The sequence below is a fragment of the Embiotoca jacksoni genome, unplaced genomic scaffold (genome assembly GCF_022577435.1).
Source record: "Embiotoca jacksoni isolate LCO1_2020_lvr unplaced genomic scaffold, fEmbJac1.0.p SCAF_33, whole genome shotgun sequence".
NCBI lineage: Eukaryota > Metazoa > Chordata > Actinopteri > Embiotocidae > Embiotoca > Embiotoca jacksoni.
This window is the reverse complement of record NW_027185385.1, coordinates 4,025,186-4,161,655: the sequence shown is the minus strand read 5'-3', so window position 1 is coordinate 4,161,655 and position 136,470 is coordinate 4,025,186. Positions and strand designations below refer to the sequence as shown.

Here is a 136,470-nt window from a genome sequence, read left to right as displayed (position 1 = left end):
TAGCAGTGGATAGGTACAAAACACTGACAGCATTCTGTGATGGGCCCGGGTCCCTGCTATAGTCGAGATGGTATTGATAGATGCTCTGAAAACAAGCTGGGACCCAGGATGCCGGCAATGTTATTTATACCAGTAATAATAAGAAATAGAAGGAGTAGAGTGTATTTAATTTATGAGGTAAACCCATCGAATCTGTTACCTGTACCAAGATAACCTGAGACTGTCTCAAGGTCTCCTATTGTCTCTGCAAAGCTGCTGTACTTGATATTCGATCTCCAGATAACAAATCCCTTTTAGTTAACGACATGATGATGGCCTACAACTTAGATTTTATTTTTCTTACCAAGACAAAGCTAGGAGAAGGCAGCAGTGCTACTTTTTTTAACAAGACAGCACCAGGAAATATCAGTTTTATGAATACCTGCGTTCTGCAGGCAAGAAAGGACCTCAATTTTATATTGAAAGGTACTCCATCCATCCATCCATCCATCATCTATAACCGCTTTATCCTGAACAGTGTTACGGGGGGGCTGGAGCCTATCCCAGCTCACATTGGGCGAAGGCAGGGTACACCCTGGACAGGTCGCCAGTTCATCACAGGGCCAACACTGAGAGACAGACGGAAACAAAGACCATTCACGCTCTCATTCACATCTTTTTGGGGACCATGACGACCGAGGAGGCCAAGGAGCTGGTGGAAGAGGCTCGATGAGTCCAGCCTGTTGCATCTCCTAAAAGACTTTGGTCCGCTGTGGCTTGTCTGGCCAGGTGGAGGTGTTTAGGTCTCATACTATTGGGCTGCGCCCCCCAGTGTCTATGTCATGCTGGATAAGGTCCAGCCTTCGACGAAAAGCAATCCTTGAATTCCAGAAGGAATCGCAACAGCAGATCCTGTTTACTGGGGGTCAGTGCATCACATGTCACGGCCAGGACCCTGGCCTCGCTGTCAGGTGGTGTGACAGAGAATGTGTGTGTGTTTGTGGTAGAGGGGGTAAGTAGGGAGCAGTGAGGGCAGTTTGTCAGGAGAGATGCTGCCAGTGACCATGTCTTGTTTCAGATGTCAGCACAGTGATCGTGTGACCTACAGGGCACCCCAGCAACGGTGGCTGCCGTGACATCCGGATGACATGTCCATCGTGAAAAGTGAGAGTCCCTCTCTCGTGTTAATGTCCCAGTCCAGTCCAAAACATCCAGTCCCAGTATACAGTGCTCCAGGGTAGGGACCCACACCAGGCAGCGAACCGTCTTCTTTCCCATGCCCAGGGTCACTAGTACCTCCCCGAGCATGAAGAGGCTGTGTTCACCAGGGAGGAGCAGTATAACAGTCACAGGAGGATACCAGCCTTCTCCTAACCAGGTACAGCTCAGAATTACCAGTTCTAACTGGCAGTCCAAATCACCACCTGGGGTAACGCCCCCTCCTGGTTGGTGTGTTGTGTTGCTCAGGATGCAGTGTCAGGGTTCTGCATTGTACCAATGCCGTCCCCGGGTTGTTTGCCTGGTTCCTTGGAGTGCAAGGGCAGTATCTGTTCAAACCCCCCACTCCCCCCAACAGACTCTGCTGCCCTCTGGGTGGCTTTCCTCTCAATAGTCTAGGGGCCTGCACCAGCTTAGTTAATTCCTCAGCCCAGGCAGGCAGGTGCCACCGCATGCAGTCCAGTCTCACCAGTCTCAGCTTGTCCTGGAGGGGAGAGCCCTTTTATGCATATGTGATGTTATATCTCTGGCCGTCATTGGTTTTCCGCTGGAAACATGCTGATCTCTGAAATGATTGGAGGAGCCAATAAAGGAGTAAAACTAAACAAAATTAACACAGTGCCACTGTGGGCTTTAGCCAACACCAACAAATTATTCCTTCTTACAGGTAGCTCTTGGAACTAGCATCTCATGTCCGGCACACTCAGCAAGCTTAACACACATTTCTCCGACAAACAGAAACAATAACTCTCGGCAAATCCAAGACGGGCTATTCACTGTTGTAGGTAACAGAAATGACTGACAGGCTTAACAGCTTTTACAAATAGGACATGTTCAATGACACTTTCAATGACATGCTACAGCAGGTCGTTTGTCCCGACGGCTGACAGACTATTCAACAGCAGCCCATCATAATGTAGCACTGTATGTCATAGCACCTGACACTTTTTTTCACCCTAAGGTGTATTTATTTATTTTTGTGTCGATAGTTTGTGTGTGTATTTATCGGTCTTATTCTTTATAGTTTTTCTAAAAAGAATTATTATTATCTACCCCATTTTGATTGTATGCATATTTTGTAATTATTTACTATAATTAATAATAATTATTATTTGTAATTATGCTTACCTTTTTTTTCGCTAACTGTGTCCCTATGCTGCTCTATGCTGTATCTATAGACTGTACACAACTCTACAACTCATCACCAATGAAGAAACACAGGAAAACATTTGAAACGGAATATTTTGGTATTCGTATTTCGGCTGTTTTTGTGCAGCTAATTATTTCTCTAATAATTTTTGCTCTTGCAGTTTGATAATTTTTATCGATAAATGCACCATTTTCTAAAGTTAGTTTACATTATATTTACCTATTTATTTAGAGTGAGGCTATTTTAAGATGTATATTGTCTGTTTCTTTTACAATCTATAGCCTGTAAAGATCAGACCGGAATTCCGTCATCCAGGGTAGGCCACGCCCCTTTCTGTGGTGAAACATTGACATTGCGGAGAATCGGAGGAAGTCGAGACTTTTCTCCAAACGTGTGCTTTAAACTAACCGATTAAATAATAACGCTATGCTGAAGAGTTGCTGTGTAGTTAGTTGCAACAACAATGTTGTTTAAAACTCTTATCTCCGATTTATTTCCCTGTCATGTCCTAAAAAAGATCCTGTTAGAAGTGCTCTATAGCACAACTCTATAGAAGGGAAAACTGAAGTGACGTGACCAATGGCAGGCAGATGCAAATATGACCCCTAGACATGGTGCTGCCGTGTAATTTTTTAAGTAATTTTGGTGGTTTACAACGGATTGCTTTAGTAAGGCTATTTTACATTGAACTCTATGGAGAGAGTTGCTTGTTTTCCCCCCAAAAGGGGGCGGGTACGTTTCCTGAGAGCCAAGGTTCCCGGATTTTCCGGTCTCTGCTCAATGGGCCCACTCGTCAGACAGTTTTGCTCACGTGACAGTTGAGTCACATGACAACGTCCCTGTTTTGCTCATGCTACAAAAATGGCAGCGTTCTTACAGTGGAGAAAATTTGTCTTCTTTGATAAGGATACGGTGAAGGATCCTGTGGATAATGGGAAAAACGTTTTTCTTCCAAAAGGAATATCAGCTTGTGACTCCGGCCGGGGTCACATTGTTCTTGGAGATATCCTTTTAAACGGCAGTAATTATCTCGCTCAGCTATCGTTAGGTTCGGTTGCTGATATCCGATGCTAAGCCTTGACTCCGGAAATGTCAAAACAAACTTCAAACCGAGGTAATTTAGAATCGGTATTATAAATTAGTGACTGTTCGGCTGAAGAATGAGCGGTAGAGCCAGGCTGTCTTTTATTTCCTGGTATTGGAAACAACGCCACAACCAAGCGGTGTCATAATCTTCGGATCAGGTCCTATTTGTTTTCAAATTCTGCTACTAATAACCCTACATTAACTGGATGATCCAGTTTAAAGGTAGACAATTGTTATGTTTACATTCTGCGTTATGGGTTTTATTTACTATTTACATTTACTATTTATTTTATATTTATTTACTATTTACTGAGTTTTCCGTTGGATCTTGAAGGTATCACCAGCAAGCCAACACAATATTGCCAAATATGTATAGATTTTGTTCTAACATCCTTTACTTTTATTATAAACACCTCAGAAATATTCTGAGATACGGACCTCAGTGAAGTCGATGAAGGGTATGGCTATGCTCAAGACAACACAAATTAGCTTGCTCAAATATTGGTAGGGACAAATCTGTCCTCCCAAAATATAGATAGACATACTGTATTGTTCCCGCAAGGGGGCATTTTTTCGTTACAGCAGCATGGAATATACAGCAAAAGCAATACAAAAAAAATACGGAATAAAAGTAGAGGTAGTAAAAGTACCAAAAAAAAGTAAAAAAAATGCACAGTATATACAAATAAAATAAAATTAAGCAACAGTGTTAATGGGGAAGGACAGATTGGGCCAGAGGTGAGACAGTCTGATTGCAGTGGGCAGGAATGATCTCTTGTATCGGTCCTTGTGACAGACTTTTGTCTGCACACTCTCTCTATGTGCCCTGGTCTGTTACACTTTCTGCCGTTTTTCAACCAGCAATCCTGTGTGGGACCAAAAGTAGATAAATGACCTGAACATTTTTTTTTATCAGATTTTATAAGTTGTCTGCCCCTGTCCCCATCCAGTCCCCCTTTGCTACAACCTTCATTATCTACCAGCTTTTTATACTGCCCCCTCCCCCCCAACACACACACACACACACACACACACACACACACACACACACACTCACAAAAAATGAACTCAACGAAGATAGAGGCCAGGAATGCTGCGTATCTGGATGGCATCAGCTCAAGGCTCCTGCAGTCCTGTGCAAGACCGGCTGCAAGACAGTTTAGCCCACTTCAATAACATATTCCATTGTTAATGCATCAGTTAATGCGTCTCTTGCAAACCACTGAATATGCTTGTAGTTGTCCTTAACCTGTGTTTTCCTACATATGGATGGCAACATCTGGCTTTTAACGCGCTCCCTGCAGCTGACATCCTTTCAGGCCTACAAGTTACGGGTAACACACCTCTACCAGTTGAAGCAGCACAGCATCCTCGTATCAGTGGGGCAGGATGAACACGGAATTAACCCCCTAGTAGGTTTGATGTTCTTATTGTTATTATTGTTGATGTGCTGTAGAGAAAAAATTTCCCCTCGGGGATTAATAAAGTAACTACCTAACGTAACCTAACCTAATCACAGAACAATTGTCTCAGTTATTTTAAACCACTTCTAAACTGAGTCTTTCTTTCTTTTTTCTTTTTTTTTTTAGGTAAAGGTCTGGAATTTAGACAAGCGAGATAGTGGAAATCCGCTTTGCACTCGGATTTTTCCTGCAATTCCTGGCAACAAACCAACTGAAGTGTCTTGCCTCAGTGTACACGAAAACCTCAACTTCATGGCCATTGGTAAGACACTAAATAAAAGTTCTGCTTTTTGCCCATTGACCCTGTGATCACTGTTTGGTAACCATTTTTACCTTCAGTTTATAATGGATGTTGTTATTTTCTCGACAGGCTTCACAGACGGCAGTGTGGTTTTGACCAAAGGTGACATCACCAGGGATCGTCACAGTAAAACGCTGACGCTGCACGAGGGAACTAGCCCTGTCACGGGCCTTGCCTTTCGTCAAGTGGCCAAACTTACACATTTGTTTGTTGCCACACTGGAGAAAGTCCATGTTAGTCTCTTTGCTCTTTGAAAAAATTGGGTGCTTTCAAGCCATTATGTATTTGTCAATTTACAGTATTTAGCAAGTTTTAAAGAGACACCTTTTCTCAACCTTAAAATGACCATATATAGTCTTTCAACTGAAGATGTTGACCTGTTCTAACTTATATTGCCTTCCTGGTTTCCTCTTGGTCAGTGCTATACCCTGTCCATCAAGGAGTATCCTAAAGTAGAGCTGGATGTCCACGGCTGTGCGCTGCGCTGCTCCTCCCTGACGGATCCCTCCCAGGATTCCCAGTTCATCGTGGCTGGTGATGAATGTGTGTACCTCTACCAGCCAGATGAACGAGGGCCCTGCTTTGCCTTTGACGGACACAAGCTGTTGGCCCACTGGCACCGTGGATATCTGTTCCTACTCATCAGGGACATAAAGTCACCCAACAAGTAAGAACAAATGAAATGCATATTGAGCATTTTGAGGCTGTGCTTACTTAAGAAGATGAAATGTGTACAGAAACACATTCGGTGGACTACTTGGGTCATTTAGTGAGGATTTGTAGCTCTTTTACTCTCCAGGCTCTTTGACTTTTAAATTATATTTGTAACTATTTACTAGGGAACTGCACTACAAAATAGCAATGGGTGTGCTTCTGCTACATCTACTTTAACCTTTAAAACCTGATAGATGCAAATTATATCCAAATTCCCGCCCCTTCTCGGTTGAATTGCACAGCGAGGATTTATCAAAGGGAAATGTGACACATATCCTATAAAACAATGCCAGTGCCTGGTCTGTGTGACGAAGCATTGCAGATGAAATCTGTTTTTGAGTTGGATTAAATTTGATCATCATTACACTCTGTGTCCTTCACCACACCCGCTACTTTTTATTGAATTATTCCCACTTTACTAGCGTACACCATATCAAAATAAACAGCAGAACTCACCCTTTTTGATGATATGCCGTGGTTTCTCTGCACTGCGAATATTTTCAGCAAATCTGGTTTTGAAATCATATGTGACATTGTCTCCAACATAGGGCTCACGTTACACAGGTGTACGCCCTGAGTGTGACCATGGTCATTCTTTCCCCTTCATATTCTGTCAACACTGTCACTGTCAAATTAAGGCATAAAATGTGCATACAAATTATTTTTTTACAAAAGATACATAGTTTATGTGCTTCTCACAGCAAAAGTTGTGTTCAAAAGATGTACAAGATGTAACTAAATGAAACGGTGACCTTTGTGCCTCCGTCAAGCACATGTTTATTTCTAGTTGGTAAGTCATAGTAGTGTGACAAACATGGTTCATACATCGAGACAATCGGTTCTGCACAATAATGAAAAGATATCTCTACTGCCAGCATTCTATGGTGAGATACATGTAAAAACATAACTATTTCAGGAGATTATTTTTCCCCTTTATGTACAGGCTCATATGTACAATCAATCTATAAGTATAATCAAAACAAATGATTAAAGATTTGGATAGCCCAGACTTGACTGAAAAAAACCAAGATAAAGCATTAATGGCCTTATAATGACCAAGATATGAAAGTGACATTACCCTGTCGGTTACTATTGAGGGGCTATTGACAGGCAATATTTGCTTTTCTTTTAATGATTAGTAATCCTTGGAGTTTACACAGTAAAGGAGTTGCTGTCTTAATATAATGTGCAATATTAAATTGTTATATTGTTATCTTCATTAGCTCAACTTTCTTTCCGTTATTACTGCTAAGGCCTGATTTACTGAGATCTCAAATAAAAGGTACTAAAATACGTGTTTATTCCAAAAGTCTGTTCATTTATATTACACCAATTTTGTGGGGGATTTACTAAAAGTAATGGCATAATTGATATCGGGTACAAATAGCTTTATTTAAATGAGGGGTTTGCATGTTTTAAAGTGATTGTATCCATGGACAGTTTTGGACGGGAAATGGAACGATTGAAAAAGGAAAAGGTAAATTGGTCCCAATTAAAGGTGCTAGTGGAGTAGGCCAATAAGCACATTGTTGAGCTACAGCAAAGGAAAATAATTGTAACAAGAAGAAACGCTATATGGGAGATTATCAGCGAGAAAGTCAATGGCGTGGGAAAAAAAAAAAGATCAATAGATGAAATTAAGAGAAAACTACTGCAGTGCCAGTTCAAAATAGGCTGTTTGGCACTATGCTTCAATCCCCCCCAAGAAACTGACATAAGAATAGTCCTTCCCGACTGCAGCAGACACCCCATGAAATTTCATACATATAGTATCTTGTCTTTGAGGTTAGTTGTAATAGTCTAATATAGATACTTGTTCACACCCCGTTGCTTCTTCTACTAATCTCTTTTTTTGTTATTTTACTTAATGAATTGCATCTTTAAAGGCTTATAGGTGCTTGAAAACTAATGACACTTGGCACAACCATCAGAAGTGTTGAAAATATACATCTGCTATGGGTCTTGGGCGAGGATGTGGCAAAACGTCTCGGTAATGCCCTCTAAACATCCCATTGTCACGCATTTTAGTTCAATAAACTCCTACAGTGTTTGTCAGACAGACTAACAATTTGGTCTGTGCCATCATAACTGCCTGACTGATTTTAAATGGGATAAATGAAGTGGTTTAATCTGGATTTTGGTCCATCATTAAATAATAACCAGCTTACTAAAGTCTTACAAAAAGTGTTTCCTATGAGACTGTTCACAGGGTTTATTTTCCACTCAGGACAGGGTTCAGCACCAGGGAGAGCTCTCCGTCAGAGAAACAGCTTCTGACCATCTATGACCTCGACAACAAGTTTATCGCCTACTGTGCCTCCTTTGATGATGTCATCGACGTGGTGGCAGAGTGGGGCTCCTTCTATATCCTAACCAGAGATGGAAAAATGTTTGTTCTCCAGGAGAAAGACACACAGACCAAACTGGAGGTGAGTCTCAAGGGTACAATCTGCAATCTTACATGCTTCTCTTCAGTTTATTTAAGGCTTTCAATATCCCCCCCCCCAACACACACACACACACACACACACACACACACACACACACACACACACACACACACACCACAAAATATTAAAAAAAAGCACAAAAAAACAACAACCTTAGACTGCATCTCCCTCTCGACCACCTGAATTAAAGAAACCACACCTCTTGTTATAAGACAAGTTATCCTAGTTATAGGCTTTTATGATTTGCGGGGAGCCTTCTATGTATCTATCAGTACCAGGAAGGTTGTTGAGGCCCATATGTACATACTGTACCTACATACAGTATGGACATGCTAGTATGCCCACATGTACATAGTAGCCTACACAGAAACAGTCTGTCTAGCTAACATTTAAGGCATCTAACATTTTTGGAAAATAGTCTTTCATAGAACATGACATAAATATAATCTTTACAAAAACTATTAACATTCATTGAGCAAACAATATCTATTAACCACCACCCATTTAAAGTCAAATCTGAAAATTAAAATGTGATTTGACTAAAAAGCTGTGAGTTGGATCCATATCACACGCTGCTGACCGTTTACACCCACTTGGTGTCATTCTTTCCCCCAATTCTTCACTGCCCTTTTCTCCTGAATTAATTTGCATCACTTCACACATCACTGTTCTCCTGTTGGTTATACGACAATGCTTGTAAACCGGGTGCGTGGGTGATTTTTTTTTTACATACCTGAAATTTTAGCAGAGTTTGTGAAAACTTTCTGGGGAATGGAGAGAAGTCGCAGGGAGCCAAATCTGGTGAGTTGGAGTGGTGAGGGAGCGATGACTGTGTTTGTAGTGGGTGAGAAACTTGTACGTTTTTATTGCACTCTGAGTTAGCGCGCTGTCATGTGGGAGAACCCAAGTTACAGGAGGCTGTGGCCAAGATGGTAGAGTGGGTGGCCCACTAACCAGAAGGTTGGTGGTTCAAACCCCGAGTTGCTCCCGTCGGTGTGTGACTATATTCCTGATGGCGAGCACCTTATGGCAGCTCAGTCTCATTAGTGTGTGAATGAAAAACCATGTAAAAGGGCTTGAGACCGATGATGTGATAAAGCGCTATACAGGTGCATTTACCAAGTGCCATCACCACAGTTTGGGTCATTTGAACGCAATGTTTTTTCCCCAGACACCTCAAAACCTCACAGCAAAGCTCCGTGGTTTCACTCCGACCCTCCTGGGATGAATTCACGGCACACAGCCGTCAATGTCAAAGAAAACCCACCTGGTTGCACCTGACCCGATGTGCTTTCTTTTTTTCAGTTTTGGACAGGGATGTTCTTGCCCCTCAGAAATGTACAGCATATGTCACCGAGAACACCTCTCCAGGCTCATTGCTTCGTTGTCGCAGCCCTCCTGAAGCATTGTAAGGGACTCCGTTGTCAATTTCTAGAGTTTGCTACAAAAATCTGACATGCACCCTCTGGTCATGTCCGACGCACCCAGTCCACTGCTTGCAAAAAACGTGTGTAACTCAGGAACTGATGATAATGAAGCGACGAAATTTTGTACCAGTTACTCATCAGGGTTATATCTTTCTCCGTCTTTGTGCACGCCATGGTGCTCTGCTCCGTGCACGAGCAGTAGTCTCAAAGGTTATTGGTCTACCCTTGTAGTTTTGCATTATCTCTCTTTTAGGTAGGTAGGTAGGTAGGTAGGTAGTTACTTTATTAATCCCCGAAGGGAAATTTTTTCGCTACAGCAGCATACAGAAGCAATAAGATAATAATAGAATAATAGAAAAACAATAAAATAGCAGTAAAATAGCAGTAAAAAATATTAAATATAAAATGCACAGTATATACAGTACAGTATATATCTATATATTATATACAAACAACCAAGAAACACAGTCAACAATGTTATTGTTATGTGATAGATTTTGCCAGAGGTGAGTTATTGTACAGTCTTATTGCGGTCGGCAGGAATGATCTCCTGTATCTGTCCTTGTGACAGCGGAGCTGGAGGAATCTTTTGGAGAAAGTGCTCCGCTGTCCCTGCAGCAGGTGGTGGAGAGGGTGGTCAGGATTATCCAATATGGATAATAGTTTGTTCAGCATCCTCCTCTCCACCACCTTTTCCAGGCTGTCCAGTTTGTAGCCGATGATGGAGCCGGCCTTCTTAACCAGTTTGTTAAGTCTGTTGATGTCACCGGCTCCAATGCTGCTCCCCCAGCAGACCACAGCGAAGTACAATGCACTGGCCACAACAGACTGGTAGAACATCTCCAACATCTTGCTGCACACATTGAAGGATCGAAGTTTCCTCAAGAAAAAGAGTCGACCCATCCCCTTCTTGTAGACAGTGTTGATGTTGGTCTTCCAGTTCAGTCTGTTGTCGATGGACACACCCAGGTACTTGTACTCCTCAACCATGTCCACCTCCTCTCCCAGAACTCTCAGCGGTTGTGGAGCCATCGTCTTCCTCCTGAAGTCGACCACCATCTCTCTGGTCTTGGCCACGTTCAGGAGCAGGTGATTTCTTCCCGCCCACTCCACAAAGTCCTCCACTACTGCCCTGTACTCATCCTCCCGTCCATCCCTTATACACCCTACCACTGCAGAGTCATCAGAGAACTTCTGCAGATGGCAGGACTCTGAGTTGTACTGGAAGTCAGTTGTGAACAGGAAGTGGGACAGAACAGTTCCCTGAGGAGCTCCAATACCACTGACCACCGTATCAGACAGCACACTGCCCAGACGGACAAACTGTGGTCTGCCTGTCAGGTAGTCAGTGATCCAGGAGACGGTGGACTTGTCCACCCCCACCACCCGCAGCTTCTCACTCAGTAGCAGTGGTTGGATGGTGTTAAATGCACTGGAGAAATCAAAGAAAGTGATTCTCAGAGTCACCGGTTCCATCCAGGTGAGACTGAGCTCGTTGCAGCAGGTAGATGATGGCATCCTGTGTCCACCTCCTCACAGTCCTGGTGGTTACAGGCTGCCTCTGCACCAGGGGAACATACTTGGGAGTCAGCAGGACCAGGTTGTGATCTGATCTACCAAGGGGGTGAAGGGCAGTAGCACTGTATGCATCCATGGCATTAGCATACAGTAGGTCCAGAGTTTTATTGTTCCGGGTGGGGCAGTTAACATACTGGTGCAAAGTTGGCAGTACTTTATCCAGACTGATGTGGTTAAAGTCTCCAGTAACTGCCAAAAATGCACCGGGATGCTTAGTCTGCAGTTTGGACACAGTGGAGTAGATGGTGTCCACTGCTGCCTCTGCGTCAGCTGATGGAGGAACGTACACAGCGATAACAATGGCGGACGTGAACTCCCTCGGCAAATAATACGGGCGCATCCCCACGGCTAGCAGTTCAATGTCCGGGCTTTTATTTGAGTTAATATTTTTAGACAGCCCCTGCACTTGTCATAGCCGGCTGTATGTGGAGAATAGATGCCTGATTTTTTTTTTTATGTAAATCCGGCTGTAACTTATGATTGTAGCTCATTATCTACCCTCCCGTGGTAGGAATATGATCACTTCTGCTGGAAAACACTATAGTTATAACTCCTTTCAAGGTTTTCCTCTCAGCCTCTCACCCAAACTGGAAATAACTAATCAACCACCTGCCACTTACTCCGTTTTTATTTGAGTTATTGGACTTTTTTGTCCAATCTAGGGCCTAGTACAGAAAAAATAATTATAGTCGGTTACTCTTTGTAAGGAACCATGGAGTTATATTTGACCAGGGTCTTTTAATTCGCACATAAACTGAGTTTTGAGGTCTATCATCTTTTACCTGTTTAGTATGGTTAAAATTTTAAATATTCTTTCTCAGAGCAATGAGACTGTTTTAATCCTTTATTATCAGGATCTCCGGGTAACTTTCTCAAAGGCCTTCAGTTGATCCAAAAAGATTTAGCAGGAGAGGTTATATTTCTCACATATTACCTGCCACATTTAATGCCTTTAATGACCAAGCTCGAGCATATCTTAAAGATCTCACAGTACCCTATTATCCTGTCCTGGCTGCAGGACTAAACAAAAAGAGAATCACCCTCGAGTATCTGGAGTCACACTACTGAAACCACACTGGTTTACACTGTATGTGCACACTGTGTGTGTGCTTCATGATTTAATAGAAAGCTCCCCTCTCAGAGTGCAGACTTCAGGCAATTTTTCCACCGGTTCCATCCGTGTTGCGTCCCGGCTCCGACAGTGCAAGCCGAGCTGATTGCTCTCACCTACTTTTTTTGTCATTCAAGATGCTGTTTAAGAAGAATCTGTTTGTGATGGCCATAAACCTGGCTAAGAGCCAGCACCTGGACAGTGATGGGCTGTCAGAGATCTTCAGACAGTACGGTGATCACCTGTATCTTAAGGGAGACCATGATGGTGCCATCCAACAGTATATACGGTAATTACATCACTAAACATGTGCCAGGGCTGAAGCTATCATTTTTTTCTTAGTTTGGACTGTGTTCAGGCTTCCTTTGTTCGATATTACCAGAGGAACGTTTTTTGGGGTCGCAAAACATGTCGCTTTGTGGTTTCACAGCTTTCGGATACTACGTTTACTTGATTGTTGGTCAGTTTCCCTGTTGATGGAAGCACTCCTAAAATAGCACTGTTATTTTTCTCAGCACTATTGGGAAACTGGAGCCATCGTATGTGATCCGGAAATTCCTGGATGCACAGAGGATCCACAACCTGACTGCTTATCTGCAAGCCCTGCACAGACAATCACTGGCCAACGCAGACCACACCACACTGTTGCTCAACTGTTATACCAAGCTGAAAGACAGCTCCAAGCTGGAAGAGTTCATTAAGGTGACTATTCAATTCAATTCAATTTTATTTATATAGCGCCAAATCACAACAGAGGTTATTACATGGCACTTAACACATTCAAGTCCTTACAGCAAGACTTTACAATATTATACAGAGAAACCCAACAATTCAACAATTCCCACATAAGCTAGGAGGGAAAAAAAACTCCTCTTTAAGGGAGAAAAACCTCCAACAGAGGGAAGGAAAAACTCCCTCTTAACAGGAAGAAACCTCTGACAGAACCAGGCTCGGGTGGGCGGCCATCTGCCTCGACCGGTTGGGGTGAGAGGAGAGCAGAGAGAGAAAAGGACAGCATAGAGATAGAAGAGAAGAACTGTTGGTGGAGACGACAAGTGCAAAGCAGAGACATGCAGCTCCATGACGGGACATCTGCAAAAGAAAGAACAGAAACTACGCGAGCGAGGGAACTATATGGAGAGACAACAGATAATAAGCAAAAAAGTGATCGTAAACAATGAGAATATTGATCAGGGCTATTCAAACTTAATAGCTTAAGGGCATGATAGGAAGATGAAGAGGGAGCTCGAGCACCACACAAAATATTTGATCAATTAATAGTTGCAAATATGTTTAATGCTCATAAATATATGAGTACATGGAATATGCTAATCATCCATTTTATGGTATCAGTTTCAGACCGCAAAATACAAGATGATCATATAGTATTGGCCTGTTTATGATACAATCAAAACGATTTCAAGCAAACATAAATTGTTTATACCTGGTCCATATCAATATTTATTAATGGTGAAAACAGTGAAACAGTATGGAGACTAAATAAAAATTCATATCATGATAATTGCAATACTTCGACCTGCTGACGTAATGATATCCTACTGTCACACAGCGTAACTGTATGACATACAGCTGACCCAGTAACAACCACGGCTGAAAGCCGCTATAGGTTACAGGTTTTTTTGCTCCAAATTAATGTAATCGGGTATAGATAATGGACGAATGGACAAACATTGACCTCAAACTTAAAAAAACATCAAGCCACAATATCGGCAAATGTTCCGAAAGTGGCGAGGAAGTAGTTAAAAGCTCTGCAGTTGATTTTGGTAGCCGTCCTGGCAGAGCGACAGCTCTTCCTCTGATACAGCTACACCCCTGCACCCCCCACATCCACCTCAGCGCTGTATGCAGAATCTGAATCTCACTGACTCACTGTTCTTGTTTGCAAACTAAAGAACTAAGAGCTCATTTTTGTTAAGTTTATCTAAATATTTGAAGGCAAACTGTTGCTGTATCCTGACATAAAACTATAAGTCGTATGTTATCAAATTAATAATCAAATATTTTTCAGTATTTTTTCATATCGTCAAGAATTTTATTTTTGCAAAAATAACCCAGATGTATTGTGATATTTTTGTAGAGCCTTATAGCTCTAGCTCGCCCCTAGTCTTATGAGCTGACCCAATTCCACACTCCTACTTGCTTTAATCCTTGTCTATGGTTCATATATCTTAAAGTAGGTAAGCAATTTAGACTTAAGTTTTATTAATCATCTTACTTAAGGCCCACTCATTTTCTTGTGGGCAATAGCAAATTTCAAACAGGATGTATTTGGCCCAGGGCCGCGGTTTGAATAAGCTTTACACACAAATGACAACGTAAGTTGACAGAAAATATTAATTCTTTTACAATGATAATATTAAGTGACCGAAAACAAAAAATGGTCTTAATAGACAAGTCACTAATGGGTTCCATATCGTAACATTATTGTCTTCCCACACTGTATTTCAACAGAGCAGTGAAAGCGAAGTCCACTTCGATGTGGAGATTGCCATCAAGGTTCTTCGTCAGGCTGGCTATCACAGCCATGCTGTCTTCCTGGCTGAGAAACACATGCACCATGAGTGGTACCTGAAGATCCAGCTGGAGGACCTCAAGGTAAAAAACAAGTAGACACAGGGATCAGCCTCTTGAGAGTACTGGGACATTATCTGGTGGCCTTAGTGTTATTTTTAGTCAACTTGACCAGCAATGATGTAGCAAGCAAGAATGAGTTAAAGAACCTCAGAATTCATGCATCAGGTGGACAGCGTTAATGTCACTTGGTTTGCGCACGCCAAAAATGACATGATGTCACATGGTGACGCACATACCAAGCAACAGCATTTTTAGAGCAGTCGCACAGGGAAATGGATGGTCAAAAGAAAAGTAAACGTTCAGTAGAGATGGAGAGAAAGAAAAATACTCTTTGCCACAGGTGCAGCTAAATGGATTAAAATAAGTTATGCACAAAATGGGGCCTGAAAGAGGCGTACGCCGCTCCCCACACAAAAGTCAGGATTTATATAAACAAACTTGACGGGATAATGTGCAAACTCTGACCCATCCGTACGCACGTTTTGGAGACCGGGAAAATTGCCGACACAGACGGTGTCCAGATTGTAGAAATTAAATGTGACAGGCATCTTGATACATATAACGAAACCTCTCACACATTTAATTTCGCTTCATATCGCATCTTATTTGGGCATGGGTCCACTGTATCATTAACATTCTAACCAGCTGGTTAATTATTTGCTTGTGACCTATAATTATTCCATAAGCAACTTTCAATTGTTAATGATAGAAGCAAATCTAAATTTCTAATTAAATTCTGGTCATTATATCTGGTTTCACCCAACACGCTCCACCAGAGCTCAGCGCAGAGGGCTGGAATGACCGATGGTCAGTCATGTGGCTCTGCAGCTGATGAAAGGCAGGATGTGACAGATTCTGGAAAGTGACGGTCTTTAAAGTGAGACCTTTTCACAGCGTTAACTTGGAAAACTGGTCATCAGCATCCTTTGTAAAAATCCAAGATAACATTAAATAGAATTAGGCTAAAGAACTGCAGAACAGAGTGTCAGTTTAAAAAAAAGTATTTCTCATATTGTGCATATAGAGTTTAATGCAGTTGTTGTGTGGAAAAGTTCTTCCACTGAGCTCTCAGGCGCAGAGAGCGCAACGTCATGGAGACATCGCGGTGGAACTTCTATCACTGCAGCAGCAACATGTTGCTACTCGCAGCATTTTCTTTTGTTTGGGACCCCACTGCTGAGGCCACCAAACATTACAAGCTTCATCTTCTGCACCTCGACCACAAGCATCTGGATTTCTGTCAGAAAAATTCTATTTCTGGATTTTACACTCCGTTGTTGACACGATTCACCACGATTGAACCATATTTTATATGCATCAACCTTGAGGCAGATCTACGTGTGCACATTTCCACATGGATTGTGATTTATAAAGGGAACATTGCATGCAGGTGTGCATGCGCATGGTTTTATAAAACTGAATTTATTTATTTTGCACACATCATTTTCTGCTTTTGTGTGCACATACACTTTTAGTGTGGATCCTATGCAATGATTTATAAATGAGGTTGGCTTCAAATATAAATCAATGTAATTGATTTAAGTACATAGTGAAAATATTATTTGTTTGTGTTTTGAGCAGTTACATTTTTAAATACAGTAGTTCATTATATTCATTAGAACTGTAAATGAAAGTGGAAGACTATTTAACACAAAAGAATTAAGCAGGTAAAAAAAAAACCTCTAGGAAAGGCCCAGACACAGTTTCTGTGACACAAACAGATATGGAAACTCTCTTATCTTGTTTCCCTCCAAAATCCAGAACTATCAGGAAGGGCTGCGTTACATCGGGCGTCTGCCTTTTGAACAAGCTGAAAGCAACATGAAGCGTTATGGCAAGACACTGATGCACCACGTTCCAGAAGGTACTACGCTGTTCCTAAAGGGTTTGTGCACCAACTACCAACCGAGTGGAGACACTGTTGAAAAAGACCACCTTGACAGGAGTCGGGTCAGTCAGGTCAGTCGGCAGTACTGTTGCTCTCCTTTGTATTTAAAATGAAGTCCTCATAGATTACATACTTGAAGCAATTGTATGAAATATAATTCTAAATAAATGTTCATGTATGTTTCAGTTTAAGGCCAATTCAGAGGAATTCATCCCAGTTTTTGCCAACAACCCTCGGGAGCTGAAAGCCTTCCTGGAGCACATGATGAAGGTCGACTCCTGTTCTCCCCAGGGTGTGTATGACACCCTGCTGGAGCTCCGGCTGCAAGACTGGGCACATGAACAGGACCCTGAGGTCAGTGCAAAAACACAAAAACAACTTATGAATGGTACCATAATAATTTCATGTCATTTCAGAAAATTAGAAAGGTTTGGAAAAATGTTTATTTAACAAGGGAAAATCCCTCTAACAATTTTTTTTTCTGATGCACATGTTTGGCAGAATAAAAAGTCCCTGCAGGGGGAAGCTTTGTCGCTGCTGAGGAGTGACAACACTGTGTTCGATAAGGCCCTGGTCCTCTGTCAGATGCACAACTTCAAAGAAGGCGTCCTCTACCTTTACGAGAAGGGTAAACTGTAAGTGAGGAAGACTAACTAGCCAAATGGGCAAGTTCGGAATGGGTGGGGTGGGTGGGCTGTTAAGCATTAGCTTCTTTATCCGTACCCATACACATTGGTAATTTCTTTACACATTAACATTATGTAATGAGGTTCAATGGTGATAGCCATAGCCGGAGGCATTATGTTTTCAGGTTGTCGGTCCGTTGATCCAATTCTCATGAACGCGACATCTCAAGAACGCTTTGAGGGAATTTCTTAAAACATGGCAAAAAGATTTACTTGATACCAAGATGAACTGATTTGGTTTTTGGGGGGGGGGGGGGGGGGGGGGGGTGTCAAAAGTCAATTTCAAATTGTTGACCCCAATTTGACACGATATCCAGCAACATGTCTCCAAAGAAGTTGGGACAGGGGCATTAAAGGACTGGAACTCATTGTGTAAAGATTAAAAAAAAAAACACCTGTTTGAACACCACAACTAATTAGGTTAATTGGCAGCACATCAGTAACATGATTGGGTATAAGGCATAAGGACTCCAGTCTGCCTGCAGTCCAGACCTGTCTACAATTTAATGTGGCCCATTATTAAAATGAAAAATATGACAAAGGAGACACTGAACTGTTGAGCAGCCAAAGTTATATCTTAGGCAATAATAGGACAACTTTTCACTTCCAAAACTCCAGAAACTGGTCTTCTCAGTTCCCAAACGTTTACAGTGTTGTTAAAAGAAGAAGTGATGCAACACAGTGATAAACATGCCCCTGTCCAAAAAAAATTGAAACATTCTGCTGGCATCAAATTCCAAATAAGCTTAGATTGTTTTTATAAAACAATAACATTTCTCAGTTTCAACATTTAATATGTTGTCTGTAGTCTGTCTGCACTTAAATATGGGTTTATGTGCTTTGAAAATCATTGCATTCTGTTTTGTATTTCCTTTTTACACATCGTCCCAACTTTTTTGGAATTGGGGTTCTAAGATCAGGGTTTGTGTATGTGGTTTATGACTGAATAGTAATAAAGTCAATAAAGACAGTCACTGAGCACTTTATAAAGAACAGCATACTTGGCAGATCTCCCATTTCTGTGGCATGGATTCTACAAGATGTTAGAAACATTCCTTTGAGATTCTGGTCCATTTTTACATAATTGCATCCCAACATTTAGGCTGTGATTTTCAAACCCTGGTTGATTGGTATCAAGGGGCCATAAGTGTGCCAAGAAAAACTCCTCCACACCATCAAGCTGCTACAAGTCACCTGGACTGTTGACACAAGGGTAGGCTGGGTCCATGGACTATGCTGCTGATGCTACTCGGACCTACCGTCTGCAGCCTCAGTAGAAATGGAGATTCACCAGACCAGGCTTATGTTTTTCCATTCGAAGTGACCACTATCGCATTTTTCCCAATTCTGATGTTTAATATGAACATCACCTAAAACTCCTGACTTGTATCTGCTGAAGTTTATTCACTGCACTGTTGCCACACGATTGGCCGATTGGATAATTTGAATGAATAAGCAGGTGTGTTTCTGAAAATATTGTAGTACCATAAGATGTTTATGAATTGGACTAACTTTACATTTGTGTGCAGGTACCAGCAGATTATGCACTACCACATGCAGAATGAGGAGTATGGAAAAGTGGTAGAGGCCTGCAAGCGTTATGGGGACCAGGAGAGTTGCCTTTGGGAGCAGGCACTGGGATACTTTGCGAGAAAAGAAGAGGACTGCAAAACTTACATCAGTGAGGTCCTACATCACATCGATCAAAACAATCTAATGCCTCCATTACTTGGTAAGCTCGTTGGATATTTTGCTTTCATACTTCATGCATTTTTGTTTGGATTGTGATCAGCATTTCTGATTAAGTTATGATTAAGTTCACCTGAATAAGTTCAGGTAAAAATTGAGAGGATTGAGATCTCTTCACATCAATTGGATCTAGTTTGAAAAGGTAATTTGTGCAGCATTTACATGCATGATTTTTGTGCGGCTACAGTGGTGCAGACGCTTTCGCACAACTCGACGGCCACACTCTCTGTCATTAAGGACTACCTAATCAGCAAGCTGCAGAGGGAGAGCCAGCAGATAGAGGATGATGAACGCAAAATCCGCCAGTACCACGAGGAAACGGCTCACCTCCGCTCCGAGATACAAGAACTGAAAATGAGGTCGGGTCAGACAAATGATGGAACTTTGTAGAAACTTGACTCTTGAACAGCCAGCATATATATTTATTGTCCCAAAGTCTTATTTTAATTGATAATCATTACCAGTATGCTTCTGCTGATGTGACCATGCAGAAGTCACAGACGTGCATAACATGATCTTTACCTCAATATTTTCCCACGCAGTGCTAAGATTTTCCAGAAGACCAAGTGCAACATGTGCAACAGCCCTCTGGAGCTGCCGTCCGTTCATTTCCTGTGCAGCCACTCGTTCCATCAGCACTGCTTCGAAAGCTACGCCGAGAGCGAGGCCGAGTGCCCGACTTGCACCCCGGAGAACCGTAAAGTCATGGACATGCTGCGTGCCCAAGACCAGAAACGTGACCTTCACGACCACTTCAACAGACAGGTAGCAATACTCAAATTCATCCACAAGATTGTTCACTGAAAACAAAAGAAGTTGTGTGTTTAATTAACGTCCTTTCAAGCATCATGATGATTTCAATAGTTTGAATCTTATATACATTTTTCATCTCCGGGTGGAATATTTTTACTGTTCTTTAAGCACCACAGAAATGTTTGAATAAAAAACATGTTTTTGTGTCCTCTCTCTGGTTTTCAGTTACGCAGCTCTAATGATGGTTTCTCAGTTGTGGCTGACTACTTTGGTCGAGGAGTGTTTAACAAACTGACTCTGATCACCGACCCACCTGGCAGCAAAACTGTTGGGAATCTAGAAGTCAACCTGCAGAGAGACCTTCTCATCCACACAAAGAGAAACAGCTAAAACCTCAGCTTATGATTACAGTCTGAATTCTACCTGAGCATGTAAGCTGGTGTTACCAGACCACAAAAACTCATTGCGGTAATACTATGGGTCTGTCGGCTCTCCATAGAGAACCGTCTCCAGTCAGAGCATCTTACTGCCCGTAGACCTCATTTTAAAACTATTGGAGCAGCCTTTTACCAATCAGCATTGACCACCATATGCGACAAAACTCTACCAGTGCTACAACTACATTTAAAAAGAAGAAACATTGACGCCATTGCAGCAGTCTCTCCAATGGTTGCTGATTGGATCGCTCTACACAGTGGCTGAGTGAATGTTAATGTGGACAGGATTTCTAGAACATAATAACAGCAAAGAAAACTAAAGCTGTGAGCAACTTTCTGGTAACACCAAGCTACCCGAACAGTTTGTCCAACTTAATATTAGTGCAGTCTTACAACTACATTCTTTGCTGCACTTTATTTATCACTGAATTCAGATGCCTGCTTTTAGTAATTGCGACAGACCTTTTTGTTTAATTGTGTTCCAATCCGAGTCATGACTCACTTAAGGACAGTCAGAATATGTGTTGAAAATATGTAATACTGCATCTTAAAACTTTGCTGTATCACACTTCGGATCATTTTTGCTTATGTGTGTTTGCGTTTACTCAATCTTGCACAGCATTTTCATAATTATTTCAACCGTCTGTCATTAAGGAAATTATGCGTAATACTCTAACCTGACAAATAAAGTTGTGAATAAAGTCATAATTAAGTGTATTTTTTTTGATGCAATGTTGTCTTAGGCTTTATGTTTATCAAATGTATGCTTTAACTGGGCATTGTTTGCACTGCTGCTACAGTCTCCCCACACACCAAAGCCTGTACAACTTCTGTTATAAACCAGTTCTTTGACTTCAGCTTCAAAATTGCAGTGGTCCATCAATCTGAGGTTCCAACTTGCATGAGGAACCCAGGACTATCTTCTGTTGCTGTAATTGTGTACCCTTGTTTTCATCTGTATTTTTTGGATGCTAAAATTTTTACAATTTCTTCAATTATCAGTGACACACAGAAAAGCTTTTTTTTTTTTAGCTTTACAAATATAATTTGATTATCTTATCTAGATTCCAGGGAAAAGTTATATTACTGCAAATAAGCTGTTGGAATTATTACAATACTAGTTTTTAAATGTATTACAACTTTAGCAAAGTAAAAAAAAAAACAACATTTGAAATGCTTTTTAATTTCTTTTTTTTTTTACATGTATGAAAAATGTGTTGATTGTGGCCTAATTATAATGAAAAGACAAATTTACACAACAATGTTATTACTATAACAAATAGATTGATTCATTTTAAGGGACTATGTGGTTGGCTCAGACTTCACATGGAAATATCGTATTTCGATGTACGCCCACTTGGACGTGGACCAATTGCATCCAGCCAGACGATACGCATATGTCGTGGGCCAATCACGGGGAAGTGCGTCGCGAGGTGGGCGGGCTCTAACTTGCAGCGGTATTGCCTGTTGTTACACCAGCAGTCAATACAACGCCATTAATTACCGGAGGCTTGAAAATGTTCCTTTCACAATAAGACCACATCAATATTTCAGGTTGTAACAACCAAAGCCACAGTGCCAGTAATAGTGGGTTCCCTCGTGAAATGACATTGAGTACGTTTGACTGCAGTGATGTAATGTATTTTGTCTAAAATAACCATTTCGGCGGGTAGCTATGCCTGTATGTCAATCGACTTTGGGGTTCTTAAACTGAAACGCCTACCGGAAACAGTTTATCCGTTTATAGTTAGCTTGACAATAGTTATTCTCCCAGTAGCGGCATCAGTGGATCCAATGAGGTGACGCCGCGTTCCGGGCCCGACCGCTAAGAGCAAGCCGGTGAAAGGGGAAATAGAACTACTGAGTGTGCCTGCGAGGAGGTTCTGAATCAAGGCAACAGCTACAAAGCTAACCTCAGATCTGTTCGGAAAAGCACAACCCATTTGGTAGCCTCTTTGCAGTCTCATTTGTGCCGCCTGAAGAAAGGTAAGTTCCTGCTAGAGCACAATGTGTCAATCATGCTTTCATTATTGCTGGTTGACAGCGAGCTAGCTAATGGTCATTGTCAACTTAACTTAAGTGATATTTCCTCCAGCTTCCTTGTGCTCGCTTTGTTTGTTTTTTTGTACGGTCCACTGATATTCTTCATTGATGTTCGAATTGAACGGTAGTTTTATTTGGTGTGATGCTAACGAGTTACTGTTGTATCTAAGTTAGCTAAAATAATAATACACATCAGCAACTTATCTTGCGCGTAGCCACCACACGCCAGTGGATTTTAGACTCTAAAAGACAAGTGCTATAAAAAAAAATAAAAAAATAAATAAATAATTAAAACCAATAATAATAAGGGGTTTTAATTGTTTATCAATTTTTGCAATCATGCGTCATTGCCTCACTAGGGGCTGGACGTTTCTATGTGGGTTTCTTGAAACACAAAACAATGTTGGGTTTTTTGATGTGCTCAGTCTGAATTTGAAGCTTTGGCTACAGCAGTCACCCTTGACAATTAAACCCACGCTTTCCTCTGAGCGCAGAGTGGTACATTTTTAAAGCTTTTTGGACTGTTCACACCAGTGTGGGGAGGAATCCGGTGCATTCGATGCTTTGTATATTCTTCTTGAACAAAGGCCTTGGCATTACTTGACCCCCATGAGGGGAAATGAGAAAGTGACTGGACATGTGTCAAAAGACTGAGTAGGATGTGCTTCTACCTGTTTCCACTTGTGGAGAAGCAGCAAGAGCAGGTTTTGTCTTTTCAAGACATCTTGTTCCTCCTAAAATAAAATGAACAAGCAACTAGACAAAACCCATTTGTACACGTGGTGAACAAATATGAGCAGATGATTTCAAGGCTAACTTGATTACATACTGGATAAAGGTCAGGGCAAATTTAGACCTTTGTAAAACCAATTTATGATTATGTTGTTTGTAACAAATATATTTCATTTGTTTATCTTTACAGTTCATCATGGGGAGGAGGAGGCTGGGGCCGGTTGCCCTCTTCTGCCTTGTTCTGGCAATGTTGCCTTCTCACACAGGTAGTATGATCCACTTCATGCGCAGACATATATTTCTGAAATGTTGTATTTGGTGAGCCTCGTATTGTAAATCACAAAAAGATTTGACTGGGAAAAGACAGATTGACTATTTATCTACAGAACAGATACATAACTGCATCATTGATAAATGAATACATGGAGCTTATGGGTTAGTGTTGGGAAAATAGAAAAACAAGATAAATAATGTAGCTCTACTATACTAAAGATGGCGCTACCTGTCTGCCTTACCGGCTTCATATAACGCTTATCATTGTGTTCCCAGTGGCTGTAGCTGTCATGTCTGTTGACCTGGGGAGTGAATGGATGAAAATGGCAATAGTGAAACCTGGTGTGCCAATGGAGATCGTTCTCAACAAGTGAGTATTGGTCAATTCAATTCAATAAAATTGTATTTATATAGTGCCAAATCACAACACAGGTTATTTCATGGCACTTAACACATTTAAAGTCCTTGCAGCAGAACTTTACAATATTATACAGAGAAACCCAACAATTCAACTCCTCTTTAAGGGAGAAAACCTCCAACAGAGGGAAGGGAAAAACTTCCTCTTAACAGGAAGAAACTTCCGACAGCCTCGACCGGTTGGGGTGAGGGGAGAGCAGAGATAGAAAAGGACAGCATAGAGATACAAGACATGAACTGTTGGTGGGGCCGGCAATCACAGAGCAGAGACATGCAGCTCCATGACGGGACATCTGCAAAGAAAGAACAGAAACTACGCGAGCGAGGGAACTGAATGGAGACAACAGACAATAATAATGAGAGAGAAAAAGCATGAAGTTAAGGAGATGTAATGATGAGATATGAGTTATAGAGTGAGAGTCAAGAATCTTGGTGTATAACGAGGTCCCCCAGCAGCCTGGGCCTATAACAGCATAACTAAGGGTTGGTTCAGGTCTACCTGAGCCAGCCCTACCTATATGCTTTATTAAAAAGGAAAGTTTTGAGTCTAACCTTAAAGCTAGAGAGGGTTTCTGCCCCTCGAACACAAACTGAGAGCTGGTTCCACAGGAGAGGAGCCTGAAAACTGAAGGCTCTGCCTTCCATTCTACTTTTGGAAACTCTGTGAACCACAAGCAGGTCTGCGTTCTGAGAGTGAAGTGCACTTTCAGGATGATACGGTTCTATAAGATCTCTAAGATATGATGGAGCCTGGTCATGAAGAGCTTCGCAAGTGAGCAAGACAATTTTAAATTCTATTCTTGATTTAACAGGAAGCCAATGAAGAGAAGCTAAAACAGGAGAAATATATTATCTCTCTTGCTAAATCCCATCAGTACTTTTTCTGCAGCATTTTGGATCAACTGCAGGGTTTTTAATGAGTAATTTGGACATCCTAACAACAAGGAATTACAATAATCTGGTCTAGAAGTAACTAATGAATGAATTAGTTTTTCTGCATCATGCTGAGGAAGGCCATTCTGGAGACTTGCTTTATCTGGTGGCTAAAGGACAAATCCTCATCAAAGGTGACTCCAAGGTTCCTCACAGTGGTGCTGGAGGCCAGGACAATGTCAACTAGAGTAACCAAGTGATTAGAGAAAGAGTTTCCAAGTACAATAACTTCTGTTTTGTCTGAATTTAGAAACAGGACATTTTTGGTCATCCAGGCCTTTATATCTTTTAGACAGGCTTCAAGTTTTACTAACTGATTAGTTTCATCTGGTTTTATAGAAAGATATATCTGCGTGTCATCTGCATAACAATGGAAGTTTATGCAGTGCTTCCTGATGACATCTCCTAATGGAAGCATGTACAAAGTAAAAAGTATTGGGCCTAACACTGAGCCTTGTGGAACTCCTTAGCTAACTCTTGTTTGTCTGGAAGACTCATTGTTTACATGAACAAACTGAAATCTAGTATGATTTGAACCAGTCTAATGCAGTTCCTTTAATCCTCGTAACATCTTCCAATCTCTGAAATAAAACCGTATGATCAATCGTATTAAAAGCAGCAGAGGTCCAGAAGAACAAGTACAGAGACGAGTCCATTATCTGAGGCTATTAGAAGATTGTTAGTAACTTTCACCAGTGCTGTTTCTGTGCTATGATGAACTCTTAAAGCCTGACTGAAAATTTTCAAACAGATCATTCCTTTGTAAATGATCACAAAGTTGATTTGCAACAACTTTTCCAAGGATTTTAGAAATAAAAGTTGGGTTGATCTGTAGTTTCCTAAAACAGCTGGATCAAGAGTCAGCTTTTTAAGTAAAGGTTTAATTACAGCCACTTTAAAAGCCTGTAGTACATAGCCGGTTACAATAGATAGGTTGATCTGATCTAATATGGAAGTATTAATTAAAGGGAATATTTCCTTGAGGAGTTTAGTTGGGATGGGAGACGGGTAGATGATAGAGATGAGGAAATAATTGTAGTTAGCTCAGAGAGCTCAACAGGAGAGAAATGTTCAAAGTATAAATCTGGTCCCACGGTTGCTTCTAGGGCTGCTGTGCTTAGCAACACATGACTGTCAGGAAGGGTCTGCCTGATTCTCTCCCTAATACTGAGAATTTTATTGGTGGAGAAATTAATGAAGTCATTACTGCTGGAGGGATAGAAGGCTCAACAGAGCTGTGACTCTTTGTCAGCCTGGCTACAGTGCTGAAAAGAAACCTGGGGTTGTTCTTGTTTTCCTCTGTTAATGAAGAAGAACAATATGCAGTTCTGGTCTTACAAAGAGCTTTCTTATGTAATATTAGACTATCCTTCCAGGCCAGGTGAAATTCTTCTAAATTAGTGGAACTCCACTTCCCTTCCAGCTTTCTGCCTAGCAGAGCGTAATTCTGAGTTATACCAAGGAGACAACCTCCTCTGGTTCATGACTCTCTTCTTCAGAGGGGCGACATCATCTAGAGTTGTAGCAGAGATACTGCAGTGTTTTCTACCAGATGATCCACTTGTGTGGGACTAAAGTCAACGTAGCTGCCTTCCACTGCTTTAACACACGGCATCGAAGAGGATAAGCATGTAACTGCTTCCTTAAACTTGGACACAGCATTATCTGACAGACATCTACTGTAGTGGGATTTATTCCCACATGCTGTGTAGTCCATTATTGTAACTTCAAATGTTAATAAAAAGTGGTCTGACAAAACTGGGTTTTGAGGAAATACAATAAAAGTTTTAGTTTTCATGCCAGATGACAGAACCAGATGGGTGTGGTTACCATGGTGACATGGTTTATTTACATGCTGAGAAAAGCCAATAGAGTCTAATAATGAGCTGAAAGTAGAACTGAAGCTGTCATTGTCCACATCAACATAAAGTTCATCACTTTATCTGAACTCGGCACTAAATCAGATAAAAAGTCAGACAATTCAGTTAGAAACTCTGAATAAGGACCAGGTGGGCGATAAACAACAACAAATAGAATTGTTTTTTGTGCTTTCCAATTTGGGTGTGAGAGACTAAGAGTCAGACTTTCAAATGGATTACGACTAAATTTAGGTCTCGGGTTAATCGATTATCTTGAATGGAATATTGCTGCTACTCTTCCTCCTTGGCCAGAATCTCGAGGAATATGATAATTAAGATGACTCGGAGGAGTTGCTTCATTAATACGAACATATTCTTACTGCTGCAGCCAGGTCTCTGAGACAGCATAAATCAATCTGATGATCAGTTATCAAGTCATTTACTATTAGCACTTCCCTTCATCGCAGTACAGTGCACCTACACATCTGTATTTGAGTGTTAACTGAGAAAAATATCCAACCCAAGTTCTCTATTTTTCTTCAAAGCCTGCTAAATAAATTAAGAAAAGCAAGAGAAATTAACAATATGTCTGTTGCCTTTTTAAAAAATTTTTTTTTTTTTTTACCAGAGAGTCCAGGAGAAAAACACCCGCGGTTGTTTGTCTCAAGGAGAATGAGAGACTTTTTGGAGACAATGCTCTCGGAGTGGTATGACTTCCAAGTTTTCTAAATTGATTTTATACGAGTATATGATTAAACAGATAAATCATAATTGCTAAATTAATCCATTATTAAAAATTTCAAATAAGTCGACATCTTTTTTGTCTCGTATGCTGTTAATGGTTGCCTATTGTGTACATTTCAGTCGGTGAAGAACCCCAAAACTGTTTATAGATACCTCCAAAGCCTCCTCGGAAAAAAGCACGACAACCCACAGGTGGGGCACTACCAGAAACGTTTCCCCGAGCACCAGCTGCAGGAGGACCCAGTAAGAGGCACAGTCTACTTTACAAATTCAGAGTGAGTTTCCCCTAATTGTCCCTGCTACTTTTTTTCCATCATGCAATACATACAGATATGAAATATTTTGTATATTCCATTGTAAGATTTGAATATTTAAAGTAGTTTGCATGGTTTGTTTGATTGGTTTGTTTAAAATATAGTGTCTACATAGTATATTAAAGTCATTTTATGTAATCAAACTGTGCTGCCTTGCTTTGTAGATATTTGTTGTTTCCCTGCAGAAATACCCCCTCCCCCCCTCATTAATAATGACTATTTATGCAGCATTAATTCATTTGGGGTACTTTGGCAGTTGTCAGGAAACATCAACTCCAGCATCAATAGATTTTAAAGTGAAACGCTGTTCTAGTCAGGTGCATCCAATATCTTTTTTTTGTTTTTCCAGAGAAATGCAGTACACACCTGAGGAGCTCCTTGGGATGGTGCTCAATTATTCTCGTGTACTAGCTCAGGACTTCGCAGGTCTGTTTGTTTGAGGAAAAAAGATACATCATTGTATGACATGTTTAATTATATGAAGCACATTATTATTATTATTTATTTTTTATTTGTCCTCATAATAATCTTTCCAATTTACAGAACAACCAATTAAAGATGTAGTGATCACCATCCCAGCCTTTTACAACCAGGCAGAGCGCAGGGCAGTCCTGCAGGCAGCACAGATGGCTGGACTAAAGGTCCTTCAGCTCATCAATGACAACACAGCTGTAGCGTTGAACTACGGGGTCTTCAGGAGGAAAGATATTGACAACACAGCGAAGGTGAACAAATACACGTTGTTGAATCAGTCTGTTGGTATTCTGTATTTATTTTTATTGCCAACAAATTTCACTTGCAACAATACCTCATAATGTATCCTTCTAACAATTATTGTGGGTGTATTAAAAACATATACGAGCTCCATTTTATCTAAAATCAGCCACACTATTGCACTGGGGGACATTGCCAACAACACGCACGCACACATTATAATATATTTTGAATTTGTACACTCACCCTCTGACTGCCTGCAATACTAACTGGATCACCAAATGTGGATTAATCTGCCACTAATGATAGTCCCCAACAAATACATTATTTCCCCCTGTTTGAGTAACATTTGCCAAGAACAAGTGTCCAATAATTTGAGGAATTTGCTGAGCCTTTAGAAAAAAAAAATTAAATAAAAAAAGAATATATTTTCTGAGGTGTTTTTAAAGATTGTGGAAGTCAAGAAAGTGTTCTAACACATTCTTGGTTTTGGTTCTTTTAAAAGACTTGTTGAATAAATCAATGTATGGAATATTCAGTTCGATTCAATTTGATTTATATAGGACCAAGTCATTTCAACACACTTAACATAGCAAAGTCATTACAACAGAAGCTTACAACATTATAGAAAGGAACCCAAAAATTCAACATAATAATTTTTGGGTTCCTTTCTATAATGTTGTAAGCTGAGAAAGATACTCCCCTTTAACAGGAAGAAAAAACCTCTGGGGAGAAAAAAAATTCCCTTTTAACAGGATAATACCAATGAAAAGGATTAACCCAGTGGCTTTTCTGGTTTTCAATCCTAAACATGTCGCATGCTTGAGAAATGTGCAGCCTCGCAGTCAATTGCAGGGTTGCTGTAAAAAACATTCTCTCTCCTGCTATTTCTCTCTTTTCTTTTCCTTTCTCTTCTTGGAAATTGGTGTGTAATTGGCAAATTAAATATTATGATTTATTTCAGTAACTTTATTGTACAAAAGATTGAAATCTATAACGTGTGGCTAAAAAGAGTGGACAAAGTCATGTTTAAGACCAAAGGTGAACCGAATTGCTCCTGCGAAGAGATTACATACTAAGCCAATACAACGCGAATGTCCGCGAATGTAATTAATTTCATGATTAACGAGAGGCGAACATTTGCTTTGCGTTTGGTCTGAACACAGTTAGAGTAGGTTTTCACGGGCGCTCATCTCCTTTTCAATGTAGCTGAGCTCCCCCTGTAATTTAAACCATGCCTTCGTCCGAACCAGGCTCAGAGATGGGTGACCATCTGAGGGCAGATGAAGAGCGAAAAAAACAGCATAAAAATCCAAGACAAAAAAACTGATAGTGGTGTCAGTAATTGCAGACAAGGAACATGCACCTCCAGCGCCAGGGATACATGCCAAAAATAGCACAAATCTACACGAGCAAGGACAACTGCCTAGAAACATAACAAACGATAAACAAAACTATGGGAGAGAGAAGGCAAAAAAGTTGTAATAGTGTTAAATAAATGCATCGAGTGTGAAAAAAGGGGGTATCTTAACCTTAAATCTATTTCAGAAGAGCACTTGATACAAAGCTGATGATGTTCAGACTGTTTGAAACTTTATTTTAGGTTTTTATCAACATGACTGCATCACTACGAATGTAAATGTAAAAAAGCAAGCTCAGCTGTTAAGTGACTATATATTGATTATAATCTTGATTTATTTATTTATTTGGTTCTTTTCAGAATGTAATGTTTTATGATATGGGCTCAGGCAGCACAACTGCCACCATCGTCACCTATCAAACAGTCAAAACCAAGGAGACTGGCACACAGCCCCAGTTGCAGATCAGAGGCGTTGGGTGAGTCCATTGATCCATGAAGTGCATGAGAATGCTGCATCTATCAGAGTTGATTCTGTCTGAAGCAGGGGGGGTCTCCAACCAGTAGCTTGCGATTGAGTACGTGTGTGTTGAGTATCAATTTGTTATCATTCACGTAAAAGAGCTATGTGAAATACATGTTGTGGTGTCTGAGAGCTACATGATCAGTAACCTGTTCTGGAACTACTGACTCATCAGATCTCTGGACATTTTGGAGTCATTACTCCTACAGGATACCTGACAGGAACCCAACAGTTTAAGGGACAAGTAACAGAGCAATGGATCTTTTTATAAATAGGCCAATTGTTTTGCTGTTCCAGACTTTTTTCACGTGTCGCTCTCGTTTTAGGGTATTACAAATGCTTCTTGTGGGGTGTTTGTTTAACGTGAAGTGTTCACGACAAGATAGTAAACAATTCCTACTTTTGACTGTTGGTTAATTTAAAAACAATTACATTTAGATTCACAACTGAAAATAACCTCCTATCATCCACATGGTCTGCTTCTCATGTTCTGGCTCCAGGTTTCATCGCGGGTTGGGGGGCTTTGAGATGGATCTTCGACTCCGGGACCACCTGGCAAAACTGTTCAATGAGCAGAAGAAGAGCAAGAAAGATGTGAGGGAGAACCAGCGGGCCATGGCCAAGCTCCTCAAAGAGGCTCAGAGGCTCAAGACTGTGCTCAGTGCAAATCTGGAATTCATGGCCCAGGTGAGCCCTGAGACATGAACCCTACATGTTGTATTTTTAAAATTAAAACTAAAGGTAATAAATCAGCAGCAGCACCTGGATGATGACTTACAATGAAATTCTGCTTTGACATTTTCTTGATATTTTTTGTATATCTATTAAAAACGGATAGTTTCAAATCAATTGTATTCATATAGCTACCTAAGGGCTATTTAACATATTAAGGTCCTTATCAAAAAAAAAAAAAAAAATTACGGGGAGGGAACCCAATAATTCCAACATGAGCAACTGTGGAGAAATAAAACCTTCCCGTTAACAGGGAGGAAACGTCCGTCAGTATCCAGCTCAGTGGTGCCTCAACCGGCTGGGTTAAAGTTTGCCACCAGCAGGCAGCTGGACTATTTTGAATATGGTTTTACTGTGGCAACAGAAATGTTTACAACAGAAAAAGTCAATATATACTCACACACACACACACACACACACACACATTCACACCACCAATGGGAACTGTGAAATGACACACTCTGCTGCCGGAGCAACGCTCCGCCACTTATTCCTCTAATTGAGGAAATACAGTTCTGGTTGAAATTCATGTACAGGTTTTATCTTTGAAGATCTAAAGCGTGTTTCATTCAAGAGGGCCAATAAAAACAAATGGAACAGACACGGTACTCATGATCACATTTAAGATGTATTGACTGATTGACTTGAAGCCTCGTTATGATCTGCTACCGTTTGCGTTTGCATTACAGGTCAATAGAACCGCAACATTTCCTGTATTTTTCCTGTGCTTTATTCTGCTGTTTCAAAAGGCTTCGTTCGTAGCTGTAGTTTACCTGCTTACTGATGTATTTTAAACCCGGTGGTTGTCTCTGCTCCTGTGTGTGTCATGAGAGTTCCTATTGCAATGGGGGAGAGTACCCGGGCAGAGGGAGGAGCTAAAAAGTCAGCACAAAACGTAGTTAAAGGAACCAAAAGGTTCTAAGTTCCCCCGGTCAAAAATAAATGGCTATTTTCTACAGTAGCTGGAGCTTTCTTTGCCGCCGCAGTTTAAAAACTGTACTAAATGTCCCCACTGTGGGATTAAGAAAGTCTAAGTCTAAATACCTGAGCTTAGTGGTCCCTCCCTCTCCGCTACGTAGATAAGATGGTGACATTTGAGTGTGAAAAGCGTTGAGCATTTCACACTAAATTTTTTGAATGTTTTAAGCACAATATCCGGGTACTGCATTTTTCCATGTACTTCCTTAAAATTGGTAATGCCATTATATTATCAGATAGACATCTACTGTCATGTTGTTTTTTTTTCACCAAATGCTGTGTTGTCCATTATTTCAAATTCAAAGGTTATGAAAAAAAATTGTTTTGACAAAAGAGGATTTTTCTCTAACCATCTTCTATGCGATTTGTCAGAATAAAACAACATAAAGCTAAACATGTCACCTTATGGTTAGTGACTTGGACGCCAATCCAGATCATCCTATTATCTGAAATGCAGTATCATTGAAGTGAGGAAAAGAAAAACAAAAACGGTATTTTTTTTTTTTCAGGTGGAAGGTTTAATGGATGACATTGACTTCAAAGCGAAGGTGACCAGGACTGAGTTTGAGCAGCTGTGTGCTGATCTTTTTGAAAGAGTACCTCACGCGGTGGAGGACGCCCTCACTGCCGCAGAAATGAAACTGGTCAGTATTCTAAATGCACCTCTCTTCATGTCTTATCAAGAACAGCTTGCCCCCCTTTTTTTTTTTTTTTTTTTTTAAAGAGTATGAGGTCAGAACTGGCATTATACCTGTGGGGAGATTTTAGCTGTTGATTGCTGAACACACTGGATAGTGAGAAGCTTGATAGAATAAGTCTTGGCAACCATGGTCTACAGAGTCCTATGTACATGACATGTTATTGTCCTCCATTTGTTGAAGGAAGTAATAACTTTTATTAGATTATATAAGAGTCTTGGACAAAAAAATTATCACATTTCATAACAAGCTAAAAAAAAACTGAAGCATCATCCTAAGCAATGGATCACACTTAGCTTTTCAATGAGCTGTGTTGTCAAAGAATGCATGAAGTTGAGGTTTTATGGTGTGCACAGAAATAGTTTCCTCTCAGAAAATCAACATGAAACAAAACTCTGCATCACAACTGTGCAAAAGTAGTAGCTACTGGAAATGAAATGAGGATGCTTTAAAAGGGTAGACATCTCGCCTTCTCAATCTCACTCTACATTTTTTTTTTTTTTGTCCTGGCTGTCATAGAAGCTTTATTGATATAGGTTAGAAAAAATAGGATCACTTTTGCGTGTAGCTGTATTTGTATTTTGTGACTTTGCTCATTTGATTTTGCCTAATTAAAATTGGTAAATAAAATATGCACAGACATTGCCACAGTGCTATTGGTTTCCACATCAGTCATTTCGTATTTCATCACTATCTTATGCTAAATAATTGGCAATTTATGGTAGAAAAATTGGCTTTTTCAACACCTCTGTTGATCAGCGTCACACTTTTTTTTTTAATAGAAATAGATCAATCCAAGTAATTTTCCTTTTTGAGGTTATAAACACTGAATATAATAAATCAATACATGTTCATGTTACTTTTGCGAACCTGAGTTGTTGTTTTTTTCTCTGCCAACAGGATGAAATAGAGCAGGTTATTTTAGTTGGTGGCGCAACGCGTGTCCCTAAGGTTCAGGAAGTGCTGCTCAAAGCTGTGGGGAAGTAAGTATCAAACACAAATATAGTTCAATCATCTTGATAGCTCACACTTTCAAAATCAGATCTTCAGTGTTTCACAGTATTGAAATTTGAGTTTAAAAAAAAAAAATTTGTCTGTGATTTAGGTAGAGAAAACTTTTCAACAGCATTTTGTAATTGTGTGCTTTTTCCATGCAGAGGGGAGCTGGGGAAGAACATCAATGCGGATGAGGCAGCAGCCATGGGTGCCGTGTACCAGGCTGCTGCCCTCAGCAAGGCCTTTAAGGTCAAACCTTTCCTGGTCCGAGATGCAGCCATCTATCCCATTCAGGTCAGGACAGGTCGATTAGTGCCTATAGCTGCTGGGGAAGAATTTAAATAACCACAACTTTAGAGAATGATTGGTGTTGTTTTCTCATATCTTCGATAATAGATAATAAAGATAATAGATGAACTAAATCAATATAATAATCCTTTGTGGAGATCTGTGTTTTGACACCACTCAGTTATGGAGGTGATGATGTGTCCAAAATGAAAAGTGTAAAGCATTAAGGTTTTTGTTCACCGTTTTAAAAATGTAATGTAAAACTAATTCCATAACATATCTGTGAACATAATCGTTATTTCATCTGTTAGGTGGAGTTCACCCGGGAGATGGAGGAAGAGGGGATCAAAACCCTGAAACACAATAAACGCATCCTTTTCCAGAGAATGGCACCCTACCCCCAGCGCAAGGTCATCACATTCAACCGCTATAACGACGACTTCGCTTTTGACATCAACTACGGGGACCTCAGCTTCCTGAGTCCGGACGACGTCAGGTCAGCTTTAACACTTTCTGCTTCTGGAAGCTCTTGAAATAATATTTCTGCAAATGCATTGGTTTATTTCATAGGCGTTAATGAAACTCCAGAATTGATGGTGCAACCCTATTTTCCAAAAAAGTTGGGACGCTGTGTAAAATGTAAATAAAAACAAAATGCAATGATTTGCAAATCTCACAAACCCACATTTAATTACAAATAGACAACATATCAAATGTTGAAACTGAGAAATGTTATTGTTTTATGCTCACATGCTCGTTTAGAATGTGATTCCAGCAACACATCTCAAAAAAGTTTGGACCAGGGCAATAAAAGACTTGGAAAGTTGTGTAAAGCAAAAAAAAAAAAAAGACCTGGTCGAACGTCTCACGACTAATTAGGTTAACTGGCAGCAGATCAGTATGAAGGTATTTTTGTGTCTTTATTATGCAACAAAAACTGTTTTGAGAGCAAATTTCTTGCACTGCAATTAAAAAAGCAAGTAAATATAAATATATAAACTGAGAATAGAATTATTTGTATTGCTAACAAATTTGCTCCTACAGTTTTTTTTTAAGTTTTCGTCACGGAATTAAGAATTTTGAAACTAGACTTTTAAACGCTGCTTTTAAATCGAAAATCTTTGCTTTTAAATCAAAAACCTTTGTTAATTGAGTTGGATGTAGTGGGCGGGACATACGCTGGACACTAGAGTTTCTATTGGCGGATTGGCTTTGAGCCACACAGCATGACTGTACACACACAACTCGCTTCTTCTGTAAACGCACGACGGGAGAAGTATTTGTGTTATATTTTACACAGCGTCCCAACTTCTTTTGTAACAGGGTTGTATATTAATAACATTCTGGACTTTGACTTAAATTTGATTGATTGATTTGTTGTTTTTGTGTGTGTTGCAGTTTGTTTGGCTCTCTGAACCTGACCACAGTCAAGCTGTCCGGAGTGGGCGGCAGCTTTCTGAAACATGCAGACTCCGAGTCGAAAGGAATCAAAGCTCATTTCAACATGGATGAAAGTGGAGTGCTCCGCTTGGATCGGGTCAGTTACACTTAGCTCCATTCACCTTATTTACATAATCAAACCGGTGTTTGACATCTTGAGAAAAATATGCCTCAAATATAATATTTTATCACGGTTTGCTGACAGAAACTGTTTTGTGATTAAACAACAGCACTTATCTGTTTCACTGCTGTTTGCCACAGCTATAAAAGAAACGGCTAAGTGTTCAGATAATGGGATGAATTTATTTTTGTTTTAAGGACTTAGTCATTTCTGTTTTTGTTTTTTTAATTATTTGAATAATCCCAGAATGAAAACATTTTTGTTTGTACCAGTGAGTTGAGTTAAATTTTCATTATTGTCATTTTAATCCACAGGTGGAATCTGTTTTTGAAACCATTGTGGAGGAGAAAGAAGAGGAATCAACTTTAACTAGTAGGTTTTAAAAACACAACTTCATTTTTCTTTTTGAAAGCACAACACCCATTTCAAATGCAAAGTCACTCTTATCAACATTTGCAGCCAATTCTCTTCAATTATTCAATAATTATAAATGTAAATGAACCATTATTGTGTTTAAATTAGCATAAACAAATATGTGATTAACGGCAACACCAGTATTGCAGTTTGCATCAATCTATAAATGAATAGGTGGGATTCTCCACAGCTGCTTTATAGTGTATTAAAAGCTGTGCAGTGTTAATAAATAGGGCTGTGTGCTGTTGTTAAATCTGTTACAGAATAATCACACACTGCCTAAGTCTACCTGTTTATGTGGAAGACTCCATCTTGTCCATCAGTACCTCCTTTCTAAGTTCCTTTCCCACTACGGTGTGTCTACAATAGTCCTCTTTTACTCGCTTTAGTTAGTCAAGGTGCAGGAAGATGACCAGCTATAATTCTTGTAAGAATTTGAAGGTTTTGCATGTTTAACTTGTAAAGTGAACTGCCTTCTTACGTAATACTGCAACCTGCATCACAGCTCATATGCATGATCCTAATTTTTTAATCAAGCCAGTGATTGGCTGTCTTTCAGAACTGGGTAACACAATTTCCACGTTGTTTGGAGGAGGATCTGCACAACCTGCCGCAAATATAACAGAACCTGTCCAGGTAACAACATCATATAGCGCTTCAGACTGATGATCAGGGATATGGGAAGACTAAAGCGTGCGTGCGTGCACGCACCCTCTATCTGTAATTATGTCCTTTAACTCTTACATATGTCTTTCAGCTCCCTGTTTAAGTAAGAGCAAGTATAAGCGGAGTCCAAATTCCTTGTATGTGTAAACATACCTGGCCAAAAAAGCTAATTTTTAATTTTTAATTTGCCGCAAACCAGGATGAGGAGGAAGTACCTCCAGAGTCTGGGAAGGAAGGCAAGGATGAGGATCACAAGGACGAGACTGCCAACGAGAAACGGGAGCATTCAGAGAAAAGTGCAGATGAAGAAAAAAGCCAGGAGAAGACGGAGGACGCAGGCGAGAAAACTGAGGCCAACGTAAGTTTTGCCACATGTAATCTTTGAGAAATACTTTGGTGTGAATTCAAAAGCTAATAGACTGACTGTCAGTGCAGTGAAAATGTATATTTAAGCTAAATTAGCCCCTGCAGACTTGGTATTGAAAGTAGCCCTGTCTCTGCCGGTGAAGGAGGAAAAGGACGGAGAGAAATCTGGAGACGCAGAGATGGAGAAGGATGCAGAGAAAGTGGCAAAGCCTCAGAAAAAGAGCAAGATCTCTGAAGACATAGCAGTGGAACTCATCATTAAAGACATTTTTGACCAGACTTCTGAACACCTCGCTTCCTCAACAAAGAAGTAACTCAGTTTAAAATGTCTTTTCAGTCCTTGTCTTGTTTGGTTCTCAGTATTATCAGCTAAAGCAAGTTGTATTTTTTTTTCTTTTTTTTTAGGCTGCAAGATTTGACAGACAGAGATCTGGCCAAACACGAAAGGGAAAAAACACTCAACAGTCTCGAGGCTTTTATCTTTGAGACGCAGGTAAGCAACAACAATTGTCTTTTTTTTAGGGCCCGAGCACCAAATGGTGTGAAAGCTATATTGTAATGCAAGGAATTCTTCTTTTTCTCATTCTGGCAAATTAAATGCCTTTTTGGCAGCTTTCAAATGCTCAAAAACTCAGAAAACTTTGCACAAAAATCAGCCTCAGTGGAAATGTAAGTATTTCATAGTTTTTGGTCATAGGTGTCTCAAAATGGCTTGCTAGCGCCCCCTAACATGAGATCTCAGGGCTGCTTTCACCGATTTTAACGATATTCGGTGGACATGTGTATCAGACCTAGATATAGAAAAAAGTCTCTTGCCACCATGACCTAAATTCAACAGGAAGTCTGTCATTTTTAATTTAGTGGCCATTTTGGCGATTCGCATGTGTGGACATCACTTAAAATCAGTGATGTCCGAGATATATATATATAGATATCTATATATCTATATATATAGATATATATAGGGTTAGGGTATATATCTATATAGATATAGATATATCTAGATATCTAGATCTATATCTATATAGATATATACATACACACTGTATGTATGATGTCCTTCAAAGTGTGACTACGCTCTTTGTATCTTTACATTACATAACTTAAAAATTCCCATTCCTTGCTTAAAAAAAAGGACAAAAAGATAACAGAAAAACTGGACAGATCAAATTTCAAGTTGGTCCAATTCAAACTGTTGGAGTTCGTACAACACATGCGAATCGCCAAAATGGCCACTAAATTAAAAAAAAAATATATATATATATATACTTCATCATATACATCTTCTGCTCCAGTCACGCAATTCTCAGGAGTGATAGCCCAAACTCTGCTGACTAAACTCTGACTTTGTGCTGGATTTTAAACCCTCCTCTAGTCTAGGGTGATATCTTTCCTTCAAAGTTTTTACCAGAGGTTTTGTATGTGGTTGCCTTCTGGTTTGCTTAATACATAATTCTGGTAATGCTTAAAACGGTTCCCTTTCGGCTGCTGTGTCCCTGTACACTTCAAGACTGCCTGTATCTAGTCTCTTATCAAAATGCCTGACCTTGACGCCTCTTGTCTACAGTAACTACAGACGGATTTTCATACTACCCATCACTTTTGCAATTTTACAGTTGATACAACTTTTGAAATCTGTCTCAATGAAGTGTATATTTTTTTTTTCAAATTCCAATCATCTTTTCATAAAATAAATAGCACAGAAACCATCCCTCTTAGAGCCACAAATGACCTCTGGAGACTGCTTCATCCATGTTTTAGTTAAGTGCCTCATTTGATGCTGTGGATCATAGTATCCTTATAAAAAAAAAAAATAAATAAATAAAAAAAATATATATATCTGATATAGCGGTTTGCAGCATTTTTTTTTTTTTTTTTTTTTTTTTTTTTTTTTCATATTCATAGGTTTTTGTGTTTCATCTTATTTCTTCTATAATGTTCTTGATCACATCATATTGTCAACATAGTATCACTTTCGATTGGTGTGCAGATTATTCCCAGTTGTATTTCACCATAAACCCCCAATAACATCTTTGATTTGTCCTATCTAGTTATGCCTTTAGCAGACATGAAGGACTAAAAAGTTTCTTTAGTAAAATGTGGACAAAAATGAGATTGTAATTGGTCCAGAAAAGTTTGCACACAGATCAACCCACATCTCAGGGGCATCACCACAAACATGAAGCCTGTTTGTGTGTGTGTATATTATTATTATTATTATTAAAGAAAACTTGATGAGATAAATGATAGAACACTCCTAAAATGTCCTTGAAACACAACACTGGTGTCTTTTCTTCAGGACAAGCTGTACCAGGAGGATTACCAGCAGGTGGTGACCGAGGAAGAAAAGGAGAAGATCTCAGCCAAACTGAGCGAATCGTCCGAGTGGATGGACGAGGAAGGCTACACGGCTACCACCAAGCAGCTAAGAGAGAAGCTATCCCAGCTGAAGAGCCTATGCAAGGACATGTTTTTCAGAGTTGAGGAGCGACGCAAGTTGCCGGACCGCCTGGCGGCTCTGAACAGCTTGCTCAACACTTCCAGCTTCTTCTTGAGGTTCGTGTGCAGTCAAAAGGAAGTATGGGATGGGTCAGGATTATTTGACCATGATGTTGTTTAAATTCAGTTTTGTTTTTTACCAGTATCTGAGAAGAACAAGTTATGACAAAGGTTCTGGTAAACTGTGTGGTACTGTTAGATTTAGATCCTACAACTGAAACAGCAGAAATATACTACTACTGCAAGTTCTGTGTGCAACTGTAATAAGTTAAGATGATGGGGACTTGTTAGAGCGCCCTCTGCTGAATGATGAGGAAAACTACTTCAAAAGGTCCTGCTGTGTCCAAATACACCATCAATTTTGAATTCGAACTGGTCATCACAGTTTGAACGTTAATTCTGTTCTAACGACTATGTGACAGCCCTATTATACAATTAATTACTTCGGTCTCGGCCTTCCAATATTGATTTATGGCCTTTTTCTCGCATACAGAGAGTTCTCCGGATTCTCTGAATCCTCTTAATTATTTTATGTACTGTAAATGATGAAATCCCCCAATTTATTTTGCAATTTTATATAACGAGGGACATTATATTGGGGAAGGTGTGAGGGTGCTGAAGATGCTAGGAGTTTGTGATGGGCCGTTAACTTTGTGGTGACGGAGTTCTTTCTTTTTTTCTTTTTTTTATAGGAGTGCAAAACTGATACCAGAGGATGATCAGATCTTTACTGAAGTGGAGCTAGATATGTTAGAAAAAGTCATCAATGACACAACGGTAGGTGTTTAATGCACCAACATTTTCTCCCTGTTCTCACATTACTAAGTACTGCAGTGAAGGATTGTCACCTTATACTTTTATTTTTCTTAAAGGTGTACTCAAAAGATGTTGTGACTTTTAGACTGTAGTGGTGGTCAAATTCCAGAAATGCCTCATCCTACATTTCCCAGAATGCAACTCAACACTTTTTTTTCTTTAGCTATTACTAGGTAAATGCCCACACCGATTAAACCTCAAGCTTCCTGATTGTAATCCAGAATGTACAGATTTAATTTATAGTTTCTCAACTCAAATTGAGATTACTTCAGTGACATCATTAGAGTTTCTTAAACTTTACCTTTCAGAGTCATAGAAGATGTTTTAAAAGTGTTTCCTCATTAGTTGCGTAATTCTTCTTCGTTTTGACTGAACTGAGCTTCTTGTGCAAAATTTTCAATCCTCTTTAGAAATGGAAGAACGAAACTGCGGCGGAGCAGGCGAAACGCTCTCTAAAAGAGCGGCCAATCCTGCTTTCCAAAGACATTGAGTCCAAGCTGGCCCTGCTGGATCGAGAGGTCAACTACTTGCTCAACAAGGCCAAGTTCGCGAAGCCCAAGGCTAAAGCCAAAGCCAAGAACAGCACAAGCTCTGATAAAAGCAGTAAGGCCAACGACACAGCTGAGGAAATAGTCATCCCTTCCACAGAGGAGAGTACGGACACCAAGAGTGGTGGGTCGAACAGCCCGAACGCATATTTAATCCTTCTGGACTCTGAAAAACAAATTGGAACTATATTAAAATAACTTCCATTTTTCATTCAAATGCAGAAAACTCAGAGAGTGTGCAGCCAGAGAACGCCCCGCCCACAGAGGAGAGCACTCCACATGCTGACTCAGGCAGCGAAACGCAGCCCACTGAAGAAACGACAACTACAGGTTTGATCTGCCATATGTTTTACTGATGATGCTGGAGAATTGGTTTCACATTTAATCATTAAACATGCACTTGATTTATTCAAGACTCCATCCTCAGACGAGAGAGCAAACATGGTTACTACAGATCTTGTGCTTTTCTGTACTAATGAACAAGAGTTGCCATAATTCCACATATACTCAGTATCTATTCTTTTTTTTTCTTTCTTTCTTTTTTGCAGGACCAATGCAAAAAGACCAAACTGAAAACCGCATAGAGGATGAATTATAACAGCTGGAACTGTGTAAAAAGAAATCATTGTATTTATTGACAGTGTCTAAAAGTTCCCTCTCGCTCTGTTTTTTTCCACTTGTTTGTTTTGTTTCCTTTTTATTGCCCCTTGTAGTTGTTGAACTGCTGGAAACTGATTGTATAGGGATTGAAGACAACATCATTTTGTCCCCCTCTTTGTCTCCCCCATTCAGTTTTTCTCTTTTATCTTTCATGGATTTTGTAAACAATGGACTCAATGAAATGCAGTTTAAGTAAAACTAAAACCCCAGACTTTGCTGTGATAAATGCAGGTGTCCAGACATCCAGCAGTGTTTGACCAGTTTGAAAGACATTTGACAAGAAATAAGGGCTCTTGTCCTCCGGTTTTGTCATTCATGATCATCTAATTTCCTGCTCTGTACTCCACACTGCATCCTCAACCATGGTTTGTTGTTGTGAAGTAAGTATACGATGATCTCCGTGCACTACTTAATGGTAATGGTGGCGGCCAGGGTGGTTTGCAGCCCCTCTCAGGAGAATCTTTTTGGAACAAGTATGCTTTGTCTCGTTTTCCAGAAAATCCGGAATTTATTTGGCAACCTAAATTAACAGAATATTTACGGAAAACATGTGGAAAAATACTGATTTGAATGAGAAGCATCTTTCATCGAATGAATCGTAACAACTCCAAATCTGTCCTCATCATAACCTTGGAAACGTCATATAGGAGGATGAGTCATATTATAATGATTATGTAGGTCTCACAGAGGCAGCCATTTAGGAGTGTCTGACAAAATTTTACTAGAATACATGTAGAGAACGGTGGCCAATACCAGACAGTACGTGACCAGAATTACTGACTGAATGTGCACCCTTTATATTGTTCTTTAGTGATGAGCCCCTTCTGTTACACAGGTGAATGTTCCAGCATTACACCCACCCCACATTCGTATCCGCCACCGGCACTTGAGAGTTTTTGTCATCTGAGTATCGCCCCTGTAGAATCAAGACGGTGTTAAAAAAATTAAATTGATGCTGGTGATGCCCTGCTCAGGTGCTCCTGTCTGTGCAGATTGAACATTAAGTTAGAAAACTGAGCTGCCAAAGTTGGAACATTTTAAACAAAGTGTCCAAATATCTGCTTTCCAGCATGATCAGATGGCTGGAATATAAATTAGTTTTTTGTTTTTTTTAATAAAGCTGATACAACTTTTTTTTTTTTTGCTTGAATGGGTTTTGAAGACGGTGGACAGTCTCATAAGCTGCTGGAAGGAGGTAGTGTGTCACTGTTCTTAACCACAACAGGCCTGGCGATACAGATTCTTCCTCAAACATTCGCTCCATTTCTTTCCTGTTGGAACCCAGTTTGGGGATTTTGGATCCGCTCTGTGGGTCTGCTTTGTACTTCTGTGTTTTCAGAACTCTGGATTATTATTTTTTTTTGGGGGGGGGGACTGAGGAAAACAAAGTCTGAAATGGGAAATGCAAAAAATGTTGCATTTCTAAACTGTTAATAAAAAAAAAAAATCTTTTTGTTTTTAATTTGAGAGGTGTAATTATGGTATACGAATGCATGAAGAGTAAAATATAAAGAGGAGGAGCTCAGTGTCGTGAAAGCCAAGCCCTATAACAGCATGACTGAGGGATGACTTGGGATCACCTGTGCCAGCCCAAACTATAAAATCTGTCTAATAAAATAAAAAAATTTTTTTAGCATAATCCCAGAGGTATAGTGGATGTCTGCCCCATCCATAGGAGAGAGGCCTGAAAGCTAAATGCTCTGCCTTCCATTCTACTTTTGGAAGCTCAAGGAAAAACAAGCCAACAAAGCGCTCCATTAGGATGATACGGTACTGATCTCTCTGATAAAATAGAGCTTGGCCATTAATTGTAAATTAGAAGAATTTTGAGTTTACTTCTTGGCTTTATAGTCAGCTAATGATGAGAGGCTAAAATCCCATCATTACTCTTGCTGCAGCATTTTTATTAACTGCAGGCTGACAACGGAATTACAATAGTTTAGCCTGGAAGCAACAAATGTGTTTGATTTTTTTCTTCTTCTTGTCATGAGTCAGGCAGGATGTTCCAGATTTTATTATATTGTGTAGATGACGGAGTCCTACAGACTTGCCATGTGTGATTTGAAAGACATCAAAGATGACTCCAAGTTTCCTTACGATGATGCTGGAGGCCAAGCCAATGTGATCTAGAGTAACTTTTTGGTTGGGTAAAGAATTTCTAAGCTGTCAAGGGCCAATTTTAAATGTGATGTGAGCAACATGTTTCAAAAAAATTGAGAGCAGTTGGAGTTTTTACAGGTTAAATATTGTGGCATTCTTGCCTAATAGGATTTCAGCTTCTCAACAATTCAGGGTCTCCCTTGTCGTATTTTTCATTTTGCAAATTCAAAATGAGCATATATATTTTAATAGAGCAATAAAACACTACAAAAGTTTTAAGAAAATACTATTATATATTCTGTTTCTATGCCATATGTCAGAACAAGATCAAGAATGTGATTATAACACCGAATAGGTTAATTAACATTTTGAGAAAAAACAATTGATTCTAATAAAGAATGAATTGCAGTGCTGTGGCTGTTGTCCAGATCAACGTGCAAAAGTCTCCCACTATAATCCCTTTTCTGAGCACTGGGTCACATAAAAACTCTGAGAATTTGGATAGAAACTCAGCTGGGAGATAAACAATCAATTGTTTTTTTTAATTTTCCTGTTTTGGTGTGGGAGGCTAAACTTTCAAATGAGTTATAACCAAGTTTAACTCTTGATGGTTGATCAAGAAGCTTGAGTGGAACATTGCTGTGACTCCTCCTTTACTTTGAGTAATTTGACAATTGATGACTGAATGGAGTTGATTCAGTAAGCTTGAATCAAGCCGCAACCAGGTTTCTGTTTGTAATTCTTTATCTTGTATCACGAATTCAAAAAGTCAGACTAAATGAAATTGACTCTGCAGGCTGGAGGGAATGTGTGTAATACTTATCACTAGAGTCATTTTGTAGATTTTCTCCCTCCTGTCACAAGCTGTTGCAATCTCTTTTCCTTTGCCAGCTACTGTGTCAGTTTTTTGTCTCCACAAGATGCATCACTGCTGTATGAGCTACTGAATTGCCACCAATGAATGTGCTGCTCCTGCTAGTAAATTGAAGGGTGCTGGTAGATCTAACTTAAAAAAAAAAAGGTTTTGTTGAAAATATTGGAAACAACAATGACTCTAAATTGAAACATGTCATGCTAATACATTTAATATATACAGTGGGTACGGAAAGTATTCAGACCCCTTTAAATTTTTCACTCTTTGTTTCATTGCAGCCATTTGCTAAAATCAAAAAAGTTCATTTTATTTCTCATTAATGTACACTCAGCACCCCATCTTGACAGAAAAAAACAGAAATGTAGACATTTGTGCAAATTTATTAAAAAAGAAAAACTGAAATATCACATGGTCATAAGTATTCAGACCCTTTGCTCAGTATTGAGTAGAAGCACCCTTTTGAGCTAGTACAGCCATGAGTCTTCTTGGGAATGATGCAACAAGCTTTTCACACCTGGATTTGGGGATCCTCTGCCATTCTTCCTTGCAGATCCTCTCCAGTTCTGTCAGGTTGGATGGTGAACGTTGGTGGACAGCCATTTTCAGGTCTCTCCAGAGATGCTCAATTGGGTTTAGGTCAGGGCTCTGGCTGGGCCAGTCAAGAATGGTCACAGAGTTGTTCCGAAGCCACTCCTTTGTTATTTTAGCTGTGTGCTTAAAGTCATTGTCTTGTTGGAAGGTGAACCTTCAGCCCAGTCTGAGGTCCAGAGCACTCTGGAAGAGGTTTTCTTCCAGGGTATCTCTGTACTTGGCCGCATTCATCTTTCCTTCAATTGCAACCAGTCATCCTGTCCCTGCAGCTGAAAAACACCCCCATAGCATGATGCTGCCACCACCATGTTTCACTGTTGGGATTGTATTGGGCAGGTGATGAGCAGTGCCTGGTTTTCTCCACACATACCGCTTAGAATTAACGCCAACAAGTTCAATCTTGGTCTCATCAGACCAGAGAATCTTATTTCTCATAGTCTGGGAGTCCTTCATGTGTTTTTTGGCAAACTCTATGCGGGCTTTCATATGTCTTGCACTGAGGAGAGGCTTCCGTCGGGCCACTCGGCCATAAAGCCCCGACTGGTGGAGGGCTGCAGTGATAGTTGACTTTGTGGAACTTTCTCCCATCTCCCTACTGCATCTCTGGAGCTCAGCCACAGTGATCTTTGGGTTCTTCTTTACCTCTCTCACCAAGGCTCTTCTCCCACGATTGCTCAGTTTGGCTGGACGGCCAGGTCTAGGAAGAGTTCTGGTCGTCCCAAACTTCTTCCATTTAAGGATTATGGAGGCCACTGTGCTCTTAGGAACCTTGAGTGCTGCAGAAATTATTTTGTAACCTTGGCCAGATCTGTGCCTTGCCACAATTCTGTCTCTGAGCTCCTTGGACAGTTCCTTCGACCTCATGATTCTCATTTGCTCTGACATGCACTGTGAGCTGTAAGGTCTTATATAGACAGGTGTGTGCCTTTCCTAATCAAGTCCAATCAGTTTAATTAAACACAGCTGGACTCCAATGAAGGAGTAGAACCATCTCAATGAGGATCAGAAGAAATGGACAGCATGTGAGTTAAATACGAGTGTCACAGCAAAGGGTCTGAATACTTATGACCATGTGATATTTCAGTTTTTCTTTTTTTTAATAAATTTGCACAAATTTCTGCATTTCTGTTTTTTTCTGTCAAGATGGGGTGCTGAGTGTACATTAATGAGAAATAAAATGAACTTTTTTGATTTTAGCAAATGGCTGCAATGAAACAAAGAGTGAAAAATGTAAAGGGGTCTGAATACTTTCCGTACCCACTGTATACTTGAATATTTTTTACATGTAGTTCTCTTTCCTTCTACCACAGAATAAGACCTGACATATTCTGTGTCCAACAGTCCCAACAGTCAGCTTCTCAAGTAGAGTGAAGCTCACTGTTCTTGAACAAGCAGCAGAGGCTGGGAGCCAATAAACTTGTCCCACTTCCAGGTTCAGACTTGAGGTGTTCCTTACACCTTACTGACAGAACGAGCTTAGTATGTTTCAGATTCTCTACAATAAACAAATGAAATCAACTCTTTCCCCTCGTGATTATAATGTCAATTTTAAAATGTTATCAAACACCTTTCTTAGAAATAAAAATACAAAATCATTTTACCCTTTAATAGATACAAAACTATTTTCTCAAACAAAAACTGCATGTTTTAGAGTTTGAGTTTGAGTAACACCAATAAACACTGCCCATGATTCCATTACCCAAAATCACAGTATAAAAAGAATACAAAATGCTACCAAGGTGTTAACCAGACTTTTTGCTTTGACTCATTCATCAGAATGCCATGCACAGCTGAGGAAAACAGTATTTTTTTTTGTAGCTGATCTGACACTCTGTCACTCCTGCAGGTGCAAAATTGTTTTGTTTATAGCGATTTTGGAGTTGTACTTCTGGTAAACGATGAAAGCACCCAAAGTAAGGCACATAGCTCCGACGATGCCTGCCACAACTGAAACAGCCAGTATTGTTCACATCAGCGTCCTGAACACCTGGGAAGAAAAGAAAGAATGAGACCATTTTGAGCAGTATACAATACAGTTTCTACATCAATGTGCATGACAGAAACTGTCTTTATGTCCATCATTTATGTATTAAACCGTAAAAGCCACCTGGTTTCCATGATGAAACACAGAGGAGAGATGATAGTCATGCTGAATGATAATGGTTCAAGGTTTGGCAGAATATTTGGGTTTTGTCTGGCACAGCTTTCCCCTGGCACTGAACTGCACCTTCTGTTATTTAATCATCACAGGAATTCATCCTTCTTAAAGGCATGTGTATGCTTCAAATTAAGTTCAAGCCCTGATTCCTGAGGATGCATGAAGCAAAGTTTCAACATAATTTTGTCTAAATTTAACCCAGGCAGCATTAAAAGTTTAGGTCTATCACAGTGTGGACAAGGCATGCTGTGGGATTGTTCCTTTAAGACAGCAACATAAATGGTGGACACCAACAGATCTCTTTCACAGCAAATGTTTTGACTTGACCTGGTAAAGTGTTGCCATGATTATAATTAGAGCCTGCATTGGCTTTTTGCAGTGATTATTTTTCACCACGCACAGTTCCAAGCTTAAATATACCAGGAAACTACCTGTGATCACGTGTGCACTAAATGATCATAGCAGAAACACAGTGTTGGCTTTAATTATATAATAGCGCTACTTTACCAGGTGAAGGGCGCCGTTTTCCCGCTGCTGGCTCCCTCTCCTCCCCCTTTCCCTCTCCCTCTCCCTCCTTAGTGTCAGTGTCTCGCTCTGAACAAGGGTGAACAAAAATCAAGTGCCTGCTTTTTGGTTACAACTCATCACTTTCATCAAGTCAAGCTTCGGAAATGTGTGAATGGAGTAAGTGAATTGATTTTAAGAAGATACTGTATTTTGTTTCAGGAGTCAGATGCACAAAGTTAAAAGCAGAGTTTCCCAGATCAGTCCTAACGTGTGGAACATGTAATAAGAGCCGGTTAGTGGAGCGGGTGCAATGAGGCCCGTCTGTGTATACGAGGATTTCAGACAGGTAACAGGGCCGTTTTCCAATCAGAGCTTTATAAATAAAGAGATGCTAGTGAGTGTCATGTCTCTGTTGAAGAGAGGACCATCCAAATGTATCATATAAAATCACGACTGTTTGCTGTCCTGGCTCCTAAATGGTGGAATGAGCTCCCCACCGACATCAGGACAGCAGAAACTCTGTACATCTTCCGCCGCAAACTAAAAACACACCTCTTCTGACTATACCTCGAATAGGTAGCACTTTAGTAGCACTTAAAATGGCACTTACTGATAGCACTTTGTAGTTTGGCTTTCTTGAAGAAAATTGTACTTTCTTGATTCTTGTTGTTCTGGGTTTGTACCCTCATGGTTGAAATGCACTTATTGTAAGTCGCTTTGGATAAAAGCGTCAGCTAAATGAAATGTAATATAGAAGGCAGTGATGGTTATTGTAACTGTTACCTGTAATACATCGGAGAGTGAAACCTCAAAAATGTAATACTGTTGGTTATAATATATTCTCATGTTAGCATTGTTATGAATACCTCCTGACGCCACCAGCCACCCTATGAGAGAGCAAGAGATCCTCTGTTGATGCATGAACAAAGGAGACCTTCAATCAACACCCAGCAGACACCTGTCAGGCATGATTCAGTAAACAATGTAAACATTCTCACCGTTGTGTCAACAGATGGTGATGAGGCCTGAGCTAATGGTGGCCATGTCGCTCACTGTGGTGTCCTGTTGGTTGTTGTTGACGTAACGCCTTCTTCTCGAGTTGGTAGAGGTGCAGTTCTATAGGTGATTTGGATGATTTTGTCATTTTGGTCGTGACAGTTTTGCAGAAGAAATAAAGTAACCCAGGCTGTTACAGTGTAAGAGCAACATGTGACAAGTAGGACTAAAAATGAAGAAACACTTGTGATACCCACAACCGATTTCCATCAAAATACAACTAGTATACATAAGCAGTATATCAAATGTAAATCCATAGCATGAAGACATTTGTGCAGCCTGTCCCAAAGATTGTTAAAAAAACAAAAAACAAAATTGTTTACAAGAGATGCAACACCATAAATGCTTCAAAGTTTTAAATGCTGTAGAAAGTTGGACGTGGCGAATGTGATGTGTGCTGTAATAATGATAATCTCTGTTTTGGTCATATTTAGCTGAAAATATAGTTAGCCATACAATCACTGATTTCCTACATGCAATTTACAAGATCGTCGACACGGCTAAAATCATCAGGTCGCATTAGACCTGTGTGTCATCCGCTTGGTTCGTAGATAATTTAACCTAATGGCAGACAGTAAAGAATGAGGCAAAGGTTTTAAACTTTGGGGTAAACCACATTAAATGTTCATGCTTTCTGAAACAAAGCATTCTTAGCTTGTCAGCTACAACCGAAACCAGTCAAGATCTCTTCAAGAGTGCCTTCTTATGAGGAAATTATGATCGACTGTTCTGAAAGCAGTAAAAGTACCAGAATATTCATGTTCTGTTATCCAAATCTTTGGAATAAGTATCTCTGTGCTATGTTTAGAGTTGAAGTCAGATTTAAATTTTTCAAAAATACAGAAGAGGCTGTACAAAAGAAAGACAATAGGTAGCCTCAGGCTAACAAGATGCCCAAATGTCCAAGTCCTCAACGCCACCTCCTGTCCGACAAAAGACGTTGCAGGAGAGTTTTAAGAGAGGCAAAGCATATCCAGGTACAGATGGCACAGTTATGAGCTCATAACTCTGCCAAGAAAGTGGCAGAGGTCATGTTTTTTGGGTGTCTGTCTGCCCTAAATTCCAAAACATCTTTATTACAATTTAATTTTAAGGCCAGACACTACAGGTGTAATAAATAAATTAATAAACTAATAGATACCACAGTAAAACTTCCACAGTTGGTTGCTTGAGAGAATAATTAATGTATTGTAAGTGTAATTAACTTTTTTTTCTAAAAACTATCATTATTATGAAAAATCACATACCCGTTTAAGAAAGTATCGGTATCAGTATTGGTAAAATTCTAACTAAAAGTATCGTTAGTGTATCGAACTTAAAAAGTCTGGTATCACCCATCCCTAGTAGCTCTGCTTAAGGAGTTCAAATAAGTCGTGTGCCCTTTATGTGTGGAAGGAAAGCAGGGTATTTAGCATGTCTGACATCCATGCAGAGGACCCGCAAAAACCATAGCCAAGATATTTCCTAAACTTTTAACTACTTATCATGCATAGATATTGTAGAAAACAAAGTTTTGAAAAAAAGAATACCCACTTAAAGTCATGCAATCCAATATAAAAGCTCTCAGGGTGAAAGCTTTGCTTTTGTAATGTGTGTGTGTTTTTTTTTTTTATGATAGAATCTGACCTGAATAAGCGAGGGGCAGAAGGTGTTCACACAGAGCCTTGTGGCACAGTGTACGTAGTAGGTTGAAAAAGCTGCATCCACATTTTGGATAAAGCGGAAAGCCTCAAAAGAGAAGCGGGCTGCTTGCTGCTCTCCGTTGACTCCCATTACTGTCTGTCCATCCCGTTGACACCTTTAGAAGGAAAGATGCTGATATTTTTCACGTTCTTCAGACATTCTGACACACAGGATGCATTCTTGTTCAGCATAAGTGTGGTTCACAGGTGCTTTTGCCAGTAATAGAGAACTATGTCTCAAATCTAAAATCCTCCCTCAGTACACTCACATGTAGTACTCTTACATGTTGGAATACTTGTGTCGTTGAATTTCAATAGGGTAGGACTGTCTCAAATCGAACGCTGCCTTTCTGCATGTTTACTGAGAATAACTGTAAAATTTGAATTCCTCAACCGCCAACATATTATTTTATGATCTTACCCAGAAATGTCCTTTTTTTTCATGCCTTCTGTTTAACCCACACAATAAAAGTACAGATTGGCTTCCGTCCAACAGCACTTGTGTGTGGCGTGTACAACTTGCATAAGAAGTTTTGAGTACACCATCTGTTTTCATACTCAATAGTGTGAACACAGTTCTGCCAAATAATAAGTATCAGTACAAAAGTAAGCGATTGGAGACACACAAACAAATGTTTTTCATGGGAAACTTTTGCATGTTTACATGTACATATTAAAAAAGAGGAGCAAAAAGGTGATGGGTTTAGATTTTCCTGAATACAGAATCCACCTTCTAAGATATTTTAGAAATTGTGAAATTTAAATTAGTTTAGATGAAAATATTACAATCCATACGTGTGCCAATAAAACATTTAACTGTGAATGCTCAGAAAAAGCTAGTTGTGTCTTTATTTAGACATTACCTCTATGTCAAAAAACATTTCTACCACTGTTGGTAACAGAAACTCACCCAACAAAGAGATCATAAGATGTGATGTTGATGGGGAAAAGTGAAGTTGTGGCATAACATCAATCCAGAAGCACATTGAATCTGAAAGTATGAGTTTTAATATTAGCCCAGATGATAAGACAGATGTGGATTTAGGCACTGGTAGTTGGGAGTTTCAATGGGTCCAAATATCAACATGTTTTTATTGTTATTATTAAATGTTGAAAACTTTGCTGAAACGTCTTTGAAGTGGGAAGTACCTGTTGGTGAGGTTGGATGCTTTCACTTCGACAAAGATCCTGGTCTTCAGCTTCAGGCCTCCTGCAGGCATCTGCAGCATGGAGGAGTAGTAATTGTCCTGAAGGCTCAATAACAGAGGAGAAGGAGAGCTGTTTTTTAATTAGTAGGTAATGGTATTTGACAATACAGAGTCCCACCATCGGGTTAAATTGCAGTAGGACTTCACAATAACTGGCACAATAAGGTGTGCAACACAGACGCCATCACTTAACTCTCAATCACTTTTACTCTGACCATTAAGCCGTTTATTAATGCAGCTGACCTGACTTCTCATTTTGGACAATTATGAATTATGTATCCGTCTTTCTACTTGTCTGCACATCTATTCCACTTGGAATAGAACAAAGGGGTCTTCTATCCTCGTGGCTTTTATTTTTAAAGATTGAATTTACAAGCCCATTTCCAAAAAACGTTGGGACGCCAATTTATTTGGTTGAGAAGTGAGTGCAATCAGTTGGCCACACAACGTCCACTTCACGTTCAATGACAATATCCACCTTTCAAATGTCAAATAAACATCCATGAACTTAATGTATTTATTCATGTATTTCATATTCACTGTTTTCAGCCTGTGCTGTTTGTATCAGAGACAAATATTCAAGCTCTAGTTACACTGTGAAGATTAAAATGACCATCATATGTCGTGAGACCTCTCATGTCACCTGGCTCTCGTTCAACAGTGTCTGGCACCGTTGTAGGTGATGGATTAACTACTACAATTTTTTACATTCTACGAATATTCCCTCAGACTTTGCCTGAAACCACAGCTGTTAAACAGTAATGTGCAACACCATGCAACCCAATGTGGATTTTAATATGGCTAACGTTAAACTTGCATCCTAATGCTCTGTCAGCAGTGGTTTTAAAATACTGTCTAAGCACATGCAGTGGATGTTTGTCCTCCTTTGAACATCCTGTTTTCAATCAGAATTTTCTACTTGACTTTTAGCTCAAGATGAGTCAGGTTGCTCAGTGGGTGGAAACTAGCAGAATCACATTATGCTAAATCACATGAATTTCTTTTGTCATTCATAAAACCATCTAAAAGTAGATTATGATAGGATCACATTGAATATATATATATATATATATATATATATATATATATATAAGTCCAAGTCACAACTTGGTAATGGCGCTGTAAAAGCAAATTCACAAACATTGGTACAACATGAAATAATAAATTATGCATACTGGATCATGGATAAACTCCTGTCAGTAGGTACTTTTAGAGGGCGAAATGAAGATAAATTAACTAAAAACTTTCACGTGTAAATTATTTTTTTCCTATTTTTTTTCTTTTTTTTTTTTCTTGCAGTTCTGTAATAACATGTTCATTTTCTTTACAGATCCTGTAAAGAGGCGGAGGTCCAGTTCCACAGAGCACCAAATAGAAGCTGCAACAGGGAACACTTCTAACGGAATCCAACATAGAAGGATGTTTTGATAAAAGTCTGAGCAATTGCCAATGCTTTTTTTTCTTTACATTTTTATTTAGCCTATTAAGTTAGTACCAGGTGCAGAGGATACATTGTAAAGATGTCATAGAAGCCCTGTGAGGCTAAAATGTCCAACTATTTATTAAAGGATCATTAATATTCACCAAAGCCAAGATGAAGATACTCAGAACAGACCCTGACACTTTCAGTTTATCATCATTTCTACCGACTACCAGATCCTTTTTGGTATTTTTGCTTGAAGTTTTACTCAGATTATTAGTTATTTATCAAATTGGTGTCAATTGATGTTCTTTCAAGTGACTAAATTAGCTATTTCAGCTCTTGAGCACTGGTTAGGTTGGATTGCCTGTGGAAACAATAAAACTGGCATTCATTGTGTTAAAATATGTGGTTACCACATTTGATCACTTTTACTTATTTTATTTTATCATCTGATTTAACAAAATAAATAAAAAAAAATAAAAATAAGACGTATCATGGCATCAAAGTGTCATTCATCTTTGGCTAGCAAACCAAGAGTGCAGTATAGAAGTGGGCCAATATTATCATATTTACTTTAATATTTACATTTAATAACAACAGCATATAGAATTTCACATTACTCCTTATGTGCACTTTTAAACAGCAAGAGCTGTTTTGACACTCATTTGAGTATTGTTGACCAGGTACTGCAACGGGTAACGATAGGAGAACTTGTACATCACCTCTTGGTGATAGGTGATGGCTCCTGTGCTGGGGTCTGTGGAGCAGACCATGCCTGAGAGGTTGATGTATTGGACGTTGGAAAAGTCGGCAAACACTCCTGTTCCCAACTCCTGAGTAACCTTTGGAAAAAAAAAAACAGTTAAGTGAGACTGTGTTGTGACTGGGATTTTGCTGGGTATTTTCAGGCTCAGATTGACCTACTCGCAGTGTGCTGGAGCAGGCAGTGATTGCCTCCTCTGTGATGGAGAAATTGAATTTGACTACAGGCGGGTCCACCGTCCAGTCAGCAGTCCCTTTACACTGGTCTTTGGAGTGCTCAGAGTTGAGGGCCAGCAGTGACTCATTGTATCCATTGAAATAAACAGGACACAGGCCACAGAGCCACAGAAGACTTCAATGCCTGAGTTTGCTGAATGGAAAGAGGATGAGATCAACATTTAGGGTTTTTGAAAAGGACTTCATCTATGACTAAAGAGAGGAGCACTTCACAGATATTAGTTTATTTGATGTTCCAGTGATGTTCTGAAGTCTGCAAAAATATGAGAAAAATATCATATGAGGATATAGACTTTTATGTAACAAACAACCAATAAACTGGGGGTGACAGAAAGGGTTCAGTTCGACGGTTTCCAAGTGATGTCATCAGTGATATGCACATGCATGTTGGGGCAGAAAACAAATAGAAATTGCATACGGATTGAAAAATATATCAAGAAGGAATCCAAAGGAATTAGCTCACGGGCTAGGGCAGAGGAATAGTTTTTTTTAAAGCAGACTCCGTCCCAACTTTTTTGAAACGTGTTGCTGTCATCAAATTCAAAATGGTTAGAAAATTGACACATCCTGTTTTTATGTACATTTTACACAGTGTCCCAATTTATTTGGAAACAGGGCGATAAAATAATTGCCTAAAATATATTCGCATTGGTGCCGCAAAGACATCGCACAAGACCAAGATAGTTGATTCCCTCATATGATCTGATGAGTGGCGTCAGCTTTGGGATGGGGAGAGATACAGGACAGAATGGGGAGATTGAGGGAAAATGAATGGGAGGAGGTGATAGAGATGAGAGAGAAAGAGCACCTGCTTCCTGTCCTGACAGTCAGAGCAGCAGGTGGACAAGCATGCTTGGAAAAGATAATAGTGTGAGCTCTGCTAGTTTCCCTGACCTGGACTTCTGAACGTGGAGCGTCCGATGCAGGCATTTTGAGCTTGGACGAGAAGGAGTGTGGCAAGTTGATGCATAACAAGGACCAGCCACATTGTCCCTAAACTGCTGGACAAAAAATAGTGGGTAACATGAATCAGGCACAAAGCTTGAAAAGGCAATGAAATATATTCAGGAAGTACTCAAAATAAAGGCCCTACATTAACAAATACTCAAGTACTATCAACTAAATTAAAGTAAATGTTCCTGTTGCAGTTGTCTGTCATGACTAATCTGTTGATCTCTCTGACTGGATTGTTAATACTGAAGCATCAGTGAGTAAGTACATTGTTTTTTTTGGAGGTAGTTTTATCTAGGTTAGGTTTAATGCAGTGGTTCCCAAAGTAATGTTCAGGTCCCTTCAAATGATCACAAGATAAACCATAGGGAGTTAACGGGAGAGGGAAAAAAAAAAAAACCAGTTCAGATATACAAATGTTAATACATTTGTGTATTCTGATATAGATGTAATTATCTATATCAGAACTGATCAGACTTTTGTTTAATGTTGCTGTCTTTGTGAAAATTGAATATTTTGAACTCATTTGGGACTCAAACACTTGTTGAAAAAAACCAGCTGAGAAGTTGATCGGGGAAATGTCTCTGGGGGAACTGCCAACAACTCTAAAATCGATTTATCTATTTTTTGGTCAGGAATCACAAGTCAAATAGGAACCACTAGTTTAATAGGCATTGCACTTCATGAGTTTATGAGTGATTTATGTCAAATCTTATTCTGAAAAGTAGCTAAGAAATGAGAATCATGAAGTGAAGTACCTCAAAATTATCTTGAGTATAGCACTTAAGTATAAATCGTTACTTTTCACCACTGCAGAAAAACACTTTAAACAAGACATGATCAATGTCAAACCAAAATACACCTTTTATGTGAAACTTGCGAGGATATATTTAAATCCTACAATTCCTCACTCTGTAAATGCAGACCAAAGCACCAGGCCTATAAATATGATGCAACCTGATATTTAAGTAACTGGAGGTCACTTTGATGTGTCTTAAGTGAAATCAGACATTACCTTAGTTTCATTTTGGGCTTGAAGTGTTGCACCTTAAAGAAATGTTGGGAAATATATAGAAACCAAAATCAATAAAACCAAGATTGCACTCTGATATTTCATATCTGAAGCTTTGAAAACTTAAGTCTTACCTTGTGGAGATGACAACAGTGTTTCACCAACCTCTTATCCTCGGTATGTCTTTAGCTGTTTCTGCTCACCGTGACTCTCATCCATATATACTGGCTTCCATTCCAGCTTTATAAAAAAAAAAAAAAAAAAAAAAAAAAAAAAAAAAAGCCAACTGAGAAGAAAGGGAACATTAAGAGAGCAACACAAGCTGGCTGGGTCCAACAACCGGATCATCTGACAGACATGGAACAGTGGGTGAATCAGCTGTATATGGAGTATCTTTGGGCTTATGGTACATTGTCAAGTAGCTATGAATTCAACTCGTCATTTCAGCTATGACGTCAACTGCCATCACTTTTGGACTCCAAAAAAAAATCATGTCTAAACGTTTTTTCTGTTTTAAGAAAATTAAAACGTTGTTTTTTAACAACATCATAGCTGTTATTTGTAGGTGTGTCTTGGTCATGGACAAAACCACACAGGAAACTACAAAACGCTCAAGTATCTATCTAAAAACCTCAGGCAACACATCCTGATGACATTACATAACCAAAATATGAATACAAGCTGAGTTTTTTTCAACCACATTTACATGAGCACCTAAAAAGGCCATGTTATGAATTAGGCTGCACTAAAGTTCTGTTTTTGTTTTGTTATTTTTACTTACCCCCCCCCCCCCCCCCACACACACACACACACACACTTCTGCCGGGGGCTACCACTGTTTGTCAAGAAATTAGGTCTCCTACACATCATGTTAGATTTGGAGAGAAAGGACACCCTGCTAGACAAAACCTCTGACAACTGTCACCTGAACCATGAACCCCCACCCCGAATCCCCTCCAGGAACCTTGAGACCTGGTCCCAACAATGGAGCAGAGATGAGCTTACACGGAATTTAGCACTAAGGCTTTCCTCTTTCCCATTCAGATTGCAGTACATGTGGGTCTTTAGTCACAAGTAACCTCTGAGATCGACTTTATTGTAATTCTGGGTGTTAAAGTTTGAGGGGGACATAATGTGGACAAAAATCACAAAGGTTTAGGCTCGATGTTTTTGTGTCACAAGAAATTCCTGGCTCATGAATCATATTTTGGCTCACTCAGATCTTATGGATTATGATATTCATCTCAAAATGTATGTTGTTGTTTTTTTATTGTGAAGAACTGTTCTACTGACCAGCACATACAACTTTTTATCCACTTTTGATCTGACATCTGACTAAAAGGCTGTGAAACAACAACAATCTGAACCGACCTCAATATGTGTTCTATGTTGGCTTCACGAAAGAAGATTTTAATTCCTTTTCAGCATTTTTGGTTTTCTGTTTCTATCAACTGACTCGCACCATTTAACATCCGTGCATTTAATACGAGTGTTATGCTATATATTCAGTTTGCTGATGTTTTGTGCATTTTCTCACTTATATGCTTCCATTAGCTTGATTTTTTTTTTTTTTTTTATTTTAAAATGTATATTATTGTCTGTAATTTTTTTTCTTCAGTTTATGATTTATTGTTTATGTTGATATTGTGGGTGTTGGGAAAATCTGTTTTTCAAAACCTCTGCTTTATCAATAGATACTTGCACTGAACTATGAAGTGCTATACCATCTTTTTCATGCTTGGTATTCTTGACCTTCTTGAACCTGAGTGTGAAGAGGATCACAAAGGACACTATGTGCGTAGAATATATTCTATACACAAATTTGTAAGCCTTTAAAACTCAGGCTTGTCAGCCTATCACTGAATCCTGTAGTCACTGTACTTCATTACCCCCAAATACAAGGTTCTGACCAACATTATTATTGCTGAAAAGCCAGGGCTTGTAACATCTACTACTACCAGTAGCAGCTAATGAAAACCATACAATTTACTGCTTTTTTATAAAGAGATAAAATTAATATTGAGCAGATTTGAGTTCAGCCTATTGGTCTGGCCCTCCACAACAGTCTGAGTTTCTCATGAGGCCCCTTGGGAATATTAATTGCCCACCCCTGATCTAGAGCCACTTTGTTAATGATTTAACAAAACATATGATCTGCTTATAGAATATGATGTACAGTACTGTTAATTTAATCAAAAGTATTAGAGATTCACCAATATGGCACCTCGGGCTGATGAGAAGAAGAAAAAATATAAAAAAATTATTGACAAGTTTATGTTTCTAATATAAGTCAGAGCGCACTGACCATAATTGGAGTAATACATCACTCATCATCAATAATTTAATATTAGAACAGTATCTCCTTTTTAATTGATGAGACAGCAATTTCACGACACAAAATTACTTCACACATGTTTTTGAAGGCTGCAATACTTTATTTGGCAAACAGCTCTATGACAGGTTTTCTCATGTTTTCGGACCTTATTATTGGCTTAAATTCTGTTATCAGAACAATTACAAGAATTATCTTGTCTTACTTATTGATCCAGAATGTTGCCTATTGGCCACTGGTGTATTCTGCATCATTAAAAACAAATATATATTGTTTACATGTTCAAACATCATAGCCTTGCAAGGCAAATAATAGAATTTAAGATTTTCAGGAGGAATTCTGCTGTGTGATTTTATTTTTGCATTTGACTTATAACATAAAGCAGAATTTTTCAACTGTGGCACCTTTTTCAACATGTACTTTTCTTCAAACGTCTAACTAGTAAAGTAGACTTTGTTGCAGCAGGAATTTATTTAATTTTCCTCATCCAGTTGGCTAGTGACTGCTTTCATCTGTAATTCTATTCCGTTTTACTGGAAACAGAAAAAAAAGCACATCCTATAGATTTTGATCCTCACATAAATGCTGGGACTTCAGTGTGCACCTGCACCTTTCCTTTTTTAAAGTCCAGCTGTGACAACACTTTTTTATGCATGCATAATACTGCATTTTCCAACCTGTCATATATAAAAGAAAATAACGATCATCAGACCACAGAAACACAACCACCCACTGTTAGTACGCCTAACTCACATCTTTAATCCATAATATGTTTCAACTGTTAAATATTAAGTCTATTGGAAATTTTCTAAAGGGGACATGTGGCTTTACAAATAAATATTTTAAATAAATATTAAAGTGGAGCAAAGCAAAAAAAAATTATAATAAATTCAGAGCGATTGACTTAGAATCGCTCTGAATTTATTATAATTTTTTTTTTTTTTTAAACAGCTCTGAAATAAACAACACAAACAATACAGTTTAAACAAAATAGCAGAAAACAGTTTCAGGGAATCAAGACATTTAACATAAGGCCCAGGTTCAATTGTCATTTATTCTTCTCCAAATCCGGCAATTGTGCAAAACTTTAAACGCCTTTCTGGCAAAGTTATCACCCGATACACTGAAGGGAGTTATTAGTTTTCGGAGCCTTTCTTGGGCGCAGGGGCGGACTTGGCAGGATCAGGCATTCTCTCTTTGACATTCACGTCAGCTGGAAAAACAGGAAGACAACACTTGTCCAGATTCTACCCACGTTTGTCGTCCCTTATTTATAGCATGACTGTGCAAATAATGTGTGCCATTACTTCTCTGGGATTGGCGCATTGCTCACCAGAGGACCGACATCACCACAGGACGCGCCGCGCCATTGGTTCGTATGTTTCAGTTTCACTCGTCCAATCAGAGAAGCCTTTGCTGTTCATATCGCTATAGTCACAAATACATTACGTAAAGGCTTAAACGCGTCCTTCGTCATCGTTACCACATTCATAACAACCATGTCTGGCCGAGGTAAAACCGGTGGCAAAGCCCGAGCAAAGGCCAAGTCCCGCTCATCCCGAGCCGGACTCCAGTTCCCCGTGGGTCGAGTACACAGGCTACTGCGCAAGGGCAACTATGCGGAGCGCGTCGGCGCCGGGGCTCCGGTGTATCTCGCCGCCGTGCTGGAATATCTGACTGCTGAGATCCTGGAGCTTGCAGGCAACGCGGCCAGGGACAACAAGAAGACAAGAATAATCCCCCGGCACCTCCAGCTGGCCGTGCGCAATGACGAGGAGCTGAACAAGCTGCTGGGAGGGGTGACCATTGCCCAGGGAGGAGTGCTACCCAACATCCAGGCTGTCCTCCTCCCCAAGAAGACTGAGAAACCGGCAAAGAGCAAGTAATAGAGACTCCCGTAAGGCCCAGGATTTACCCAGGCTAAAAAATGCTCCCCGCGGAGACACCCACGTTTTTATAACGGCGTTCGTTTTTTGGATCAACAACCTTTTAAGTCGGAGACAGTTTGGTGTTGCTGTTTCTACAATAAAACGGCACTTGCTTCTCATTGGAACTCTTCATAGACAATTCAGTCGCCGCAGTTGTGGTCTTGGCTCGGGAAAATGGAGGCACTCTGAGGGCTGCGGATGATGATGGCCGTGGAAAAAAAGAACCTTATTAATATGGACCAATTCTGATAAACGGGGTTATTTTAGTTTCGAAATGCTGCTACAAAACGTGCAAAAATGGTTGTGATGTTTATTATGTTATGTTTCAATAAATGTTCTTGAGCCTTTTGGCAGAAGGAGGACACATTGGCTTTATTTATGTTGTTGTCATTCGAGGACTTTTGCGTTTGGATCTAATGTGATAGAGGGACATGGCCCATGCATGGGCTCTAACTTTTTCTGGCATATAAACTGTGGTACGGGTTGAGTATGATAGCATTTCATTTTACAGTCAAGGGTCTATCATCCACACTGAACGACACAGGAGAAATGAGAAGATACACATTTGGTCCAGTCACATAATGTTGCTGTGTATTCCCTGCTCAGCTGTGGTTAGAAGTCCTGAGGAAATGTCTTCGTTTTGACCAAGTCTAGTCGGTGATTATTAACTTCAGTTAAGTTCAGAATTTTCATTGCATTTGTATTGGCTACAAAACCAAACCACAAATTCCTGTCTTCCTGAAGTTGATTTACTTACTAGGTGAACATTTTATTATCACTTGAAAGTCTTGTTATTTTCCGTTTTCTACCAGTGCTCTGCTTCACAATTATCTAAAATTTCAATTCACGGAGAATGAGTTGAAAATTCAAGCCTCGTGAGGGGGCTTGCAAGCTTTTCAGCGGTTTTTGGAAAAACTATTCTGCACTATAAACATTTAGTGTTATCTTGATATGGTACTTAATGTATGTTTGCTTCGATAACCTCTTAAACAAATCAGACTGCATGGACAGCCAGAGCACTGTGCCCATGGAGCTGGTGGGGGGAAAAAAAACATTCACACCCTGCAGCTACGACAGAACACACATGGAATTTTTTTTTTTTTTTTTTTTATAGCTAGTCTTTCATAAAAGTCATAAAATCAAATGATGAAAGATTTAGATAGCCTAGACTTTTCTGAAACAAAACAAACAAAAAAAAGTTATAGTGTGAATGGGAGCCCTTATAATGACAAAGATGTGCCCTTAAAAATAAAAATAGTGAAATTACCCTTAAAATAGCCTGGTTCATAGGGTTAAGTTACATTTTCCGTGATGAACTAGATACTTTTTACAACTTAAAACAAGTCACCATTAAGTTATGGTTTTACGTGGGACATCAACATGACTGTCCTTTGTCACCTTTCATACTCTTTCTCCATAATCCCATCATAATTACCATGATCACAAGAGGTTGCAATAAATATGTCATTCTAACACCCTTCAACTATCTACCGCTGTTATTGTTTTCAGAATAATTATGGGCTGTCGTCAAGTATCTACTACACAATCCCTGTTGTGTTATTTAAATGTAGTTAATACAAAAAAAAGAGAGAAAACCCTTGAATGAGTTGGTCTCTCCAAACTTTTGACTAATTGATTAAAATAAATCCTGGAACATACAACATGAAGATACCAAAGTTCAACCTATTTTAGCCTGTCGTGAAGTACAACTTAAATGTAACCCTGTAATGTAACAAGCAGGTCAACAAGAAGGAATCATGCTGTTAAAATGCTGTAATTAAAACCACATAAAGAGGCATTTCACAGATTTGGTTTTGGCTTCTACAATCCTGTTTCCCTAAAAGTTGGGATGCTGTGTAAAATGTAAATAAAAAATAGAAGGCAAATCATGTAAACCCATATTTAATTGAAACTAGGAAAAAAAAAGATCACATCAAATGTTGAGATAATACATCTGTTATGTCCTTGAAGTGTGGTTTTGTTTGTTTTTTTTTGTTCTGCTCCTCCCTTGTGTTTCAGGAGCTGTCTGTTTCCAGGTAACAGCGAGCAGATTGGGTTCCACCTGTGCAGTGCCTCTCTACTTTCTGATTGGCTACCTCAGGCTGCCACCTATCCAATCATCATCTTGGACCCTCAAGAAAAGTAGTATTCCTTTGGTCTGGCTGAGTTTCTCTTTTCTGCACCAATTCCAAACTGGCCCCTACACACTCCCACTCCGTGATTGAGTGTCGCTCGGTGTGGAGTCACACTTGCGGCCGTGGAGGGTGTCTGAGTACACCGACCAGGAGATGATGAACCTGTTACCCAAAATATTTCAGTTACAGCAATTCAATAAATTGTGTACATTTACTTGATATTTACTCATCAAATGTCATCATATACAGATCAGACAGAGCTGGCACTTAGCCGAGGTGTTTTTCCTCTCACAAGCTTGTGAGAAGAAAAATTATTTATGGACAAAATATATATTCTCTCTCACACCTTGTCCGCGTGTCTTTCTTCTTTTTGGAACATTTTTACTTTAGTCTTTACTAATCTGATTAGATCCTTGTTTTTGTTTTTTTCCAGTTTCTGAAATTTTACAACACAGCCAATAAAGTCAAATAACTAACACCTGTACCATTGGAGGACGGTAGGTAAGTTTGGGGTACCCTGTACATGCCACACTTAGATGGTCTTTATTAAACACATTAGGTTTAGAGGTTGGTGCCACCCTAGGTATTTTATTGAAAAGCTTTTTTTTTTTTTTAACTGGTTAGCTAGTTAGTTTGTTTTGGTTTCAGAGGCAGAAGTTTATTTATGCTCAATTTTGTTGCACTGTTTCCTTTTATTTGGCACAATTTTTTTGGTTCCAACGTCCCTCACATTATGTCAACCTTTGTTCAGTAATAAATCTATTTATTTTGCCACTACTGCTCTGACTCCTTGAAATAATTGGTGTGATGTTGGAAACTACAAGCCAATTTCTAACTTAACTTTTATTTCTAAAATCCTTGAAAAAGTTGTTGCAAATCAACTTTGTGATCATTTACAAAGGAATGGTCTGTTTGAAGATTTTCAGTCAGGCTTCAGAGTTCATCATAGCACAGAAACAGCACTGGTGAAAGTTACTAACGATCTTCTAATAGCCTCAGATAATGGGCTCGTCTCTGTACTTGTTCTTCTGGACCTCAGTGCTGCTTCTGATACGATTGATCACATGATTTTATTACAGCGATTGGAAGATGTTACAAGGATCAAAGGAACTGCGTTACACTGGTTCAAATCGTTCAAAATTATCAGATAGATTTCAGTTTGTTCATGTAAACAATAAGTCTTCCAGACAAACAAGAGTTAGTTATGGAGTTCCGCAAGGCTCAGTGTTAGGCCCAAATACTTTTTACTTTGTACATGCTTCCATTAGGAGATATAATCAGGAAGCACTGCATCAACTTCCATTGTTATGCAGATGACACTCAGCTATATCTTTCTATAAAACCAGATGAAACTAATCAGTTAGTAAAACTTGAAGCCTGTCTAAAAGACATAAAGGCCTGGATGACCAAAAATGTCCTGTTTCTAAATTCAGACAAAACATAAGTTATTGTACTTGGTCCTAAACACCTCAGAAACTCTTTCTCTAATCACTTTGTTACTCTAGATGACATTATCTTGGCCTCCAGCAACACTGTGAGGAACTTTGGAGTCATCTTTGATGAGGATTTGTCATTTAGCCACCAGATAAAGCAAGTCTCCAGGACTGCCTTCTTTCATCTACGTAATAGTAATAAAATCAGGAAAATCCTTCCTCAGCGTGATGCAGAAAAACTCATTCATGCATTTGTTACTTCTAGGCTACATTATTGTAATTCCTCGTTGTTAGGATGTCCAAATTACTCATTAAAAACCCTCCAGTTGATCCAAAATGCTGCAGCAAGAGTACTGATGGGATTTAGCAAGAGAGATCATATTTCTCCTGTTTAACTTCTCTTCATTGGCTTCCTGTTAAATAGAGAATAGAATTTAAAATTCTCTTGCTGACTTACAAAGCTCTTCATGACCAGGCTGCATCGTATCTTAGAGATCTTATAGAACCACATCATCCTGAAAGAGCACTTCGCTCTCAGAATGCTGGTCTACTTGTGGCTCCCGGAGTTTCCAAAAGTAGAATGGGAGGCAGAGCCTTCATTTTTCAGGCTCCTGTCCTGGGGAACCAACTCCCAGTTTGTGTTTGAGGGGCAGAAACCCTCTCTAGCTTTAAGGTTAGACTCAAAACGTTCCTTTTTAATAAAGCATATAGTTAGGGCTGGCTCAGGTAGACCTGAACCATCCCTTAGTTATGCTGTTATAGGCCCAGGCTGGTGGGGGACCTCGTTATGCACTGAGCTTCTTTCCTCTCACTCTTTATCTCTCTGTAGACTCATATTTGTCCATGTCAACAATGAGTCTTCCAGACAAACAAGAGTTAGTTATGGAGTTCCGCAAGGCTCAGTGTTAGGCCCAATACTTTTTACTTTGTACATGCTTCCATTAGGAGATGTCATCAGGAAGCACTGCGTCAACTTCCATTGTTATGCAGATGACACTCACGCTATATCTTTCTATAAAACCAGATGAAACTAATCAGTTAGTAAAACTTGAAGCCTGTCTAAAAAACATAAAGGCCTGGATGACCAAAAACTTCCTGCTTCTAAATTCAGACAAAACAGGTTATTGTACTTGGTCCTAAACACTTCAGAAACTCTTTCTCTAATCACTTCGTTACTCTAGATGACATTGTCTTGGCCTCCAGCAACACTGTGAGGAATCTTGGAGTCATCTTTGATGAGGACTTGTCCTTTAGACACCATATAAAGCAAATCTCCAGAACTGCCTTCTTTCATCTACGTAATATTAATAAAATCAGGAAAATCCTTCCTCAGCGTGACGCAGAAAAACTCATTCATGCATTTGTTACTTCTAGGCTAGATTAATGTAATTCCTTGTTGTTAGGATGTCCAAATTACTCATTAAAAACCCTGCAGCTGATCCAAATTGCTGCAGCAAGAGTATTGACGGGATTTAGCAAGAGAGATCATATTTCTCCAGTTTTAGCTTGTGGTTTCCTGTTAAATCAAGAATAGAATTTAAAATTCTCTTGATGACTTATAAAGCCCTACATGACCAGGCTCCATCATATCTTAGAGATCTTATAGAACCATATAATCCTAGCAGAGCACTTCGCTCTCAGTACTCAGTCTACTTGTGGTTCCTAGAGTTTACATAAGTAGAATGGGAGGCAGAGCCTTCAGTTTTCAGGCTCCTCTCCTGTGGACCCAACTCCCAGTTTGTGTTCGAGGGGCAGAAACCCTCTCTAGTTTTAAGATTAGACTCAAAACTTTCCTTTTTGATAAAGCTTATAGTTAGGGCTGGCTCAGGTAGACCTGAACCAACCCTTAGTTATGCTGTTATAGGCCCAGGCTGCTGGGGGACCTCGTTATACACCGAGCTTCTTTCCTCTCACTCTATAACTCATATCTCATCATCACATCTCCTTAACTTCATGCTTTTTCTCTCCCATTATTATTGTCTGTTGTCTCCATTCAGTTCCCTTGCTCGCGTAGTTTCTCTTTCTTTTGCAGATGTCCCGTCATGGAGCTGCATGTCTCTGCCCTGCGCTTGTCGTCTCCACCAACAGTTCTTCTCTTGTATCTCTATGCTGTCCTTTTCTCTCTATGCTCTCCTCTCACCCCAACTGGTCGAGGCAGATGGCTGCCCACCTCTGAGCCTGGTTCTGTCAGAGGTTTCTTCCTGTTAAGAGGGAGTTTTTCCTTCCCTCTGTTGGAGATTTTTCTCCCTTAAAGAGGAGTTTTTCCCTCCTAGCTTATGTGGGAATTGTTGAATTGTTGGGTTTCTCTGTATAATATCGTAAAGTCTTGCTGTAAGGACTTTAAAGTGTTAAGTGCCATGAAATAACCTGTGTTGTGATTTGGCACTATATAAATAAAATTGAATTTAATTGACCTTCTCTGTTTGCTACCAGCTGGAAAGTACTGTAAAAAAATTGCTGTGAACTTTGGTGAAGAGGAACTAATGACACGCTCGCAGCAAAAGGCTTACAAATTAGACACACACACTTGTCATTTACAGTCATAAAAAAAAAAAAGTCCCATTCTTCACATAAACACTATACTTTTTGCCTTTTATTGACCTTCCACAATCATTCTCAAATATGTTCCATGCTGACTGACAGCAGCTAGGAAATATTGCCAGCTGATTGGCTGAAAGCTGAATCCTTTGCGTCACAAAGGGGCGGGATGTCTGTAAATTCTATTGGTTGGAAATGTAAACAGATGTACCAAGAGACTTTGGGTAATCAAATTTATATACATATTGTTCCAACCCTTTGCGATTTACTCAGAACCTGATTGCGTTTTACTGGTAGATCGCAGTTTATGTGTTGGAAGGCTACAACGCTCATCATAGAAAATGTGATCTGGATAGCCTACACCAAATTATTGAAAAAAATTTCAATCGGTAAAGGAGATGCGAGAAATGTATGTATAACATTTATGCCTGTTTGGAGGAAGTTAGTAGGATATAAAATCAAATAGTTGTTGTGACAATAAACACCCAAAAAAGTACCCCAAAAAAACATCTCAGAGGAAAAGTCAGGGAGTAATCAATTCTCTTTGGCAGCATGAATGTTTGTAATCCATGACATTGTTGCTGAGATATTTCATTTTGGTCCAAAATGGTGGACTGACATTGACATCCCAAACTCTCCTTCCACTTCCACTCCACAAACAAGTAACACCAGGTATCATCAAGTCCAGCTATTCCTCATACAATTTACTGTGTTAAAAAGTTAAAAGCTACAATTTATTCTATTTGAGGAATTATTATCTGAATTAATGTTTCCCTTTATCAATAATTTTCACAAGACAAGATCTCATTTTTCAGGAAGCAACGGACCTGTGGAAAGCAGTTTACTTTATATACAAGGGGTTGTGAAGGTTAGAATTACAGCCTCCCCCTCCCCCCAACCTGAAGTTCAATAGGTCAAACCATCTACGACCCACATACAGTACAGTTGGTTAGTAGGTTGACAATGGCCTCTATTGTCACACATGTTGACTGGCTGGCGATAAGAGATTAAGCATAAACATAGCTACTAACAATTCATTTGGTGGTACAATATTACCTACCCGTCTTTAAAGGGAAAATATCTATTGTGAAAATTCTTAATCATCATATGAAATATAATGCTTTTTATCTTTTTTTTTAATCAGAGCACTCAAAATTATTTTTGGCCCACATGAGTACAAAAAGAAATTATGTGAATCCTGAACTTTTAACCGTGTACTTTACTGTAGGTATCACATGAGAATAAAAAAAAACTGTGTGGAAACCAGAGAGCTGTGATGTCACGGGAGGTCCCTCAGCAGAGTACAAGTAAAGCGAGTGATGAGGAAATGCAGCAAAGTCAAAGTGTGATTGATTGTAACAGAGATGGAAGTCAAGCTGCAGTTCACTGTCTTCATGCTACTCATTCAAGGTAAGTTCTTTACTTTGAAAACTTGTAATACTTGACTGCTAGAGTTTTGTTATAAAAGGTGAAAAATGAAGTTACTGAAAGTGACGACTTTACTTATGAATTCTACATGACTTGTCTTGGGAAAGTGTGATGATTTAGATTTTGATGGTTTCGGGGGAATTACATGCTCTGATGTTTCTGAAACATTTCAATTATTTCCCCTTTTTCTGGTCAAACATTGTTGACATGAGTTCCTGTTTTTGGAGGCTTTTGATTTGTTGATTTTATATGTAAAAACCTTTGTTATAGTCATTAGTACCTGTAGTGAATTGCATATCCGTTTGGAATCTGTTACAGTAGAGTGAAACTAATGTTTTTTTTACACTTGAGGCATTTGAATCTGAGATCAAAACATGACCAGACATACTGCTGTCATATATATATATATGTCTCTTGTGTTTTTTATATATATATATATATATATATATATATATATATATATATATACTATTTGTGTCTAAGTAGCATAAAATAAAACTACACACACACATATCCAAAGTCTAGTCTCGTAATAAATAATCAGTACACTCTTTTTCTGAGGTTTTTATGCATTTGTTTCTATGCTCAGAAAAATTAATCACATATATATGCAAACCTGAGTGAGAAAAACTTTCGACGACCTCAAGCTTCTTTGTTTTTTACCTTCAAGCCCACTGGCCTGTCAATGTGCCCCCACAAATGTGTTTTCCATACACTTCGTAATGTTCACCCCGTAGGAAAGAAAAAGTACCTGAAGCCCCCGAGAACAGCCTACGTCACACCCGTCCTATTTTTGCTTTCTCTTTCACCACCAAACAACTGACCACATTACTTCCTGTCACAGCAGAAATGTGATGTTTAATGGAGTAACGGTGATGGGGGGTTGGAGGGGGGGTGGGGTACTGCTTCCCTTGTAGCTGCAGTAAAGTAAAGAAGCAGTTGTTTTTTTCCTTTTCACACCGCCTACAACCACACACACACACACACACACACACACACACAGTGTCAGGCTTGTGGCAGAGATGGAAATATAACAGGGGTTTCAACTCTGAACACTTCTGTGCGAGCCATAGAGTGATCTGTAACAATATGAAATGTAACATGTATCTTCAAACTGTGGTTTATAGTGACATTGTGTTTTTGATATTTTATTTGATTGCAGTTTCTCTTGGGGTGTGGCAGCATATTACTGTGATGAAAGGTCAGACACTCACGTTAAGGTGCCCCATTACTGATGCTCACAAGACCCATGTGGACTGGAAGAACCCTGAAGGATATATTATGTTCTTTAATGACAATCAAGGTAAAGATGGTATATCGAAAGCTTTAATTCCATGAACAAATGATAAGCAGAAACAAAAAATTGCCAATTTTTGAACATATCTTTTCATTTGTTTCCAGCATTGAATGACAAACGCTACAGCATCAACAAACTGTCTGAGACAGAATTCTCCATCAGTATTTCCAATGTCAACTTTAAAGATGGAGGCAATTACACATGCACTCACTATAACCACCACACGACAGAAAAGAAAGTGGAGGTGACAGTGTTAGGTGAGTGTAATGTTGCAACTTTCGATTTATGTTTTTCTTGAGGCTCTCAAAGATCTGATTTGGTAACTTTACTACCAGTGCTATAACCGTCACCATGACTCACTACAACCATTATATTGTTAGTGGATAAATATTTAATAATAACCTAATAACATTTGCGCCGTTGTTGATTAATTTGAAGGTCATCCCCAAATGTCAGTAGTGAGGCATGAAGGACAGATTGTGGTCAAATGCACTGCTGCAGGGAACCACTTGCCTCCCCAGATCTCCTGGAAGTTTGATCATGGACATGAATTTCTTGGTAAGTTGGAATGAACTGAGGTTTTACTGCACTAAAAAAGCTAATAATTATAATTAAGTAAACCAAATTTAGCCATGGAAGCTAAGATTACTCACAAAGGTGCATCACCTGCCATCTTTAGCTTTTAAAAAAAAAAAATTATATCTTGGATATTGCTATCATGAACCAATGGCAAAGATGTTCCAACTTAAAGAAGCTTGTCTGAACTCTGCTCTCTTGAAACATCTTCAAACCCAAAAACTGTAAGAAGGCTGAGATGTGAGCTTGTGAAGCTTCAAACAATGGATTGTTAGAAATTAAGGTTAAATAATACCTCAATACCACACTAAGACAAATGAAGACCAGCTTTACTGTTGTCTCTTGCAATTGACCCTTTGAAAGTGTATGGTAATTGGTAAATGGTCTTTACAATTTGCCTCCACATGCAAAGGAGCTCGCCTGCCGTTGGGGGCAACTTGTTTCTTGCCCCATGAGACTTTTGGGATTTTTTTTATTTTTAAGATTGAACTGCCGACTTTACATTTAGTGGGCAGCCTGCTCTACAATGGAGCCTCAGCCATTTATCAAAATAACTCTCAACCGCCACAGAGTGTACTCTTGATGGCAGGGACAACTGTCATGATGTGATAATGGCCATTACCTTTAAGTTTTGTTTTTTAACTGTTTTTTTTTTATCATGTAAACCCACTAATCTTTTCTTTCATTTTAAATGCCAGATGTCAAATGTGTGATGGCTCTTTGGCTACTAATGTAAGCTGGTGCATATTCTTAACAATGGATGCCTGTGACAACTGTCCTATTCTACAGCTCACGCCAATGTCCAACTTGAAGATAAAAAATATGTCTCCACGGGGATGTTGCATTTTCTCTCGGTGGAGAGAAGAGTCACTGTGAGATGCCTTGTCCGCCACCCGTCATTGTACTCACAACATCTGATGAACTTTGTCAACATTGGACGGGACTGTGAGTATATTACATTTATTCTCAAACTTTGTTACCTGGTACTTACGAGAAGCTCAACATTTGGCTCTTGTATTTACCGACACTTGATTACTTCTGCATAAGGTGTGTGATTTCAGGAACGGCAACAGACTAGTGTAGTTGTGTTGTCACAAAACAGGTAGCTGTGGCAAGGCACTGTTTTTTCCGATGTGGGACTCTGTGACATAGTCAACAGCACCAGACGTGATTAACCAACGTAAATAGTACAATATAATAAAATTGTAAATAGTCTGTTTTCCTGTATTCCAGATTATTCACAAGTGAGCACGAATTTTGCCTTTTTCCATGAACTTGGTTCTGGTCTGTAATATTGTTAAGTTCTGCTGTAAGGACTTTGATGTGTTAAGTGCCATGAAATAACCTCTTTTATAATTTTGGCGCTATATTGAATTGAATTGAATTGAATTGAATTGAATTGAATTGTTTCTGCTTACCAATGACGTGAATCCCCTTTCTGTTATAGCAAAGAGGTCCCGCCTCACAACCACGACCAGGTTACCAACAGTAAAGCCTCGAGGGTCAACAGAAGGGCTGGGAATAAGAACCAGCTCCAATGGTGGAGCAGCAATGTACTTCACAACTACAGACATGAATAGGCTCTCATCAGAGAGCTCAGCGGTTCCCTCCAGTCAACGGTTTTCCTCCGATGCTCCAAAAACCATGTCGGCAATCACTAGTTTTCCTCTCAAACCTGTTACATCCACAGGCCCCCATCAAAACACTATTGGTGAGTGAAACTGTCCTCATTTGTTTATGATTTGCCACATGGGCAAATGTAAAAACCAAGTCGACATGCATCATTATTAAATTACCTTTAGAAACAGGAAAATATATTCTACGCTGTAAAGAGTGAATGTGAAAATGGGTTTGGGTCTGTGGGATGGAAACTAACAAGATTAAGCTTTCACAATGTGTCGGACTGTCACCTAACCACAAATGTGGTTGTGACGCCACTTGATCTGTTTCCTTTGATGGAGATCTCAGAGTACAGTGTTTGATTCCCACCCATGTTGTATTCACAAGTTCAGATGATATAGACGTGGTGTTTTTTTGTAGGTGAAGAACTGTTCCGACATGTATGTGTCATCACCAAAGATGGCTGTTTCCAACTTATGTTTCATGTTTTGAACCTTTATCATCAAGGACCAGTTTGTCATAAATAAAGCCATTTTGATAGTTACACAGAACATTGCTGCTACTTAAATAACATTCAGTTACTCTTTATTTATCTTTCTATTTACTTGGACAAAAAAAAAAAAAAAAAAAGTTTTTTCCCATGAACCTTGTCATCAAAATGTCTTCATGTTTGTACAGGTGACTCAAGAACCTCTGAATTTTCAGGCTCAACCAAAATGAATAATGACACCGCCAGTGAGGCAACAAGCACAACTGGTATGATTTACCTTGTTTGTATTGTGAAAAAACTGTAACTAACTGTGCTGCAAATGCATAACTATACTTTGAAGATATTTATTTGCTGCCATCAAGTGGTAATACTACACTTCCATTGTTTCATTATTAAGATGACTTGAGCAGCAGCAGCTTAATTCATTGTGTTAATTATTAAATCTTCTTTGTCCATTATTCCATAAAGGCTGGACATCTGAGGTGACCGAGGACATCACCTCCAACAATTATACAGAGAGAAACAAAACAGGTAAATTCATTTTTGGACTGTGAGGCCAATATACAGTTCCTTTGCTATGAAATGATAATATTTTTTTTTTTAATTTTTTTGTCCTTGGCACACTGCTAGAATGTATAATAGGTTTTTAAAAGTGTTTAAAGTTTGGGACTCTGTCCATTTTCAGGTAACTTTGAATTAAATGTGGAAGAAGGAACTCATGGAAGTGCCTCATTACTGGTCTTCCTGGTGTCATGCCTTATCTTTGGCCTACTGGTGGTGGTCACTTTTTTTGCCATCAAGTTGAGGAGAGCACACGTCACCTGGAGGAAAGGTAAACAGACCACATTCCCATTTTCTCTCATGGCATCTAAAAACTGAAGTTTCATGTTACTTTCATCTTTAGTTGGGGCCATACATTAATGAGACAAATCCACTGTGCTGCTTTGACACTGGCCACTACTTCACATGTGTCCAAATATATAATACATATACATATTAAAAAACAAAAAGAAGTATATATATATATATATATATGTAAATACATCTTATATATGTTATACTGTATGTATTTCATAGCGGTGCAGTGCTACAATGAATAGGAAATACAGAGGTTATAATAGTGGGTACAACAAAGTTAAAAGTTATTTTTCAAATGTATTTAAAAAAACAATAACAAAAAATCATGGCTGTTTTAATTTTTACAGAGAATGAAGACTTTGATCAGTCAGAGGAGAGCAGTAAATCTAAATCAAGCCAGGAAGAGAAGAGCGCTCAAGTACAAAGGCGAAGAGGTACCTTAACAATTAAGACATCCCCAAAAATACTTGTGCTAGCAGAGGCTATAATCCCTCTTGCTCCCATGATGTGAATTATAAAGTGAAACGTGGATACAGAGAGTATTTACTTGCTGTTGGCAGGCTTGAGACAAAGGTAATGCTTTTTACTTGGGAACCAGGCAATGAGGGTCACATTGGCCCAGATTTACAAATAAGGAAGCTATATTTTCAGGAAACCAGTCAGAAATTTGCTGTTTCTTAAAAACATCACAGTAACTTTCAACCCTTCTGTTAATGTATCTACGTTTTCGTCCTTATTCCTTACTATGGCCTGTGGATGTTCTATTAGTTGACACACACCGTGCCGCGCATATCCGGGGTGGGGGTGTTATTTGTTGTTTGATTTAACAAAGTTACCACATTCACTTTCAAGCTGCTATATATATATATATATATATATATATATATATATATAGATATATATATATATCAGTGGGTACGGAAAGTATTCAGACCCCTTTAAATTTTTCACTCTTTGTTTCATTGCAGCCATTTGCTAAAATCAAAAAAGTTCATTTTATTTCTCATTAATGTACACTCGGCACCCCATCTTGACAGAAAAAAACAGAAATGTAGAAATTTGTGCAAATTTATTAAAAAAGAAAAACTGAAATATCACATGGTCATAAGTATTCAGACCCGACTGTATAATAGTATATATTTTTTATTTTTATCATTTGTCAGGAAGCAACCAGTTTCTCCAGTGAATCACTGATTATGAAATAGTCTCTCTGTCTCTCTCTCTTAGGGGTCCTCAACACGGAATTCACACAGTATGTTGTTGAAGAAACAACAGGGACGACTTCAGTGATTAACACAGCTGCACTTGCAGCAAAAGCGAATGAAGAACAGACCTGTCAACTTCCAGCCTCGGCACAAACATTAGCAATTAGTGACATAAAGGAGACAGAGCTCTAAAAGTCTATCATTTATTAAATTCATCATGCACACTAATTAGTTTTATATTAAAAAAAATAATAATAATAAAAAAAAAAACCTGTACATGTACCACAGAGTGCACCATACAACTCATATAATATATGAGTTATATGAGAGCCTCAATTCTTGGAATCATGGATCCCACATGATGTTGTAAATATTTGCTTTGTGACCTATTGCATATCCTGTTGGAAGTTGCAAAGATCTGCCTGTGATTGGCTGTCACGTTGTGGCAAACAGCCGTGATGTCACCCGTTGCCGTTCTGAAGCCTCGAGTTTGGATTCTGGCCATCGCAAGCTTGCTATTTTTGAGCAATGTTGTCACAGTCGAAGTCACGAAGATCACATTTGTTCCCTCATATTCTGATGCTTGATGTGACCGTGAAGCCAAGCTCCTGACCTGTATTTTGGGAGTTTGTACATTGCACTACTGCCAGCTGATTTGGAGAACTGCTTGAATAAGAAGGTGTACCTTTGTTCTAAATGAAGTGTATGTTTACAACAAAAGTTATTCTCTTGAATGAGTTGTTAGAGCTATTTTGTTAGAACCTGTCGTGTTTGAACATGGATGAGTGGTGTGTATAAAGAAAATATTATTTCTGTCAATCTATTATCTATTTGAATTATTATTATTATTTTTTTATTCCATTAAAAGATAATTATCACCGCTGTTGTCTATGTCTTGGTGTCTGTTATTCAATACATACTCTACAGCTTAAATTTTTTTTTTTAAACTTGTTTAAAAGCTTTTTAATTTTTTTTAACAATCTTGATTATATCACTGTAACAACCGGTGTGACTTTTAGGCATGTAGGATGCAAACACTGTAGATAAAAAAAAGAAAAAAGGAAAGTGCAGAACCAGATGACAACCTTGACACATCCCACATTAGCTCTGGTCTAATCATGCCTGGTCTCTCCTTTGACTTCCTCAATAATTCCTCTATTCAGTTAGAGTATAAACTCCTCTTGTCGTTTACTTATACAAGTACTTAATGTGGATTTGGAGCCTCTGGAAAAAGCAGTCTTTTGCCTGACTACATCTTGTATCTCCACACAAAGCTAACACCTTGAACCATGCGGTCGTCCGCAGCTATTATGAAATTCAGATGATTAAACAGGAAGTAGGATGGATCAGGATTTAGCGTCATCAACGATACTGAGTCTCATTGGAGAACTGCTGCGGAAATACTCAACGACTCGTAGCTGGTTGGCTAATGTGCCGGTCATATATATCGTACCGATATACGCTAACCTTCCTTTCCCTTCTCATACCCGGCAGAGAGGAGTCTCCTTCGTCTTTGTCCTTTCCAACCCACCATTTGGAGGCAGCCGCGCTTCAACAAAAGAAGTAAGTTATTCGTGGAAACATCCCAAGTATTAGTAATAATAGTATATTAGTCCAAACCCCCTACACTCGTCCTGGAACGCTTCAGTTAAATAATTTTTGCTTATTCATTCGCGCTATTGCTGACGGATAGGGAATTAACTTTTCCTTTTAATATTATTCATGTCGTTCTTTGGTAGGTAACGATGTAAATGATTATTTGTAATCCTTGTTTTAGGGGCAGTAATCACAAGCTGAAATGGTGCATTTGCTAACGTTAGCTACTTAGCAGAGCGTGGAAGGTGGGGGTGGGGATTCTGAGACGTTCGAGAATGTTCTCGAACAACCGTTGTTAAGCTCCCCAAAACGAACTCTCTTCCGGTTGTTTTTGTTTTTCAGAACAAAAGCCTTTTGGTTTTTTCAAAGCACTTAAAATGTAATTTTACAGGCAGACTGGCTTGCACTTTATCCAAACTGCTTTCTCATTAAGCCGATTCACGGTGGTGTCATTAGGTTATTGCTTAAATGTTATAAAAGCCATTGCTCTTTTGCAATTTCCGGTCTTATCACCGCACAGGCGGTTTGCCGTAAACCTGATGTGTCATTGTCACGCGCCATGTTTGCACACTGCTGATTTTGTTGTTGTTAGCCCTTAGGTTTATTAATGTAGTGAATGCTTGCTGAGGGTAAATACTACTTAAATTTCCATAAGTTGATGTTTGGTGCCCAATTTAAATCAAATGGTTTAAAGTCTAAAGTGAGTTAAATAAATGCAGAAGATTGGTGTGTATATTTTGTAAAAGTAGTTTAATTGATTTACTTGAGCATCTTCTGTGACAGGTTTGTCTGGCTATTACCAAGACTTGAGAATAAGCTGTATTAATCAAAAATCTGCTGCGGTAGGAGTTATTGTTAAAAAATGTTAAATCCTTTTTTCTTTTTTTTTTTTTTAATTATTATTTTTTAAAAATATATTTTCTGTAGGAAACATGTCGAAGGGACCAGCAGTCGGTATCGATCTTGGAACCACCTACTCCTGTGTTGGGGTGTTCCAGCATGGCAAAGTGGAAATCATTGCCAATGACCAGGGCAACAGAACCACACCCAGCTATGTGGCCTTCACAGACAGTGAAAGGCTCATTGGAGATGCAGCCAAGAATCAGGTTGCCATGAACCCCACCAACACAGTCTTTGGTAAGACGGAATTATTCAGTATTAATAGGGATTTTCCCTTCTTGCGTTGTTCTTTTCAGTCCTGCCTACTGAAATTTGGCAACATTTTTATTGAGTAATTTGTTATCACAATATTAAAGCAACCCACCATGTTGTTTTGAAGCGACTGGCTCCGCTGTCCTCCGTTTTAACTCTTATTCACTGTGATGATTTCCCTGCCATTTGCTGTTTCCACCAGTGGTTGAGAAGTCCTAAGACTGTCCAGGTCCTTGCTTGGATATCTTAATAACTGTTTAAGCGTAAAGCTCTCACAGGAGGTACGTGGTGTTATTTCTAAAAGAACAACCTTTTTTTTTTTTTTTTTTTTGCAGATGCCAAACGATTGATTGGCCGCAGGTTTGACGACACAGTCGTGCAGTCAGACATGAAGCACTGGCCATTTAATGTCATCAATGACAACACTCGCCCCAAGGTTCAAGTCGAGTACAAGGGGGAATCAAAGTCCTTTTACCCAGAGGAGGTCTCGTCAATGGTGCTGACAAAGATGAAGGAGATTGCTGAAGCATACCTTGGAAAAGTATGCTCCTAATTTGTCTTGGTTATAGACAGATTTGCCAGCTTGCATAGTAATCATGCTAATGTTTGATTTTATGCCATTTCAGACTGTCAACAATGCTGTAATCACAGTACCTGCTTACTTCAACGACTCCCAGCGGCAGGCCACTAAAGATGCTGGCACAATCTCTGGCCTCAACGTTTTGCGTATTATCAATGAACCAACTGCAGCTGCCATCGCCTATGGTTTGGACAAGAAGGTAGATAAAACTTATGTATGTATGTGTGTATATATATATAAATAAATTTTATTTGACTATGACTAAATTCATTAAGGTCGAGTAGCTTTGAAACATTTAAACAGCATCGCATGTCTACTTTTAGGTTGGGTCAGAGAGGAACGTTCTCATCTTTGATCTCGGTGGTGGCACCTTCGATGTGTCAATCTTGACCATTGAGGATGGAATCTTTGAGGTCAAGTCCACTGCTGGAGACACTCATCTTGGTGGGGAGGACTTTGACAACCGCATGGTCAACCACTTCATTGCAGAGTTCAAGCGCAAATACAAGAAGGACATCAGCGACAACAAGAGGGCTGTCCGTCGCCTGCGCACCGCTTGTGAAAGGGCAAAGCGTACCCTTTCCTCCAGCACCCAGGCCAGCATCGAAATTGATTCTCTCTACGAGGGAGTTGACTTCTACACCTCCATCACTCGGGCTCGCTTTGAGGAGCTCAACGCTGACCTCTTCCGTGGCACACTCGACCCTGTGGAAAAGTCACTCCGCGATGCCAAAATGGATAAAGGACAGATTCACGACATTGTGTTGGTTGGCGGCTCCACCCGCATCCCCAAGATCCAGAAACTACTCCAAGATTTCTTCAATGGAAAGGAGCTCAACAAGAGCATCAATCCAGATGAAGCTGTGGCTTATGGAGCTGGTAAGCATCTCTAGCCAAATGGACAAACACAGTCCCCTCTCAAGTACCTCAAAATCATTGTCTTGAGGTCTTATCATCATCGTTTTTATTTTTTTCTTCTTTACAGCTGTCCAGGCTGCCATCCTGTCTGGTGACAAGTCTGAAAATGTGCAGGACTTGCTGCTTCTGGACGTCACCCCTCTGTCCCTGGGTATCGAGACCGCTGGAGGTGTCATGACCGTCCTGATCAAACGTAACACAACCATTCCTACCAAGCAGACCCAGACCTTCACCACCTACTCTGACAACCAGCCTGGTGTGCTCATCCAGGTCAGATAATTAACACTATTCTGTCCTTTTTAATGTTGTGTGCAGTGATGGGATTTTTTTGCCTGTCATTTGTAGTTTCCAGACCAAAGATGGCCTGTGGACATCGAAGCAAAACGGTTTAAAAAAAAAAAAAAAAAAAAATTTGCTCAACTGCATTTTTCAAACAGGTCTATGAGGGTGAGCGAGCCATGACCAGGGACAACAACCTGCTGGGAAAGTTTGAGCTGACCGGCATTCCTCCTGCCCCTCGCGGCGTTCCCCAGATCGAGGTGACATTCGATATTGATGCCAACGGCATCATGAATGTCTCTGCTGTTGATAAGAGCACCGGCAAGGAAAACAAGATCACTATCACCAATGACAAAGGTGACTTTTGAGTGGATTTTCAAGCACAATCTCAAATGTACTTGGTTCAATTTGTAATCGTTTTAAAAAATGCTTCTAGGTCGTCTCAGCAAGGAGGACATCGAACGCATGGTCCAGGAAGCTGAGAAATACAAGGCTGAGGATGATGTACAGCGTGACAAAGTTTCTTCTAAGAACGGCCTGGAGTCGTATGCATTCAATATGAAGTCAACCGTGGAGGATGAGAAGCTTGCTGGCAAGATCAGTGATGACGACAAGCAGAAGATCTTGGACAAGTGCAATGAGGTCATCAGCTGGTTGGACAAGAACCAGGTGAGACTTGGAGCTGATCAATTTGGCCACAATTAGAATATTCTTTTTGACTTGTGTAAAAAAAAAAAAAAAAAAAAATTCTGTAAAATAACACTTAAATGTCCTAATTTTTTGCAGACTGCTGAGAGGGATGAGTATGAGCATCAACAGAAGGAGCTGGAGAAAGTGTGTAATCCCATCATCACCAAGCTGTACCAGACTGCTGGTGGAATGCCCGGTGGTATGCCAGAGGGCATGCCTGGTGGCTTCCCAGGAGCAGGTGGTGCTGCTCCTGGCGGTGGATCTTCCGGACCAACCATTGAGGAGGTCGACTAAACCATTCCATCACTTCAGCTGCTACCGTTTAAGATGTTTTCTAAGAGTAACCCTCTTATAGCACAAGATAAAACAAGGCTAAGAGAGTGTAATTTAAAGAGTAAAAACACTGGGTTCAGGTATCACATTTATTGCATTGTTTGCAACACCACTAAGAACAACTTGTAGCTGGCATAATTGAGCAGTCACTTCACATGTATGGTTCCGTGTTTTGTATACTGTGATGTTACTGCCCTGACAATAAATCTTGTAACCCTTTGCCGGTCTTGTTTGTTTTTGGCCTGCTATGACGGTAAAATCTTGTGCTTTGATAGATGCTGTCATTTACTGTTTTAGCTTGTATTTAAAAAAAAAAAAAAAAAGATGCTAGGATTACAAGGAAGCCAAATCTTTGAAGAATTATATTTGAATGTGTAAAAATAAGATTATTTTTCCTGTTTTGCTATACAGAGCAATAGTAAATTACCTGTGGAATCTTATGGTTGTACAGTGACATCTAGTGATCAGTGTGTTTGTGTCATCAACGACAGGGCCATCAAGTCGGGCATTTTGAGGGATTAAAACTGCCCTTCCTGCCATCCCTCTTTACCTTCTAGTTTTTGCACAGTAGGTACATGGAAAGAAAATAATCCTCCCCCTTTCCAACACAGAAGTGTCTTAAGTCAGTTGTAACTAGTCCTGAGAAGTATTTTAATCGTTATGCACACTGCTGTGAGCCTTGGATTGTTTTGGAAACTTTATTGTTGAAACTTTGGACATTGTATTAGTTACTGTAGACTATTTAGTGACTGCAATCATATGTGGTACAGACCAGCAAAGATTATGGCCAAAATGGCTTGAGATAATTTGACAACACAAAACTTGATTCCACATGAAGTAATACAATACTAATACACGGCAAGAGCACTCCCAATGAAAACGGGAATAAGTGCAGCTGCGGCTCGGGTGTTGGAGCGGACATAAAAGGCGCTATATATGTAGAGACCACTTGCAATTTAATACGGCTGTAGCCTGTCCTATTTGTGTGTTTTGTGTGCGATTTTGTCAGCTTTAAAGGAAGTCTTCGGTTAAGTGGGTACATTATAATAGATCCGCGTTACCTAAATATATATAGGTTAAGTTATGCACAAGTTTCTTCGGGGTGTGGCAAAATGTAGAAAAACATCCGTAGTGTTTTCAGGTATGCTTTGCCCACTGTTGTTAAAAGTCGGAGCTTCAGGAAGAGTACTTGAAGGGAGCATGTGTGCGTTAGCGTTTCCGTGGTTACAATAAAGCATATTGACAGAGGAGAACAGGTGAGTATCTTACCAAGGGCTGATAGTACGCATATGCTTACCTTATTTTCTGAATGTTTAGTTAATGCAACACAGTCTAGTGAAATATTTGTCGCTTGTAAACACAGACTATTCAGTAATTTCACGTGGTTTGATCTGGAATGTGTTTTTTTTTTACCCCCACGCTAACGATATTCAACCAAATGCAGGGTACTGCTAAGCTAACTGTGACTTTACGTGCATTTACGTTAACCAGCTTTACTTTAGGATAATGCCGCCACGTTTATTCCTTAAAAACAATTCGTTAATGAATGGGAGGCTCCATGACAATTGTTTTTTCTGTCGAGTGTTGAGGCTATACATCTTTCAAAAAGTAAACATTTTGACTTTTCCAAACGCAGGTGATATTATTAACATGAAAAATGACTGTAGTTGTTTTATGTTTATGGAACAGACTGTCTCGTGTTTACTGTTTGCATTCGAGATGATATGTCCCCTCAGGGTTGTTTCTGGTCAAGAGAGCGAAGAAGAATAAAAAAGAGAGAAGCCGTGGGTTGAACGTGGTTGTCTCGTCTCCCGACTCCACTTATTATATTCTTATAAGTGCCCCGTTATACGAACTCAGGACGCTCGATTACATTGACACCAGAGGCGGGAGTTCCTCTGCCTCTACGGCAACCCTGAGGGGACATATAATCTCCAACGCAAACAGTAAACATGATGATAACATGTCTGTTACATTTATTTATATTTTTTTTACTGCAGTGAGTGGACAAAAATCTTCATCATTCACTCACTGTCTTTCAACATTTTTCTAATGGCACATTTGGATTATACAAGCACCAGGTACTATGTTTGAAATCAATGGGTCTTTTCCATAAAGGACATTTGGACATGTCCCAGCAGGAAAAACAGGGACATAAATAAAACTCATGATATTGACTGTCGACTAATGAATTGACTAATTCATTGAGCATTTTCATGATGACATTTAGAAACCAATTTGTAAACAAAGTGACACACCCAGCATGCAGAAATGAAACTGAATCCCTCAATTGAGGCTGGTAAAACTAATTATATAAAGATTATAGTGTGTTAAAGATCAAACCGCCAGTATGCTCATGTTTAAAACAATGGTGACACATGTTTAGCGTGGTCATTTAGTGACTTACTTTAATGTACACTGCTCAAAAAAAATAAAGGGAACACTTAAACAACACAATGTAACTCCAAGTCAATCACACTTCTGGGAAATCAACCTGTCCAGTTAGGAAGCAACACTGATTGTGAATCAATTTTACCTGCTGTTGTGTAAATGGAACAGACAACAGGTGGAAATGAGGCAATTAGCAAGACAACCCCTATAAAGGAACGGTTCTGCAGGTGGTGACCACAGACCATTTCTCTGTTCTCATCCTTTCTGGCTGATTTTTGGTCACGTTTGTGTTTTGCATTTTGCCAGTGCCCTCACCACTAGAGGTAGCATGAGGCGGTGTCTACAACCCACAGAAGATGCTCAGGTAGTGCAGCTCATCCAGGATGGCACATCAATGCATGCTGTGGCAAGAAGGTTTGCTGTGTCTGTCAGCACAGTGTCAAGAGCACGGAGGAGATACCGGGAGACGGGCCAGTCCACCAGGAGACGTGGAGGGGGCCGTAGGAGGACAACAACCCAGCAGCAGGACCGCTATCTGCTCCTTTGTGCGGGGAGGAACAGGAGGAGCACTGCCAGAGCCCTACAAAATGACCTCCAGCAGGCCACTAATGTGCATGTTTCTGCTCAAACAGAATCCATTATTACATTTCATTTAGCTGACGCTTTTATCCAAAGCGACTTACAACACACCGATGGTACACCATCAGGAGCAATTTTTTTTAGGGTTCAGCATCTTGCTCAAGGACACTCAGGCATGTGGACAGGAGGAGCTGGGGATCAAACCACCAACCTTCTGATTAATGTGCAACCCACTCTACCAACTGAGCTACAGCCTCCCTTGAGGGTGCTATGATGTGCACTAATGTGCATGTTTCTGCTCAAACTGTCAGAAACAGACTCCGTGAGGGTGGTATGAGGGCCCGACGTCCACAAGTGGGGTCTGTGCTCACAGCCCAACACCGTGCAGGGCGATTGGCATTTGCCAGAGAACACCAAGATTGGCAGCTTCTCCATTGGCGCCCCGTGCTCTTCACGGATGAGAGCAGGTTCACACTGAGCACGTGACAGACGTGACAGAGTCTGGAGACGCCGTGGAGAACGTTCTGCTGCAAGCAACATCCTCCAGTGTGACCGGTTTGGCGGTGGGTCAGCGATGGTCTGGGGAGGCATTTCTTTGGAGGGCCGCACAGCCCTCCATGTGCTAGCCAGAGGTACCCTGACTGCCATTAGGTACTGGGATGAGATCCTCAGACCCATTGTAAGACCATATGCTGGTGCAGTGGGCCCTGGGTTCCTTCTGATGCAGGACAATGCCAGGCCTCATGTGGCTGGAGTGTGTCAGCAGTTCCTGCATGATGAAGGCATCGATGCTGTGGACCGGCCTACCCATTCCCCAGACCTGAATCCAATCGAGCATCTGGGACATCATGTCTCGTTCCATCCATCAACGCCACGTCGCACCACAGACTGTCCAGGAGTTGACTGATGCTTTGATCCAGGTCTGGGAGGAGATCCCTCAGGAGAACATCCGCCGTCTCATCAGGAGCATGCCCAGGTGTTGTAGGGAGTGCATACAGGCACGTGGAGGCCACACACACTACTGAGCCTCATTTTGACTTGTCTTGAGGAATTTCCACAGAAGTTGGATCAGCCTGTGATTTGATTTTTCCATTTTTATTTTGAGTATGATTCTGAATCCAGACCTCCATGGGATAATGATTTTGATTTCCATTGATCATTCTTATGTTATTTTGTTCTCAACACATTCCACTATGTAATGAATAAAGATTTTTAACTGGAATATTTCATTCATTGAGATCTAGGATGTGTTGTTTAAGTGTTCCCTTTATTTTTTTGAGCAGTGAGCTTTGGCTGTTTTTGAGCTGATGGACAGATAGAGAGTTAAGTAATTTTAGCGGTTTATGTATTTCTAAGCCATGTTACAAATAAATGACTGGCTAGCTTAAACTCAATTTATAGCCTACCATTTTTTTAAAATTTTATTAACACCCTGCTACTGCTTTTCTTAATTTTTGACCTATCTCTTCACAAAACAGACATGGATAAAGAAATCAAACATGGACAAGCAGTGATGGTCACCCAGTTGGACTGCGTGGAGTCAGACACCAAGAGCTTGACCCAGAAGAGTGCCTACAAACAGCAGCCACAAATGTATATGAGCCACTGTGATGAAACCAAATTCATACAGATGCAAAAGGAAAGTGCTGATGGGTCTCTGCAGGACGATAGAGGGAATGAACATCATGCAGATGAAGATGAAACTGAAGATCTTCAGGTTTTTAATAGCCTGGAAGTAGCAGCACAACCCCAAGCCAAGAAGAATCCCATTGTCTTTCAGACTGAATATCTGGAAACACAAATGTATGAAAAAGGAACAAGGTAAGTCCAGGTTAACTCATTTGGTGTTAAAAAATGATATCCAAAGTGACACCAGAACATCAGTTGTGGTCAGAAGGGTATTCTGCTGCATATAAATGGATACCTTACAATGAGGTTGTAATACACACAATAGTTGTAATGAATTACAGTGGAACATTTTGAACTATAACTATATTTTTCTTACTGTGTAAAACGACCAAAACCAATAATGTGTCTCTCACTATTTTCTCACTTCCCTTCCCTGTCTTTGTCTCTCAGTTCCAGGCCCACTGGTTCCTGAGATATAAAGGAGTCACAAATTTTGTATTTTACTTTTAAAAAAGGATCTGTATTTTCTGTAGGCCTAGTTTTTAGCATATGTTTAGATGCATGTGGAATTTTGTTCAAATAAACCACAGTGTGTTTATTCTTAGTAATGGAGGAACTGATATGTTGAATTGTTTTTGGTGGAGCTTGGCACACAAGGAATACAAGATACCTGGCTTTTAGGTACTCACAGTACTTGTTAGTTTAGCCTTTGATGGAATATGATGACAGGTAAACAGAATATCAGCAGACTTTTCTGTTAAGAGGCTCTGGAATGTGACTTATTTTGGCATGAAGTTATGCAGTTTGCCCAGGAGATGGCAGTAAATGATGTTAGTAGCACACTTGAAAGGATGACTTAAAACAGAACCTGGAGACATTCATTGTTTGTTGAAAACAGTACCAAAAAATAACTGTCTTTTATCTGTTGATTAAACGCGGGAGAGAAAGTGGGTATAGACATTGTGGTGAAACAATTCTGATGGCATTATTGGTTGTAAAGCCTTGTGTATTACAATAAATCTATAATGGTATTATTATTCACATTAAGGAAAATCTCCTGCCTGACCTTGTTCATTTTTCCTATCAAACAGAACTGTCACTTTCACTATCAGTGGCAAAGTAATTCAAATTAAGCAGATAATAGCGTGGCTTACATGGAATAGAACCCGGACAAATACAGCAGCATTCAAAGCTTTTACTTTTAAACAGCAGAGGGATGATAAAGGATAAATAGCCTTCATTCATCTATAGCAATAAAATGGTGTCAGTAATTTAATGAGATACAGGCACTGATGGAGTGAGAATGGCCTAATTCAGGTGCTTTCAGAATAACAGCTTTCATTTGCGGGAAATTAGATTCATGATTTGTTTGGATCACAATAATTGGTCACTCGTGGTCCATTACAAGGATCGTTGTTGCTGTAAACAAAATCTCTTGTTCTCTGTTTTGAAGGAGCGGGGTTAGGCATCTATCACGGGGGCACGGCCACATCTGTTTTTGCTCTCTTGTCGACTTGTTCTTGTCCACTGTTTTTTCATATCTTTCCTTCAGACATTGACAGACAGTCATATCCCCTCCAAAATAGAGAGGGGTCATTCTCAATTTTCCCCATCATTAGCCTGTGCCGATTGATGCCCAGCAAGTGTGGGTTGGCTTCCAAAATACATTGTTTCAGAGGAAAATGACCATGACATATTCTCACAAAAGGCTCCATTTTATATAGCACGGCAGTAGACAGTCCCATTCCCATCATTGCCCCCTCTAGCCTCCTCAAAGCGGGTAAGCCTTTTCACACAATGCCACTGCATAGTTAACAAATCCAATGGGCATTTCTCATTCAAGCAAAAGATTACTATTTAGGCAACTCCATTCATCCCTCTTCACGATATTTTAAACCTATCTCACTCGAAATATTGCAAAAAGATGTTTGAGTATAGCTTGCATGATCAGTTTTTTCATTTTTTCTTTCAATGTTTGTCATAATATTTCACTTGCTTTTGTATTGATATTTTTGTATCTCGGGCAACAAATAATAGGCTGTGGTGTTTTGGCAGTGTTAAAGGCATCACACCCAGCTGCATGTTGTCTATAATGCATTCTCCAACTTTTTTAAGTCTGAGTCATTAGAGAAACATCCCTTACCCTTTTGGCCTCATTGAACTGAAGGGCCCTACACCTAGGTTACCCTCCCCCCAATTCACAACATCACGACTGGAGAATTAAACTCCCCTCATCCTCCCAGTAAGCACAACAAAGAGGCTCTCTCCTATTTATTTTAATGAGATCTTTTCATCACCATCAGAAAGCATTTTAGTCTGCAATTTTCAAGCCATTTCATAAGCTGAAAATTGCCATTTGTGAACCATTCCCCCGCTAGTAGCTCTCAAATACACTATCATTAGTGAGCCTGGAGGTGAAAATACAATAATTATCTGTAAGTACAGACTCATAATCCCCCTCATCTGTTTCAATTTCAGAAGTCTCTGATAAGGCTTAGCTTTTTGTTTGAGGACATCATCAGTTAAATAATTGTGTAATGCCTCTTGTTGCTTTGACCTATCAGTAAAGGCCTGTGTGGCTTTCAGGTATGTGTAAAGTCACTTAGATATGAAAATGTCGTTAATAAAGCTGCATACCATCCATTGAATCAATTACTAATAATTGTACTCTATGGCATTATTAATTGAGCATAACAATAGAGCTATAACTTACTGATGGGTTTGTCACTGGCCAGTTGCTTTGGTCATGATCTTTATTGCTGTCATCTTTCTTTAACCTCGCAGCCAGCTTCTCTCTGATGACGCCTATTCTGACCTCCACTATGATCCCAACTGGAGGATCAACCTGAAGGGAGCCGGTCGCTCCAACAAGAGTCCACGGATTTCTGTTAAGAAGCATTACAAAAACTCCAAAGATATATCTTGTCAGTCATGCGGTGACAGTGAGGGGCAGGTAATTAAAGGTAGCTACAGATACATTACTGACACATGTCCAGCACCTGCGGTGACGCCTTGTACGGCTGGCAATGAGTATGACAGCTCATATCGTTTACACCCTCAAGATGATCAAACTAGCTCAGAAACATCTTCCTGCTGTAACAGTCATGCTTTACAGCTCAGATCACCAAAAGCTGATCTTTCAGGGGCATTCAGTAACACTTTGCAGAAAGGATTCAGAGGGAAAGGTGTGAATGCCTGTGATAATGTTAGTGGAAATATTGGGAGGCCCCCTGAGCTGACAGACAATATACAAGCTATGCACATCCAAGAATTGAACACCTACTACCAGCAAGAAGTGAGACACAAACAAGGACGAACCATTCTAAGACAGAAAAGGAGCACATCGCCATTGACGAGTCCGAAGGTTTTTTCAAACAAAAATCTTGGAAATCAGATGGAGGACATAGTGGAACGCAACAGAAGAACCTTGGGGCGGAACGCATCCAAATGCGGTTCCTATGGGAAGGCGCATGCACTTGGGAAGGAGATGCCTCATAATGTGAAAAAGGTGAGCATAAAAAAGGCAGAGATCTCTCACACTAAAGCATTTGCTAATGGGTAAAATCATGGAATGAGAATTTGCAATATGTCAACAAATTCTGAGACAGCTCTGTTATGGTCACTCTTAGGCAGGCTCTCTCTTCAAACAAACTGCAATTATAGAAACGGACACCAGGAGCTGCACCAACATTAATAATGATTCTTGGAGAACAAAGCCATTGTTACACTTACTAGATTTGAGGTTAGGTTTGACCTGTGACAGATTTTCAAACTTATGGGAATAATGTTGACAATTTAAAAAAAAAAATCTTCATTCAAACTGATAAGGTCTACACTTTACAATTTTGTGATCCCTTTGATCATACCCAGAGGCCTTACAGGCCATTGCTTGATGACAGACAGATCAAGTAGGCTACTGAATCTGCAGGCCTCTATGAATATAATTTTTTCTTTTATGATTTAGGTTTCTTTTTTTGTAAATTAACAAAGGGGATTCTTGTTGTAATTGTCATTGAACCAAACAATTATTGGCAAGTTTGTGGTGTTGTGTATTTTAATCAGTAAGTCATATTTTGTGGTATTGGTAAATTTTTTGAGAGATACATTTTATGATATTGATTTTATGATAGTTAATTTTTGCAGTGAAATCATTTATAGAAGCATGCCTAGATCCATTAAATGTATTGACATGGTTTAAACACTGAGGCTAGTTTTGGGGCTTGCTAGTGCACAACGCATTATTCTTTCATATTTTTGTTTCTGTATATTTTTTAGAGATCTGTATTTGCTGTGCAGTTATATAATAAGAAAAGCAGCCAGGTCAGTATATTAACTGTCCAACGTTATTCTAGACTGTTAGGTGGCAGTTTGTTTGCAGCTTTTTTCATTAGCAGAATACAAACTAAACGTTCATTTTCTTTGTTGTTGTTGTTTTTTTTCCTTCTGCATCAGCCAAGCTTATGCTCCTTTAATTATCGTGCCTGTCAGACAACAACTAAGAGAATATCCTCATATGTTTCCTTTGACCCAGTCTGGAGAATTTATTTGGCTAAGGAGCCTTGCTGCCTTCTCCTCTGCCATATAAAAAAGAGACTTGTCTGTCTTATTATCAGTTGATGTGTGCAACAACAACAACATCAGAGACGCATGGTTACCAATACACTCTTAGACATCCTTGCATCTGACACAGTAGCATAATTGGTCAGGATGGCCCACATTCCCCATTTGTTGGGCCACAAGACTGTTTGCTGGCTATTATACCCCCAACGTTGTTCACCCATCTGAGCCCCAACCCTCCACAATGTCTCATATCATCACCATTTACATAGTCAAGAGCTGTTAGCTTTGTGCTATGGCAAAACAGAGCCAGAGCCTTTCCCTCTCCTAAACCCTTGTGTTTGCCATCTTCCCTCTGAATTCACTTATTAGCTTTTCATTGCCCAATCTCCCCAAAGGCGTGTTCTACTTAATGGGGTACATGGGGCATAAAGGAAGGGGCAGCAATTTGCATGAAGTCTATTTCCTGTTCCATAGGATTAATCTTGAATCAGGTGAATTACGGCAACAGTATGATGTATAAACAAAACTAGGCTTAACTTAAAAATAATCAATAAATAACAACCTTATCAATAAACTAATTTAAAATCTATGTAAAAATGTTATTTAATTCCAGCATTGTGATTAATATTCTTGTAGGGACAAGTCCCCATAAAGCAGAATTAACCTGTGAAATGTGTATTATTTGGGCAGTTCATTCTTCATATGCTGATATGTGAACATGAGATTTAGCTTGCTAAACTGTTGGCCTGATAGGTTTCTAGACGCTGTTGCCATTGCCTAGCAACAGTGTTTTTACAACCGGTCCACTTGAACACCAAGCATACAGTGCACATGCCTTCCCATGTTGTATGAGCTCACAAGTTCAATTCAATTCAGTTAAATTGTATATAGTGCAAAATCTAAACACAGGTTATTACATGGCACTTAACACATTGATGTCCTTACAACAGAGCTTTACATCATTATACAGAGGAACCCAACTACTCCCACGTAAGATGGGCGGAAAAAACAGGGAAGGAAAAATTCCCTTTTAACAGGAAGAAACCTCAGACAGAACCAGGCTCAGAGGTGGGCGGCCATCTGCCTCGACCAGTTGGGGTGAGAGAAAAGGACAGCATAGAGATCCAAGACATGAACTGTTGATGGGGCCAGCAATCACAGAGCAGAGATGTGCAGCTCCATGGTCGGGGTTGTGTGCAAAAGATTGCGCAGAAACTATGTGAGTGAGGGAACTGTATGGAGAGGCAACAAACAATAAACAAAAAGTATGGGAGAGAGAAAGCATGAAGTTAAGGAGATGTGATGATGAGATATGAGTGTATAGAGAGGAAAGAAGCTCAGTGCATAACGAGGTACCCCAGCAGCCTTGGCCTATAACAGCATAACTAAGGGATGCTGAGCCAGCCCTAACTATAAGCCTTGTCAAAAAGGAAAGTTTTGAGTTTAACCTTAAAGCTAGAGAGGGTTTCTGCCCCTCGAACACAAACTGGGAGTTGGTTCCACAGGAGAGGAGCCTGAAAACTGAAGGCTCTGCCTCCCATTCTACTTTTGGAAATTCTGGGAACCACAAGCAGGCCAGCATTCTGAGAGCGAAGTGCTCTGTCAGGATGATATGGTTCTATAAAGATATCTAAGATACGATGGAGCCTGGTCATGAAGACCTTCGTAAGTGAGCAAGAGAATTGTAATATTTATTCTTGATTTAACAGGAAACCATTGAAGAGAAGCTAAAATCTGTGAAATATGATCTGTCTTGCTAAATCCCATCAGTATAATATAACTCTTGCTCCAGCAAGTTCCATTTCAACACAGTATTTGTGTATTTTCCTACTGCTATGATTAGGTAATCACACCCTGTAGGTAGGTACCCTGCCCTGATACTTTGCACCAGTGTCTAACTGTTTCTTCCCCCCTTGTGTATACCGTAGTTTTTGTGTTCTCTCCCCTCTGTGAAAGTTTGTTTTTGTAATCAGTGCTAAGTAATTCACCCTTTTGTTTTCTAGTAATACTCCTCCTGGGTTTTGAGTCTCTGGTCTGCTCTCTCATTTTGCTCTGGATTTGTTTGCCGACCTTGGCTGTAGTCATTGTACAGCAGTAAGTCTAGTCAGTTCTACTCAACAGTGTTACAGTACAAATTGGCCATAAGAGGGAGTCATTTGACTCGGACTCTGGCCAAGCCTCTCTTCAGATGCAAGGAAGAAGACTTACCCACCCCTGTGAGCAACTTGCTTCCATTAGCCACATTATGAGGGAGGATACAGTGGAGATCAGATCTGTCAATTTATGGAGCAATTCCAACAACTTGCCACCCCTCGACCTCCTCCTGCTGCTATTGTATCTCCTCCTGTGGCTTGAGCCTGGGACACACTGCCGGTGTGGTGCGCGAGTTACTTCTCAGCTGTGGCAGTGCATGTGTGTGTTCACACTGGCTGCATGTCAGCAGCGGTGCTGTTCATTGAATCAATGAGTTTCTCTTTGATAATGGCCATCGCTATTGAATCTTTTAGGTCAGACAACCAATTTGTTGTGAGCAAAAGGCAGTCATGTGATTTGTCCAGCTCCTCACTGACTTTCTTTGCAAGATATTTGCTCACACCCCCTTCTTACTGGGACTTTGTCAGGGTAGGGTACGGTTGGGTTTGAGATTGCGCCATGGAGTTCCTTACCTTGCCATCGTTTCACGTTTTCATTCACGGACTGTCTGAATCCCTAAAAGATCAGCTAGCTCCACTCGAATTCCCTTCGGTTCTCGGCTCTATAATATCATTTCCATCAAGATAGACAATTTGATAAAAGGGCTTCAGATCCACAGTACACCCTCCCTACTCTGGAGGGCAGTCTTCCTGCAACTGCTCTCCTTCCAGGCAACAGTATGCATGCTCACCATTCTCTCCAGCGCCTTCCTTGCCCTCTGCAGCTCCACAGGAGCTAATGCAACATGGGAGGACAAGGTTCTCACCAGAAGAACGACAGTGCTGTTTTCAGGAGGGTCGATGCTTCTACTGCTCACAGCTTGGACAATTCATGACTTCATGCTCAGGAAAAGACCAGGCTCATTAGCAAAAGAACCTCCACAGTGCTAGTCTAAGTACTCGTCTTAAGCTTCTCACTCCCGATCAGCAGGTTAGTCACTGTGTTTTAATTGACTCGGGGGTAGATGAGAGTTTTTTTGACTGGGGCTAAGCCAGAAGATTGAAACTAAGGATTGTCCCCCTCACTAAAGCCCTTGAAGCAAGTGCTCTTGGTGGATGGTTGTTGCAATCAATCAATATTTGTTATTGCATTGTTATGAGGTTAGTGTTTTACCAGGACCCAAATGCAGGCTCACAGACTCGGGTTTGAGTTCCAAAATACAGTCTTTATTTCCATAAGCAAAAACAAACCAAAAGGTGGCACCTACAGTGTCCACTTGCTTCCAAGTCGGGAGGGCAACTCAACTGACTGATCCAGGGAGACACAGTTGGCAGGGCAGCCGGCAGACCAGCGGACAGGACCGCTGGAAGAAACAGTCTATATCCTCCGAGTTGGGAGGGCAACTCCACCAACTGGTGACTCCGACAGGTAGCTCTGCAGGTGGAATTAGAGCCGGGGGAACGGGAACAGGACGGACGGAGGACGGACGGACGGACGGAGGGAGGGAGGGAGGACGGACGGACGGGTGACTAACTAATGAACCGACAACCAGAGGAGTGCAGGGGCAGGGTACATATAGTCCGGGGAGGTGATCAGGGAGATGCAGCACACCTGCAGGTGGTGATCTGGGGTGAGTGACTGCAGCTGCTGGGACCGGTGAGGGGCGTGGCCACGGGAGGTGAGGAGAGGAGGACACAGAACAAGCAGACAGGGGACTGAGGGGACACAGGAGGAGGGGTGATCGGGGGCAAAACGGAGGAAAACCGGACTCCTGACATGCATAGCTGTACAATGAAATTCAGTGCTCACACAGTTGTATAATAATGCATATAAAAAGACAACATACACACTCACACATTCAGATCATTGTAAAAAACATAAAAATGGGAATTGTAATAAAAGTTCTAACTACTCGGTTAAATACTACTGTATATATTGCAGTTATCCCATGGTTATTGCACATTCTAAGCAGAGTTTGAGGAATTTAAAGCTGGTCACTCTCTCCACCATGTCTCCTCCAATGTATAGAGGATCAAGTTCCTGTTTTCGTTGCCTGAAGTTGATGATGAGCTGTTTTGTTTTGGAGATGTTAAGTGGCAGGTTGTTGAGGGAGCACCATTCTCTTAGCTTGCTGATGTCAAATTGATCCTACCAAATTAATGGATCAAAAAAAAATCTGACAATTAAAAGCAGACTATTAAATATCAGATCTCTCTCGTCTAAACCTCTGTTAGTAAATGACTTGATAACTGATCATCAGATTGATTTCTCACAGAGACCTGGCTGCAACAGGAAGAATATGTCAGTATTAATGAAGCAACTCCTCCCAGTCATATTAATTATCATATTCCTAGAGATTCAGGCCGAGGAGGAGGAGTGGCAGCAATCTTCTACTCAAGTTTATCAATTAATCCAAAGCCGAAACTTAGTTATAAGTCATTTGAGAGTCTGACTCTTAGTCTCTCACACCCAAACTGGACAGCAGAGAAACCGATTCTATTTGTTGTTGTTTATCGCCCACCTGGTCCTTATTCAGAGTTTCTAACTGAATTCTCTGACTTTTTATCAGATTTAGTGCTGAGTTCAGATAAAGTGATGATAGTGGGAGACTTTAACATTCATGTTGACATGGACAACGACAGCCTCAGTTCTACTTTTAGCTCATTATTAGATTCTATGGGCTTTTCTCAGAATGTAAATAAACCCGTCACCGTGGTAGCCACATCCTTGATCTGGTTCTGTCGTATGGCATGGAAACGGAAAATTTTATTGTATTTCCTCAAAACCCTGTTTTGTCGGACCACTTCTTATTAACATTTGAAGTTACAATAATGGACTACATTCATAGTGACGAAGAGTCACAGCTCTGTCTTCAGCTCTCAGCAGTAATGACTTCATCAACTTCTTTACCAATAAAATTCTCACTATTAGGGAGAGAATTGGGCAGACCCTTCCTGCCACAGTCACTGATGTGATGTTAAGCACAGTAGCCCTGGAAGCAACTGTAGGACCAGATGTAAACTTGGAAAATTTCTCTCCTGTTGAGCTCTCTGAGTTAACTAGAATTATTTCTTCATCTGGATCCTCTAGCTGTCTGTTAGATCCCATCCCAACTAAACTTTTTAAGGAAGTCTTCCCTTTAATTAATACTTCCATATTAGATCAAATCAACCTATCTCTTGTAACCAGCTTTGTACCGCAGGCTTTTAAAGTGGCTGTAATTAAACCTTTACTTAAAAAGCCGACTCTTGGTCCAGCTGTTTTAGGAAACGACAGACCAATTTCCAACCTGACGTTTATTTCTAAAATCCTTGAAAAAGTTGTTGCAAATCAACTTTTTGATCATTTACAAAGGAATGATCTGTTTGAAGATTTTCAGTCGGGCTTTAGAGTTCATCATAGCACAGAAACAGCACTGGTGAAAGTTACTAATGACCTTTTATTAGCCTCAGATAATGGACTCGTCTCTGTACTTGTTCTTCTGCCTCAGTGCTGCTTTTGATATGATTGATCATACGATCTTATTGCAGAGATTAGAAGACGTTACGAAGATTAAAGGAACTGCATTAGACTGGTTCAAATCCTACTTATCAGATAGATTCCAGTTTGTCCATGTCAACAATGAGTCTTCCAGACAAACAAGTTAGTTATGGAGTTCCACAAGGCTCAGTGTTAGGCCCAATACTTTTTACTTTGTACATGCTTCCATTAGGAGATGTCATCAGGAAGCACTGCGTCAACTTCCATTGTTATGCAGATGACACTCAGCTATATCTTTCTATAAAACCAAATGAAACTAATCAGTTAGTAAAACTTGAAGCCTGTTTAAAAGACATAAAGGCCTGGATGACCAAAAACTTTCTGCTTCTAAATTCAGACAAAAGGGAAGTTATTGTACTTGGTCCTAAACACCTCAGAAACTCTTTCTGTAATCACTTAGTTACTCTGGATGACGTTGTCTTGGCCTCCAGCAAAACTGTGAGGAACCTTGGAGTCATCTTTGATGAGGATTTGTCCTTTAGACACCATATAAAGCAAATCTCCAGAACTGCCTTCTTTCATCTACGTAATATTAATAAAATCAGGAAAATCCTTCCTCGGCGTGACGCAGAAAAACTCATTCATGCGTTTGTTACTTCTAGGCTAGATTATTATAATTCCTTGTTGTTAGGATGTCCAAATAATACATTATTAAATTATTATTATGGAGTTTTTTTCCCCCCACCTAGCTTATGTGGGAATTGTTGAATTGTTGGGTTTCTCTGTATAATATTGTAAAGTTCTGCTGTAAGGGCTTTAATGTGTTAAGTGCCATGAAATAACCTGTGTTGTGATTTGGCGCTATATAAATAAAATTGAATTCAATTGAATTGAATCCCTGTAAGCAGGGGTGGGGAGTGATGGGCCCCCAGCTCTATGGTCGGTTTGTGAGGAAGTCACCATTCTGCTGGGGGTGATTGTGTTGAATGCGTAACTAAAGTCCACAAACAGCATCCTCCCATATGTTCCAGGGTTCTCCAGATGGGCCAGTGCTTTATGGAGAGCCGTGTTAATGGCATTGTCTGTTGATATGTTGGCTCTGTATGCAAACTGGTGTGGGTCCAAGGCAGGTGGAAATGAGGATTTGATGTGTGTTAGGACCAGCCTTTCAAAGCATTTCATCACGGTGGAGGTGAGAGCCACCGGTCTGTAGTCAGTGAGTCTGCTGATAGATGTTTTTTTAGGGACAGACACAATGATTGCAGATTTGAAGCATTTGGGGACAGTATAATATGACATGAGAGGTTGAAGATGCTGCTAAATACCACCGCCAGCTGATCTGCACAGTCTCTGAGCGTCCTCCTAACTTCATTGGTTGGTAGCAGTCCAGTCCCAGTCTCTGCCTCGCTCACCTTAAAGCGTGCGAAGAAGTGGTTCAGTTCCTCTGCTAGTGAGTCGCTGCTGCTGGTGCTGGTTGTATCTCTGTGTTAGGTTCAGAACCGTAACATAGCGCTGATAGGATAAGAATCAAACCCACAGTCAGACAAAAACAAGGCTTGGACCCAAATCTGAGTTTTACTTGCAGCAAGGGAAGTAAAGCAGGGTCTTAGAGTTGTAAGCTCTTCACCTGGCATCAGCCAACTCCGAATCAGACTTCCCTCTTTGCACCTTTTATTGTACATATGGGGTTACATGTGATTACAGTCATATATAAGCATGTTGTGCAATGTGAGTGTGTAGGCATTAAATGTTCTTTGCACACTATATGGGTATGTTTGCTTTTAATTTATGTGCGTGCTAAACTAGATAAGCCAGTTCCTCCTCCTCCGAGGGGATGTGTGTTGCAGGAGAGGAATTCGTGATTTGTGCATGCAGTAGTGACCTTTCAACTACAGTTTAATGCATAGACTAGATGAAACTTTACACACATAGCAGTAACTTAATTTACACACTGACAATGAGTTACTATTTTTCCTAACATTCCCTCCTGTTTGTCATTTTGTAAATTCCTTAGATCATTGTGACATCAACATAACACCACTTGTTTTCACATTTTCAATGTATGCATCATTTTAGACCTTGGAATCATTTCACTCATTTTCAGGGGGGTCCCGTTCATATTGCTGTAGGAGCATATAATTAAATAATGTGTTTGCCACCATCTTCTGCATCATCATCCATAGGCAGGGAATAACACAACTTATGAGTACACAGAATATTATCAACACCGCGAGTACAGGCATGAATATCTTCAGCAACATATGCCACCATGGGCCCGTAGTCAACCAGGAGTACATATCCCAGCTTCCTCTGCCAGGGTGGTCTATGGTCATAACAGATTGCATTTGTTTCAGGACATTCATGGCAGTGGATATGTTGGTGTTAACCTCGTCAGGAATATACGTACAACATGTAGTTCCTATTTTCACACAGACACCTCCCTCAGATGCAGTCAGGAGGTCCAATACCATCCTGTTCTGGAGCACCATGAGGCGGAGTGCCTCGATCTCACGATTTTGGCGTGTAGGGTCACTTGTTTGGAAGAGTGTGGCATGTGAGAACACACAAAACAATCACTTTTATTATACGACCTGACGAGGACCTTTACGTAGCTGTACCACATGTTAGTATCCCATGAGTTTTTTGGGTTTTCGTCCGTCCATGTCCATTCTTCTGGTTGCTGGTTTGTCCATCTTGTTCTTCTTATAGTTCCATCACCGTTGTGGCGGAGCAGGAGGAGACATAGTCCTGCAAGAGTGGTTACGACAAGAAAATAAACCCACCTGCATGCCATTGTTGACAGGATACTATGGGCGCGGATCAGTTGTTTTCTTCAATGGGTTGAGACCAGGGAGCCTAGAGCTACACCCACCCTTTGTAACCAGACTTCCACCACTACCCGCTGTTGGCAGCAGACAAGGGGGTCACTCTCTTGCAGTGGCTCAAATGTATCCAGGTGCCTCTCTCCGCGATTTTTACGGCCGTTGGTGTGGTCAGGAGAACTTGGTATGGTCCAGTCCAGTGGGGGTTGGACCAACACTTCCTTTTGATGACCTTGATCAGCACCCAGTCACCGGTTTGGACTGGATTTTCCTGTGGGGACACAATGTGGTCTGGCAGATTATTTGCACTCATTATTTCTTTTCCTTTCATCATTTTACACATCCAATCAGTTAATGTGTTTTCTTCTTGTTCTTTTTCTTCATCGTCATAAAATAATGGTAATTTGAACGGTCTACCATTTACTATTTCAAATGGAGTTAGTCCATTTTCAGTTGGGGTTATTCTCATGTACATTTTTACCAGATCTATACATTCTGGCCAGGTCCTTCCTATTTGCTCCATAGTTTTTCGTAGCCTTAATTTCACCGTACCGTTTGCTCTTTCCACTAATCTTGCACTTTGTGGATGGTACGAGCAGTGATTTTTTAATGTTATCCCTAAGTGTTGCGCTAGGTATGTTATCACATCATTTACAAAGTGTGAGCCATTATCACTGTATATTATTCTGGGGATGCCATGCTGTGGGATGATGTTTTTGCATATAGCTTTAGCTACTGTTATAGCATCTGCCTTTCTGCTTGGGATAATCTCCACCCATTTGGAGAATGGGCATATCAGAACCAAACAATATTGGAAGTTATTATTTTTTATTTAATTCAATAAAATCCATGTGTATTATTTCAAATGGGTGTTCAGCTCTCGGGAATACACCGCGTTTTGGTCTGACGTTTCCTTGGGAGTTATGTTTACAGCAGATTAAGCATGATCTACAAAAATCTTTTGAGTATGAATTGAATCCTATTGTATAGAAATGTTGATGTATCCCTTCAACCATCCCTCCTGTTGAGACATGGCAAGGCCCATGACTCAAAATGGCCGCTGTTTTGTACAGGTTTCGTGGTAGTACAGGTTTGTTGTTTATGTGATATATGCCGTTTTGTATTTGTGCTCCATTTTTTAACCATAGCTGTTTTTCTGATGTTGGTGAATTCGCTTGCATATCTATTAAAATTTCATTAGATATTGGTTTGATTTCCTCGTTTGGTTTCTGATGGACTATGGTGTACATGCCATATTGTCCTGTTGCTGCTTCTTTGGCTGTTTTATCGGCAAATGCATTGCCTTTGCTTATTCTGTCCATTTTCTTTGTATGCGCTGCACATTTGCATACTGTGATTTTCTTTGGTAACAGGACTGCTTTAAGGAGTTCTTTTAATAAGTCCACATGCTCGACAGGTTTTCCTGTGGATGTGGTCATTCCTCTCCGTGACCATTGGGCTGCGAATAAATGTAGCGTGGAGAATGCATATTGACTATCAGTATATATAGTGACGCTCTGATCTTGTGCTATTTTGCATGCTTCTGTTAAGGCTATAACTTCTGCTGCCTGGGCTGAGAGGTTCGAGGCTAATTTTTTCGCCTGTACAACTTCTTTGCCTGTGACCACAGCGAATCCTGTTTGTGTTTTTCCATCTGGTGACTTTGAGCTTGACCCATCAACATACAATGTCATACCCTCTGTTAGGGGTATGTCAGTTAAGTCTGGTCTGGGTTTGCACATTTGTTCTGTCAAGGCTTTACAGTTGTGTGGTGTACCGTCTTCTGGCGTGGGCATGAGTGTGGATGGATTTAATGTGGTGCATCGCTTCAGGGTTATGTGTGGCTGTGATAGCAGTACCGATATTATAGCGAGATGTCTTGCTGGTGATAAGAATGTCATTTTAGTTTGTGTCGTCAGAACATCCACCTCGTGTGTGACTAGCAGTGTTAATTGGTGAAACAACACCACTTCCGCGGAGCACTGTACGGCTTGTGCTGCTGCGCATACTGCTCTTACACACGGGGGTAGTGCACACGCCACTGGGTCCAATCTTTTAGAGTAGAAAGCTACTGGCTTCATTTTTCCTCCATATTCTTGTGTCAGTACCGATATCATAAACGGACCTTTGCAGTCCACTGTCTGTGTGAAGGGTTTATCATAGTCTAATAAGTATGTGGCTGTAGTTTCGGCTGTCTTTTTCTTTTTCTTTTTTATAATACTTTGGGCGTGTTGAGCCCAGTTCATGCACCGAACGAGTCCGTCTGTCGGGTGGTTAACATTGTGTTTTCTAATAAAGTCAGCTATACTTTGGTGGAGGCCTGAAATCAGAGCCTGTTTTAGTTGTTGTTGATATGGGCCATCTTCGTTATTGTCGTCGTGTAGTCCGCTATTCTGTCTGAACACTCCCTCCAGTCTTGTCCTGTATTCATATACGTCCTCTCCTTCTTTTTGTCTACATTGTGCTATTTTAGCGTAGTCTGGTCTCCGACGGAATACTTCGGTCATGCTGTCATACACGGGTTGTATCTGGGCACTTAGTTCTGCTGTACCGTATAGCCTAGGACGTTACCATCCGCTGCTTTCCCTGTGTACACTCTTCTTACTCTATTCCAATTATATGTGAGACATCTTTTAAACGTTTGTTCTACTTCTATGCCATTGAGGCGGTAGGAGTCTCTTAACTGTTTATGTCTCTCTATCCATCCCTCCACATCAGTGACATAGTCTCCTAAGCTTTTACATGCTTCTGCACATTCGCTCTCCGTCCATGGTCTGTATACGTCAATAGTTCGGGCATCGTCATCGTTCACTCCATAGTGCGGGTTTGCCACAGCTATCAGTGGAAATGTTTCAGAGCTGCATTTTGGCAGGGGGTCTGGCTTTGTGCCGCACCCTTCACAGTTGTCATTTTTCCGTAGTATGCCATATTTTTCTTTATAGGTTGTCAACGCTGGATACACGCCAGCTGCTCCAGCTGTCTGACTTCTAGTTCTTATGGGACTAGTTAGTCTAGCTGCAGTCGGGCCAATTTCGTTTATCACTTTTTGTTCCTCTTCTAATTCCTGTTGTCTCTGGCGCTCCTCTTCTGCGTCTAATCTTTCCAACTCTCTAACTGCTCTCTCTGCTTCTTCCCTCCGCTGTCGATGTATATCAGATGGGGGTCCTGTCTCTTCATCCTGTTTTACGACTGCCGTGGCTTGCAGCGTAGTACGCTTATCTCTCCCTGCTTTTTTCCTTTTTTTTGCTTGTTCTAACCATTTTCTAGCTACACCTAACTGTTCTTCCTTTCGCCGCTTGTTTTTCCCTGTCTTTCCCGACACACTTAGCATCAATCCTTCTACTACTTTCTTACATTGCAAGAAATGTACATTAATCTTCCGTCAAAATCAAACTTTTTCTTCCAGTTGTCTAGGAATCTGGTGCTGCCTGGATATGCCCGTTCCATAAACTTGGAGTCTCCCTCTAAGGCAGGCTTACTGTTTTCACTCCCCATTATGTTAATATTCTTTGTGTCCTTTACAGACTACGTGTCTTTTTCAGGACCTATTTTCCTTAATCCACGACTATGTGTACTTCAACAGACCACAGGATTATGTTTACACCGTTAGGTTTCCTCCTGTGCTGTTGCTTCCACTAGTGGCATTCACACACACACACACACACATTCGCTCGAGCTCTCTGTTAACCTCCCTTACGGCGGAGTCACCTAATTTCTGTTAACCTTCCTTACGGCGGAGTCACCTGATTAACCTCCCTTACGGCGGAGTCACCTAATTGACCTCCCTTACGGCGGAGTCACCTAATTGACCTCCCTTACGGCGGAGTCACCTAATTGACCTCCCTTACGGCGGAGTCACCTAATTGCACATTCACGGTTATAGAGCCGTACTCTTTCCTTACTTTTAGCGTTGTTTCTGTCTCCTAGGGTGATTCAGGATCCCGTCAATCGTCGTCCACCGAGGGGAGTTCAGACGTTATAGCACCGGCCTGGCCACGAATTCACGCCCCAGGTCTTTTTGCAGGCATCCTAGATGTCCTGGCTGTCGACAGACTCCGGTGTGTCCTCTTCCTCCTCACTGGGTGGCGATATCTTGGGATCCGGCTCGAAGGACCAAGTTGTATGTTAGGTTCAGAACTGTAACATAGCGCTGATAGGATAAGAATCAAACCCACAGTCAGACAAAAACAAGGCTTGGACCCAAATCTGAGTTTTACTTGCAGCAAGGGAAGTCCGTGCAGGGTCTTAGAGTTGTAAGCTCTTCACCTGGCATCAGCCAACTCCGAATCAGACTTCCCTCTTTGCACCTTTTATTGTACATATGGGGTTACATAACAGCACGTGATTACAGTCATATGTAATCATGTCATATGTCAACATGTTCACATGTTGTGCAACGTGAGTGTGTAGGCATTAAATGTTCTTTGCACACTATATGGGTATGTTTGCTTTTAATTTATGTGCGTGCTAACCTAGATAAGCCAGTTCCTCCTCCTCCGAGGGGATGTGTGTTGCAGGAGAGGAATTCGTGATTTGTGCATGCAGTAGTGACCTTTCAACTACAGTTTAATGCATAGACTAGATGAAACTTTACACACATAGCAGTAACTTAATTTACACACTGACAATGAGTTACTATTTTTCATAACACTCTGCTACGTCTGAAGTTGGTGATATGCCTTGCCATACACGAGGGTCCCTGTCACTGAAGTGTCCTTCAATTTTCTGCCTGTAGTCTGCTTTTGCTTCCTTGATGGCTTTCTTCAGTTTGGACAGGGCATCACATCCATGGTCGCCAGACCTGAAGGCTGTTTTGTGGACCTGCAGGACCTTAACGTCCCTAGTCATCCACGGTTTGTTGTTTGGGAAGCATCTGATATGCTTATCAACAATGACATTATCAATACAGTTCTGTACATAAAACAATACTGTGCATGTGTAGCTATGTCTTGTTGTGCAAATAAGTCCCAGCAAGTTCGCTCAAAACAGTCTAAATTGAGTAGATGCCCCTTTAAGGCCATGTTGTTATGGTTCTCAGAACAATTATTACTCATGAGAGGTCTGTAAGCAGGGGTGAGAAAAAGTGATAAGTGGTTAGACTGACCCAGGTGGGGGAGGGTGGAGTATGTACAGTATGTACCCTTCCTTAATGTTGCTCAGTGATCCAGAGTATTTTGTCACATGTTGGTGGAATTTAGGGGGGACTGTTCTCAGATTGGCTGGATTGAAAGTCCAGCTACAATAAAAATCCCATCTGGATGAGTCGTGTCCAGTTTACTAATGGCTGTTAGTAAAGATGTCCAATGCTACCTGATAACAACTGTGAACTCCCACAGCAGGTAAAAGGGTCGGCATCTCAGTGTTATGTACTCTAGTTCTTGCAAGCAATGTCCGTCTTTCACGGTTGTGTTTGTACACCACTTGTTATTGGAGTAGATGCATAGCCCCCCGCCTCTGCTCTTACCCGAGTTCTTGGTCCTGTCGGCTCCGTGCACTGCGCGGCTATACTAGCATAATAGCCTCGTCAGTGATCCCCGTATCGAGCCAGGTCTCAGATATTACCAATATCTAACAGTCCTGCACTGATTTTTGTGCCGCAATGATCAGCTCCAGTTCTTCCATTTTGTTGTAGCGCGATCTGGCATTGGAAAGGTAAATGCCGGGTAGTGCTGGCTTGTGGGGGGGCTCTCTTTAGCCTGGCTCGCATTCCAACCCAGCAGCCTGTTCTTTTCAGCCTGTTCTTTTCTGTTTCTTTTCCCTTTGCCGCCTCTTGCGTCTTCCCTCTGGTATAGTAATCCACTGAGACCCTGCTGGCCAGACTATGTCTTTCGGAATATGTTCGTATTGATAGTTCCGGATAAACCCCATTTTACTGCATTATGTTCCAATCCTTAGAAGGTCTTCCCGTTTATATGTCGAGTCGCTGATCGACAGACAAGCAGACACAACAAACAAAACAAACGTAACGAAATACCACTGGAAGAGCAAAGCCGCTGCGAATGTGTGCCATCTTGTCTTGACTTTGATCTTCTCTGATTAGTATAACCTAGCCTAAGCCTATTAAGTTTGTTATGGCCAAGAATCACACAGACACATTAAGTTCTCATTTCTTCACCCTCTCCATAGCTATTGAAACACAATCCCCACACAAACTGCCCTACTGGGGAGATTTGAAGTTGAAGAGAACATTGTTCTGATAGCTCTTTCTTTTCAAATCCTCTTCCGGCGCCACCACCTTTTCTGGTTTTCAGCACCGCCTCTTCACCTGAGCCCATAGAGAAAGACCAGCCTTTTGCTCTTTACCCTCCTCTGTCTTCTCTGGACTCAGATTTTCCTGACCTGTCCAAAGTCCCTGCCTGCTACCTATATTTTAAGGAGATTTTTTAACAAAACAAAGGCCACTTCCTTGCCACCTCTTCAACCTTATGTTTGGTTCTTTGAACTGCTTTCTGGAACCTTCCCACCTAAGGGGAACCTGTACTCCCTGTCAGCTCCTGGAAGGGAAGCCATGAAAAAATACATAGACGTTTCACTGGCTGCCGACATCATTCGCCCATCCTCTTCATCACCCAGGTTCTGGGTTCTATTTCATCAGCACTCTCTTTCACTGCATTGACTACCGAGGCCTTAACAAGCTCACAGTCAAAAACAGGTATTCCCTTTCTTGAATTGTTGCGGGAAGATAAGATCTTCACCAAACTGGACTTGAGAAATCCATATAATTTTATGAGGATCCGTGAGGGGAATGAGTGGAAGATGCCTTTTAATACCACTTTGTACCTAATTATGCTGTTTCGTCTCACCAGTGCTCCAGCAGTTTTCCAGTCACTGATCAATGATTTTTTTCGGAGACACGCTTAATCCATTCACTTTTGTCGATCTGGGTAGCATCCTTATCCTCTGACAGGGAGACACATGTCCACCGGGTTTTCTAGCACCTTCTCAACAATCAGCTCTATGTGAAGGTTAATGAGTACAAGTTTCACATACCATCAGTCTCCTTTCCAGGGTTCAGTTCTATTGCTTTCTCCTGTGCATGCCCTAACATCAGTATATTTTTAGTTCCAGTGGTATTCCCAGGAAAACTCACTCCATCACAGAGAAACTAAGACATGGAGAACAGAGGACTGTTGACCATTAAGGTCCCCTTGGAGGAATAGAGTCGCTAACTGGAGGAGCCTGAGCAGCCTTTTGTCGTCTGGACTGACATTTACAGTACATGCTTAACTACGGACAAGCCAGATGGGTGCTTTAATCATTTAAATTTCACCCTGTTGTATGGCCTTGGCCGTAAAAATATTCAACCTGACAACTTGTCCTGCCTTTTTGACCCCAGCTTGGCTACCCTGATGCCCGAAACCCCCAGCCTTACCACACCCTACCTCCTTCTTGCCTGGAAGGGGCTGGAACCTTGAGGAACGGGTCAGGCAGGCTAGTGTTAATGTCTTGGTTTCACATGGATGTCCTCACAACCGGTTGTTTGTCCCTGTCTTTCTCTGTTCTTATTTTCTTGGCCCACACAAACCTTCTTGCTTTTCATCTTGGGGTATGCCAAACTCTTCTCTTGGTTAAGCGCTTTTGGTGACCATCTATGGAGAGAAGTGTGTATGTGGTAAATTTTCCCATCTGTGCCAGAAGTAAAACCTCTCATCGTCCACTCACTGGCTCTCTGAATTCTCTCCTGGTACCTGGAGATTGTAACCACAGTCTTACAGTGGTTGACAGATGTTACAATATGGTACATTTTCATTTACCTGGACAAGTTGCCCTACACCAAAGAAATGGTGGAGGTGATGTTGTACCATGTCTTCCATCTGCATAGTGTCCCAAGAGATGTGGTGTTAGACCAGGGTCCTCAGTTAATCTCTCAGTTCTGGAAATCCTTCTTCTCCCCTCTGTCAAACTCTTTCCATCTTCCACCCTCAGTCCAACGGCCATACTGAACATCTGAATCAAGAGTTGGAGGCAGCTCCTCGCATGACTGTCCAGAACCGGACGTCCTTGAGTAAGCTAATCATTTGGGTTGAATATGCTCCTGATAGCTTGCCATGCTCATTCTTGGGTCTCTTCCTCTTCCAGTGCACATATGAATAGCAGCCTTTCTTGTTTCTTGCCTTGGAGACAATAAGTCAATGTTGTGTCTGTATGCCCAAGCCTTTAATTAGAAGTGCCACCACACTTGCATGCAGGGATGTCAAGTATAGCTCGGGAATGTGGCCTGCAGTGAGCAGTTGGCCAACTGCCAGCAGACCACTGCTAACCATATCCCTTACCAAACAGAGGGTTTGGCCCACCACCTGGGACCTTTCCCTGAATTCCCCTGAATTGTACCTGTTTCGTTTGACCATTTCCCATCTCCAAGATGGTGAACCTGCTTGCTGGGCGGCTTCAACTTCCCAGATGTATGAGGATCCACCCCACATTCCATGTGTTACGGATCATCGATGATGGACCAGTTACACGGTCCATCACTTTTGGCTGTCTGTCACCAGGGCCTAGACCTCATCCAGGACTTCCACCAATGCCTCTCTGATCACCTTGGGCTATCAGTAGTTTTCTGTAGAAGAGGGGGTATTGGCACAATCCGTTCCTGTCACTGATGTTCCCCTTGTTTCCACATTTTTTATTTTTACCACTCCATGTTTTATTTTTGTGGGCTGATATGTCACTCCTTTTCAGAGCCTTGACTTCCTGTGTTTGTTCCTTCACCGCCCTGATTAGTTCCACCTGTGTCATAATGGACTCTCTTGCTCTTGTGTATATAGTCTGCAGGTTCCTTGCCCTCTGCACCAGTTAACTGTTGTACTTAGTGCGAGGTGTTCCACACAGTTTTTTTTCCTGATTTTTGACTCTCAGATCTTTGCCTCAGCCTGTTCCTCTGGATTGGTTTACCTGACTTTCTTGTTCCAGTTATACATAAGATCCATAAGATCTTAGTAAAGACTTGAGCTTTTGAATTGAGCTGTTTGCGAGTCATGCTTTTGGGTCCTGTGAATTCTACTCAGCAGTTCTACTCACCATATGGGACTTATTATTGAAAAAGAGAATGAATTAAAACTGCAAGCAGTGATGTACGGGCCCTCGCACTCTGGTGCGCCACCTCCCCGAAGCTGCCTACCCAAAGCCGCCTCCACGAAGCCGTCTCCCCGAAGCCGTCTCCCCAACGTGCAGCGCGCGAGGGACTGCGTATAGCTGCTTAAAGTTGCTATTTTTGTCTCGTTTCCTGTCTCCAGCAGGGGGCGCTGGCGAGCCGTTTGGCCACACCGACTCGCAAAACACATCAGATGTATCGTCTCACCACGCCGGACGTATGGTACACGTTTTGTGAGGTTTCAACCATCCGTTGACCTTAAACATCAACTTCCTGTGTCACGGCGAGCGAGGCGTTTAGCCACGCCCACTCGCAAAGCACATCAGATATATCATCTCACCACCCCGGATGTATGTGACACGTTTTGTGAGGTTTCAAGCATCCTTTGACCTTAAACATCAACTTCCTGTGCCGCATCGTCAGGCGACACCCATTGACAAAATCGAACGAATGTCTCAATATATCATCAACTACATGTTTAGGTTATTGTGACCCGACTTTACGTTCATGGGATCAACCAGCTCGATGTAGAATGTGAAAGTATGAAGTGTCAGAATCGGCCAAAATGGCAACTAAATTCAAAATTTCCGGTGGCCAACAGGGGGCGCTATGACTATGAGCGAATATTACCCCACAGGGGTCTTCAGGGCGGGGCTGTTATCATACCTGTGATGTTTGGAGAAGGTTGGTCCATGTACATAAGATTTAAAGCAACTTGTAGTTTCATGGCGAGACCTCAAAATGGCCACCACGCTACGGGCACACACATCGATGAAAACAAATTATTTATACAACTTTTAATCCCAAACATGTTTTCTATCCATAGAACCTAAATTCAAGTCGGTCGGACAAAATCTATCGGACTAGTTCGACAAAGTACAACGTGTCAGAATCGGCCAAAATGGCAACTAAATTCAAAATGGTGGACTTCCTGTCGAGTTGATGTAACGGTGCAATGTAACTTTTTTTTGCGTCTAGGTGTGATACACGTGTCCACCGGATTTCGTGAATTTAGGTAAATGTGGGCGCCGGGGCATCTCTTTAGGGGGCGCTCTTGAGCCGTTTGGCCGCGCCCACTCGCGACTCCACTCGAATACGGAATTTTTTCGCCGGGAGACATATGTGTATCCACTTTCATGAGTTTTTGAATATGATAAAGCTTCCAAAAAGGCAAATCACTTTATGTAAGGAGAAGAACGACGAACTACCAAGAACATTTTTACGAAATACAACAGGGCTTTCGCACCGATGCTCGGTGCTCCGGCCCTAATAAACAAAACTATGGAAGAGAAAAACCATGACGTAAAGATGTAATGGTGCCCTATAAATGCATAGATAGTGAAAGAGAGAGAGAGGAGGGGAGCTCAGCACTTCATGGGATGTTCCATAGCAGCTTCGGCCTATAACAGCATACCTAAGGGGCCACCTGAGCCAGCCGACTATAAGCTTTATCAAAAGCAATGTTTCAAGCCTAACCTTAAAAGGGGAGAGGGTGGCTGCCTCCCACACTGAAGCTCGGAGCTGGTTCCACAGGAGAGGGACCTGAAAGCTGAAGGCTCTGCATCCCATTGTACTTTTGAAAAGTATAAGAACCACAAGCAGGTCAGAATTCTGAGATCAAAGCACTCTATGATTGGTCATTAAGAACTTTATAAATCAACAGGAGCATTTTAAATACTATTCTTGATTTTATAGGAAGCCATGAAGAAAAGCTGAATTAGGAGAAAAGTGATTTCTCTTGCAAAATCCTGTCAGTACTCGCATTTTGGATTAACTGCAGGCTTTTTAATGAGTAATTTGGACATCCTGACAACAAGGAACTACAATAATCTGTCCTTGAAGTAACAAATGCATTGATTAGCTTTTTTGCAGGATGAAGCAGGATGTTTTTTTAAAGCAATCCTCGAGAGTTGCTTTACCTCACAGAAGTGCTGGAGACCAATGCCAAGTCATCCACAGAACTAAGTGATTAGATAGAGAATTTGGTGTTTAGAGAAAGGTGTTTACTAGTAATAACTTCAGTTTTGACCAAATTTAGAAGTAAAAAAAATTTAGTTTCACCCTTTTGAAACTATTGCATTTTTTCAGTGATTTCTCTTATGTGGGTTCATAGATTGATATATCGAGGTGTAATCTGCTCAAAAATGGAAGTTCATTCAGTGTTTCGTTATGATATCACCTAAGGGGAGCATGTATAATATGAAAAGTATTGGACCTAGCATCAAACTTTGACCTGAAGGAGTCATTATGGACATGAACGAGTCATTGTGGACATGAACAAATTGAAATCTATCCATTAGATACAATTTGAACTAGCCTAATGCAGCTCATTTGATCCCAATAACATGTTCCAATCTCTGTAATATAATCTTGTGATTAATTGCATGTCAAATGCAGCACGGAGGTCTACCTGAGTCCATTGAGAGGCTTGAAGATTATTTGTAATCAGTGCTGTTTCTATGCTATGATATACTCTAAAGCCTGACTGAAAAACTTCAAACAGACATTCCTCTGCAAATGGTCACATACTTGATTTGCAACAACTTTTTCAAGGATTTTAGAAACAAAGGATCGGTTGGAAACCTGTCTACAGTTATCTAAAACATTGTACACATAGTATAATATAGTTACCCTCAGTAATAGGTTATGATAATGTAATATTGAATATCAGAAACATCATAGTAATCCTGAAACAATTTATTATTAAAATATATATATATTTTTTTAAAGCTGCTTCCTCCCACTCGTCATTATCTCCTTGCAAAGAAGGCAATATTCTATGAACAAATTACATATGTTTCACAAATCAGTGAGTTCAGACATACAAGTTGTTAGGCCCTTATGAAATAGCCATTTTGGTCTTTTCAGGAGAACAGCCATCTGACGGTAACTTGTGGTAATTAGACGTGTTATTAAATGTACACAATTTCCTAATGCACCAAATATTTAGTCCAGCCAATTGGCAGACGGGCGGTAGCAATGATTGGCTACATCGGGGCTTGGGTCTCCTTTGATAAAGACAGAAGTACGAGATCAATCTTCTGCTATTGCACTCAGCCCTCAGAGTCCCTTGTCCTCTAGCAGGCCCTCACTTCAAAGCCAGGGGAACATAATGTACAATCTTTTAATAGCTTTAGACCAAAGCTCTGGGGAGCTCTGTGCCACTGTATACCCTGCCTCAGTCTAAACACCTAATCAAGATTACCTGGGCTGGCCACAATAGCAGCTAAATGCAATTCAAGATCCACAGCCTCTTTGAAGTCTTCATTGCGAAAAGCAGATGTTTCTCGGGTACAGGAGGTAATACAGCAAGCTGCAACTGCCAGACTTTGTTGTGATTTCGTCTTGCAGAGAAGCAATTACGGGCCTCCCAATTTAGAAGAAAAGATATTACACAGCTTACCGTGCTCAAAATGCAATACATACTTGATCATTTGTTCCAACTGATTGGGAGTTTTATAATGGCTAACAAAAGGCAATGTCAGGGGGAATGAGTAAAAAACATGTTTGTGTGTGTTAGTGTGTACACTGCCGAACATACAGCTGTCACTGACACCTGCTCTTGATGTTCAACCAACTGCTCTGTGCTTGTTTATCATCTGTAATAGAACCCAAATGTCTAAAGGTGTCTGGTGTCTGGTGTTCATGTGTGTTTCAGTTAATTACCAATAGCCTAACAATTTGCCTAAAGGTGGAGACAAAGCTAATTTTAGACAATATCTAAATGGATTGAATGCACTTATTTGAGGTTACCTGGAGGACAGTATCTGCCAGATGGCTGTAACGTAAGGTTAAGAAAGGACCACAGCTTATATGTAGCTTACATATTGAAGCAAAATAATGTTTGTCTTACATTTTTCTGTGCTTGCAGCTTAATCTTGGGCAATCAGATCTGAGATGCAATCACAAACACACTATTGATGGATATGTTTCAACTGGATCCACTAATTTATCATGACCTTCACCTATTCATGCTCACAGAATCAGTGGCATTCAGTGAAAAAGTCTTCAGCATGTCAATATCATTGATTCACTCAGATGGCCCTCTCTCACTCAGGGGAGTCCTGAAGTTAACTAAATGATTTTCATTACAGTGTTAACACAACGTATTTCTACGCTTCAAACGGGTACATTAGCAACAACTGAAACAGTAAATTGATGTAATATTATGTGGTCGATGAAGGCAGGCATCGATAGTATGAATGCAGTATTGATAGCCCTGAGTTGGTTTTAAGGGGATTTAAGTGAAGGCTTTGGTTCCAGACGATAAAAATGTAACGGAAATTAGTTTCTGCATTCATCTGTATGAGCATGTTACTTTCTGTTTGGTTATTTGTGTCTGCCTAAAGGTGCATGTGGAAGTGCTTTCACACCTACCTTGTTTGGTCCAGACCTTCAGACTTTTCAGTTTGGTCTAAAATAGCAAGTATAAAAGGTTTCTTGGACCACCGACTAGACCAAAGGACCAAAATTTGGTTTAACCAAAAGAGGTAGTCTCAATCCAGATCAAACTGCACCATGACTAAGTTCATTTGTAGTGTGGAAACACTTTTTGGATGGTTCTGACTATCGGACAAATTTCAGGAAATTGAGGCCGCGTACCTTTTCTCATTAAACAATAGAAAAAGTAAAAGAACCAGAAGAGAAGTAAAAATGAGCCACAGTAGTCCACAGGGAGAGAAGGAGAGTTTTTAACTGTAACTTGGTCTGATGAAGAAATGAAAACTGAGCTTGAAAAATGCATAAAAATGCAGAAACCTATGATCTGTTTTCACAGAGGAAAATCAATGTTGGTCATCACACCATAATAATTGTAATAATATACAATATAATATATTATAATTTAAATTATAGTAATGATAATTTGTTCATTTCTTTTTCTTAATTCAAACGGAAAAAGTCCAAAAGATCTGGATGGAAATCTGCAGACGCTAGATGTACAGTGTCAAAAAAAAACAATCAGTGTTAAGTATAGGGACACAAATATGTCATACAAATTTATTTTGTGTGCTTGCAAAATTGCAAGATGAAAGGAAAGGGAACTGGATCAAATGTATAGAATGTAACAAAAAAAATAGCCCAGACAATGGTATAAAGATGTAGTAAAATTGAGTTTGTCTCGAGACGCTCTGTGTGTGTAAGCTTCATTGTGTTAATTCTACCGTGGGCTACCGAGCTGCTGCACAGTAGAAACACTATCACCCTGTACTGTATACTTTATCAAATATGGACACAGTCACTGATGGCATGGGACTTGCTAGAAAGGATTTTTAAAACTTAAAAGAGGAGTCAAAGTGAAAAAGGAAAGGATTGGAAAAATATGATTAATTTAAGCACTTCAGCAGCCACATTAATGCTGCCAATCAGAGTTTTTTGCCGCCTGGAATTGGCAAAGCCGATTAATGCTAAATCAGCAGGATTAGATGCGTGAGACACATTCACTCACTCAGCTTCCTGCTCAATATTTTGGGCAGATCTCACAAAGAGCCCTTCTTACCCTTCTTAAAACATTGTGCCTCTTAACTTAGAGTTCATGCTTGCCTGTTGTTGTTTGTGTGGTGTAAATGGGTTGATTCAGAGTTGATGCTTTGTCTTACACACCACCTTCAGAAAAAGGCCAAGCTATACTTTACAAGTTAGCATATCTGACAGATTTGTAGAGGAGTTGGAAGTATAAATGTATTGCAACACTATATTAAAAGGTTGTTTGCAGGCATTCAAATAGTGTATTCCAGTTGAGTATGAGTATCTGTATCTGTGTACAGATATTAACTGCCTGGTTTGAGTTTGGAATACAGGTTTTTAAGATTTGAATGCTAGCTTGAACTACGCCTGTTTGTTTGTTTTGGGTTAGTGAATTAACACCTCTGTATACTGTGTGAATGATTTAAAGCAATCCTCGTCAGATTATTTACAGTTGTACCTTATGCTGTAAATGTTATTCTCATAATGATGATCTTACCCCCTAGGTCACTCAGATCAGCAAAGGGAAGAAAGCCCAGCAGAATAAATACCTCAACCCCTCTCAACAGGAGCCGCCTCTTGCCCTGGGGGTCAAAGCTGAACATGGAGACTGTAGGAGCACCCCAATAGCAAAACCAGTCAGTATGACTCCGCTAAAATCCCAGAAGACAGCTTCATCACAGCCTTTGCCTCCTACAATTCACCTCAACATCCACGTCAATACTCCATCACATCTCCTTCCACTATTCCAGCAGACAAGCCCGGATGCCATCATCAAGTTCTCTGCCTCTGAAGTTGCCATGCCCCCGGGGTACCAACAAACCAATCCAAGAAGGTCCACCCACATATCTTGGGATGGGCTAAATACACAATATCACCAACAACAACTGGACAGTACTGAACAATGGCAAAGGTAAAGTATGTTTTAACATTTAATACTAAAGATGAGAAAGATATTGATTTTTAGGAGCTCAGGAGAATTGGATCCCTGTGGCATCAAATATTGGCAGTAATAAAGAAAAAATTAAAACAAAAAACAAGCATTGGACAAACTACATGTAATCAATGGAATAATGTGACAAATGACAGCAAATTTGTGGTCTCTAAAAAGACAGCATCTGGACTGACAGAGGAAATGCCACCATTTGTCTTATGAAAATTGATAAAACTAAGCATATTTGGTATTTAAAAAAAAGTAATATCATTGTATGATATGAAGAATACTTTATGTCTCATAATACATTGTCATGGTACACTTCATTATTAATACACCAATAATTTTGTGTTTCAGGACAACTGCATTACAGCGTCCTTTGTCCTGTGAAGAGGAGGACCAGAAGTGGAGTCCAAATGAGGTTTACATGAGGCAATTTGTGCATGACCTCACCAGGACATCCACCACAGCTTCATCACAGGGCTCAGGCTTCAACACAGTTCTGCCCCCAATTGGAAATCAAATAACAGGAAAAAGGCCTGAACTGAGACACGGTCGGAATGTGAACACAGCGTACCGAATGCATAGAAGCAAAATTGCAGGCCTGGTTCAGGTGGAGAAACAGGAGCAGATGAGGGCAAGAGTCACTTACAAGGTTAGTGTCTGCCAGTTTTATCTATCCCAGAAAGAGAGAATACTGCCAGTTTACTTGGTTTTCCTCTGCTGTAAAGTACTTATATTCATCAGAACATTGTATGTCTGAAACAATTGGTGTGACATCCAGATTAGATAGAGGACATACAATGCAGTGTCTAAAAAAGTTTGGACACTGTGTAAAATGTAAATAAAAACAGAATGTGACGAGGATTTCCAGCAACAACGCTTCAAAAAAGTTGGGATATTGAAAACAAGAGACTAGAAAGGTTGTGTAATGCTAAAAAAAACCAAAAAAAAACCAAAAAAAAACCACATGGTAAAATATATCTCACAACTAATTAGATAAATTAGTAACAGATCAGTAACATGTATGTGTATAAAAAAAAAAAGCATTCCATAGAAGTAGAGTCTCTCAGCAGTGAAGAGGGGTTCAATAATGATCTTCAATGTCAAATTGAAGAATTTGTAGAATTTATCATCTCCTATGTAGTAGATGATGAATTCCACACATTAGAAGAAGAGTGCTGGAAGAATGCTGAGAAGTAAGCATAAGTTAATTACGCACACTTAAAGCTCCAGCCGCTTTGAGTTTGCTTAATTTACTTTCCAATCATTAATTGAATGGCCTAAGCTGCAATGTGCAACTTCCCCTGACCTTTTGTGTGTAAATGATGCAGTGCCACACTGCGTGGCCTGGATGAAAAAGCTTTTAAATTGTCCCCCTTTATGTGTGCTTTGATTGAAATACATTTGTAGTTAACCCGAGCGCCTTTAATATTTTATGGCTGAGATTGTCTACAGTGTCATGACTTGTGGCAACTGCCTGATTCTCATTCACTTCAATAGACTTCAATAAGCTTTATGTGATTAACTGAATCAGAATGAAAAAGAATCCTGTTTTAATTGTTTTTAATTAGTAGGTCTTCCACCAAACCTGTGGGATTTTGGATATGTCTGTTCATGTGCTCTTTTGTCCACATAAATAGCCCTGCACCGGCACTTAGACCTTGTTTGTAGGCGCCAGTTCGCTTCAAAATTTACACCGAAATTATGCTGCATCAGCACAGCTTTACCGGCACCCCCCCTGCTGCACCTATCTCAGTGGAGCCTATTCACGTTGATCCACAAAAATTGCAACTCAGCGCAAGTATAGAAAAAAAATCCTCTTGGCAAAATGCCAATGCTTCTGAGTTTGTGCTGCACCAGGTACAAAAATAGGGCCTACTGTTTTTATAGTGGCTTAAATTGGTCTCAGTTAAAATATATGGTCCCAAATCAACACAAGAACTTGTTCACTCGAATCATTAAAAAATAATCCTATATGTAGCCCTTCTTAGTGGTTGTAAAAGGTGGAACATATTTAGGCTGCAAACGGCTTCAAACTGTTGTGTCACAAACATTTAAATTGAGTGTGAATAGCTTGGTTTTAATGCTGGATAATCATGTATACTGAAAAAGTTTACAAAAGGACCAAATGTGGCCTTTTCTGTAATTTATTCATTTGTCAACATTTTAAACTGTGTTTAAATAGGGTTCAGTGGTCAAATGTAAATTAGAAATATAAGAGCACATTATACAGTTCCACCTCATAAAAGTGTCACATGAATTCTTGAATTGAGTGGCATTCCCCTTTAATCCCCATGCACACGAGAGGTTACACAAATAAATGCCCCTTTGAAGTCCCAAATAATCCCCTCAACTGTCATGTAGAGATTTCCTAATCCAACATGAGTGTTCTGGTGACTAAGGGCACAAAACATCAGGTTGTCTAGCTCCACTAAGATACACATAATTGCTATCACATGATGACTATATACACCACTGAGCTGCAGGATCTGAAAAGCCATTTGAAGATGTGTCAGAGGATAAAGTGATTAGAAGAGAGAGTCTGTGAAGCATAGGGCCACTAAAGACACCCATTTACATTTTAATGATCCAGCTGTTGTTGTTGTTGTCCTGGTTTGTTAGGCTGTCCTGCACAGGTAAGTCCTCAGTAGAAAGTGACTCAGCTATCCTCTTGTTTCCTCTGTGCTCACATAAACTATAGCCATAAACCATATAACCATAAACTTATAACCATATAAATCTAACGATTTTGTGTTGTGTCTTAAAAGGTACTTTGTTTCATGTGTCAAACTCAGTACTTTTCAACAGTTTCTGAATCACTGCAAGATAGTTAAATGCCAATAACTGTTGAAAGAAAACTTTACGCTGCGTTCGTACAGTAGTGAAACTAACCAGAACACAACACGGCATACTTTAAAATAAAGTATGTCTTTTTGGGATTGTGCTGTAAATGCCCCAATACATAAATATTATCTTCAAGGCTCACTTGGTAGTCACAAGATTTTAAATCGTTGGCTATGCTTTTTGACAATTCATACACTGCACACCCAAAATATTCCCAATAGAATTAGGATGCCAATTACTGGCAAAGAGGAAAAATTAAATGATAACAGACAGATTTATTATATAATATAATTTGTCATATTAATGGTACGTATTTTGTGAAAGACAGAACCATTTATTTTGGAAACAGCCAAAAGTACTGTCTAGCTTTCAACAACCAACAAGCTAGGTTGCCGGTGAGTTAGGCGGACCAAAGATAAGACAGAAAGTATGATTAAGTGCTTAGGGTTGTATGAAAACTGGAGCCTTCACATTGTCCTCCTGTGGTGCCCACCACTCTCCACTCCTTGACCTCTCATCTCTTTTACAATGCTCGCCATCATGTCTGACAAGATTACCGGCTCAATTTGTAAAGCAGCTGTGCCTAGGCATAAAAGTTGAAGAGCGTGACTTAGGGGTTGGAGAAAGAGAGGTACGGGCTTGGAAAGAAAGGTACCCTGTTGTGCCTATCGCCAAAGGCTGAAGCAAACTGAAATCCTCTTTCCAAAAAGCAGCCACAACAATCTGAAGTGATTAGCCTTATAACCCTTCTGTCTGGGGCATCTTGTAGTCTACATGCACATATGTATACGTAGTTTCTCTCTCTCTCTCTCTCTCATGCACACACACACACACACACACACACACACACACACACACACACACACACACACACACACACACACACACACACACACACACACACACACACAAACTACCATCAACATCACCACCATACGTGCAAAGGAATGGCTTCAGTGCATCCTTTCTGTCTGTCTGTATAACTTGACACTTCATCTTAACATGTCCATGAAAAAAATACTTCCATTTCATATGAGAGCAGAATGATAAAACAATGTTTAATATATGGTGTATGATGCCAAGGCAAAATCCCTAAAATGCTGACACATTGCAATAAACAAAATACAATGTCACTGTAGCATACATCAATACTGTACAGTATACTGTGACGGCAGCAGTGAAAACCTTCATATTGCTGCACATTTTCTCGCACACTCTTATATAACAGTGTAGTTTACTGAGTATGTTTTGTTTTTCCCTGTTTCTGCAAAGTAGTGAAACGGTCAAAATAAAAAGAAGGTAGTGTTACAAAATACAACCCCATTTCCCCCAAATTAGGAGGCTGTGTTAAATGTAAATTAATACAGAATACAGAAAGATTTGCAAATCACGTAAGCCCATATTCAATTAAAAATAGACCAAAGACTACATATCAAATGCTGAAACTGAGAAATTGTAATTGTTTTGTGAAAAATATATGCTCACTTTGAATTTCATACCAGCAACACGTCTCAAAAATGTTGGGACAGGAGCAATGAAAGACTGGAAAAGTTGTGTTAATGCTAAAAAAAAAAAAAAAAACACCTTGTGAAACATCTTACAACTAATTAGATTGATTAGAAAAAGGTCTATGACGTGATTAGGTATATATAAAAAAAAGAACATCCTAGAAACGCAGAGTCTCAGCAGTGAAGATGGGGAGAGGTTTACCACTGTGAAAGACTGTGAGGTAAAATAGTGCAACAATTTAATAATAATATTCCTCAACGTGAAATTGTGAACAATTTGGGGATTTCATCATCTACGGTACATCATGTCATTAAAAGAGTCAGAGAATCCGGCGGGACAAGGCTGAAAAACAATATTGGATGGCCGTGATCTTTGGGCACTGCATTAAAACCAGCCAGAATTTTGTAGTGGAAATCTCTGCATGGGCACAGAAACACTTCATAGTTCATTGCTGCATCCACAAATGCATGCAAAGAATAAACTATGTATATATATATAGGCTGTGTTAAATGTAAATTATATAACAGTGTAGTTCACTGAGTATGTTTTAGTATTGAATATATATATACACATATAGTTGCCTGATCTGAGGGCACTGCTGCTTTCTGTGGGCCCGAGCTCATTTAAGATGGACTGAGACAAAGTGGAAAACTGTTCTGTGGTCTGACTAATTTAACATTTTTTATTATTTTAAAAAAATCAAAGATGCTGCATCCTTCAGGCTAAAAAGGAAAAGGACCATCAGGCTGGTTATCAGCGCACAGTTGAAAAGCCAACATCTGTGACGGTATAGGGGTGCATTAGTGCACATGGCATAGCTGGCTTGAATGATACAGGTCTGGGTGCTAAACTGGCCTGCCTTCAGTCCAGACCAGACACCCATTTAAAAAATACAACAAAACTCTTCACACTCTTTCGCTCTCTTCCTCTCTATGTCTCTCTCTTTCTGTCTCTCACTTAGGCACACAGTCTGAAAGACTACAAGCAGCTGAAGTCAGATGTAAAACTGCAAGGCCTTGGTCGTGACTACACAGCAATTGAAAATACAGTAAGTATTTGCCTCTATTGTCAGTCGGTGACATATCAGCTGAAAAAGTCATTCACCCGTAGACCTACACCACCAAGTTTTGTTGTGTGAGTTCATTCATCCAGAAACAGCATGATAGATTAGATTGTCGTAGGATAATGCATAAGCAGGCTTGTCAATTTGCTCTTTAAATGGTTAACACAGCAGGGGGTTGTAAATACTTTGTGGGTATTGCTGAATTTGGTTACCCCGTTCTTCCTTTTCTTGGCTGATACTACTATACCCTATTTTTTTGAAGTGGAAAACTTTCAGAGCAATTTTTCACCCCACAATGGAAACTTAAACAACCACTCTAAAAACACAAATTTCCTGAGAAACAAAGTGGACCATAAAGGGGAGCTGATCAGATGTGTTGAATATAATTAAAACATAGTATTGGTAATTCAGGTGAGGGCTTTCTCAATGACATCAAGTATATTATTGATTTAGCAAGTATGGATCCAACAAAACTGCAACATGTGGAAGACAGAGAATGTCGGTGTAGCTAATCAAACATAAAAAGGTGTCAGTTGAAAAATCATGTAATAGGTATGTTGCATAGTTCCCTCAATGATAAACAGACTTTGACCATTGAGAAAGTTCTGTTGGTAAAACTAATCCAGACACACACAAATAAGTACAAGCACACAAATTCACACACGGCAGCCACACTGGACAATAGATAATATGTGTCTGCACTAAGAGACTACTTTATGTGGCTTTCTTTTCCTTTTCTCATCACGTGTACAAACGTGCGGACATTTTACCACCAGGAATGTTTGTCTGTAAAACAAACTGTATTGTTTTCTTTTTTACTTGCATGTATGCAACTTATAAGAAATGACAGTTATTCACAAATATGAGGCAGAAATCCATCTGTAAATTTCACATCATTCACAACATTTTTCTTATTATTATATTTGAGGCCGTTTCTGGCCTTTAATACATTTTGTGGCCCACAAATAAATGACACAGAAGAACACGATACAAAATTCACCCTGCATGATGTTATATTAACTATGCTATATAAAAAAAAAAATAACAAATATAAGATCAATTGTAAGCACTGATTCATGCAGACAAAAAAATATTAAACAGTCTTTGTGCCCTAAACCTTGATGTTAACAAGTGACCATCTTTCATTTCATCATTTAAAAGCTTCTAAGCCGTTGCAGATAAAATTACATTTACAAAGAAAAACAAAAGTACCCCTAAAAAGTTAAGTGCTCTTTCTGCTTCAATATCAAATTTGTTAATTAATTCCAGTTGTAAAAAGTGAGCATGTCTGGCCAATTTACACTAGACTGAGCCCTGAACATCGCCAGGGCCAAGCCTATTAGCGAATGATATGTGTAAATGTTGATAGGCTCACTGAACGGCTTGCTGTGTTTGGTTTTGTTGAGCTGCATGGAGAGGCTCTGCCCCCCCTGGCAGAGCCTCTCCATGCATACACAAAGAGATGGGAGAAAAGCCTTCAGGGAGAAATGGCTCAGTTAATTAAACTCCCCCCTTCCATAATCTGCTTCTGTTTCTCTCTCTCTCACACTCCCCCTCTCCCACCTCACCCCCTCACCATCATCATGCTGAGAAAATGGAACGACAGAAGCTGTATTCAAATGTGATCCACGAGCAGAACAAAAAGATAAGTAGGATTCCCTTTCCTCCCGCCAAGGACCCGGAAGGCAACAACAAGAAAGTTCCCAGGATGAAGGTGTGTTGTCTGTTTCTTTTTGAGTGTGTGCATGTTTGTGTATAAGTGTGAACATGTCTCTTTCAACATGTTTGTGTGGCTGTGATTATTAAAGCGAAAAAACCTGTGATGAAAAAAAAGACCAAAAAAAAGTTTTAACCTACACCTGTCTTACAAAACCTGTCTGGCAGGCTAATAATAAGTTATTTGGATTCATTGAGCATTACATGTTGATCCTGGGTAACTGGTGTCACGCCGATGGTTAGCTGTACATCATGATAAGTTACAGTCAGAAATCAGAACCCAAATCAAACCCACCCAAAAAATTATTGAATTATAAAATATTGAATTATGTAGACACATAACTAACATATTTAAAGCATTACTGCCAACTTTTGAAAAGAGAATGACATAAATAGATCATGGTTTTGTCCTCACAGTTTGTGTATTTAATAGTGAATTATTATTGTGAATGCATATAATCTACACAAAATATTATTGCAAAAAAAGAAAGACAGAAAGGAAGACTGCAGAGAAAGTGCAAATAAATGTTTGGCTTAATAAATCTAAAAATCAGAAAACCTAAAATCGTATCACTGTTTATTAGTAATAGAGAGCGCTTGTTTTTTGTATTGTCGTCATCAATTTATTTAGTTGTTTACACCGTTGTCTCATGTTTTGGTAGAGTTCAAAAGCAATATAATAAGTAGTTATGGTATTACTGTAAAAAATATAAAATCATTTCACAATTAGTTAAATCATCTGAAAAGACACTAGACTGCTACTATTCAATCCTTTGAACTTGATCTGATCTATGAAGGACGGCCAGGCTGTGTATCGCACTAATCTCACTTTGTGAGACAGTTTTCATGGGATTTTCTAGAAGTTCCAAAACGCGCAACAATATCAAATCAGCTAACGGTGATGCAGTCAACAACAGAATTTTGAACTATACATTATATAACATATACGTTGTTATATTTCTCTGCATCAGTTAAGTTCTGTAATTGGTGGTTATATCTTGGACTTTACTTTTGAAAAATACAGCAGTAACATTTTGGAAATGGGATTTCTGGAGGACCAAAACCATTTTTGACTGCAGCTCGTATATGGTAATGAAACTCACACTTAACATGTGTGGACATCTCTCTCTCTTTTTTTTGTTATAGGCCTTGGAATATGCCAAGACCATAGCCAAACCCCCTGTACAGTCCAAACCAAAACAGCAACAGAAACACCAGTCTGAAGGCTTCATTGACAACACTCCTTACCTGAGGGACTTGGATGTATCGCAGCTGGCTATCCTGGAACTCCTTAGAAAACGGCATGAAGAAGAAAAGCAGGCTGTGGCACTCTTTAGAAAAGTACATATTGTCTGAGGCGAGGTGCTATGGAACCCGTGCTATGTCCCTTGCATAGGATGGCATAGGACATAAAATGCTACTTCATCAAAATTTGACTTAGCATCCCATCAGCAAATTATTATTACACACATTTTCAAGAATTTTTCTAAATAGTCATAATAGATATGAAAGACTTTGAGTAATCTTTGAGGAGATTAGCTAGTGTCTGATCACTGAATTACTTTGCCGCATGAATAGATTGGCTGTTCTCTCATAACAAACAGACTGTAGGCCTTCAAATGTATGGTTATGCTACTTTGTAAAATAAGACATCCTGATAATGATAAAAAAAAAAAAATAATAAAAAAAAATCTATTGTAATACGTCTGTGGACAAGAAGACTATGAAACAAAATAAACAAACAAAAAAATGTTGTATGTACATGTATGTGTAAAATGGAAATGAAAACAGAATACAATGATTTATAAATCATGTAAACCAATATTTAATATCAAATACACTAAAGACAACATATCAAATGTTGAAACGGAGACATTTTATTGTTTTATGAAAAATATGTGCAACACATCCATAAAAAAAAGTTGGGACAGAGGCATGTTTACCACTGTTTTGCATCACTTCTTGTTCTAACAGCACTCTGTAAATGTATGGTAACTGACGAGACCAGTCTCTGGAGTTTTGGAAGTGAACTGTTGTCCCATTCTTGCCTGATGTAGGATTTCAGCTGCTCAACAGTTCACGGTCTTTGTCGTATTTTTCAATTCATGATGCTTTCAAATGTTTTCAATGGGTGACAGGTCTGGACTGCATGCAGACCAGTTTATCACACGGACTCTACTACTATGGAGCCATGCTGTTGGAATACGTGCAGAATGTGGTTTGGCATTGTTTTTACTGATATAAGCAAGAAATGCAAGAAACGTTGTCTGGATGGCAGCATACTGCTCCAAAACCTGTATATGTCATTCAACATTCATGGTTCCTTCCCAGAGGTGCAAGCTATCCATGCCGTGTATAATAATGTCTCCCTGTACCATCTTCAATGCTGGCGCTGATAATAAGCTGCATGGCCCCGCCCCTCTTTAGCTTGGAAGATGCAGCGTCCATGATTTCCAAATAGAATTTAAAATTGTTATTCTACAGACCACAGGACAGTTTTCCACTTCGCTTCAGTGCATCTTAAATGAGCTCGGGTCCAGAAGGCGTCTGTGTTTCTGGATCATGTTTCTATCTGGTTTCTTCTTTGCATGGTAGAGTTTTAACCTGCATTTGCGCCTGCAACGATGAACTGTGTTCACAGACGATGGTTTTCAAAAACGGTTCCGAGCTGATTCACTGATTTCCACGATAGAGTTGTGTCTATTTTTAATGCAGTGCCACCTGAGGGCTCATAAATCACGGTATCCAATGTTGTTTTTTGGCCTTGTCCCTGAGACTTCTCTGAGAGATTTCTCAAAATTCTCTGAATCTTTTAATGACGTTAAAAACCGTGGATGATGAAATCCCCAAATTCTTTGCAATTTTAGGTAAAGGAAAACTCTTTTAATTTTTGCACTTTTTGCCCACGCGGTCTATCACAGAGGGGTGAACCCCTCCCCATCTTCACTGCTGAGAGACTCTGCCTCTCTGGGATGTTCTTTTTATACTCAATAATGTTACTGATATTTATAGATTTTAACACAACATCCCAACTTTTTGGAAACGGGGTTGTACATTGCCCTACTAGATACTCTTTAAATAGGATTTTGTAACAGGTCATGTCACATTGTGACTTGTACATATATTGGGTTGTCAGCATTTTAGCCAAGTATAAAAAAAAGGAGCAGTTTTATTGCCTCTATAAGCTGCTCAGTGTACTCTCAGTGCCTTAGCATTATAATAAGGCCAAGTGGATCATTAATGTTGCACTTCTAACTCAGGTTGGGCACTGGATGATGATTTCTGGTTTATTTAAATGTCTAGTTTTCTCAAATGAACCACACCAAAATAAAAATATATAGGTTGTTTTTTTTTAAAATATTATTTGAAGTTTTTGTTTTATTCATTAATGCAGGAGTACTGTCAACAGGTTTACACAAAATAAAGATTTTGGATTGCTGCTTACTTCAATTAAGATTTTAGCTGTATGGAATGCTGAGTGGAACTGAGTCTCAAGCCAACACTTTAAAAGAATCAGTCTTCACTTCTTAATGTGTTCTTTCAAAGAATTTCTGAATGGCTTTTATCGTATTAAAGAGGCACCAACTATTGACATTAAAGGAGCTGCAGTTTAATGCACTTTGGGCTTCACCACTCAGCTGAAGCTGCCTAAAGTCGAAATTATAGTTCATCTCAGTGTTGCATTCTTTTTAATCAATACTGGTTTACAGTGAACTGATTTCATTTTAGAGTTTAATTTGGGTCGCTGATGGTCACAGCAGTGCGGTAACACTGGTAACACTGTTAAACTTAAGTAATCATGTTCAATTATATTCTCTCATTTTTGATCGAAACATCACATATCATATGCAGCTGCTGCCTGTAACTGAAATACTGTTGGATGTCAGAAACCCTTATTATAAAAGTATTTTTTTAGGAAAAAACTACAAACAGAAGAAATGAATGCACACTGTTTGACATGAGTGGATAAAGATGATTTGTCCAGGGTTGGGGTTCATCAGGGTTAGGGTTAGTACATCAGGTATTTCAAAATGGCAGAAATGAATCTTTGCATTAAAGGATGGCTATTGAATTCAAATTATGACACACATACAGTAAACGTTATCTTTTAAAGATTATAAACTTTTTATGCAATACATGCTTGATGTTTTAAATTGATTTTTGTTGTGGCACTTATAGGCAACATTATTGTATGTACAAATAAATCAGACAACTCAATTGTCCGAAAATATACTACATTAACAACATTAAACAATGTAACCAGGTGAGAGAAGAAACTCTGATAATGTGGTTAAAAAAACCCAATAAAACAGGGGTGAGTGTTTTTTGTATTTATTTCTCAATTACCTTGATTTACACTGTCGCAAATTGTGCCCAAATTAAGGATGATACTTTGAAGCTCACTTGATTTGGTCCTAGTCCCACCTTTTTGTTGCCATGTTCTAAGTAGTAACTCCATTCCAAGGTGAAACACTCTCAAGCAGCTCATTTTACTAATTGAACCCTCAGATCAATTTCAAAGCACTATTTACCTCTGTGCAATATTTTAATTAGATTATAGTCTCCATTTAACCCATCATGGACTCTTTGAAGCTCTGTGTTTTTAGTCTTAAGTCCTCAGATGCATGGTTGGAAACAAATGGCCGAGCCCTTTTTAATTTAATGAGAATCACTGCCTATCCAGAATGAGTCTCTTTGCATCCTTTTTTTGGTCCCACCTACTCATTTTTTGCCATTGAAATCCAGTTAATTGAAGGAGTCTTTCACTGCTATACATGAAGGGGGCCAAATTAGCATCCCTTTCTGCCCATTGGGAAGCTAAAGCAGACGCTGGATGCTTTGATGTGAGAAGCACACTTTCAGTAGGCGGCAAGCTTCCTGAAAATGAGCTGATGGCCCAGCTATTAAGTCCAAATGCAGATGCGTCCATGTGTTGCAAAATGCTTAATCTTTTAATTGATCACCTTCTGCGTGGCCTATTCTCATAATTTTTTTTCCAGCTGCTTGTTAATCAGAATCACATTTTGAAGATGACATAAATTGCTTTTCAAAAAGCAGGAAAGAAGGGTAAATTCAGCATGAAAAATGGGGGAGGATTTGCTTGTTATTGTGCAAATTCACAGTGATAATGGAGCATCTGATAAAACAATTTATTCCATGTAATGAGAGCTGTTTGAAGATTTTGAAATATCTATGGGTGGCTCATAATGCACATGATTCAGGAAAAGTGTTTATCAAATAAATACTTATTACCATTCTGCCCTCCATTTTTGTCAGTAGTAACAGTAGTTTGCTGGAGAGCTTGGTTAATTATTTATGGCTACAGTCACAGACATAAAGACTAAGTCTCTAAAGGGAGCAAAACTGAAATGTGACAGTGAAGTGGATTTAATTTAATATGCTGAACATCTGTTTATCAAGATTGTTTAAAGATGAATAAATGAGATACCATGCAGCATATGGGATAAATTACTTTATCAGTGAATTAATGAAATAACACGGAAATAATTTTTCTTTAGCCACCATATTGATTGAGGCACAAGCAATAGTGCCTTGTTGCATTAAATTCCAGCTCCATATAACAAACTTATATAATTAAGCACAGCATAGAACAAACATGGGCTAATTTCTGTCATGTTCAGTGTTCACATACAAGCACACACAAAAAGGTGCTAAAATGTTTTAATTATTTAAATCTTCTCATTGAACTAATTGTTTCTCTTTCTTTCTAATATTATTTTCATGAACAATGCTTAGGAAGTTGTCTCTTAACATTAGAACAATTAATACATTTCTTTTCAGTTCTGCAAAATTTGATTTGGACTTCTGCTGATTTAAAAAAAATAAAGCAACAACAAAAAGATCAATATTATTATTTACCTACCTACTAAATTAAAATTTATGCTTAAATGCCGAGATTTTTAACAACATTTTAAACGAAACCACATTTTTGGATTTAGCCTATTTAGCCTATTTTCTGGCATATTATAGTAATGCTTTTGGGCAGAAATAATCAATAATTTTAGTTCAAAATATGTTCATATTAATCTAATAACAGTGGTGCTGAACACTGTCACTCACAATTAAGGATGAAAACATTTTCATGAAAAACACGAGACTTCAGCATAACGCTGAGATCCAGAAGTTTCATGTTTAACTTGCCTGACCAAGTGTTTTAACATTTTAAACACAATTTTTAGAGACAATTTAGCAGAAACACAACAAGCAGAGTTATTCAACATTGAGTAGCTGTACCACTACAATCCCGTTTTTATTCATTGTATTCAGAAAAAGGGAATATTTATTTTTGCCATCATGGACGATCTGAAGCTGTTGACTGCCCTCATGATTGATTTTCTTGAAAACATCAAAGTACCTCCATCATCAAGCCTTTGCTATTGGGAAAGAGTAGTGCCCTATTGCCTCATGGCCCATGTGCCACACCTTTAAGGGTTGTTAACATTGCACCGATGCAAACATTTAGACATTAGAAAAATCGAAGTGCTCTAAACACCGCTGTCAGCTCTTGCTCAGTATAGAATTCACTTGCCCTTTAAAAAAAAACAAAAAACGAATATCCCTGTCTTAAAGATAATTCAACAGTGTGAGCAGGCAAACAAAACAACCTGCAGCAGTGAATTTCTTCCTCAACTAATTCACTTGAAATATCGTTAATAAAGGGAGTGTGTAAAAAAAAAAAATAGAAGTCCAGATGTTGATTTAGGCGGCTTACAGAGAGTAATAGGCCTTACTTAAAAACACAATCGTATTCTAGAGACACGTTAGAGAGCCGCTGACTTTTTGGAAAATGTCTTGTAATTCTTTTGTGGTGGTTGACTCAGCACAGAGGGCTACGCAGCCTCGTATTCACACAAAGCTTCATGCTGTGGAAAGTGGTTACGACAGCCGTTTGATAACAGGATCAACGGGCATGTTCGGCTTAAACAATGCACTGCACTAAAAGTAGCCCATAGCCTACATATGTATATACGTTAGTTTTTTTTAATTTTTTTTTTTAAGGATTTTTAAATGCATTCCTGCTCGGTCGAGGTATGGAATTGAAAACGTCAAAGAAAACACTTTGCTTTCCCATATAACTCAATAAATAAATATAAGGTTGGATACAACTAAATAAACGGAGCTGAGAATCGAATTATTATTATAGGCTTATGAATAAGTACCGATTAAATATATTTACCAGCACAGGGAATGGTAGGCTATATATATATATTAGGCTCCAAAACTTCCAAAACAATATGGATGGAAAAATTTCGTTTGGGATAAAAGTGCAAAAAACGATGGGACAGCAATATGCGTCTGTTACAAAGCAAAGCGCTATTCGACGGAATTATAGTCATTTATACAGATTTTCCGTCTGCAAATAAAAAAAGACACAAGTGTAACATTTCATAATAATAATAATAATAATAACAATACTAATAGCGTGTTTTTTGTTTCGCCAGACATAACACGATAAGTCATAGCCATATAGGCTACACTGAGGAAAAAAGGGCAATGGTAAAAAAAAACCATAAAACAATAGCCCCCATTTGTATGTTTGAATAAATATTAACATTAGCCTATTTTCCCGTCATTTTAAAACGGTAACTTATATAGTTATTTATAACAGAAGAAAAAGGAAAGTCAGTGTTATCTACCTATAGTAAAAACTACATTTACAGTGTAAAAGTCGCTGCTTATAAAACAACGCTGCAGCCCTACTATAGTAGATGATCCGGGGAGCAAATGTCATCCTCGATGTCTACATCGTCGTCGTCGTTTTCCTCCAGCATGTACGAGTCCGGCTCCAGGCCGTGTTTCATCTCCTCCGCGCTCTTCTCGTTCAGTTCGCCCTCACTGGAGTTCTCCGCCGATCGGTCCTTCTCCCCGGGGGTCTTGTGCTCGTCCTGCGCTTTCCTCAGCTGCTTCTTGTGCTTCATCCGCCGGTTCTGAAACCACGTTTTTACCTGCACGGGGTAGGGAGGATGTGGATTAGGCTATAAAAAAAAAGGTTCCTAAATGCAGTTTATATCCCCATATTGGCCTGTAATGTAAAGAAACCCCCAGTATGAAGACACTCATTTACATAGTTATTTTTAGGGTAAGGCTATGCCAATTAAATATCCCATAGAACGCAGAAAGATTCGTGTAAATTTTGTAGGCCTATTTAATTTAATTAGGTTAGTGGCGGACTGAAATTACCACTGTTTCATGCATTTAACACCTCACAAAAAACTCACTTTTACTACAAAGAGAAATTACAGGCTACATATAGATCGAATTTATCCTTATTGGGCATCCACTTTAATAGTAGCCCTACATCTCGTCGCTTTCAAGTGTGTGCGTGTGGTCTACCTGTGTCTCGGACAGGCTAAGTGCCGTGGCCAGCTCCACTCTCTCCGGCGTGGACAGGTACCGCTGGATTTCAAACCGCTTCTCCAGGCCGGACAGCTGCGAGTCGGAGAAAACAGTCCGCGCTTTTCTGCGTCTGCAGTGTTTGCCCGGTAACTCTGCGTGGTGCTGGAACAAGGCCGGCATCTGCATCCCTGCAAAGCGGTAAGAGTACGGTGATTTGGAAATAATAACAACAACACAAAATAAAGAAACAAAACTACACAAGTAATTTGAATAGCCTTTTTTTTTTTTTTTTTAAACATATAGGCCAGTTACACTGTAACAATAGGAGTTTAATGATCACGTCTGTTGCCGAGATGATGATTGATGATAAGAAAAACAAACTAACTAGTTTTACTGCTTATTTAAGCTACACAACAATTGGAACAATACCTTCCTTTTGAAAAGTTGGACAAATAAATAGGAGTATTTTAGTTAATACTAGCTTTAGAATTTTGATTCAATTAAATGGGAAAAAAATATATTGAATGAGCTGCTGATCCTTTATTTCCTTCGATGCTTAACAGAGTTCAGCAAAGTTTTCCTCCACAACTGCGGGATTTATTCTACCCACTTCACTTTTACGCGTTGATACACCCCACCCATTAGCCTACTGTGTAAATCCAAACATGATTAATTTAAACTGGCTTTTCTAATTTGATTAAACAAAAAAAGTTGTTATTTTTCCACGAGTACAGCGCTTTATTATACTCCGATAGCATCGCTCACTTTTTGTCCAGTACTGTATGCCTGTTTGACAAAAGGTTTCCTCGTTATGGCCTTCCACCTCTGCCTCGCGAAATACTCTCGCGCTTACCAGATGTGAAGAAGTACTGGTGATGCTCCGGCTTGTGGAGCGGATGGTGCGGATGCGGTGCCAGTATTGGGGTTGGCATCAACGGATATCCATACTCCAGGATGGGCATCCGGGAAGCCAGCGAACTGCAGAACGGTGAGGGAATGACCTCTCTCAGCGGCTTTGGTTTGTGCAATAAGATGTCCTCGATAAAAAATGACGTCGACCTCTGTGTGGGCGCTGCAGACGCGTAGTTCATACTCATGATGTTAGTTTTTGGCTTTTCTATTTTTCTGCCTTTTACATTAGCATCTGCCACTTTTCCTGCAGGTCTCCCAGGCTTAAATGCAATCCCTGTGTGAGATCAGTGAATGGTCGAGCAATACATTGATATCGGTGGGAGGGCAGATTTCCAACAAGTATTTATTCAGTGAGAGTAGCGGATAGGGGGAAATTCATTTGCGCATCTGCCAATTAGAGGTCTGGATGGACACAGGGGGGAGCTATGAGGGACCGGGTCTTCGTTGTGATTGGTTTAGACGTGTTGAAGCTGGTGGGGAAAAAAAGGAAACAGATTCCAAATAAACTGCGCACCTGTGACCGCACCAGAGCTCTTTTGAAACGTAACTGAGAATCAGCGCGGAGATCGGCCGTCTATGGTCGTCGACCAAAGCACGCTGCTTTTGCCTGGTTCACCAGCATGACATGTTATCGTGGAAGAATTTACCTTTTTTCTTTTTTAAATTTAGTTTAAATATAGTTAGTAATGCATCAGTGGATAATAACTATGTTGCTTAGCCTATACTCTACTGAAGGCTATTTTATAGTAAGGGGCTATTTGATAGTTGTTGCAATGGATCGTTCCCCATGGTGCTAAATAATTGAATTGAAGTCTTTCTATGCTACTTCGCTGTTTTAGTTAATAGGAACAGACATTTAACCGAAGAACAATTTCAAGAGTGCATGATGTAGGTGACTTAAACAAAATATATGAAGCTGCTCTTAAACATGTCGTCTTTGGCCTAATGAGATGAGAGTTAAAAAAAAAGTTATGAAAATAGAGTCTGCAGGCATATGGCCTTTTTTATGAGCCGGTGGATAAAAACAGCCTGTTTTTGTCACTGTTATTTTGTGTCACCCCCACCCCCCCTTTCGCTATGTGATCGGGATTTGTACATTTATATGTGTATATTGCATATTCTGTGGCCGAAATTTTTTATTTTTATTTTTATAGAAAGCCTATATATTTGATCTCGTGTCATTTCTGTGATATTTCTGTATTATTCTGTCCCTACAAGATGCATGCACCGCAATGATTTCATATACATCTTCTATTCAATGATGCAAATCATCCATGCCGATGATGGATACCTACATCAAACTTTCGATTGAGTTTTCTTGAAACGTGTTGCCTACATGTGACTACATGTAGTGTCAGTGAAATAACACTCCTGGTCTGCCAGCAGGCTAGTTTTTGAATCAAGCGACCCAGTGTCATAGGAGGATTATTGCTGCAGGCCAGTTCAGTAATTTTGCCCAAATTGGCTGTATACCTAATTGTCGGTATTAAAATCTGTGAGAGTACAAGTGCCCATTTATGAAAGAAAGTGGTGCACTATAATTTGTTGATATGGTGTTGTCATCACATTTCCAATCATTCCGGTTAATGTGAAATTGTCTTAATGTAGACAGAATTCACGCTGCAATGCTATTAGGCAATTAAGGGAGATGTTAGAGCGGAAGTTGTAATCCATGGACTGAAGGGCAGGATTTCAATTTTATCAGATGGAGGGAGAACAAATGCATTACTGGGAATCAGTTACACTAGTAAAGCGTTGTTCTGCTGCATTAGTTTGTAAGTTTAGTGTTGAATGGATGCTCAAATATAAATTATGGTTAGAAATCAAACACCTTTTGGCGTGATTTAGAATTTACATCCGTGTTCTACCTGATTGTATAATAACTCATATGACTAAAGCTGCTACAAAATGTGCACAAGCTTCTAAAAATCCATTACAACCTGTTTCTTTCGCTTTTATAGGCTACACATTCGGTGTAGTCAGAAAAGTAAACAAAATCATCCAGATTCTAACAAAATTAATCTCTCTATCTCTTCAATGTAAGAATAGACCTTTTACAGACATTGCCAAAGCGGATGGAGGTAACCCCGCCGCACCCGGCTGTGCGTCAATCCCTTTTATGGAACGCACCAGGATAACAAGTTGCTTTTAGAGGAAAATTAGAAAGTAAATGAAACAAATGGTGATGAAATCGTCTTAAGGATCCGTTCTTGAGACGCAGTTAAGAGGCTTTCTGTAGCCATTTCATTAAGTAAAATTTTGAGCCGGTCAGGCAGTTGCGTCACTCCCTTAAGTGGCACGTTTGGATAAGAGGTTTGCAGCAGCGCATTGGGTAATATTTGGCCGAGAGCCTACGCAGCTGCCAAAGCTAGATTGTAATCGATAGGCTATACAGCGAAGTAATAACGGGATGCAAAAGAGGAAAACCCACCTACATTTTTGGTGAAAAAGTGTATATCTGTTTATTGGGTTTAGCCTACATAGCCCAAATAACAAGTCCACCTAATGTAGTCTACCACAACACGTCCTTTATGCATTCTTCTTCTCCTATATTGTTTATTTATAGAAAGTATGAAAAAAACAAAATAATTGGTTTGGTGGCTAGTCAGGCATTGTCCAAAATAGCAAGGTATAGCCTTTAATTGGCCCAATCATGTACAACAGCTATGAGACATATATGCACGTGGACACAAACACAAATTTATTTTTGCGTGTAACTCCAATTAATTTGTCCGCAAATTTGCATTTGGTTCCGTAAAACAAAACAAAAATTAAATGTATGGTATGGGATTATATTGGAGTATCATGTAGGTGCTGAGAGCCAATGCAGTGCTGATCTAATTCATGGTGACATAAAACCAGTTGGCAAGCTTCCCAAAACGTTAACACAGCAATAAAAACACCACAACTGGGCACAATAAATGCAGATAACTATGCACAGAACCTGAAAGATATTTAATTTGATAGGTGTCTGTCGATATAAATGAGGACACATGTTTTCCACAATCTTTTTATTGAAATTGTTTAATCCTTGACCTTTCATTTTGCATCATACTGTTGGTGAGAATCTACACACAGCACTGATGCACTTTCACGGCTCCAGAATCCTTGTCTGTCTTCTGGATGATGGTTTAAATCTCTTAATGTGAGTTTGCATTCCTGGGGCATTCATGCATCCTATAGGCACACATATAGAATATACCTGAAAAGAAAGGAAGGTTCTTTTGTTATCCATCACAAAATTTTGCCTACAAGCATCTTAAAGTGAATCATTTAAATTTCAATGAGAAACAAAACAACATTGTGTCATTTAATGAATAAAGTATGTATATATTGGTAAATAGGTGTGTATGATTTGTAACAGTTTAATTCAACAGTTCATTAAACTTTTCCAGCCAAGTTCAGTGAGACTGATTACATACTGATTTTTCTTTTTATTCCTAACAAAGAACATCAAACTAATAAACTGGCATTTTTATGACATCATTAACATCACATTTAGTTAAGTTCTTTATCTCCTTAAAGTTTGAGTCTGTGAAGCAGCTTTGTTTTCAAAAGACACCAACCTAACAAATATAGGCACATTTAAGATCCTTTGATATGTGCAGAAGTTGTACACAAACAACTTCATACGACACTGCTCAGCTGTTTTTTTTTTTTTTTTTTGGCATCCAGTTAGTGCCTTCAAATGCCATAGAAATAAATGTGTACAATGGTCTTCCTGGTTTTTGCCATTTTCTGATATTTCTAGTGTCAGCAAAACACGTTAACATTGTAATATTTTCTGTATTTGTATGTTGTTTCCCTGTAAATTTTTTTCCTATTCAGTCAAGTGCAAGCCTGTTGATCAGCAGGTACTGCACAGCATGGTGGAAGAATCAGATATGAAAAACTCAGTAAAAGCATCACTTACTGATTTCACATTAATGATCCAGCTGCTTACGTAATGTTTTCTGTTGAGGAAGTGACCCATCATGTTGTGTAATGGTGCATACTTTCTGCATTTTTTGTTTTCTTTTGTACATGTAGAACATGCAGTATGGAAATCGGTAGCTGCAAGCACTAGTTGAGGCCTTGCTATAAAAGTGAGTTTATTTGCTTTGGTACATTTTTATACATTTGAACTTCCAAATGGAACATATTGTTAAAAAAAAGTGTAAAATTAAGCATAAATTTGAGAAGTATTTTGAGCCAGTTGCTAAGAAATCATAACACATGTTCTCCAAGCAGTGGTTTTATTTATATTTTGCTGAGTGTATTAGTTGACCCTAAACAATGAAGTAAATTGATAGCACCTTTGTGAAAGAGAGAAAACTTAAAGTAGTTTGGTTTGTTGGATAGCATAGTTACCTGAAAAGAAGGTAAGCACCATTGACACCCAGCCCATGATATATGACCAGGAGAACCTCCAGTTTCCATAGCGTTTCCCGTAGTAGTTAATAGTCACACCAGTGTACACAGCCATTGCTAGAAACACCAAAAAGCCTGAAAACAGAAAAAAAAAAAAAAAAAACAGAAAAAAAAAAAAAAAAAAGGAAAACGTAAAGAAAATGTTTCAAGACGATTGTATAAGTTGCCTACAATTTCTACTGTCCGTTCATGGAAGCTGTTCTCAGTACTCCGTTTTTTTTTTTTAGCTTTTCAATTGTGACCATGGATTCACTACAGAAGAACACCAAATTATATCATTTATAATGAATAAAGGCCACTACCAATAATGCAAAAACAAAGCTTTAAAACAGGAGCTTAATGAAACCTCTCAGACATAAGAGAGGTTTTATAAACAGAAGCAATGGTGCTTTGTTGTAAAATTGCACTGATAAAGAAATAATTTTAATGTAATTAGTTCATGAGTAGTAAACTGCTGTTACTATATTTTTTCAAAAACCTACCCATTGTCTCAGTGTTTGATGGTTGCAGTCAGTTAATGTCAAACCAGATGCAAACTACATCTTATACCCAAACTAACAAAGTACAAAAATGATACTTACATGAGATGAAAAACAAAATGCCTGCAGCAAAGGTTTTGTCAAACCTGTCGAAGGAGGAGTAATGGATGAAGGCCATAATGCCAATAATAATGCCAATAAAACAGGCCAGAAGGGAGAGGATCATGAGGGCACGGGTGGCATCTAAGTGGGCTGTGGACAAGGTCAGAGGTCAATAGGAGTCACTGGTGCAGTCAGTGCAAGTAAACAATGGTAAATAATCTGAGGTGTGACCCCTTTTCAGGCCATGTTAACAACACAATATGATGAAGAATGGAGGAAGAAAATGAATTACAAATTTTGTCAAACAGTTGACATGCAAATCTTTAAACCTTTCTTTCTGACAGAAATGACTGAAAGCATTTAAAACTTTCTGCATTGGAGGCAGATTTATCTCTGATTAAACAAGAAATGCACAGCCTCAGTGTAATGCTATCAAATAGGGCTCTTACTTCTATGGTGTGATATGAATATGTGTCATGTTAGTGACAGTAATACATTTCCGAGAGTGACAGACTAAAATCCAGTGGAAGAAAGGCAACCTTGTGAAGCCGTACAGTTTGTTTTATGCCTGGAGCATTTTGTATATTGCCTGGAGCATATACAAAATGCTCCAGGCATAAAACAAACTGTACACAGCGAGTTCCCTTTAACAATTCAACCAATGAGAAAATTGTCACAACTTCAGAGTAGAAAAAAAAAAAAAAAAGTCTGGAAACCAAATATGAAAAATGCAACTCTATACAGAAATAGGCAGCTCTTTACAATGTTGATGATTGAAAAATCAGTCTTGTAATATATCTCATACTGCTGCAATCTCCCATTTAGCAAGTAAGCCCATCCACTCTTTTTAAGTTCACAGTAGCCATGTCCACTGTCCACCCAACTTTTCACACTGCACGCTCGTTTACTAGAATGTTCGAGTCAAGTATGAATGAAGAAATTATTCACTCACGATTGTACAGGCTTAGTTTTTTTTTCCCAGCACTTGTAATGATGTTTTTTTTTTTTTTAAATTTTTTTATTTTTTTTTAATTTTACTCTATTAATCCCCGAGGGGAAATTATTTCGCTACAGCGGCATCCCGAGGGGGAGCTGCTGCAACAGGCTGCCACGACCGCGGCGCCAACTAACCTGAGGTGCATGTTTTTGGGTGATGGGAGGAAGCCGGAGAATCCGGAGAGAACCCACGCAAGCACAGGGAGAACATGCAAACTACGCACAGAGAGGCCCAGGACCGGATTCAAACCCAGAACCTTTTTGCTGTGAGGCGACAATGCTAACCACTGCACCACCGTGCCGCCCAAATTGATTACTTGGCCATTATGTTTTTTGAATACTTTGAGTAATGCCTCTGGATCAGTATGAACCAATGATTGGCTAAACTTACCAATACTGTCGTTGTGTGGGAAGCATTTACCCGGCATACAGTAGCGCCACAGGCCCTGGTGCATATAGTTATTGGACTGCCGATACTGCATCCAGTAATCGGTTGCCGTGGAAACGATCAAGAGGATGTTCCCCACGCCTGCACAGAACAACCCTCCACCCAAAAAGCTGTACATCCTGCACCTGCAGACACACAGACATACACAGTAGGAAAATAAGGTCAGTTAGCATCAGCAGTCGGTGGTAAAGGCTCTGTCTAACCCCCCTTCCCCTCCACCCTATCCCTCCACCCCCACCCCACCTCTTCTCACTCTCTAAGTGTCAGTAATTGCGTTGTAATGAACATATTATTTCTACAGGATGAGCTGTGGAGTCGCCTGTGTATGTACACTCCAGTTTGTTCTCTCGGAGATCAGTCCCTGAAGATGTGCTTTTCATACACCCCTAGCCCCAATGCGTTTGCTCACACACACACACACGCACGCACGCACGCACGCACGCACGCACGCACACACACACACACACACACACACACACACACACACACACACACACACACACACACACACACACACACACACGTCCAGCCTCTATCGAGTGCAGTGATGCTTTGATACTTGATACATCTATTGCTCATTGTTCCACCTGGATGCAATATCCTGCAACCAATCTCTCTTTCTCATGGAGAGCTGTCATGTGTTTTATGTGTGGGGGGGATGATAGATATATCTTGTTATGTCTAAAACCTAAACGGGATGCTTGTTGAAGAGCTCTGTATTTCTGCTGGATCACATTTCTCCATGAGCATCCTCTCTGGCAAGTTCTGTCTGTCTCAATCGAAACCAAAACACTCCTTAAAAATGTGTTTGATTCCAAGCAGTCAATAAATGAAAATGGTCCCAGAATGTTAACGTCATTTGGTATTTATAAAATACAATACA

The 136,470-nt window shown here is 39.9% G+C and overlaps 10 protein-coding genes across 12 annotated transcripts; 7 read left to right on the top strand and 3 right to left on the bottom strand.

Annotated features, from left to right (window-relative positions):
• The first annotated feature begins 3,170 nt into the window (after positions 1-3,170).
• Positions 3,171-21,293, top strand: vps11 (VPS11 core subunit of CORVET and HOPS complexes). Of its 2 annotated transcripts, XM_069165059.1 has the most exons (16): positions 3,171-3,350; positions 4,697-4,845; positions 5,023-5,158; positions 5,267-5,430; positions 5,617-5,864; positions 8,139-8,340; positions 12,615-12,766; positions 12,993-13,179; positions 14,950-15,093; positions 16,834-17,031; positions 17,147-17,314; positions 17,462-17,595; positions 19,176-19,378; positions 19,583-19,754; positions 19,938-20,160; positions 20,374-21,293. In XM_069165059.1, the coding sequence occupies exons 1-16, from the start codon at positions 3,209-3,211 to the stop codon at positions 20,536-20,538; spliced, it is 2,787 nt and encodes a 928-aa protein (XP_069021160.1). In that variant the 5' UTR covers positions 3,171-3,208; the 3' UTR covers positions 20,539-21,293. The 2 variants fall into 2 exon arrangements, with proteins under 2 accessions (XP_069021160.1, XP_069021159.1); XM_069165058.1 differs by lacking the exon at positions 3,171-3,350 and having other exon boundaries at positions 4,678-4,845.
• Positions 21,294-22,375: 1,082 nt separating this feature from the next.
• Positions 22,376-43,178, top strand: hyou1 (hypoxia up-regulated 1). Its single transcript, XM_069165055.1, has 24 exons — positions 22,376-22,571; positions 23,551-23,626; positions 23,910-24,003; positions 27,471-27,549; positions 27,707-27,861; positions 28,250-28,326; positions 28,444-28,625; positions 30,335-30,450; positions 30,995-31,181; positions 32,714-32,848; positions 33,803-33,885; positions 34,060-34,192; positions 34,498-34,682; positions 35,585-35,723; positions 36,062-36,119; positions 36,721-36,797; positions 37,027-37,185; positions 37,337-37,503; positions 37,599-37,686; positions 39,493-39,749; positions 40,385-40,469; positions 40,919-41,180; positions 41,279-41,386; positions 41,605-43,178. Exons 2-24 carry the CDS (start codon positions 23,557-23,559, stop codon positions 41,652-41,654), a joined length of 2,946 nt encoding a protein of 981 aa, XP_069021156.1. The 5' UTR covers positions 22,376-22,571; positions 23,551-23,556; the 3' UTR covers positions 41,655-43,178.
• Positions 43,179-47,115: 3,937 nt separating this feature from the next.
• LOC138207644 (zona pellucida-like domain-containing protein 1) lies at positions 47,116-56,291 on the bottom strand. Its single transcript, XM_069165021.1, is given in 12 exon segments — positions 47,116-47,243; positions 47,947-48,033; positions 48,813-48,833; positions 48,957-49,062; positions 50,629-50,800; positions 51,595-51,675; positions 51,834-51,931; positions 53,975-54,157; positions 54,240-54,412; positions 54,415-54,447; positions 55,209-55,315; positions 56,281-56,291. Coding segments are annotated over 12 exon segments (1,200 nt in total).
• A 3,718-nt stretch (positions 56,292-60,009) lies between these two features.
• h2ax1 (H2A.X variant histone family member 1) lies at positions 60,010-60,901 on the top strand. The gene has a single exon (XM_069165113.1). The coding sequence runs from the start codon at positions 60,109-60,111 to the stop codon at positions 60,493-60,495; it is 387 nt and encodes a 128-aa protein (XP_069021214.1). The 5' UTR covers positions 60,010-60,108; the 3' UTR covers positions 60,496-60,901.
• Positions 60,902-68,000: 7,099 nt separating this feature from the next.
• LOC138207676 (cytotoxic and regulatory T-cell molecule) lies at positions 68,001-74,995 on the top strand. The gene is made up of 11 exons (XM_069165074.1): positions 68,001-68,053; positions 69,234-69,374; positions 69,473-69,625; positions 69,807-69,926; positions 70,734-70,889; positions 71,392-71,655; positions 72,243-72,320; positions 72,523-72,585; positions 72,740-72,886; positions 73,260-73,346; positions 74,140-74,995. The coding sequence occupies exons 1-11, from the start codon at positions 68,008-68,010 to the stop codon at positions 74,307-74,309; spliced, it is 1,425 nt and encodes a 474-aa protein (XP_069021175.1). The 5' UTR covers positions 68,001-68,007; the 3' UTR covers positions 74,310-74,995.
• A 577-nt stretch (positions 74,996-75,572) lies between these two features.
• On the top strand, positions 75,573-79,884 carry hspa8 (heat shock protein 8). 2 transcript variants are annotated; one of them, XM_069165015.1, is made up of 9 exons: positions 75,573-75,680; positions 76,641-76,850; positions 77,201-77,406; positions 77,492-77,644; positions 77,769-78,324; positions 78,431-78,633; positions 78,801-78,999; positions 79,079-79,311; positions 79,429-79,884. In XM_069165015.1, exons 2-9 carry the CDS (start codon positions 76,646-76,648, stop codon positions 79,624-79,626), a joined length of 1,953 nt encoding a protein of 650 aa, XP_069021116.1. In that variant the 5' UTR covers positions 75,573-75,680; positions 76,641-76,645; the 3' UTR covers positions 79,627-79,884. The 2 variants fall into 2 exon arrangements, with proteins under 2 accessions (XP_069021116.1, XP_069021115.1); XM_069165014.1 differs by having other exon boundaries at positions 77,492-77,659.
• A 4,231-nt stretch (positions 79,885-84,115) lies between these two features.
• Positions 84,116-118,241, top strand: LOC138207643 (uncharacterized). The gene is made up of 7 exons (XM_069165020.1): positions 84,116-84,456; positions 87,049-87,217; positions 87,380-87,772; positions 112,320-112,451; positions 112,566-112,726; positions 113,105-113,402; positions 118,065-118,241. The coding sequence occupies exons 1-7, from the start codon at positions 84,116-84,118 to the stop codon at positions 118,239-118,241; spliced, it is 1,671 nt and encodes a 556-aa protein (XP_069021121.1).
• A 1,491-nt stretch (positions 118,242-119,732) lies between these two features.
• Positions 119,733-123,332, top strand: LOC138207701 (jhy protein homolog). The gene is made up of 2 exons (XM_069165138.1): positions 119,733-119,880; positions 121,029-123,332. The coding sequence occupies exons 1-2, from the start codon at positions 119,761-119,763 to the stop codon at positions 121,236-121,238; spliced, it is 330 nt and encodes a 109-aa protein (XP_069021239.1). The 5' UTR covers positions 119,733-119,760; the 3' UTR covers positions 121,239-123,332.
• Positions 123,333-127,334: 4,002 nt separating this feature from the next.
• On the bottom strand, positions 127,335-129,391 carry bsx (brain-specific homeobox). The gene is made up of 3 exons (XM_069165088.1): positions 129,094-129,391; positions 128,238-128,428; positions 127,335-127,849 (listed from the first exon to the last, which is right to left on the bottom strand). The coding sequence occupies exons 1-3, from the start codon at positions 129,335-129,337 to the stop codon at positions 127,604-127,606; spliced, it is 681 nt and encodes a 226-aa protein (XP_069021189.1). The 5' UTR covers positions 129,338-129,391; the 3' UTR covers positions 127,335-127,603.
• Positions 129,392-132,292: 2,901 nt separating this feature from the next.
• lim2.1 (lens intrinsic membrane protein 2.1) lies at positions 132,293-135,705 on the bottom strand. The gene is made up of 4 exons (XM_069165110.1): positions 135,531-135,705; positions 134,144-134,293; positions 133,503-133,637; positions 132,293-132,354 (listed from the first exon to the last, which is right to left on the bottom strand). Exons 1-4 carry the CDS (start codon positions 135,703-135,705, stop codon positions 132,293-132,295), a joined length of 522 nt encoding a protein of 173 aa, XP_069021211.1.
• Positions 135,706-136,470: the final 765 nt, after the last annotated feature.

Coding starts and splice junctions, on each gene's coding strand:
- vps11 (XM_069165059.1), top strand. CDS start 3,209: ATGGCAGCGTTCTTACAGTGGAGAAAATTTGTCTTCTTTGATAAGGAT. Junction 5,865..8,138: donor GACATAAAGTCACCCAACAA/GTAAGAACAAAT, acceptor TTTTCCACTCAG/GACAGGGTTCAGCACCAGGG. Junction 13,180..14,949: donor AGCTGGAAGAGTTCATTAAG/GTGACTATTCAA, acceptor GTATTTCAACAG/AGCAGTGAAAGCGAAGTCCA.
- hyou1 (XM_069165055.1), top strand. CDS start 23,557: ATGGGGAGGAGGAGGCTGGGGCCGGTTGCCCTCTTCTGCCTTGTTCTG. Junction 30,451..30,994: donor TTGCAGATCAGAGGCGTTGG/GTGAGTCCATTG, acceptor TTCTGGCTCCAG/GTTTCATCGCGGGTTGGGGG. Junction 31,182..32,713: donor ATCTGGAATTCATGGCCCAG/GTGAGCCCTGAG, acceptor TTTTTTTTTCAG/GTGGAAGGTTTAATGGATGA.
- h2ax1 (XM_069165113.1), top strand. CDS start 60,109: ATGTCTGGCCGAGGTAAAACCGGTGGCAAAGCCCGAGCAAAGGCCAAG.
- LOC138207676 (XM_069165074.1), top strand. CDS start 68,008: ATGGAAGTCAAGCTGCAGTTCACTGTCTTCATGCTACTCATTCAAG. Junction 71,656..72,242: donor CCCCCATCAAAACACTATTG/GTGAGTGAAACT, acceptor ATGTTTGTACAG/GTGACTCAAGAACCTCTGAA. Junction 72,586..72,739: donor TACAGAGAGAAACAAAACAG/GTAAATTCATTT, acceptor GTCCATTTTCAG/GTAACTTTGAATTAAATGTG.
- hspa8 (XM_069165014.1), top strand. CDS start 76,646: ATGTCGAAGGGACCAGCAGTCGGTATCGATCTTGGAACCACCTACTCC. Junction 77,407..77,491: donor CTGAAGCATACCTTGGAAAA/GTATGCTCCTAA, acceptor ATGCCATTTCAG/ACTGTCAACAATGCTGTAAT. Junction 78,634..78,800: donor AGCCTGGTGTGCTCATCCAG/GTCAGATAATTA, acceptor TTTTTCAAACAG/GTCTATGAGGGTGAGCGAGC.
- LOC138207643 (XM_069165020.1), top strand. CDS start 84,116: ATGGATAAAGAAATCAAACATGGACAAGCAGTGATGGTCACCCAGTTG. Junction 84,457..87,048: donor ATGTATGAAAAAGGAACAAG/GTAAGTCCAGGT, acceptor TTAACCTCGCAG/CCAGCTTCTCTCTGATGACG. Junction 87,773..112,319: donor TGCCTCATAATGTGAAAAAG/GTGAGCATAAAA, acceptor CTTACCCCCTAG/GTCACTCAGATCAGCAAAGG.
- LOC138207701 (XM_069165138.1), top strand. CDS start 119,761: ATGGAACGACAGAAGCTGTATTCAAATGTGATCCACGAGCAGAACAAA. Junction 119,881..121,028: donor AGAAAGTTCCCAGGATGAAG/GTGTGTTGTCTG, acceptor TTTTTGTTATAG/GCCTTGGAATATGCCAAGAC.
- bsx (XM_069165088.1), bottom strand. CDS start 129,337: ATGAGTATGAACTACGCGTCTGCAGCGCCCACACAGAGGTCGACGTCA. Junction 128,429..129,093: donor CCAGTACTTCTTCACATCTG/GTAAGCGCGAGA, acceptor ACCGCTTTGCAG/GGATGCAGATGCCGGCCTTG. Junction 127,850..128,237: donor TTAGCCTGTCCGAGACACAG/GTAGACCACACG, acceptor TACCCCGTGCAG/GTAAAAACGTGGTTTCAGAA.
- lim2.1 (XM_069165110.1), bottom strand. CDS start 135,705: ATGTACAGCTTTTTGGGTGGAGGGTTGTTCTGTGCAGGCGTGGGGAAC. Junction 134,294..135,530: donor CCCACACAACGACAGTATTG/GTAAGTTTAGCC, acceptor CCTTGTCCACAG/CCCACTTAGATGCCACCCGT. Junction 132,355..133,502: donor GGTGCTTACCTTCTTTTCAG/GTAACTATGCTA, acceptor CTTTCTTTTCAG/GTATATTCTATATGTGTGCC.